Source organism: Oncorhynchus mykiss, chromosome 2, assembly GCF_013265735.2.
Source record: "Oncorhynchus mykiss isolate Arlee chromosome 2, USDA_OmykA_1.1, whole genome shotgun sequence".
Lineage (NCBI taxonomy): Eukaryota > Metazoa > Chordata > Actinopteri > Salmoniformes > Salmonidae > Oncorhynchus > Oncorhynchus mykiss.
This window is the reverse complement of record NC_048566.1, coordinates 22,872,700-23,016,878: the sequence shown is the minus strand read 5'-3', so window position 1 is coordinate 23,016,878 and position 144,179 is coordinate 22,872,700. Positions and strand designations below refer to the sequence as shown.

The 144,179-nt window shown below is 43.3% G+C and overlaps 6 protein-coding genes across 15 annotated transcripts in view; 5 read left to right on the top strand and 1 right to left on the bottom strand.

Annotated features, from left to right (window-relative positions):
• Window positions 1-19,504: 19,504 nt before the first annotated feature.
• LOC110538188 (hyaluronan synthase 1-like) lies at window positions 19,505-23,128 on the bottom strand. Its single transcript, XM_021624836.2, has 4 exons — window positions 22,258-23,128; window positions 21,649-21,874; window positions 21,338-21,470; window positions 19,505-21,221 (listed from the first exon to the last, which is right to left on the bottom strand). Exons 1-4 carry the CDS (start codon window positions 22,948-22,950, stop codon window positions 20,546-20,548), a joined length of 1,728 nt encoding a protein of 575 aa, XP_021480511.2. The 5' UTR covers window positions 22,951-23,128; the 3' UTR covers window positions 19,505-20,545.
• Window positions 23,129-45,338: 22,210 nt separating this feature from the next.
• LOC110538268 (chemokine-like receptor 1) lies at window positions 45,339-48,828 on the top strand. The gene is made up of 3 exons (XM_021624985.2): window positions 45,339-45,474; window positions 45,636-45,795; window positions 47,021-48,828. The coding sequence occupies exon 3, from the start codon at window positions 47,030-47,032 to the stop codon at window positions 48,173-48,175; it is 1,146 nt and encodes a 381-aa protein (XP_021480660.2). The 5' UTR covers window positions 45,339-45,474; window positions 45,636-45,795; window positions 47,021-47,029; the 3' UTR covers window positions 48,176-48,828.
• Window positions 48,829-51,429: 2,601 nt separating this feature from the next.
• On the top strand, window positions 51,430-63,298 carry si:dkeyp-84f3.5 (C2H2-type zinc finger protein). Its single transcript, XM_021624811.2, has 2 exons — window positions 51,430-51,644; window positions 59,945-63,298. The coding sequence occupies exon 2, from the start codon at window positions 60,037-60,039 to the stop codon at window positions 62,056-62,058; it is 2,022 nt and encodes a 673-aa protein (XP_021480486.2). The 5' UTR covers window positions 51,430-51,644; window positions 59,945-60,036; the 3' UTR covers window positions 62,059-63,298.
• Window positions 63,299-67,108: 3,810 nt separating this feature from the next.
• Window positions 67,109-109,793, top strand: LOC110538037. Of its 2 annotated transcripts, XM_021624604.2 has the most exons (4): window positions 67,109-67,403; window positions 100,276-100,341; window positions 100,564-100,901; window positions 101,148-109,793. In XM_021624604.2, the coding sequence occupies exons 3-4, from the start codon at window positions 100,613-100,615 to the stop codon at window positions 108,803-108,805; spliced, it is 7,947 nt and encodes a 2,648-aa protein (XP_021480279.2). In that variant the 5' UTR covers window positions 67,109-67,403; window positions 100,276-100,341; window positions 100,564-100,612; the 3' UTR covers window positions 108,806-109,793. The 2 variants fall into 2 exon arrangements, with proteins under 2 accessions (XP_021480279.2, XP_021480270.2); XM_021624595.2 differs by having other exon boundaries at window positions 100,564-109,793.
• Window positions 109,794-117,358: 7,565 nt separating this feature from the next.
• Window positions 117,359-132,901, top strand: im:7147486. Of its 2 annotated transcripts, XM_021624747.2 has the most exons (3): window positions 117,359-117,546; window positions 122,401-122,574; window positions 127,852-132,901. In XM_021624747.2, exon 3 carries the CDS (start codon window positions 127,926-127,928, stop codon window positions 131,004-131,006), a length of 3,081 nt encoding a protein of 1,026 aa, XP_021480422.1. In that variant the 5' UTR covers window positions 117,359-117,546; window positions 122,401-122,574; window positions 127,852-127,925; the 3' UTR covers window positions 131,007-132,901. The 2 variants fall into 2 exon arrangements, with proteins under 2 accessions (XP_021480422.1, XP_021480413.1); XM_021624738.2 differs by lacking the exon at window positions 122,401-122,574.
• A 1,041-nt stretch (window positions 132,902-133,942) lies between these two features.
• LOC110538076 (zinc finger protein 135) overlaps window positions 133,943-144,179 on the top strand; it is a 17,995-nt gene continuing 7,758 nt past the window's right edge. For 2 of the 8 annotated variants that reach the window (XM_036942633.1, XM_036942636.1), the window contains exons 1-4: window positions 134,248-134,410; window positions 134,890-137,469; window positions 143,224-143,398; window positions 143,542-143,674. In XM_036942633.1, coding sequence (XP_036798528.1) covers window positions 143,594-143,674 — 81 coding nt within the window. In that variant the 5' untranslated portion in view covers window positions 134,248-134,410; window positions 134,890-137,469; window positions 143,224-143,398; window positions 143,542-143,593. Of the gene's footprint in view, window positions 134,512-134,889; window positions 137,470-142,771; window positions 142,918-143,223; window positions 143,399-143,541; window positions 143,675-144,179 lie in introns of all 8 variants that reach the window. The other 6 variants (XM_036942630.1, XM_036942635.1, XM_021624653.2 and 3 more) reach the window with 6 other exon arrangements.

Here is a 144,179-nt window from a genome sequence, read left to right as displayed (position 1 = left end):
GATGTGATGAGGCAGTGGGCTTGATTGGTAGTCTCTCTCTCTCTCTCTGTTCTCCTTTTTCTCTCTTGTTTTCTCGTGATCTCTCTTTTTCTCTCTCTCCATGTCTAACCTTTTTTTTCAATATCTCTCTTTCTCTTTCATTAATTAGGGATTGGCACTTGTTTCCATCACTCATTATCTCAATGATTTCAGTGTCCTCCACTGCACAGGGTTTATCCCTCTTAGTTTTCATTTCCCTTTCTGTTTCCCTCTCTCTCTCCAGACCACCAGTGAGCCTTTTGCCTTTCATTTTTGTTTTGGCTCCCTCACAGACAAACTTCCACTCTATATCGTTACACTTTCATGAGCATTTTGCACTCTCTCTTCACCCCCCCTATCTAGTTTTCCCCTCCCTTCCTCCCCCTCCCTCTCTCACTCCATCCCTCTGCTCTGCAGTAAAACTGGTGCATTGTGGTAGCAGAGAGAGGGGACCAGAGACAATGGAATTGAGAAGAAAGGTGGGGAAACCGACACAGGCAAAGGGAAGGCTTTGGTGCTCCTCCTATACCTAGTCATGAAGTGGGAGAGCATTTCACATGTATTACACTGTCATTGTCAGATATAAGTGGAGTGGTTTAAAGACACTTACACCTCAAGTGAAGATGAACATCTGCTCTGCACAAATCACCATGGGCTCAAAGACACGGCATTTCATTTAGTGTGTCATGCAAATGGAATATCCATGGAATCTGAATTAGAATTCTATGTGAAAATCCGTATCTCAGTGACATCCTTTATGACATCATACATTCATATTCAACAATACAGTAAGTTTTGGAACCTCAACCAACTTTTCCCATATGACAGCACATCATCCTGAAGATGTAGAAGTGGGGGTTGTGGGTTCTCTATGCCAGCATGTTGTTCAACCTCTCTCCCAGCTGCTATCAGTGCTTTGTGTAGGTTGAAGACAGTATACGTCTGTGTTGGTGACACGTCCTCACCGAATACAACATTCAAAATGTAGACTCGTTGTAAGGTTCTGTATTTATTTTCTTAGTCAACCTGGTGCTCTGTTTCGCTGTGTTCTTGAACGTAGCCCTGTCTTTCATTTTTGTTCATTGATTTCACCTGTTACTCACCTGGTCTCATCAGCTCCTTAAGTTCAGTCCATTCTGTTTGTGCCTTTGTGAAGTATTGTTTGTTTTGACTCTACTAAGCCTTTTTCTATCTCATCTGTGAGAACCAGTTACAGCCTTCAGTCCTAGTTGATTCACCTACCTGTGTATGACCATTGCCTGCCTGTGACCACGATTCATGCCTTCTGCAGAGGCGAAATAAACACCTGCATTGCTCTGCGGGTGAATCTACACCTTTTTCTCCATGTGTGTTCTTTAAACTCGCGCTTAAAAAAAAACTAGAGAATATATTCAATAACAACCAGAAAGTAATTGAGGCAGGGTGAGTTGGTGAGAAAACTGATCCGGTTTTATTTAGGCACAGCAATATGGGTTATAAGTTAAAAACTTGGAATTTTGTTTCTCAGGGAAATGCTATGATCGGAAGCTGAAGGAGATCCTAAAGGCTGAGCTCATGGCGGTGGAATTTGACAAGATGAATGATGGTACAAGTCCTGCTGTCTACATCACTCCTAACGAAATAGTCCCTCAAATGGCTCGATACGCTGTGCTTTCCTCACTGCTAATGGTGTTGGGAGACGACGTTAAAGAATTGGTTTTGGAGAATTGTATTAGTGAATTTTATTTTCTGCATACTGTAACAGTCATGGGTGTTAAGTTTGATCAAAGAATACTTTGCCTTTCAACAATGGAATGGACATTTTATTTGATGCGCGTGTAACAGTACTCGTCTTGCGTTGTGTACAATCAGTCATCAACACGGAACTCCAACATGTAGCACCAGTCATGTAGCTTTATTCTGATAAGAACGACACAAAATTGCACGTCATGCAATGCACGTCTCACCATCCAACTCTGCACTCACGCACGCTGGTTTGGTGCTTGTTCACTGGGACGATTCTAACGGGAACATCCCCCCTCGTAAGCAAGCTACGCAAACCAGCCAATAAGATGCCATGTTGAGTAGGTGAAGGCAAAACAAACTCAAACCAAAAACCCATTGGCTTGACAATAAAGTGGCAAGGGGAATCACCAATATAACCCTGTTACACGCACAACCAGTATGACTGAAATGGTCTTACCTAGCTACCTTAAGATAAATGATGATCCTACATCTGTAGTGGATTTGAGACACTTTGTTACAGCAGGAAAATAATTCTGCATCAACAGGAAATGTGAATTATTGGGATCGTAATTTATGGACTTTTTTTTGTTTTGTGGTTGATACATCTTTAAGGTAAAAACAAGTCTGAACTGTCAGTGTAAATTGCACACTTCAGAGGCATTAACCTCAAACACTACATGTTCTACATTTCCCTTGTGACAGGGTGATCAAATTAAGATCCTACATCTGTAAATGTAAGTCGCTCTGGATAGGAGCTTCGGCTAAAATGTACTGTCCCCCCCCCCCCCACACACACACACAGCAGCTCCTCTAGTGTATCATTATGCATTTTGATTCCCTTGTTTTTACACTGGGAGCAGTGTTTTACACTGGATATAGCAGCAGACTAGATCATTTCAGCTCTGGTAAAAAAAAAATGGACAAATGGTGCAGAGTTGGAAATCTGGGAGAATATCAGGGGCTAGCACGTGCACATCCACACTTTCATGGGAGCAATTGAGAGTTTTTTTTCTCTCCTCCCCTCTATCTATCAGACTCTGTATGACGAGAGGTTACTGACAGCTGCAGACAATTTCATTGTGACTGCCTCAAGGTGAGATGATCCCCTCTCCCTTGTATTTCCTTTTCCTCACTACTACCTCACACCATATTTCAAAATATTTCTTTCATATCCAAACCTCTGTTACTTGCCATGGGGCGTGTATCATCAGTAGTAATGTCTTACCTTTTCCCAACCTGTCATCTGTGTGATAGGCTCTGTATAGTATGGTCTCTGTACAAGTACTCAACTGAAAAAGTACTCAATTGTCATACTTGAGTAAAAGTAAAGTTACCTTAATAGAAAAACTACTCAAGTGGAAGGCGCCCAGAAAAATACTATGTCTAAAAGTACTTGGTTTTAAATATACTTAAGTATCAAAAGTACAAATAAAAGTATAAACCATTTCAAATTCCTTATTAAGCAAACCAGATGGCACAATTATTTTTTTTTAATGGATTTCCAGGTGCACACCAATTTACAAACGAAGCATTTGCGTTTGATTCCGACAGATCGGAGGCAGTAGGGATGACCAGGTATGTTCTCTTGATAAGTGTGTGAATTAGACAATTTTTCCTGTCAATGTAACGAGTACCTTTGGGTGTCAGGGAAAATGTATGGAGTAAAAATTACATTAATTTCTTTAGGAATGTAGTAAAGTAAAAGTTGGCAAAAATACTAAAGTACAGATACCCAAAAACTACTTAAGTAGTACTTTTAAAGTTTTTTTGCTTAAGTACTTCACACCACTGGCTCTGTATAGTTTTATCAGTCTAACGATATACTTGGTTCTATACTGAACAATGTCAATCAAGACAACTTGTCATGTCAATGTTCATCAGTAAAAATGTTTTGTTGCTTAAATTGTGTGCCTCTTTCTTTCTTGTCATTTTGTTTGTTTGTTTTCCCCCTATTATCTCTACCCAGCTTCCGGATGTTTCCCTCCATGTGGTGAGTGACTGTTTCCTCTGCCATTGTTCCTCCTGGCATGACCTTCCTGTTGAACCTCATGAACTCTTAGTAGCTCTGCTTAGCTATTGCCTCAACGTGTTAGATTGATTCATAGAATAGTTGGAATCGTTTTATGATAGCAAGCAAGTTGTGCACCTGCTGTCAATGTAATAGTTATGCTAAGACATGAACAAAGTATTAAATAGATTTAATTTCCAATGATATTTCCTTTATATTCTACATTGTTCTAGAAACGTATAGGCTGTGTTGCATTTCCTCCCATGGATTCCTCAGGTTTTCTGGCTTCTGGTTATGTCTACAACTGTATCGCCTGTCAGTATGACTCCTGTGTGTTCCCACTTGACTGTCCAAGTGAGTAACAAAACACCACTTCAAATCTATTGACCATTCACACAGATTTGTTTCATCACTCAAATACCCTCATCTCCCCAATGCCTGGTTAAGACTACATCCTAAACCCGCCTTAACACTGTCTGTGTAGGTCTGTCTGTGTAATACTGCTTGTGTAGGCTGTTACAACTGTATTTTCTCCTTGTGAAAACATCCACTTGGTGCCTCATCCTTGAAATGTTCTTAGCAGTAAAGTCAGAGGATTTTTTTTGCACAGAAAGGCCCTAAGGTGCCCTTTAAGTTCTTGACTTCTTTGTGTAAGGTGACAGTCTCCTCCCACACACCATGGTATTCATATCCACCCAGTGCTGCACAATTACTGTTCAGCATATCACCCCCTTTCAGTGCACCCCCCTGGAGGCTGTATTTAAATATTATCATTAGGAGGGCTCAGACTGCCACTCTGCTGCCCCTTGAGAACAGCTTGACCACAAGGTTAGGGTGTTTCAGTGTGTGATAATGGCCTAGTATGTCCATCACTATACAGTACCCACTGCAATTCCTCACAATCTGGGCCCAAGTATGTATTCAGATGAGAATCTCTCCCAAAAGATGAGCTGAATTATTGAAGTCATGTTATGAAACCATCCCTTTTCCTGAAACTTCCATTTAGACATGATTCCTTTGTAGTGAGTGAAGATCAGAGGATTGTGCAGTCATGTTGTCCCCTGACTTGCAGATCGGGACCCAGCAGGTGGATCAGTTTGAGGAGGTGACCGTAGGGATAGACCGGCTCTACTCTATCCCCTCAGCTGGTCTGTGAAACCAGGGTACATACCAGTGTGAGATCTACTCTGACCAGTGTGAGATCTACTCTGACCAGCGCTCCTTAGTCAGACTACTACCACCTCATAGGTGATAATAGTGTTGCAGAGAGAAGTTCATTCAAGTCCCATATTCCTTTATGTGTGTTGTATGGTGGGGACTCCCCATTCACCATCAATGTGTAGCATGGTGCCCATTTTGTCTCTCTCTGTGTTCTGAGTCTCTGACCTCTCTCCCTCGATCTCTCTCTTTTTTGGTTCCAGGTAGAATCCTGATGAGGACAGCTTGGCTGTTGAAACGTTGTTGCTCCTAGAGTGTGCGGCTCTCCTTTTCTTGTCAATAACTATTTTGGATTCCATGTAGAAACCTCCGGGGAAAGGGTTCTACCTGGAACCAGAACAGTTCTAACCAGGAAAAATATTTTTTCTAAATAAGCGTTTCCCAAACTCTGGGTACAATTGGTTTTTGCTCTAACACTACACTGCTGACTCAAATGATCAAATAATGATGATTAGTTGATTATTTGAATGAGCTGTGTAATGCTAGGACAAAAACCAAAACGTGCACTCCCAAAATGACCCTGTCCTATGGGTACAGCCGCAGAACCCTTTAATGTTCTAGGTAGTTACGTTCCCCAGTTTATGAGTTGTAGTTTGTGTATTTGCATGTGTTTATTTCAGGAAATGGCTTCCTGAAATCCCTCAAGCAGCTGATTGGTCGACTCCAGGGCTAATTGGAGAGCTTACCCCGCCCCCTCGTAAAGACGCAGCTGTCTCCAATTACCTGTTCCTTCTGAAGCTATATAAAAGCCAGTGTTCTGTTCAGGAGAGAAAGATTTGCTGGGAGGTCATTGCATAGGGATTTTGCCAGAGAGATTTGCGAGAGATTTGCTGGGAGGTCATTGCAGAGAGATTGAATGTGAGAGAGATTTTGCTGGGAGGTCATTGCATAGGGATTTTGCTAGAGAGATTTGCGAGAGATTTGCTGGGAGGTCATTGCAGAGAGATTGAATGTGAGAGAGATTTTGCTGGGAGGTCATTGCATAGGGATTTTGCTAGAGAGATTTGCGAGAGATTTGCTGGGAGGTCATTGCATAGGGATTTTGCTAGAGAGATTTGCGAGAGATTTGCTGGGAGGTCATTGCATAGGGATTTTGCTAGAGAGATTTGCTAGAGATTTGCTGGGAGGTCATTGCAGAGAGATTGAATGTGAGAGAGATTTGCTGGGAGGTTATTGCAGAGATTTTGCTAGATAATTTTGATGGGAGTTCATTGCTGGGAAGTTGGTATGTTCTGTGAGTTTGTTGCTCAGGTAGAGCTTATTTGATGTCCTTTGTTTCTTAGTTTGTGAAATTGTTTAATATTCTGTTTCATTTGTTCCCAGGGGGGAAGGGGAAGGCACCTTGGGAGTGCTTAGGCAAGAGGCCCGCGGGCATACATATACCCGTAGTATATTCACTGTCTAGGCACACTAGGTAAGACCTGGGCGGACCACCCCCTGTATTTTGGTTAGGGCACCAGGTGGTGCTAAATTAGGTAAGTAGTGGGTAGGCAGGTAAGATAGGAGAGGGGGGGACTTTGAGATTTACTTTCTTTGCTTTGGTTCCGTCCAGCCCCTTTTCCCCATATTACCGTGTAAAGGAATAAAGTCCTTGTAAACGGTACCACATTCTGCCTGTTGTCATCCTTACTCGCACCTACAGTCCATACCTCTTTCACTTCACAGAGAGTTTAGTTGTAGCAGGGTGTTGTGTTCCCTCTTCATAGAGGCGTGCGTAACAATGACCCTGTCCTATGGGTACAGCCGCAGAACCCTTTAATGTTCTAGGTAGCACCTGTGTCAGTGTCCCAGCTCACATACACAGAGCTGTAGATATACCTTTGCCTGTGTTTGTCTCCTGTGAGGGAGGGATACTATCATTTATATTCTATAGGCTATAGTATAGACAGTTATTAACGCAGAGTGCCTTAATACCCCTTAGTCGTGGACTATTCACCATACGGTGCCTCTTCAGGCCTTATTGCTTTATTAAAGCCATGTTGCTTTAACAGCATTGGATTGCTTTTTTTGCCGTGCTGCCAATAAAGATGGTTTGAATCTGAATGTGACTTAACCAGAGAAAGGGCTCTCCCTGTCAAATGTGGACAGGCAGTCTCAAATCTTATATCTAGTTTCCAGAACAGTAATGAGGTTCATGTTTGCTCAGCAACTGTGACACTATATCTCATTTCTTGGAGCCTGAAAAGATATGGCCACTTAAAGCTCCGATAGGACAAAAAAATATTTGATTCTCCTTCCAAAATGACACACATCTAGTCTCATATGATGGCCATCATACCCAATTCAGCACTCACACCAGAACTTTTTTTATTTATGCATTATGTCATGTGTATATTACAGATATTACCAAGGGGATATCCTAGTCTAGACATGGGTATAGTCTTACATATCACAGAGAAGCTCTCGTCTGGACTAACTCATCTGTGTACCTGGTTGTTACAGGGTTCTGCGCTGGTGGTCGATAAAGGAGAAGAGTGATGTGGAGCAAGCTGTCCAGACGATCCACATTCAAGGTGCCCAGTGCGGGAGACTTATCTACTGCAATAAAAACAGTCCGATGACTCTCATCCATTCCCTTCTGTGACAGTGAAGAATATCTGGGTTTGGTCAGAGCAATCGTTCTTTAGCTGGTTTCACCACTAGAGGGCGATAAGCACATGTTAATATCTATAACTTCAGTGCTTTAAGACAGGAGTCATTAAGATCGGTTGCCTTATTTTCCTGATGTAAGACATTATTTGTTATAATGACAATGATTAGGTTCCTATTATCACCGCATGGTGAGACCAGGGAATGCTTTATGGGACAGATTCAACACATTTTTATTTGTTCAAAGACCCTTACTGTTATGACAGATTCGATGAGATACATACATTGTTAACTGATAGTTAACCCATCTGTCTGTCACAGTTAATGATTGAATTAACCCCTTCATTGGTTAAACTTGATGTGGCTCATGAGTATTATTAGTTCACTGTATTCTGGCTAGGTGGTTGTGAGACTATTGTGACACTGACCATACCATGATGGAGGGAACATGATCTGAGGAGAGGCGGAGCGTTACTGGCGTTATAAACCCTCAGTGTGTGTCTAAATATATATACAGACATGACTCATCGTTTAACCGCCATTTAACAGGCGCTGAGGGTGTATTTTTTTCCAATGGGTTGTTCAGTTGCCTGGGCAATGAATGATGCATCAAGGGGCCTCCTAGCTGGAAGTGTATTCTGGATTTTATCAAACCTGGAATTAGTTTCCACTTCATGATATGCTATTGTGGTTTGTGGCTTTTGACCACCTACTTGACCAAACACATAATTTATTTAACCTTTTTAACTAGACAAGTCAGTTTTAAGAACAAATGTTTACTTGCAATGACTGGCCTACCCAGGCCAAACCCGGACGACGCTGGGCCAGTTGTGCACCACCCTATGGGACTCTCAATCACGGCCGGATGTGACACAGCCTGGATTCGAAACCGGTACTGTAGTGACGCCTCTTGCACTGAGATGCAGTGTCAGACCGTTGCGCCACTCAGGAGCCCTGGAGTGTAGTATGTAATCAGACTTGGAGTTAATGGAGAACCAAGGTAGAATCTCAAATTTGATGAAAGTCAAAATGTGAAATCCATTATACTATTTATACATGATCATGGATGGGTTCTATTGCATTTTACTTCAGTCATATACTGTTGATTTAATTCAATCAAATGCGTTCAATTCAAGAATTGAAAAAAAGTCATTTCAAATTCTTTGAGCTGACATGAATTGACATGAAAATTGACCCCAATCCTGTACATCATATGATCGCAGAATTTTTTATCATTGAGCATTAACCTTAGTGACCAATATCGCAAAAGCTGAATATATGTCACAAATCAGCCCTACGTTAGAGCCGGCCCCAGCCTCGACCAAACCTGTAGCTTTCATCCTCACGGGGCTATATATCACTCTGACAGAGGTCACATCACTGACTTCTGTCATTTTACCAGAGAAAAGGTAGTATTATGTAATCACATCAGGTAAACCTGGAACTTAGCTTTGTTTGAAGTTCCCAGTACTCTACAGTATAGGCATTATTCTAACAGATAATGATGGACTGGACCCTTCCATTTTATTTAACCTTTATAAGGGAGTCCAGCTGAAACCAAGGTATCTTTATTTGGCTGCCTTTGTGTGTCTGTCATCGTTTTGGAAAGGATTGTGCTTTGGAAATGACATGCATTGCACTCCAACTTATGTCTTGGTATCTGGGAGCCTGACCCTTCTCATCTCAACAACGAAGGCCTTCCTTCAACTTGACTGGCACAAAGCATGGTTTTAATACAATTATATCATCAGGGAGACATCTTTTGAGACGTCATGGTCAGGTAGTTTCAAAATAAGTTTTTTACATTTATTTTTAGCGCCCAGAAAAACACTTCTTTACCTGCTTCTCTGACCCGATACCAATCAAAATATGTCATATTTCACAGAAGTCTCGATGGCATCATGAACAAATATGTACAGTATTTCCCAGACGTCTCGATGCCATCATGAACAAATATGTACAGTATTTTGGGTGTAATATTGTCTGACGTCTTTTCAACCAGAAAAACAATTTACAACTGGAAAGCTACGTCATTATGACATCCCATGCCAATTTTTCCCTGTCCAGAAGCATCTCAGCCCATAGAAAGAATCAGTGTAGTTGGAACCAAGACAAGTGTTTTTGCGATGATTCCGGTAAGGTATTGTGACCCCACCAAGTGTGTAAGCAACAAACTGCACACTCAATCAACCCTGAGAAACTCCCAGACAGTCCATAGGCTCCCCAGCCTGAGGAAACTCTCTTAGCTAGAGGTGTTGAAATACAGTATGACAAATAACCTCTGAGAAATGGTGTAATCTTACAGGATATTCCATCCCTCCCCCATTGTCTATGGTCCTTTTCTCAACTCTGAGAGGCAAACGTGGAGGTTTTATCTTAACTCTCACTGGGTGGGGAAAGTATCATTGTTTCCATTGCAGTTGTGTTTTAGGGGTAGTCCATTTCAGTTGCATTACAATGCTTGTTGTCTGTCCTCATTTCACTTTTGTCCTTCTTGCTGTCTTCCTCTTTCAGGCATCACAACACGATGCATCGCAGACCTCATCTATTGGTTTCTCTGCATCTCGTGCGATTATGACGCCATTGTGGTGATAATGACGATAATGAGAATCACGATCATATGGATTGCATTTACATAGCACTTCTCACAAGGCCGCAAAGCACTTCACTGTGCGTTGTCATCCTGTCCAAAGTGAGTTGAGAACATCAGCTCCATTGATATCAAAGTGGGTGACTGTTGATATGGAATGACTTTGAAACATTGATGTGGAGGTGGGAAGGAGATAGATCCGACCCTCAAACTTGCAATACACACACACAAACACACACACACAGACCACATCTTTCAGTTTAGTCACATTACTGTGCTTCCCCTTTTAATGGGAGCAGCATGTCTCTGGTTGGGCTGAGAGCATTCCTCCCTGACGCAGGGAAGGAGGCCTAGACAGGGTGGGGGAGGAAGGGATAATTTGAACCAGCTGCCAGGGGAAGTGATCTCCTGCTTCGTCACACAGAGACCTCCTCAGACCCTGTCTGACCAACTAACAGCCTGGGAACCCTAGCCTGGGTCCCAACATAAACCCAGCCCCTCGTATCAGCATCCTCCATCCACATCTCTGCGTCTGGGCTTTCAGATGGTCAGGGTGTTTGGGGATAGTCACGTCACATACAGTGGGGCAAAAAAGTACCAATTGTGCAAGTTCTCCCACTTAAAAAGATGAGAGAGGCCTGTCATTTTCATCATAGGTACACTTCAACTATGACAGACAAATGAGAGAAAAAAATCCAGAAAATCACATTGTAGGATTTTTTATGAATTTATTTGCAAATTATGGTGGAAAACTTTTGTTATTGACCAAATACTTATTTATCTCAATACTTTGTTATATACCCTTTGTTGGCAATGACAGAGGTCAAACATTTTCTGTAAGTCTTCACAAGGTTTTCACACACTGTTGCTGGTATTTTGGCCCATTCCTCCATGCAGATCTCCTCTAGAGCAGTGATGTTTTGGGGCTGTTGCTGGGCAACACGGACTTTCAACTCCCTCCAAAGATTTTCTAAAGGGCTGAGATCTGGAGACTGGCTAGGCCACTCCAGGACCTTGAAATGCTTCTTACGAAGCCACTCCTTCGTTGCCCGGGCGGTGTGTTTGGGATCATTGTCATGCTGAAAGACCCAGCCACGTTTCATCTTCAATGCCCTTGCTGATGGAAGGAGGTTTTCACTCAAAATCTCACGATACATGGCCCCATTCATTCTTTCCTTTACACGGATCAGTCATCCTGGTCCCTTTGCAGAAAAGCAGCCCCAAAGCATGATGTTTCCACCCCCATGCTTCACAGTAGGCATGGTGTTCTTTGGATGCAACTCAGCATTCTTTGTCCTCCAAACACGATGAGTTGAGTTTTTACCAAAAAGTTATATTTTGGTTTCATCTGACCATATGACATTCTCCCAATCTTCTTCTGGATCATCCAAATGCTCTCTAGCAAACTTCAGACTGGCCTGGACATGTACTGGCTTAAGCAGGGGGACACGTCTGGCACTGCAGGATTTGAGTCCCTGGCGGCGTAGTGTGTTACTAATGGTAGGCTTTGTTACTTTGGTCCCAGCTCTCTACAGGTCATTCACTAGGTCCCCCCGTGTGGTTCTGGGATTTTTGGTCACAGTTCTTGTGAACATTTTGACCCCACGGGGTGAGATATTGCGTGGAGCCCCAGATAGAGGGAGATTATCAGTGGTATTGTATGTCTTCCATTTCCTAATAATTCCTCCCACAGTTGATTTCTACAAACCAAGCTGCTTACCTGTTGCAGATTCAGTCTTCCCAGCCTGGTGCAGATCTACAATTTTGTTTCTGGTGTTCTTTGAAAGCTCTTTGGTCTTGGCCATAGTGGAGTTTGGAGTGTGACTGTTTGAGGTTGTGGACAGGTGTCTTTTATACTGATAACAAGTTCAAACAGGTGCCATTAATACAGGTAACGAGTGGAGGACAGAGGAGCCTCTTAAAGAAGAAGTTACAGGTCTGTGAGAGCCAGAAATCTTGCTTGTTTGTAGGTGACCAAATACTTATTTTCCACCATAATTTGCAAATAAATTCATAAAAAAACCTACGTCATAGTTGAAGTGTACCTATGATGAAAATTACAGGCCTCTCTCATCTTTTTAAGTGGGAGAACTTGCCCAATTGGTGGCTGACTAAATACTTTTTTGCCCCACTGTATGTCACCCTATCAGATAGTGTGTGTATATACAGTCGTGGCCAAAAGTTTGTATATACTCCAGAAAGTTATGAAGAGTGATCAGATGAATTGCAAAGTCCCTCTTTGCCATGCAAATTATCTGAATCCCCAGAAAACATTTCCACTGCATTTCAGCCCTGCCACAAAAGGACCAGCTGACATCATGTCAGTGATTCTGTGTTGACGAGGACAAGACTGGAGATCACTCTGTCATGCTGATTGAGTTTGAATAACAGACTAGAAGCTTCAAAAGGAGGGTGGTGCTTGGAATCATTGTTCTTCCTCTGTCTATCGTGGTTGCCTGCAAGGAAACACGTGCCATCATCATTGCTTTGCACAAAAAGGGCTTCACATGCAAGTATATTGCTGCCAGTAAGATTGCACCTAAATCAACCATTTATCGGATCATCAAGAACTTCAAGGAGAGTGGTTCAATTGTTGTGAACAATGCTTCAGGGCGCCCAAGAAAGTCCAGCAAGCGCCAGGACCGTCTCCTAAAGTTGATTCAGCTGCGGGATCAGGGCAACACCAGTAAAGAGATTGCTCAGGAATGGCAGCAGGCAGGTGTGAGTGCATCTGCACGCACAGTGAGGCCAAGACTTTTGGAGGATGGCCTGATGTCAAGAAGAGCAGCAAAGAAGCCACTTCTCTCCAGGAAAACATCAGGGACAGACTGATATTCTGCAAACGGTACAGGGATTGCACTGCTGAGAACTGGGGCAAAGTCATTTTCTCTGATGAATCCCCTTTCCGATTGTTTGAGGCATCTGGAAAAAAGCTTGTCTGGAGAAGACAAGGTGAGCGCTACCATCAGTCCTGTGTCATGCCAACAGTAAAGCATCCTGAGACCATTCATGTGTGGGGTTGCTCCTCAGCCAAGGGAGTGGGCTCACTAACAATTTTCCCTAAGAACACAGCCATGAATAAAGAATGGTACCAACACATCCTCCGAGAGCAACTTCTCCCAACCATCCGGGAACAGTTTGGTGACGAACAATGCCTTTTCCAGCATGATGGAGCACTTTGCCATGAGGCTCGGGGAACAAAACATTGATATTTTGGGTCCATGGCCAGGAAACTCCCCAGACCTTAATCCCATTGAGAACTTGTGGTCAATCCTCAAGAGGCTTGAGAGGGACAAACAAAAACCCACAAATTCTGACAAACTCCAAGCATTGATTATGCAAGAATGGGCTGCCATCAGTCAGGATGTGGCCCAGAAGTTGATTGACAGTATGCCAGGGCAGATTGCAGAGGTCTTGAAAAAGAAGGGTCAACACTACAAATATTGACTCTTTACCTCAACTTCATGTAATTGTTAATATAAGCCTTTGACACTTATGAAATGCTTGTAATTATACTTCAGTATTCCATAGTAACATCTGACAGAAATATCTAAAGACACTGAAGCAGCAAACTTTGTGGAAATTAATATTTGTGTCATTCTCAACTTTTGGCCAACTGTATATCACATAGGCCCCCTCCTAGGCCGAGAAGTTAGTGAAGTCAGAATATAACATGATATCAACCCAAATCTAGTGAGGGTGATGAGTAATGATGACAACATAGACTGGTACCATTCAGACCCTCATATACTCACCACAATAATGTTTTGATTCATTTTAATCACCATCCTTGTTATCCTGGCATTGTTGACCGGCACTGGCTCTCACCAAGGAGCACTCTTCCCTCTATGGTTAGATTGATACAGTTCTGATTCTGAAGACTGGGAAGCTGTCCGAAGTCATCATTTATGCATATAATTAGCCATTTTAGTGCCCCCACACCTTGCACCAGAATGTTTAGAGTGTTGGGGTGACGAGGGGTTCATGATCCATCACCAGGGAAGTTTTCCATATATTCAATAAAAGGTTGCCATATCTTAACCAAAGTACCTAGTTTGTTCCATAGAACAGGGTTTCCCAAAATAAATTAAGATAAATAACAATTTACTAAGTAATTGACAGATTAAGCACATTTTGGACAAGGGATCTGTGGGAAATTGTTGGAGGGTACAATACAATGTAATATTATACAATTTGTTCTTAATTTACGTCCTTGCTTGTATTCATTATTTTTATTTTGTTGTGTGCTGAATTATATTGTTCTATACATGTATGTGTATGTTTTATTCTGTTTTTATTGTAATGTATACAGGGCTCTTGTCCCGTTCTGACCATAGTTCTGTTATTTTATTATTTGTTTTAGTATGGTCAGGGCGTGAGTTGGGGTGGGCAGTCTGTTTGTTTTTCTATGATTTTCTATTTCTGTGTTTGGCCTGATATGGTTCTCAATCAGAGGCAGCTGTCAATCGTTGTCCCTGATTGAGAACCATATTTAGGTAGCCTGTGTTCGATTGTGTTTTGTGGGTAGTTATTTTCAGTCTTTGTGTGTCTGCACCAGACAGAACTGTTTCGGTTGTTTCTTTGTTGTTTTTGTTATTCAGTGTTCAGTTTTGATTATTATTAAATAAGATGAACACTAACCACGCTGCGTTTTGGTCCTCTCCTTCTTCCACCCACGACAACCGTTACAGCTCTCTTGTAAAAGAGATTTTTAATCTCAATGTGACTCGCATTTAAAGGTTAAAAAAATGGCAGACCACAGGGATATTGATACGCCACAGTATCAATTATTTAAAAAGTCTACTAAATTCCCCAAAATGTTGTTTTTGTCAAGGCTCAGGAGAAAACCCAGATGCAGACAGTTTCAAAGTAACAAAAGTTTATTACAAAAACAGGGGGGCAGGCAAACGACAAGACCAGAGAGGTCAGTAGTCCAGAGCAGAGTCCGAAAGGTACAGAACTGCAGGCAGAGATCAGTAATCCAGAGCAGAGTCCGAAAGGTACAGAATGGCAGGCAGAGATCAGTAATCCAGGGTGGTGTGACAAGGGGACAAAACGACAGGCAGGGCAGGCAGATTGGTCAAAAACCAGGAAAGCTAGAAAACAGGAACTAGAGCCAGAAAGGCGCACGGGAAAAAACACTGGTAGGCTTGACGAAACAAAACGAACTGGCAACAGACAAACAGAGAACACTGGTATAAATACACTGGAGATAATGAGGCAGATGGGTGACACCTGGAGTGGGGTGGAGACGAGTACAAAGACAGGTGTAACAGATCAACAGACAGTTTTCTTTTTAACATAAAGGCACTGTAATCAAAGCGTTAAAGGTCCAATGCAGCCGTTTTTCTACCTCAATATCATTTCTGGGCAACAATGTGTTACTGTGACTTTACTGTGATTGTTTTCAATTAAAATGAACAAAAACAGACAATAGCTTCTTAGCAAAGAGCAATTTGTCAAGCAATAATTTTGCTAGAACTGTCAGAGTGGTCTGAATGTGGAGGGGAAAACTGAAAACTAGCTCTTATTGCCTCCCAGGTGGCGCAGTGGTTAAGGGCGCTGTACTGCAGCGCTCTTGCTAGGAGAAGCTCTGCCTTATCTCAGCTCACTGGTCACCATAGCAACACCCACACATAGCACGCGCTCCAGCAGGTATATCTCACTGGTCATCCCCAAATCCAACACCTAATTTGGCCACCTTTCCTTCCATTTCTCTGCTGCCAATGACAGTAAGGAATTGCAAAAATCGCTGAAATTGGAGACTTATATCTATCTCCCTCACTAACTTTAAGCATCAGCTATCTGAGCAGCTTACCGTTCGCTGCAGCTGTACACTGCCCGTCTGTAAATTGCCCATCCAACTACCTACCTCATCTAGCGCTACTATCTATGTCCAAGAGGCTTTTGAACAGCTTCTACTCCCAAGCCATAAGACTCCTGAACATCTAATCAAATGACTACCCAGACTATTTGCATTGCCCCCCCCCCCCCCCCTTCTACGCTCCTGCTACTTTCTGTTAATATCTATGCACAGTCACTTTAATAATTCTACCTACATGTACATATTACCTCGACACCGAAGCACCCGCACATTGACTCTAACGGTACCCCCTGTATATAGCCCCGCTATTGTTATTTACTGCTGCTCTTTAATTATTTGTTTTTCTTAACTCATCCTTTTTTGCAGGGTATTTTCTTAAAACTGTGTCGTTGGTTAGGGGCTTGTAAGTAAGCATTTCACTGTACAGTCTACAACTGTTGTAATCGGCATATGTAACAAATCAGATTTGATTTGATCTCAGCAAACGTTATATGACAGATTTGGACCAGTGGTTTAACCAGTTGATAATGCTGTTGTTTTCATTTAACCAGTTGATAATGCTGTTGTTTTAATTTAACCAGTTGATAATGCCGCTGTAGTGTTCATTTAACCAGTTGATAATGCTGCTGTCGTGTTCATTTAACCAGTTGATAATGCTGCTGTCATGTTCATTTAACCAGTTGATAAAGCTGTTGTCGTGTTCATTTAACTGGTTGATAATGCTGTTGTAATGTTCATTTGACAAGTTGATAATGCTGTTGTGTTCATTTAGCCGGTTGATAATGCTGTTGTAGTGTTCATTTGACAAGTTGATCATGCTGTTTTTGGGGGTTTTCCAGAACATATGTGGCAATTATTTATTTCAGAAGGAGCCAGCAAAACTAGTGCTCTCTGTATGTGCTCTGTCTGGGTCATTAGACACCATTAGACATACACCTGTCTGGGAATTCCTGTAACTGTTATATGGCCTAATATGTACTGTTGCTATGGTTATACCTCTTGGGTCTTTTCCAGAACATGGGTGTCCCTTTCAGAGTAGTTAGCAGGATGACATGTCTGATTATTTCTGTAAAGTGTCAAGGACTGTTGCTATGGTCCTACATGCATGAACATGTAACACTTGTCTGATGAAGAAGGAGTGGACCAAAGCGCAGCGTGGTAAGTGTTCATGATTTATTTTCAAAACACTTGAACAAAGAGCAAAATGACAACGAACCGTTCTGTCAGGTGCAGAAACACAAAACAGAAAATAACTACCCACAAAACACAGGTGGAAAAGGCTACCTAAGTATGGTTCCCAATCAGAGACCATGATAGACAGCTGTCCCTGATTGAGAACCATACCCGGCCAAAACAAAGAAATACAAAACATAGAAAAATGAACATAGAATGCCCACCCAAATCACACCCTGAACAAACCAAAATAGAGACATAAAAAGCTCTAAGGTCAGTGACAGAACATGTCTTAAGGCCAGGACATGTCTGTATTTTTGAACTACTATTGTGGCTCTACAGTTTCCATGCCCTAATGTGAAACAAAACTAAAATTAGTGCAAAGCAATAAGATAACGATGGCTAAATAGAGTCATTAAGAGGAGATACTATGGGTGTGACGTAAGGAGGAAAAATGTATAAGTATGTGCCAAGACTGGAAAGGGGTTGATTTCATGAACCAGCTCTGCTTTTATTATGTTGTAAAAAAAAGTATATTTGAACTCACAGGCTCCGGTATTTAAGAATATATGAATATATGAATATTTCCACGACATTGTCGTGTTCATTTAACCAGTTGATAATGCTGTTGTCATGTTCATTTAACCAGTTGATAATGCTGTTGTCGTGTTCATTTAACCAGTTGATAATGCTGTTGTCGTGTTCATTTAACCAGTTGATGATGCTGTTGTCGTGTTCATTTAACCAGTTGATAATGCTGCTGTCATGTTCATTTAACCAGTTGATAATGCTGCTGTCGTGTTCATTTAACCAGATGATAATGCTGTTGTCGTGTTCATTTAACCAGTTGATAATGCTGTTGCCGTGTTCATTTAACCAGTTGATAATGCTGCTGTCATGTTCATTTAACCAGTTGATAATGCTGCTGTCGTGTTCATTTAACCAGATGATAATGCTGTTATCGTGCTAATTTAACCAGTTGATAATGCTGTTGTCGTGTGTGTTTAATTAACCAGTTGATAACACTGTTGTCGTGTTTGTTTAACCAGTTGATAATGCTGTTGTCATTTTTATTTAACCAGTTGATAATGCTGTTGTCGTGTTCGTTTAACCAGTTGATAATGCTGTTGTCATTTTTATTTAACCAGTTGATAAAGCTGTTGTCGTTTTTATTTAACCAGTTGATAAAGCTGTTGTCGTGTTCATTTAACCAGTTGATAAAGCTGTTGTCGTGTTCATTTAACCAGTTGATAATGCTGTTGTAGTGTTCATTTCGGGCTGTTGCACATCTATAAATGGAAGACCTCTAATCAGTCAAGAACATTCATCATTGTCAGAGAAATATATCTGTTATATATTGTCTTCCACATTTAACCCAAACCCTTTAAATCAGAGAGGTGCTTGGGACTTCCTTAATTGACGTCCACGTCACCAATTGCTGTTGGGGGTTAACTGCCTTGCTCAAGGGCAGAACACCAGATGTTTCAACCTTGCCGGCTCGGGGATTCAAACCAGCGACCTTTCGGATACTGGCCCAACACTACCTACTAAGGCTACTGCCCCCAGAATGGTGGTTCACACAGCTAATATTTTCTCTGCAAGACTCTTTAACACTCTGTTAGTGTTACATAAGTGTTAAAAACAATTGGGTGTCACTTACACAATTCATATAGAGTTTATACAATAATGAACTGTATATTACAGTTTCCAGACTCTTTTAGAACTTCCACCCACCCAGACCTGTCATCAAAAGTTTGTATGGTACAAAAACAGCAAAAAAGGTCTCTCCTCCCTCCAACAGTCAAATGAAACCAATGCAAAGCAACTGGCCCTCTAACTGCCCTGAGAGGTCAGAAATGTTGACTCTACATCAGTAATTATACCTCTTGATGAGCAACGATGACCCTCCTGATGATAGATGTCTCTAACAGAACCTCTCATTTCTCAGATTATCATGTGTTGCACAATGGAAATGGCACGTCTTTCCTACAGTCAACAGAACCATTAGTGGATAGTACATCATGCAGACGTTCCATTGTAAACTAGGGGCCAGTATTAGGGGCTACAATAAAGGATGGTAGATTATGGGTTGTAGAAATCATTGGAAGGACTGTATTTTCCTTCCCTTCTGACCACAATGGTTACCTTGCCTATCAACTGTCAGGGAAATCAGGGGTATAGTTAGCATTGATAGTGGAGTCAGATGAAGCAACCATTAAGACACTGATTTCAAAATCCTAGATTGATAGGATCATTGAGAGATGGGTGTGGTAGCCAAAACAATCCCTCCTCAGTAAATCAACAGTAGGCTACTGTACTTCATTCTTTTCATAAAATACTTCATTTTTATTTTCTCCTTTTTATCAAATTCCCAAAACATACATACATTCATTCACATTTGCAAAATAATATGACAAAGGAAATCATCACATACAATGAAAAATGTGCATGAAGAATTTATACAGATGTGCTCAGTCAGTTCAGTTCAAACCAAGCCAGGTGCATCTCTCATGTCTATACTCAACATGACAGCAGAACCATTGTCCGTCTATCTCACAGGGCTTCACAACGCATCCCTGGGAGTGGACATCACATGTATGATTGTCTAATTGTCTTCCTACGGAGTCTGTCACTATTATTTACACTGAAATAAATATTTTCACTTAGAACCACAAGACATTTTGCTAGTTTTCTTCCAAGGTAATGTTTAAAAAAAAAATAATCCCAGTCCAATTTCCAGTGCATTATTGAGAGAAGGATATTTTAAAAAAAAGAAAAGCTACAATGTCTGATATGGTATTTTGTTGTGTAAGGCACATATCAAGTCATATACAGCGTGATCTAATAACAGTTCAATCATGTTGTGCTCAAGAGAGATTACAAATCCTTATATTAAATAAATGTAACACTTTGTTCGTTAGGAAGTCAGTAGAAATAAGCAACAGCAAATCAAGGGCCATCTAGAACAGATTATTAGTCTTATCATCAACTGCTGAGAGGACTCCTGAGAGGTATACTATATTGCTTCCATATACAGTTTCTGTTATAAAGTATGTGTAAAGACAACTGAATGTCAAATATTCACTCTCTTAACAACTAACAACTCCTTTCTCCATCTTCAGTAGCACGGCAAACTGTAGTTATCACCAATGTATTCTCATCTTTGACACTATTCTTGATGAAGCTTCCCAGAGTCTAGGTAATTGTTCTCATATACAGTACATTATATACATTTATATATGATATGGTTCAGTTGATTTAGCAGCTGTATAAAAGTTATCTGTTCGCAAACAGCAACTGTAGCAGAAGATGACATAAAAAATGTAAATATCTTTGATGTACAAAACACTAAATAAATACTAAATATCCAGTATTTTTTTCCTTGTACAGAAAACTGTCCCTATACGCTTACGTCATAACTTTGGGAGCGTTTCCTACACAGCCTGCGGAACCACACCCAGTAGAGGAAGATCATGAGGAACCAGTAGCAGACGTACGCCACACAGCCGTAGATCAGAAACCTGGTCTCTAGGACCTTAGCCGGCGTGAACCAGCCCTTCTGGCTCTCCTTGTAGATGGTGTAGCAGGACCCGCCCAGCAAGATGGCCGCCCACACCGACAGAGGCAGCAGGGGGATGTAGTTCCCAACCATCTTGCGGCGGCCTGACGTGCCCCAGCTGCTCTTGTTCATGGTGATGATGGCAAAGTACTTGGCGGGCAGCAGGCTGGTCATGTAGAGGGCAGAGTAGAGAGACATGAACACCATGACCAGGTCACGGCGCAGGATGCAGGCATAGGCTGCCTTGATCAGGCCAATGAGCTGGATGCAGCAGAGGACCCAGAGGATGTCCCACAGGGTGCCTGTCCAGAACAGCTGGATGATGGTGGCCGTGACGAAGAAGGGGAAGACACCAGAGACGATGGACTCGTAGGTCATCCACAGGTGGTGCTTGTGCCACCACATGGCGTTGTAGAGCCACTCGCGGAAGTAAGACTTGGTCCAGCGCGTCTGCTGGTTGAGCCACCGGAGGAACTGGCCTGGCGTCTCCGTGTAACACTTGGAGCGGGCCGTGTATCTGAGAGCAGAGGATGGATGATGATGAATGAGTCTATTATCATCTTATCTCCAGTAAAGTGTTGTGATTCAGTTTATTTGTGTATGAGGATTATGTGTGAAGAAATGTATACTCACTTGGTGGCATAGCCCATGCTGAGCATGCGGTTGGTGAGATGTCTGTCATCCCCAAATGTGCAGTGAGTCCCCAGGAACTTCTGGTTGTACCAGGACTCTAAGAACTGCTGGAGGAGGTCATTCCTGTACAAACCTGAGGATGAAACCAAATCTATGTTATCGTACTGCAGTTTACATGCATGTACATTCAAATGTTATGTTAATGAATACAAATAACATAGTAATATTACATGACTACCAGTAACATAAAGAAGAGAAGCAAGGTTATGACTCATGTTTATCGCGGTCACAGGAAAGTGTAATTTCCTTACCCAGGGGACCGCTGATGCAGGAGACACAGTTGAAGAAGGACTGGCAGGACCTCTCGATGTTGAACGCCATCCAGTAGCGCAGGCTGCTCATGAAGCTGATGTAGGACTCCTTGAGGTTGAGGATCATCACGTCTCCTCCCACCGCCCCGTACTTCTGGTTGCTTTCCAGAACCTTACACAGCTCCACCGTAGCCAGGGGGTCTAGCTTGGTGTCAGAGTCACACACCTGGAAGAGAGAGAGAGAGAGAGAGAGAGAGAGAGAGAGAGAGAGAGAGAGAGAGAGAGAGAGAGAGAGAGAGAGAGAGAGAGAGAGAGAGAGAGAGAGAGAGAGAGAGAGAGAGAGAGAGAGAGAGAGAGAGAGAGAGAGAGAGAGAGAGAGAGAGAGAGAGAGAGAGAGAGAGAGAGAGAGAGAGAGAGAGAGAGAGAGAGAGAGAGAGAGAGAGAGAGAGAGAGAGAGAGAGAGAGAGAGAGAGAGAGAGAGAGAGAGAGAGAGAGAGAGAGAGAGAGAGAGAGAGAGAGAGAGAGAGAGAGAGAGAGAGAGAGAGATATTAAATACAGTATTTCCCTAATCTCAAGAGCCAAACAAAGAGATGTAAGTAAACTCCTCACCTGTATGTAGTCCACCGACAGTCCCAGTGCCTTGAACGCTGTGTACATCACCTCCCTCTTTCCACCCCACTTCTGCATGATGCACACACACCTCCTGCTGTTGATCAGATCCTCCACCTCCCTCCTCTGGGGGTCCTCTCCCAGCCCATAACTAGCATCCCCGGCAGGGCCTATCACTCCGGGGATGCCCCCCTCCTGGGTCTGGGTGGGGTCCCATGTGTGGTAGTTATTCCTCCACACGTAACAGCCAGGGTCCTGATCTGCAAACACCTCCCTGAACATCTCCAGCATGTAGAGGTCGTCCTCTGAGTTCCCATCCACCACCATGATGACCCGCAGCAGCTCTGGAGGGTATTTGAGGGCCCGAATGGAGTTGAGGCACTCACGCAGGTATTCTGGGTCCTCCTGGTAGGCTGAGATAGTGAAACCGATGGTCTTGGTGAATGTGCAGGCCTTGCTTCGGGCCCTCATGCGGCGGTGCTCCACGAAGGCGAAAAAGCTCTGGACCAGGACGTGGAGCCCCAGCAGGAGGCCATAGAACCCAAAGGAGATGATGCCGTATGGGGAGGTGGCCAGCTGGAAGCCCTGAACATAGGCCCACACCATCACCCCCAGCACCACCAGGGCAAAGAGGAATGTCAGGATGGCACGGACTATCGAGCCCACCTGCCTTAGTAACGGTTTCAGTTCCATTTTTCCCCCTTTAGATACCTGTTGTCAATCAATGAAGATGAATATTGAAGATAAATATATTGAAACAGGAACAAATAGGCTAAATTAAAGATTAGATGTCATTTATTGAATTAAATGAATTGATTGAAAAAGGCTAATCATTATTTTAAGGATTATTATGGCAACAATACGGGGTCCATAAAATGTATTTGATTTTGATTTTAACCTTTAGGATTGCTTATTATAAGATAGAAAAAAATATTATGTCAATTATGTCAATAATTATGTCAAGTAAGTTCCAGATAACCAGAAATACCAAAGACATCCTACCACAAAAGCGTTATCATGAAAAAAAAAATATATATATTTGTTTTTATTTGACCCATCAATCTTCCAAAGATGTCATCAAGAAGTTACCTTGTTTCTTTGTGACGTAGGCAATGTACCGCAAAACGAAAATATATTTCTAATGGTAAAAAAACAACAACAAAAAAACATTTCGATTAAAAATGTATAGCCTTACCTGCCTTTGGTGCCAAATTACTCCACTCTTGAAATGCCCCTTCCTCTCTGTCTCCTACTCTCTACTCTGGCAATTTGCGTGAAGTTCGATTACTTTATAAACTTGAGATGCTCCAGATGCTGCCAGATGTGAGCAAACCATCATAGGTATAACGCCCTTAATACTGGGCTTGTGAGTCAGCACGTGCTGCGTCAAAGTAGAAAATAGGTCCATAGTGAATTCGCCGAATGTAAATCAACAGGGATTAGATTTGCTCCAGTAAAAGTAGTTATGTGCGTCCATTTTATAGGAAAATCCGTATGTTGGATTTCCTTCAGGAATGCACCATTTAGTAAATTTCTAATCATTACAAGTTTGACTCAAATACGTCGCACTGTCAAATATATGCCTTTTGTAAAATAATACAGGGTAAACCTCCATAATGACCACAGTAATCCTGAAAATGAAACTATTAGGCTTTCTGTTTGTGTTGTCGACCAAAAAAAGATTGATATTGATCAATTGTAGGCTACTTATTTACAGTTATTTTTTTGAATACAGGCATTTAGATATTATTCATTTAACTATTGAATAGAATAGAGTAGAATAAAATAGATTATCCTACTTAATTTTTCCCATAGGGAACTTGTGGCATTTGGATTCGACAATAAATGCATAACAACACAATTTACATTTGGCACAAACCACTTACACAAGATCAACCAAAAGTTTGGGAAATATCACTACTCTCATCTCCACCATACATTTCCATTGAGGAATATTGCATCACAACTACCTTGTCCCTGACCAGTCACTGCCCTGATCTGTCAAGAAGTTGAATGATGCCCTCTGGTGGCACTATAATAACCCTGCATCCTTTCTCTTGTACTGAACATTGTCAGGCAATGCCAGCCACAAGGCTAACAAATGTATATCCACCCCCACACATGACTGTTGCATAGAGATGGGCACATCAAGCAGTGTTTATGGCCATTTGACCATATCTTATCTCATGGATCAACCTGAGGGTCTTTGTTTTGGTTCAGTGACAGTGAAACATGACATACTGTAATACTGCCTCAGTCATACATATTCCTTGGTAAAGAGGCTGAACATACTACAGTAGAACCATGGGAGTATTTGATATTGCCTTGTTTCCAAAATGGTGGTTTGGAACTCGGGACCCAATGGTTAATCACCGCTAACTCTGCTTGGGTTGCAGACCCCAAATATATTGGTTTTATTTGTGGTTTTGCAAGGGTCACAAGGAAACGCCAACAGCCTCAGAGAGCAAATAACTTGGGAACCAATACCATATGTATTTTGGCAGGTTTAATTTCGATGACCTCGAAAGACCTAGCTGCAGTGGTTTATAAAGTACCTAATTGTCATACTTGAGTCAAAGTAAAGATATAGTACCTTAATAGAAAATACTCAAATAAAAGTGAAAGTCACCCGGTAAAATACTACTTGAGTTAAAGTCAAAAAGTATTTGGTTTTAAATATACTTCAGTATCAAAAGTAAAATAATTTCAAATTCCTCATATTAAGCCAACAAGCCGGCATGATTTTATTTTACTTACGGATAGCCAGGGGCACACTACAACACTCAGACATCATTTACAAACGAAGCATTTGTGTTCAGTCAGTTCGCCAGATCAGAGACAGTAGGGATGACCAGGGATGTTCTCTTGATAAGTGCTTGAAATGGACTATGTTCCTGTCCTGCTAAGCATTCAAAATGTAAGTACTTTTGGATGTCAGGGAAAATGTATGGAGGATAAAGTCACTTATTTTCTTTAGGAATGTAGTGAAACAAAAGTCAAAGTTGAATAGTTGAAAAATATAAATAGTAATGTAAAGTACAGATATCCAAAAAAATGACTTAAGTAATACTTTAAAGTATTTTTACTTAAGTACTTTACACCACTGCCTAGCTGTCCATTCTACTTTATTTACCCTGACTACATCTTTAGGGACATAGAAATCTGATGACGAGATCGTTGAAGACCCACACCCATAGCCACCGGCACTGTTGTGACGAATCCACACGCCTCAGGTCAGACCCAAATAGGATGCCTCAGGCCACAGGGCCAACAGAGCCCTTGGCCTGGTCACTATGATGTCATGGTGAAGGGTGTGGTACGTGGGGTATTTTGGATGGTGGGTGGACTTGGCAAATCTGGGTATTCTACCGTATTGTGAGAATATTCCCACACTGGAAGACTGACTAAGGCCATAGTATAAATAGAATATGTATCCTTTGCTTCTCTTTGCTAGACATGATTTGGTCATGTTTTTTGATTATCGCTTAAGATTGATCAGGGTATAGCCAGCAGATGGAGCCAAGTGTTCAGTTTTTACCTCTTGTACCCTCAAGTTAGCACCTTCACGATAGCTCAAAAAGTCAACCCTATGATGTCACTCAACACAGACCACACGATAAACCATTCAATAAACAGACACACTTTATTTGATATCAGTTCAAATGGTTAATTCCATGACATCAGGACCAGCCTTTGCTACTTAGCCAGATGCAATGACACGTAGTTGCAGACTTTGGTGTAGACACCAGGCTTCTTCCTGAGAGCACAGCCATGACCCCAGGACACAACACCCTGTAGCTCCCCATCACACACCAGAGGAGCACCAGAGTCACCCTGAGAGGTGGGGGGGTAGAGAGTAAGAAAGAAAGTGACAGAGAGGAAGATGGGGGAGGTGATGCGAGAGATAAAGAGAGGGCGCAACAAGCCGGAGTGACAGGACAAGATAGCGAGATTCAGTGACAGAGCAAGATGAAGAGAGACAAGAAAATATATAACCAGAGATCAGTGTGATTGCATCATGGTAAAAACTGTGAAAACAAGAAGGTGAAATATGAAGAAGTACAGTACAGACCTATTCTGTCTTCTAGTTCTGTCTTCTTCTGTGCTTCTAGTTCCGACCATGCAGTAATAACCAACGAGTAATCTAACCTAACAATTCCACAACTACTACCTTATACACACAAGTGTAAAGGGATAGGGAATATGTACATGAAGATATATGAATGAGTGATGGTACAGAACGGCATAGGAAAGATGCAGTAGATGGGATCGAGTACAGTATATACATATGAGATGAGTAATGTAGGGTATGTAAACACAAAAGTGTCATAGTTTAAAGTGGCTAGTGATACATGTATTACATAAAGATGGCAAGATGCTGTAGATGATATAGAGTACAGTATATACATATGAGATAAGTAATGTAGGGTATGTAATGGGCTTGATTACCAACCACGACGAGAAAGCGTACAGGGAGGAGATGAGGGCACTAGGAGTGTGGTGTCAGGAAAACAATCTCTCAATCAATGTCAACAAAACAAAGGAGATGATAGTGGACTTCAGGAAACAGCAGAAGGAGCACCCCCCATCCACATTGTAAACATTATATTAAGTGGCATTGTTTAAAGTGACTAGTGATACATTTTTTACATCCATTTTTCCATTATTAAAGTGGCTGGAGTGGAGTCAGTATGTTGGCAGCAGCCACTCAATGTTAGTGGTGGCTGTTTAACAGTCTGATGGCCTTGAGATAGAAGCTGTTTTTCAGTCTCTCGTTCCCTGCTTTGATGCACCTGTACTGACCTCGCCTTCTGGATGATAGCGGGGTGAACAGGCAGTGGCTCGGGTGGTTGTTGTCCTTGATGATCTTTATGGCCCTCCTGTGACATCGGGTGGTGTAGGTGTCCTGGAGGGCAGGTAGTTTGCCCCCGGTGATGCGTTGTGCAGACCTCACTACCCTCTGGAGAGCCTTGCGGCTGAGGGTGATGCAGTTGCCGTACCAGACGATGATACAGCCCGACAGGATGCTTTCGATTGTGCGCCTGTAAAAGTTTGTCAAGATTTTGGGTGACAAGCCAAATTTCTTCAGCCTCCTGAAGTTCAAGAGGCGCTGCTGCGTCTTCTTCACCACGCTGTCTGTGTGGGTGGACCATTTCAGTTTCTGTGATGTGTACGCCGAGGACCTTAAAACTTTCCACCTTCTCCACTGCTGTCCCTTCAATGTGGATGGGGTGTGCTCCCTCTGCTATTTCCTGAAGTCCACTATCATCTCCTTTGTTTTGTTGACATTGATTGAGAGATTGTTTTCCTGACACCACACTCCTAGTGCCCTCATCTCCTCCCTGTACGCTTTCTCGTCGTGGTTGGTAATCAAGCCCATTACTGTTGTGTCGTTTGCAAACTTGATGATTGAGTTGGAGGCGTGCATGGTCACGCAGTCGTAGGTGAACAAGGAGTATGGGATGGGGCTGAGCACGCACCCTTGTGGGGCCCCAGTGTTGAGGGTCAGCGAAGTGGAGATGTTGTTTCCTACCTTCACCACCTCGGGTGGGCCCATCAGAAAGTCCAGGACCCAATTGCACAGGGCGGGGTTGAGACCCAGGGCCTCAAGCTTGATGAGCTTGGAGGGTACTATGGTGTTGAATGCTGAGCTATAGTCAATGAACAGCATACTTACATAGGTATTCCTCTTGTCCAGATGGGATAGGGCAGTGTGCAACATGATGGCGACTGCATCGTCTGTGGACCTGTTGGGGTGGTATGCAAACTGAAGTGGGTCTAGGGTGATCCTTGACTAGTCTCTCAAAGCACTTCATGATGGCATAAATGAGTTCAATTACCTTTGCCTTCTTGGGTACAGGAAAAATGGGGAGCAGTCCTTGTTAGCGGGCCATGAAGGTGGCACTGTATTATCCTCAAAGCGGGCAAAGAAGGTGTTAAGTTTGTCTGGAAGTGTGACGTCGGTGTCTGTGACGTGGCTGGTTTTTTTTTTGTAGTCCGTGATTTTGCCACAGACCTTGCCACATACGTCTCATGTCTGATCCATTGAATTGCGACTCCACTTTGTCCCTGTACCAGCATTTCGCTTGTTTGATTGCCTTGCGGAGGGAATAACTACACTGTTTATATTCAGCCATATTCCCAGACCTCTTTCCATGGTTAAATACGATGGTTCGCGCTTTCAGTTTTGCGCAAATGCTCCCATCCATCCACGGTTTTTGGTTAGGGTAGGTTTTAATAGTCACAGTGGGTACATCTCCAATGCATTTCTTAATAAACTCACTCACAGAGTCAGCGTACAAATCAATGTTGTTATCTGAGGCTGACCGGAACATATCCCAGTCCACATGATCAAAACAATCTTGAAGCGTAAATTCCGATTGGTCAGACCAGCGTTGAATGGTTCTAGTCACTAGTACATCCTGTTTGAGTTTCTACCTATAAGACGAAAGGAGCAAGATGGCGCTATGGTCAGATTTGCCGAAGGGAGGGCTGGGGAGGGCTTTGTATGCATCGCGGAAGTTAGAGTATTAGTGATCGAGTGTATTACCCCCGCGCGTAGTGCAATCAATGTGCTGATAGAATTTAGGTAGCCTTGTTCTCAAATTTACTGTCTTAAAATCCCCAGCTACAATAAATGCAGCCTCAGGATATATGGTTTCCAGTTTACAAAGAGTCCAGTGAAGTTCCTTGAGGGCCGTCTTGGTGTCTGCTTGAGGGGGAATGAACACAGCTGTGACGATAACTGACAAGAATTTTCTTGGGAGGTAATTTGGCCAGCATTTGATTGTAAGGAATTCTAGGAATCGTTAATCATGAAGCATGCACCCCCGCCCTTACACTTCCCAGAGAGGTGTTTATCTCTGTCGGCGCAATGTATGGAGAAGCCCGGTGGCTGAACCGATAACGACAACATATCCCGAGAGAGCCATGTTTCTGTGAAACAGAGAATGTTACAATCTCTGATGTCTCTCTGGAAGGCAACCCTTGCTCAAATTTCATATACCTTGTTGTCAAGAGACTGGACATTGGTGAGTAGTATACTCGGGAGCAGTGGGCGATGTGCACATCTATAGAGCCTGACCAGGAGGCCTCTCCATCTGCCCCTTCTGCGGCGCCATTGGATTTGTTGGATTTTCTGTATGTTAAGGTTTACCCATTTCATCGAAACAGTTCTACAACAGTTGTGGTCTAAAATCCGAATGGACTTAACCGTTAAACATGATATTACAAAGAGCAAAGCATACCATTCTAGATTAAATTGGGATTTTAAGGCCTACACCACCAGAATGTTCATAAAATAAAATAAAGTGTAAAAAAAACATTTAATTATTTTTGAAATACTCTAGCACATAGTAACTCTGAAGTCTGCACTTACGATTTGTAGCAGTGGGCAGCAGAGAGCACCCATTCACTAGAGAGGAGGATCCTTCCACAGAGGTTGTACCCTGTGTACAGAGACACCTGGTAGGGAACAGAGTTCTTCCTGCTCTCATACCCTCCTACAACCGTGTCGTCCTCCTCAAGAGCAGCTAAAATTCAAAGGGAAATGAAAAATAAAACAAAAGTCTGATTGAGATTAATGACGTCTTAGGTTTTTCATCAGAATCCACTGTTAACATCAACCAGCAATTTCTTATGTTACGTATTCTGTTATGTCTTCTTTCTTATGTTATGTATTACAGTACCAGAAGAATGAGAAGTTTCATGTTCTTGTTTCAGTCTGTTTTGCTGACAGGATCAGTGTGTCTCCCCTCTCTCTTTTTTTCGTTTCACTCCTCTTATCGCACCTGTTTCAAGGACTTTTTTTATCTCAATTTGGAGATCAACTTGTACCAATGACACTCTTGGGGAAAATAACTCCCCGCCACACCCCTCAGTTGGAGTCACTGATAATAACATAGACAAGTCATGCCTGCATCTAATCATATCTTGCTGTAACTACCTTACTGATGCATGTGTAATAGTTAGAGTCTAACTATTACACATGCATCAGTAAGGTAGTTACAGCTATATATGATTATATGCAGGCATGACTTGTCTATGTTATTATCAGTGACTCCCACTGAGGGGGGTGGGGGGGTTATTTTCCACAAATAAGGGAAAATAACTAAAGGGTTATTCAAAGGGTTCTCCTATGGGGACAGCCGAAAAACCCTTTTACATTCTAGATAGCAAAAACATTTCAAATAATGTTTAGGCTACAACCGGAATGGAAGTTGTCCTCAAATAAAAAATAAATTGTCACAGTTGTTAGAATGATTGGACCAAGGTGCAGCATGCGTAGAGTTCCACATGTTTTAATCAAAGAAACTCACCAAAACAAATACAGAAAACAAACGAACCGTAAACTAATTGCAGTGTTAACAGGCACTACACAAAAATAAGATCCCACAAACAACAGGTGGGAAAAGGCTGCCTAAATTTTATCCCCAATCAGAGACAACGATAGACAGCTGCCTCTGATTGGGGACCATACCAGGCCAACAAAGAAATAGAAAACATAGATTGCTCACCCTAGTCACACCCTGACCTAACCAAATAGAGAATTAAAAGGATCTCTAAGGTCAGAGCGTGACAGTACCCCCCCCCCCCCCCCCCCCCCTCCAAACCTGAACCTATAGGGGAGGGTCTGGGTGGGCATCTACCCTCGGTGGCGGCTCCGGTGCGGGACGCAGATCCCGCTCCACTCGTGGCCACGCCAACTTCGGTGGCACCTCTGGTGCGAGGATCCTCGCCGGAAGCTCCGGACCGTGAATCATCGCCGGAGGAATCGAACCGTGGATCATCGCCGGGGACTCCGGACCATAGATCGTTGCCGGGGACTCCGGACCGTAGATTGTCGCCGGAAGTTTCCGGACCGTAGATCGTCGCCGGAAGCTCCGGACCGTGGATCGTCGCCGGAGGAACCGGAACGTGGATCGTCGCCGGGGACTCCGGACCATAGATCGTCGCAGAAGGCTCCGGACTGGGTATCCCCGCTGGAGGCTCCGGACTGGGAACCATCGCTGGAGGCTCCAGACTGGGAACCGTCGTTGGAGGCTCCGGACTGGGATCCCTCGCTGGAGGCTCTGGACTGCAGACTGTCGCTAGAGGCTCTGGACCGTTGACCGTCGCTGGAGGCTCTGGACCGCTGACCGTCGCTGGAGGCTCTGGAACGCAGACTGTCGCTGGAGGCTCTGGACTGCTGACCGTCGCTGGAGGCTCTGGAACGCAGACTGTCGCTGGAGGCTCTGGACTGCAGACCGTCACTGGAGACTCCGGACCTTGGATCGTCTCTGGAGGCTCCGGGCCATGGATCATCACTGGAGGCTCCGGGCCATGGATCATCACTGGAGGCTCCGGGCCATGGATCATCACTGGAGGCTCCGGGCCATGGATCATCACTGGAACGCAGACTGTCGCTGGAGGCTCTGGACTGCTGACCGTCGCTGGAGGCTCTGGAACGCAGACTGTCGCTGGAGGCTCTGGACTGCAGACCGTCACTGGAGACTCTGGACCTTGGATCGTCTCTGGAGGCTCCAGGCCATGGATCATCACTGGAGGCTCCGGGCCATGGATCATCACTGGAGGCTCCGAGCCATGGATCATCACTGGAGGCTCCGGGCCATGGATCATCACTGGAGGCTCCGAGCCATGGATCATCACTGGAGGCTCCGGGCCATGGATCATCACTGGAGGCTCCGAGCCATGGATCATCACTGGAAGCTTCGGACTGGGAACCGTTGCTGGAGGCTTTCTTCTGAAACTCTTTCTTCTGAAACGAAGGCCAAGAAATTGCCAAGATCTAGTACAACGATGTGTACTACTCCCTTCACAGAACAGCGCAAACTGTCTCTAACCAGAATAGAAAGAGGAATGGGAGGCCCTGGTGCACAACTGAGCAAGAGGACAAGTGCATTAGAGTGTCTAGTTTGAGAAACAGACACCTCACAAGTCCTCAACTGGCAGCTTCATTAAATAGTACCTGCAAAACATCAGTCTCAATGTCAACAGTGAGGAGGATGCTGGCCCTCTAGGCGGAGTTCCTTGTTCCAGTGTCTGTGTTCTTTTGCCCATATTAATATTTTATTTTTATTGGCCAGTGAGATACGGTGGCTTGCCAAAGCATTCACTTTTGTTATTGACCAAATACTTATTTTCCACCATAATTTGCAAATAAATTAATTAAAAATCCTACAATGTGATTTTCTGGATTTTTTTCTATTTTTGTCTGTCATAGTTGAAGTGTACCTATGATGAAAATTACAGGCCTCTCTCATCTTTTTAAGTGGGAGAACTTGCACAATTGGTGGCTGACTAAATACTTTTTTGACCCACTGTAAGTGTGGTGTGGTGTGTAAGTGGTGTAAGTGTACAGAAACAAACACAAGTTCTTCTTTTGGAGGGACAGTTTGTTCGTTTCATGACACAATGTGATTTCACAAGGTTGTCTCCTGAACGTTTCAGCAATCAAACACAAATGAACATTCAATTACATGTTCAATGGAATCACATTATTTGTTGATGGTTCATGATCACAGATTATAGAAGAAAATACAACAAACAAACCTTAGATGTACATTTTTAAAGCTTGCTGGAGATGATACAGAAAATAGCCTGCATGAATATAGTCCAGCTCACTTTACATGCCTCTGAAATAGTATTATTAACATATCTAAAATATCTTTCCTGAGTCAATTACTTCACGATAGTAAGAGGTAGACAAAACTTCTACTACAGTGTGTGCCAAGGTGTTTACCAGCACTTAAAAGGGTGCATTTAGCCAAACCCTGTGATTATATGCACTTATGGCTTAAATATAACACACTCCCATCCAGCACAGGCAAGTTGTTCTCTTCATTTGCTGTTTGTTGCATATCTTGTGTTTTGGAGAATAATGCCTCATTCAAACTTTGTGTATATTGAAATGTATTTTGTGACCTCTCCTCCTTGACTATGTTGACATTGATGGATGGTTTCTCAACGGGATTATTTTCGATACAGAATAAAACATAAAAAAATAGAACTACAGCTGAAAAACTACAGCTGCATATTATTCGGGCCAGTCAAATAGCTCTATCAGCCTTTAGATTACAACATGGTTCTGTCAACAGTTGGGTTGGGTGGATCACCTTTCACCAGAATTAACCAGCAACAACTGCAGCACCTGCAAAATTACACAATTTTGCAATAAGCAGGAAGTAGTGCTTTCCTCTTCTGATAGCAAAGGTCAAAATGTGTGTAAAAAGTCTTATTTAGTCACCCGACATGGGAGTGCACACAGTGGTGTACACACTGTACCATGTGTCACCCAGTTGCCCACTTTCTTGAGGCTCCGCAAAACAGAGCTCACTGGATGTGGTCAACAGGCAGGGGAAAAGCAGCAAGAAATATGTCACAGTCCTCTCTTATGCTGCCCGAGGGGGCTATTGACCTTGACAGTGGGCCAGCGCCGCTGCTCACATTTTTTCCACAGCCCTTTTAGTCCGACGAGGGACAACAACCCTTATTCTCCTCTTCATCTTCACCATTTGGGGCTAGCTCCTCCTCATCCTGTTTCACCCTCCCAACCCTCCCTACCCATCCATCCCTCCCTACCCATCCAACCCTCCCTCCCCCTTTCTCCCAGATTTGCTGGGACACAGACTGTCAGATGGTCCTCTGCCACAGATCTGTATGGCACACGTCCCCGTCATCTTGTATGATGTCAATCTCTGCCATGTTTGATAATTCTGTGTCTCTTAGGTCTGCCTAGGGGGGCTGGCATTGTGGTCGGAAGTAGGGACATACTGTACAGTGGGGCAAAAAAGTATTTAGTCAGCCACCAATTGTGCAAGTTCTCCCACTTAAAAAGATGAGAGAGGGGCATGCTTTGGGGCTGTTTTTCTGCAAAGGGACCAGGACGACTGATCCGTGTAAAGGAAAGAATGAATGGGGCCATGTATCGTGAGATTTTGAGTGAAAACCTCCTTCCATCAGCAAGGGCATTGAAGATGAAACATGGCTGGGTCTTTCAGCATAACAATGATCCCAAACACACCACCCGGGCAACGAAGGATTGGCTTCGGCCTAGCCAGTCTCCAGATCTCAACCCTTTAGAAAATCTTTGGAGGGAGTTGAAAGTCCGTGTTTTCCAGCAACAGCCCCAAAACATCACTGCTCTAGAGGAGATCTGCATGGAGGAATGGGCCAAAATACCAGCAACAGTGTGTGAAAACCTTGTGAAGACTTACAGAAAATGTTTGACCTCTGTCATTGCCAACAAAGGGTATATAACAAAGTATTGAGATAAACTTTTGTTCGTGACCAAATACTTATTTTCCACCATAATTTGCAAATAAATTCATTAAAAATCCTACAATGTGATTTTCTGGATTTTTTTTCTCATTTTAATTACAGGCCTCTCTCATCTTTTTAAGTGGGAGAACTTGCACAATTGGTGGATGACTAAATACTTTTTTGCCCCACTGTATATAAGGAAGTGGTTTGGGGTAGTGACGATCAGCTCTTTCATTTGTGTGGTGAAATGTTTTGGAGAAAAGTAACAGGTTTGTGCGGTGAGGGGAAGTTTGGTAGTAATTTTGACTCTAAAACAAAATTCTCTTTATACGACTCTACAGCCTGATTTCCAGTCAGCACCGCTGATAGATCAACAAACGTTGGCGGTTATAGGACAGAATATTCACATTGTGTGTTGGCTTTATGTCTTCAAGACAACTTGAATGTTATGGGAGCTCCAGCAGCTCTCTGTGACATCGTAAGGCTTTCACTCCCTCAACAAACAGATTTGGGAGATGTAGAAAAGCAATGAGCTCACATTTCCGTCCTTTCGACAGCTATGAACACACAGGGTGAATCACAACATGGCTGTCATTAGTTTTTCACTACCCTTGGGCTAGGCAATAACACCGTGAATTTAGCTTGGCTGTCTCTTGTTGATGCCACACCCTCTCAATACAGCTGTTGTGAATAATAAAACCCCCAACCCCAGTCCCACCTCCCTCCCCCACATTTCACCACCCTCCCCCAACCTCCACCCCAAAAAATTTAGTTCTCCTCAATTTTTGAGTTCCCCTCAAACTCCCACTGGTTGTTTTACACGCCCAAATTGGTATTTGTGCAGCCCGGCCTAATTACAAGTTTGGTTGGTGAATCAAGAAGTATGGCGAAACATGGTCTGCGAAAGCTTCCCTCAAACTATAGCTTAGGTATAGCTATTAATAGCAACTCCAGACGCTGTCGTTTTGAACCACTTGCTACAGAGCTGCACAGAATGACTAGATAGCAATCAATTAGAATAACACTTCCAACAATAATAACCAGAGAGATAAGTTGTTATTTTAAAGGCAAAATATATGACTTAAATACAGTATTTCATCTGGTCCGGACATCAGTACAAAGAAATCTACCAGAAGTGTAACATATGGACCACCTCAAGATTAGATAGGCACATATGTAACAGTGCATTCCTTGAGGATAAATCAACAGAGAATCATTTCCCTTATTGCTTTGAACAGTCCCCAGCAGGGAGGAAATAATTGTTTATGTCCCAGTGTCAGAAATCTCTCCTGTGGCAAAAGGTGCAGACGCTGAATACTTATGCATGAGTGAAAAAAGACAGTGATACAAGAAACATGAGTTCTCCCACACACACAAATGAGGATGTTGCTCTGGCTCAAAGCAGAGGTTGACACACACGTGCACACACGCACACAGCCACACCAGCACACACGCACACAGCCACACCAGCACATGCCCACACAACCACACTAGCACATGCGTGCGTACACACACACACACACACACACACACACACACACACACACACACACACACACACACACACACACACACACACACACACACATACACACACACACACACACACACACACACACACACACACACACACACACACACACACACACACACACACAATGGGCCTTCATTATCTTCCCCTTCACATCTGCTCTTTGGTAGTGTGCAGAGTTCCTGCGTGATATGTTCACTGGCTAGGCATACAGTTTGGGTTGGGTAAACGCTAGCTTTTGGGTTTGATTGCGTTCAAGCAATGTGCAGACAAGTGTCTGGAATGCAAATGCTTTGGATAGTCAATGACGACAAGCACCTGTTGTGGAAAAATATTGACTCAAATACTTATCAGAAACCAGAGCTTGTGAATTCAATTAGACTTTATCACAGAGAGCAACAAAGCCGAGTTAGTTCATGAAACAACTGAATCTTCATTCTTAGTGCTGGGTTTTTATACAGTCTTACCCTTACATAACGTCATCACCACATTTTCAGAATCTTGTCTTACCAAGTTTCCATCCTCTTATTAGCTCAGACATTGGGGCATAGATTCTATTGGTGGCATGACATGCATACCCCTTAGCTAATGTTCCTGTCCAAAGGTTTTCACAAGTTCAGACTGACTTTGTCTTATGTATGACTAACCCATGTGCGTGTCCAGTAGACTTCACAAGATCAGATATGGCCCAGACCAGACACATCTTCTTAGTCTACCTTGCCTCATCTACACAGATTCTGCTTACGTTCTGTTTTTTATGTCCAATGTCCAACATGTCCAATGGTCAATTCAATGTTGGTCCAGCTTTGTACACTCACATGGGCTTCAGCCTTCACTCTGCTTACACATGTCTAATATTTCAACTTATTATGTCTACTTCGAAAAGAACAGTACAGGTACTGAGAATCATCAGATGACTGGAAAATCTCAAACACACCCAGCAGTTTTGTGCCGAGTCAGAGTGTGTATGTGTGCCATGGAAAAATGTCCAAGAACCTGGTTAGACTGTAACTGTGTACTGTTTTGGCAGAGTGAAAGTCCAAACTCTTCCCACGTTCAAACACACACACAAGAGACACCCACATCAAAGCACACCTCCAAGACCCAAGTCTCATTTCCTAATGAGGAGAATTGAAACCGAAGTTCAGCCCCCTTAAAGGATCAGCATAAACTCCTTCTGGTTCCCAAACTCTAGGTCATGATCCAAGTCCAACATCATACTGTCTGCCAGCACTTGTTTAAACACTTTGGACAACTTTCAGTGGAGATGGAGAAAGGTCCACAAAGCATCGGCCAAAATTCACAACCGCCCTCCCCCACAGATGTATGCTTGTCTGTGTGGTGTGGGTGTAAAATGAACGGTGGGGGGGGGGACAGTGGGAGGAAATGAGACGAATTGAATGTTGATCCAAAGTTCTGTACTTCCTCTCCTTTGGACTGTGTGTGTTTGTGGCAGGGCTCAGCTCACAGTTCCTTGGGAAGAAGCGACGGAGGCGGAATCTGTAATCTCAGCAGTCAGCACTCACCCTCCTCCCTGTCTACAGCCTGGACTGATTATGATATTCCCATGTTCCTCTCCCCTACGGTTTATTTCAGGTGGTTTATTGAGCGGAAGAGGACACATGTAAGCGACACACAGTACTTCAGGGCTGATCTCTCCTCCCTGGCCTTGTCTGGATTATGTGTGGGTGGGTCTATGGATGTGTGCACTGATAAATCTTAAATGTGATTCACCCCATTTCTGTTGTTTTAAGGGAAATACATGAGGTTTCTGTCTCATCATTCTAAGCGGTTGTGAAAGAGAGAGATCATAATATTTAGAGAGTGACCAGCTGAATTTCACCCTCACTTGACCAGCACAAATATATATATTTACACAAGCAATCCATACAGATTGGATGAACACAGTGGACATGTCTCAATTTCCCCTCTGGGATTAATAAAGTATTTCTTATTTTATGTAATGTTATCTACAGTACGTCAGCATACTTTATGTCAAAGAATTGCGTCTTTCCTCAGAAATAATATGCATGCAAATAGTTAGGGTTCATGTCAAGGTTAGCCTTAATTCTCAATGAGAATTCATGTTGTGCTGCTCTGCACTGTAATGTTCAAACCTAAAAATGTCGAGTCAGTTGTAAAGGCTCAAACATTAACATGAATCAAGTTTCACTGGGTTTGTTTTACAGTGAAATGCCTTTCTTGCAAATTCGATACCCAACAATGCAATAATCAATAACAATTGAATACTAGAAAAAACACACTAGAAATAATATGAAATATGAAGAACACAATAAGTAACTAAATACGCATGCTATATACAGGGTCAGTTCCAATACCATGTTTGTGCAGAGACACTGGAGTGATGGAGGTATGTATATGGGTAAGGAGACGAGGTAACAGGATATAAGATAAACAGAGTAGCAGCAGCTTGTATGTGAGTGGGTGTGCGTGTGTAGAGTCAGTAGACATGTACAGTGCACTCGGAAAGTATTCAAATCCCTTGACTTTTTCCACATTCGTTACGTTACAGCCACCCTTTACTCAGTACCTTTGGCAGCGATCACAGCCTCGAGTCTTCTTGGGTATGACGCTACCAGCTTGCTACGCCTGTATTTGGAGAGTTTCTCCCATTCTTCTCTGCAGATCCTCTCAAGCTCTGTCAGGTCGGATGGGGAAATTCGCTGCAAAGCTATTTTCCGGTCTCTCCAGAGATGTTAAATCAGGTTCAAGTCCGGGCTCTGGTTGGGCCACTCAAGGACATTCAGAGATTTGTCCCGAAGTCACTCCTGTCTGGTCTTGGGTGTGTGCTTAGGGATGTTGTCCTGTTGAAAGGTGAACTTTTGCCCCAGTCTGAGGTCCGGAGAGCTCTGGAGCAGGTTTTCATCAAGGATCTCTCTGTACTTTGCTCCATTCATCTTTCCCTCGATCCTGACTAATCTTTCAGTCCCTGCCTCTGAAAAACATCCCCACAGCATGATTCTGCTATCACCATGCTTCACTAATAGGATAGTGCCAGGTTTCTTCCAGACTTGACACTTGGCTTTCAGACTAAAGAGTTCAATCTTGGTTTCATCAGACCAGATAATCTTGTTTCTCATGGTCTGAGAGTCCTTTAAGTGCCTTTTGGCAAACTCCAAGCAGACTGTCGTGTGCCTTTTACAGAGGAGTGGGTTCCGTCTGGCCACTCTACCATAAAGGCCTAATTTATGGAGTGCTGCAGAGATGGTTGTCCTTCTGGAAGGTTCTCCCATCTCCACAGAGGAACTTTGGAGCTCTGTCAGAGTGACCACTTGGTTATTGGTCACCTCCCTGACCAAGGCCCTTCTACCCTGATTGTTCAGTTTGGCCGGAAGGCCAGCTCTAGGAAGAGTCTTGGTGGTTCCAAACGTCTTCCATTTAAGAATGATGGAGGCCACTGTGTTCTTGGGGACCTTCAATGCTGCAGAAATGTTTTGGAACCCTTCCCCAGGTCTGTGCCTCGACACAATCCTGTCTCGGAGCTCGAAAGACAATTCCCTCGAACTTATGGTATGGTTTTTGCTCTGACATGCACTGTCAACTGTGGGACCTTATATAGACAGGTGTGTGCATTTACAAATCATGTCCAATCAATTGAATTTACCACAGGTGGACTCCAATCAAGTTGTAGAAACATCTCAAGGATGATCAATGGAAACAGGGTTTGAATACTTATGTAAATAAGGTATTTCTGTTTTTTATTTTTTATAAATTTGCAAACATTTCTTAAAAAACCTGTTTTCGCTTTGTCATTATGGGCTATTGTATGTAGATTGATGAGGATTTATTTACTGACATTGAGAGAGAGGTTGTTGCTCTGGCACCACACTGCCAGGTCACTGACCTCCTCCCTGTAGGCTGACTCATTAACCCGGGTGATCAGGCCTACCACCGTCGTGTCATCAGCAAACTTGATGATGGTGATGGAGTCGTGCGTGGCCACACAGTCATGGGAGAACAGGGAATACAGGAGGGGACTAAGTACACACCTCTGTGTTGAGGGTCAGTGTAGCGGAGGTGATGTTGCCTACCCTCACCACCTGGGGTTGGCCTATCAGGAAGTCCAGGATCCAGTTGCAGAGGGAGGTGTTCAAACCCAGAGTCCTAAGCTTGGTGACAAGCTTGGAGGGGACAATGATGTTAAACACTGAACTGTAGTCAGTGAACAGCATTCTCACATAGGTATTCCTCTTATCTAGGTGGGTGAGGGCAGTGTGGAGAGCAATTGAGATTGCGTCACCTATGGATCTGTTGGAGCGGTATGCAAATTGGAGTGGGTCTAGAGTGTCTGGGATGGTGGAGTTAATGTGTGCCAGCCTCTCAAAGCACTTCATGATTGCAGAAGTGAGTGCTACAGGGCGGTAATCATTGTGACATGAAGCCTTAGAGTTCTTGGGGACAGGAATGATGGTGGTCATCTTAAAACATGTGGAGATTACAGACTGGGACAAGGTGAGGATGAAAATGACTGTGAATATGCTTGCCAGCTGTTTTGCGCATGCTCTGAGAACGCGCCCTGGAATACCGTTGGGCCTCGCGGCCTTGAAGGTGTTGACCTGATTAAAAACCTTTCTCGCGTCGGCTTCGCAGAGCGAGATCACTCAATCCTCTGGGTTGGTGACGCCAGGCACGATGTTGTTGTCAAAGCGTGCATAAAATACATTGAGTTAGTCTGGTAGAGAGGAATCATTGGGCAGATCACGGTTGGGTCTTCCTTTATAATCCGTAATGAACTGTAGCCGCTGCCACATGTCGTCGTTGGAGACTGTGCAAAATGATTTCACATTATTCCTATGTTGTCGTTGTTCTCGTTTTATGACTCTGCGGGACTTCTTGTACTTATTCCTGTCTTTGGCCGTAGACTCAGGGTTGTCTACAACATCTCTGTGTTTAGTTTAGTGCCAACTTCGTGTTAATCCAGTGCTTTTGAGGTGGTTAGCTCGTCAATGTTATCGGTGGAGTCTTGAAACATATTACAGTCAGCGATAGCAAAGCAGTCCCATAGCATAATCTTTGATTCTGGTGAACATTTCTCAACAGAGCAAGTCACAGGTACTTCCTGTTTGAGTTTCTGCTTGTAAACAGGAAGCAGGAGTATGGACTTATGGTCTGATTTGGCGAATGGCGGACGAGGGAGGGCCCTGTATGCTTGCTTGTGGGTAGAATAGCAGTGGTCATTATCACCCCTCGTGGAGTTGAAGATGTGTTGATGGAAGTTGGGCATCACCTGTTTTAGTGACATGGAAATGAAATCACCAGTAACCAGAAAAGCAGCCTCTGTTTGTAGGTTTTCTTGCTTGTTTATAGCCTTGTACAGTTTGTTAAAGGCCGGTTTGTTTTTTATCTTGTCCTGAGGTAGAATGTACACAACAGTCATAATAACAGCTGAAAAGTCCCTCGGGAGGTAGAAGGGTGGGCATTTGACAATCAGGTATTCCAAGATGGGTGAAAAGTGGGTCAACACTTCCACCGCTATGGAGTTAGCACATCAGTTAGTGGTGATGTAGAGGCCCCCCCCCCCTCAATTGTCGGCGCCATCTCGCTAGTGAGACCCTGGGTCACAACCCCGCCCTGTGCAACTGGGTCCTGGATTTTCTGACGGGCTGCCCCCAGGTGGTGAGGGTAGGAAACAACATCTCCACCCCGCTGATCCTCAAAACTGGGGCCCCACAAGGTTGCGTTCTCAGCCCTCTCCTGTACTCCCTGTTCACCCACGCCTCCAACTCAATCATCAAGTTTGATGACGACACTACAGTGGTAGGCTTGATTACCAACCACGACGAGACGGCCTACAGGGAAGAGGTGAGGGTCCTCGGAGTGTGGTGTCAGAAAAATAACCTCACACTCAACGTCAACAAAACAAAGGAGATGATCATGGACTTCAGGAAACAGCAGAGGGAGCATCCCCCCATCCACATCGAAGGGACAGTAGTGGAGAAGGTGGAAAGTTTTAAGTTCTTCGGCGTTCACATCACGGACAAACTGAAATGGTTCACCCACATAGACAACATGGTGAAGAAGGCGCAACAGCTCCTCTTCAACCTCAGGAGGCTGATAAAATTTGGCTTGTCACCTAAAGCATTCACACATTTTTACAGATGCACAATCAAGAGCATCCTGTCAGGCTGTATCACCGCCTGGTACGGCAACTGCTCCGCCCACAACCGCAAGGCTCTCCAGAGGGTAGTGCAGTCTGCACAATGCATCACCGGGGGCAAACTACTTGCCCTCCAGGACACCGACAGCACCCGATGTCACAGGATGGCCAAAAAGATAATCAAGGACAACAACCACCCGAGCCACTGCCTGTTCACCCCGCTATCATCCAGAAGGTGAGGTCAGTACAGGTGCATCAAAGCTGGGACCGAGAGACTGAAAAACAGCTTCTATCTCAAGGCCATCAGACTGTTAAACAGCCATCACCAACATAGAGTGGCTGCTGCCAACATACAGACTCAAATCTCCGGCCACTCAAATACATTTAATAAATGGATTTAATAAAGGTATCACTCGTCACTTTAAGTAACACCACTTTAATAATGTATACATATCCAACATTACTCATCTCATATGTTAATACTGTATTCTATACCATCTACTGCATGTTGCCTATGCCGCAAAGCCAGCGCTCATCCATATATTTATATGTACACATTCTTATATATCTCTTTACATTTGTGTGTATAAGGTAGTCATTGTGAATTTGTTAGATTACTTGTTGGATATTACTGCCCTGTTAGAACTAGAAGCACAAGCATTTCGCTACACTCGCATTAACATCTGCTAACCATGTGTATGTGACAAATAAAATTTGATTTGATTTACCCGACTCCACTGTCCTGTCCGCCCGGTGAATGGAGAATCCATCGAGTTGGACATGGAGGGTTTCTTGTCCGAGAGCCATGTTTCGGAAAAGCAAAGAATGTTGTAGTTTCGAGAGTCCCGTTGGTAGCATATCGGCGATTGGAGGTCATCTATCCTATTGTCCAGTGACTGTACTTTGGCCAGTAGAATGGAGGGAAGAGGTTGGCCAGTAGAATGGAGGGAAGAGGTTGCTGGTTTTCCCTTCACCTTATTCTCACCAGGACCTAACCCCCCGCCCACCTCTGTAACTCCGACGTTTCCTCTTGGGTAGCCCGAAAATTTAGTCGGAATTACAGAGAGAGCCCAGGGCAGATGAATTGATGTTAAAGCTAGAATTGGGATAAGTTTTTTTTTTTTTACCTTTATTTAACTAGGCAAGTCAGTTAAGAACAAATTCTTATTTTCAATGACGGCCTAGGAACAGTGGGTTAACTGCCTTGTTCAAGGGCAGAACGACGGCTTTGTACCTTGGGGATTTGAACTTGCAACCTTTCGTTACTAGTCCAACACTCTAACCACTAGGCTACGCTGCCGATCTGATGTTCAAAACAACAAAATAATCACAAAATAGCTAAGTTGGGTCAGAGCTTGTAAAACAGTGGCCATCCAATACTGCACCATCTTTCTTTAAGATGTAAGTGAGTGTAATATGCTGTGATGGTCAATGAATACATGAAATTTGACCATAGAAGTAGTAGTTCATGAAGGTTCCTGTCAATGAATGACTGCTGGTAGGTCAATTTTGGACATTCTTTTACAACGTGTTTAAGGGCAGACATCCAATATGCAAAACTACTAAAGAAAGTGTCAAAAGGTCAGTGGAAGCAATATTCTGCAAACGTTATAAAACACCACAAAGTCCACACTAATCAGGAAAAGGTGAATGACAAAATGACACATTCGCAGCTGGCCTAAATATTAAGATTTTAATCACACAGAGCAGACAAGGTGATAAAATATATGCTTTTCTATTGTAACTTGATAGTAACATTTAGCTTTTAGTGCACTTGTGTAATTCACTCATCTCACCAAACAACGGAGATAAAATAACCTGTGTATGACAGTAGGTCTGGGTGTTCAAAATCAAAGGAATTATAAAAGAGGAAGTTGCTTATAAGAAAGTGACCTTTGCTGTTTGCATAGTCCCATTATATTTTATATCACACATCCGTATTATTGTATGTGACACAATAGATTCTTTAGATGAATGTAAAACAGTAAAACAGGCCCTTGACAGTAAAACAGGCCCTTGACAGTTACTGAGTAAATGCTGAGAATGGGGTCAACTTGATACTGGAGTTTCTTGGTAATTGTGCCTGAATGTAGCACTATATATTTAGCAAATATACACATTAAAAACAAAGACTACATAAAGTATGGCCATGTTGTGCTGGATCCAGACAACAGGCTTAGTCTGTGTCACCAGAGCTTCTGGTTTCATTTCTAAAATGCAGAGGCAACATTATGCCCATAATGTCCTGTTCAGGACTTTAGTGGACACAGCAATGGAGGGAGTAACCTGCCATTTGAGAGAGCTGTGGTGGCCGCACCAAATTACTGGCAGTTGCTTGTCACATGCTCGGCAGTGCAGAGAGGAATATAAAAAAATGCACACTACCGTTCAAAAGTTTGGGGTCACTTAGAAATGTTCTTGTTTTTGAAAGAAAAGCACATTTTTTGGCCATTAAAATAACATAAAATGTTTCAGAAATAAAGTGTAGAAATTGTTAATGTTGTAAATGACTATTGTATTTGAGTGTCTAGTTTGAGAAACAGACACCTCACAAGTCCTCAACTGGCAGCTTCGTTAAATAGTACCCCCAAAATACCGGTCTCAACGTCAACAGTGAAGAGGCGACTCCGGGATAATGGCCTTCTAGGCAGAGTTGCAAAGAAAAAGCCATATCTCAGACTGGCCATTAAAAAGAAGAAAAAATTAACATGGGCAAAATAACAGACACTGGACAGAGGAACTGTGCCTAAAAGGCTAACATCCCAGTCACCTTTTCACTGTTGACGTTGAGACTGGTGTTTTGACTATGTAATGACGCTGCCAGTTGAGGACTTGTGAGGTGTCTGTTTCTCAAACTAGACACTCTAATGCACTTGTACTCTTGCTCAGTTGTGCACCGGGGCCTCCCACTCCTCTATACTCTGTGTATATTGTTGATAGGACTAATTGCAACCTAAAACATCTCCACAAACTATGCTGAAAATCACCAACAAATCTATAGATACTCCAATAGGCTATTCAAGTTTGAATGTACCCATAGGAACACCCATTTTATTTGGTTACAGATTCCAAACCACATTTCCCTATTTCTCCTCCACGGCAAGGAAAAGCAAGCGTTCCTTGGTTTTGTGCTGCGTTAACGTGGTAGTCGGAACTAGGACACTTTTAAACGTACAACCTGCTATATAGTTGTAGTTATACACGTGCAGTGTTCAACGAATCAGTTTCCTGGTTCCGAATTGCATGTGAACGCGGCATATATAGCTTGATGCGTGTGTCAACATTTCAATTAATTTTGTAATTGTGGGTAAGCCATGCGTTTCTCTACACACAAACACTTAGCCAACAAACATTGCGTAAAAATGTATATTTGTTACGTGTTGAATTATGTGTTTCTTGCACAGAATGTCGATATTTTCATTCGAAAATCATTTAATGTGAAGTGGATCTTACAACTTTGTTTTCCAGCGGAACAAATTAAGAACTGACGTCACACACTTCAAGATACTTCACAGTCTGCGCCCTCCTGACTACAGCAGTGTAGTCGAAGCCTTTTCGTGCCAGACAACGTCCTTCAAGTCCTTCAAGCCGTTCGCCTGTTCTGGTTTGAATATACACGTTATTCAAGGTATGTCTATAAAAAAAATTCACCATTCATTGGCGTAATCAGATTACATTGGTATTTGTAGGCTTCTACGTCAATAGTTGATGAACGAATAGAACAATATAAATTCTGTACCATCCCTTTTAAAAACTTTGCGAATAAACAGACTACCCGAGCAAAAGTTACATTCATATAATTTGTATGTGTAGCTTGTCTTATGATCATGATATACCAGTTGAGGGTAACATTAACTTATTAATAACAAATAATTGGAAAGAAATGCTATAATAACAGTATGAACTGTGATAAAAAAATACTGAATTAATCCATAATTCCTTCTAACAAATTTGAATAAACAATACTAAATCAATAAATTACTCTTACAGGATAAATAGGTAACTTAAACAGTGCATTTAATAGGCATATTACGCATTATCCAACTAGATGAGAAATATCAACTGAATTACATTTTATTTTTCATTCTATATGAAAAACATTCCTACCTCATTCCACAGTTCTATTCCATAGTATAGAAGATAGGCTGTGAAACTCTGAACAAATTGCTCTCCTTAATTACTCACCAAAAAAAAAACGAATTATAGAGTGCACGTTCTTGACTTTTATAATGATCTTGGGGTTTCCAAAAAAATCTACCTTTGTGGCTTGTGAGGGTAAGTTAAAGAGAAATACTTTAATTATGACTGTCTGTCTGCTTCGTCACATTGGGCTACTTGTCAGAATCCCCAGTGTTGCACAACTTGCATTCATTCTTGTACTTCGTTCTGTGATGGATTGCACTACAAAGGCGGACAGGCTACACTGTGAAATACATATCTCACTTACCGGTATATATGGGGATTGGGCAACCAGCTTTGCACATAATAGGTATTTTTGTTCAGATCAACTCCTCCAACATTCTCTCAATATTTTAATGTTGAGTAAAATTTCACATTATTGCACAATACATTTTTTTTGCTAAATTCATGCATTATCGGCACATTTAAAGTGTGTCAGTGAACTCTAGGGGATGTAAATAAGAACAGCAAGTAGTGGGGGGAATCAATTGTAAGGCAGCATGCCTGAAGAGTGGTGAAGATCATTTATCCAAACAATAGAACAACATACTAAATATTAAAATATTAAATGGTTTATGCAGATTAGACAACTTTGCACATAATTAATTTACTGCATATTATCAAACTGTCATCTTCCCTGAAAATAAACCAAAAAAATGTATTTACCCTCTCAGGTTCTCACAATGATGGCCTTAACCACAACTCCTTTGTATCCTGAGATCTGGACAGAGCTGTCTCACAACGGCTCATCGCCAGGAAACTCGACAGATGACTATGAGGACTACCCTGACGAGCACGCAGAGCTCCGGCAGTCCCTCAACATCATGTCCCTCATCGTTTACTGCCTGGCCTTTGTGCTGGGGGTTCTGGGAAATGGACTTGTCATCTGGGTGACGGGATTTAAGATGAAAAAGACGGTCAACACGGTGTGGTTCCTCAACCTGGCTGTGGCCGACTTCCTTTTCACAGTGTTCCTGCCTCTAAGCGTGACCTACACAGCCATGGACTTTCACTGGCCTTTCGGCAAGTTCATGTGCAAGCTCAACTCCACGATCAGCTTCTTCAACATGTTCGCCAGCGTCTACATCCTGGTGGTCATCAGCATGGACAGGTGTGTGTCCGTGGTGCGCCCTGTCTGGGCCCAGAACCATCGGAACATACGCAAGGCATCCTATATCAGTCTGGGTGTCTGGCTGTGGGCCCTGGTCCTCAGCTCCCCCTACTTTGTCTTCCGGGACATCGGGGCGTCCTACAAGAACAAAGAAATCATCAACTGCTTCAACAACTTTGCTTTCTCGGATGACTATGACACAACGGAGGTGGCAGAGCTGCGAGTGTTCCGCCATCAGGCCATGATCGTCACCCGCTTCCTGCTGGGCTTCGTGGTGCCCTTCGCCATCATCGTCACTTGTTACGCCGTCATCATCCACCGGCTCAAGAGGAAACGCAACCTGGCCAGCCACTCCGGGCGGCCATTCAAGATCATCGTCGCCGTCATCACAGCTTTCTTCCTGTGCTGGGCCCCCTACCACATCATGGCCCTGATCGAGATGGTGAACAACGCGGCCGCTGAGTTCAGCCACACGTTAGACCACGTCACCACCATCGGGGTCCCCATAGCCACCAGCCTGGCCTTCCTCAACAGCTGTCTGAACCCCCTGCTGTACGTGTTCATGGGCCAGGACTTCAAGGAGAAGCTGCGCAAGTCTATTCTGACGGTTCTGGAGAGTGCCTTCACCGAGGAAGTGTCAAAGTCCAACCACACCTACACAAACTCTGGACTCACAAGCCGTAGCAAGGAGAAGTCCTATTCTGATGCTGAGGTATAAGGTCTTATATTATAATGAGAAAAACTTTATTGACCACACAATGTGGAAATTTGACTTTGGCTTTATGATAACATGATTGACATCCTTAGAAGCAAAGAAAATACAAACATTAGAAGCCCCTTATCATCAAGGTAATTCAATAATGTTTTCAAACAGCTCGATACTTAGTTTAAGGGAAAGTTTAAGGCAGGATTTCAGAATTTGAATGCTGAGCATCTACTCAGTTTTAACAAGGTACATCTCCAGGACTGAATTCAAATCAACAAGTTTGATTTCAATAACCTTTTGTGACTCAGAAATGATGGGGTCTGTGAACACATTTCAGCACTGTTTTTGTATGGGCAATACAGTTACTAATGTACACATGTTGAAAGCGGGGTAGACTGATAATAGAGAATACTGGATAAGATAAGAATAATTTGTATGATACAGACATGTCATTGTTCAAGCTGAAGATATAAATTGTCTGTCTTTTCATTCAAAGACACTTTTTGTACATACTTGTTTTTGTTCAAATGAGGCTAATATTTTCTGTGATTTAAACGTGCATTGTTTTATTGAAGGAATGTTGTTTTTCCTTAATACTTTGAAGTATATGTTTGCATTTGTATACTTTTTTATGTTTGTATGATGTTATTAAATGCTTGAATAGACGACTACTTATTCATTTCTATTTTCCAGAAATCTCCAGAACGCATAACCATCTATGCCACATGGTGGCAGCAAAGCTCTGTCACAGTTAGACAGAATAAATGGAAATGTAAAGTTGAAAATAAATAACCTTTGGCTCATGACAAAAATACATCCCTATCTATTTAAGATTATCAGTGTCATGTTTTTTAAATTACAGATTGGATATCAATTCATACTGTATTGCTTTGACCTGTCCAATGTTATTAGATCAATGAGGGAGGAAGCAATTAACAAGTTTAACCTTTTTTCCCCCAACCATTTCTCTTACAATTGAACTTCATGCATTTGCAGCTTTAGAACAATAAATGTTTTCATGATGATGATGAATGATCATCATCACCACCACCATCATCATCAACAACGTAATCTAATTGAATATTACTTGACTTGATCAACTCTTTAATCCTTTCACATTTTGTAGAAGTTCAACTTGCTACAGGCAAGATATGATGGTGTCCTTCAAGGTAGCCTGTTTTTATAACTTCAGTCAACCTAGCTATATTTCTGCTTCAGTAGGGTCAAGGCTATAACTGATATTTTGGCCACAATGTATCACAAGAATAATGGTCAGCCCAGCCACAGTGTATGAGTCTACAGGACAGACTGGTGAAATAATAGCTTATGGAGTGGCCATGAGGTCTGGGAGTAAGATGGGGGACAGGAAAACATTGAGAAAAGTGGAACATACTTTTGTAGTGTATGTGGACACCTGCTTGTCAAACATCTCATTCCAAAATCATGGGCATTATTATGGAGTTGGTTCCACCTTTGCTGCTTAAACAGCCTCCACTCTTATGGGAAGGCGTTCCACTAGATGTTGAAACATTGCTGCAGGGACTTTCTTCCATTCAGCCACAAGAGCATTAGTTAAATCGGGCACTGATGTTGGGGAATAGACCTGGCTTGCAGTCTGCGCTCCAAATCATCCCAAAAGTGTTCGAAGGGGCTGAGGTCAGGGTTCTGTGCAGGCCAGTCTTTGTTCTTCCACACCAATCTAGACAAACCATTTCTGTATGGATCTTGCTTTGTGCACTGAGATATTGTTATGCTGAAACAGAAAAGGGCCTTCCCCAAACTGTTGCCACAAAGTTGGAAGCACAGAATCGTCTAAAATGTCTTTGTATGCTGTAGCATTAAGATTTCCCTTCATTGGAACTAAGGGGCCTAGCCCGAACCATAAAAAACAGCCCCAGACCATTATTTCTCCACCACCAAACTTTACAGTTGGCACTATGTATTTGGGCAGGTAGCGTTCTCCTGGCATCCGCCAAGCACTCAGCAGTCCCATTCTGTGAGCTTGTGTGGCCTACCACTTTGCGGCTAAGCTGTTGTTGCTCCTAGATGTTTCCACTTCACAATAACAGCACTTACAGTTGACCGGGACAGTTCTAACAGGGCAGATATTTGACAAACTGACTTGTTGGAAAGGTGGTATCCTATAACGGTGCCATGTTGAAAGTCACTGAGCTATTCAGTAAGGCCATTCTATTGCCAATGTTTGTCTATTGAGATTGCATGACTGTGTGCTCGATTTAATACACCTTTTAGCAACGGGTGTGGCTGAAATAGCCGAATCTACTAATTTCAAGGGGTGTCCACAGACTTTTGTATATATAGTGTATTGTTAGTAAATTTGGAATGGGGACAAGCACAAGCCATCTGGAAGATCGATGAAGGAGAATATGGCGGACAGGAAAAAAAGGAGAAAAGTTAAACATGTTTTGAATGAACATGGAAAGGTGGATCACACAGAACTTTTGGAAGAGCTACCAGAAGGAAATTGAATGTGATCAGTGTGAGGATGAATTAACCGCGGTGGCAGGTGCGGTGAAGAACACAGAGTTTGATCATCATCGTGATTATGACAAAGAAGATTCTTGCCCAGTGGAGTGAGATTTTTGGAGAGAATGGATCCTTGCCTTCTAGCAGATCCATATGTGGTGTCAGGTTGGGTGGTAAAGAGGTTGGGGAATGTTGGGTCAGTTAAAGTGACTCGAAGTGGAATCGTGCAAATGTTTTGCGTTCCTGCCTTCCAGAGGGAGCGTGCGCTCTGCACCACACGACTGGGGACAAGAACTATGACATGTTTTCCTCTCTGGAACAGGGCGCCGTTAAAAGGAGTGATAACTGGAGTGGCGTTAAGTACTAAGTGGATCAACTGAAGTTGAAGATTCGTTTGGTGCTACGCAGAACCGTTGGAGAACGCGTTGAAACAAAGAAGACACTGTCTGTACTACTGAGTGTTGATGCAGAGTTAAGGTTGATTTTTGCAAGAATGGAACGTAAATTACAGAGTATAGATGTTCTGGTGGCAGCTGCTGAGAAGCACTTGGATGTACGAGATTTTATTGCAGAAGAGTTTGAGATGTTTTGAGCGATAATGTCCTCTACTCCCAGGCTGCTGGGCCCCATGTAGGATCAGATAGGTCCAATGTAGTGGAGTAGTGGTGAGGTTGTAATGGGTTTGTTGGTAGTGCAAATTTTCCCAGTGTATAAATTCATCCTACATAATAGTAGGGTGATACACAGCCATTAGAGTAGGTGGCGGCATTCACCTATTATATTTGTTTGCGAACGTCCATAATACCGAAGAAGAAGAAGAATGGCTGATGGTCTCCGCCCCTTTCTCCTCCGGATTCTTGTAATTACTATGTAGAAAAAATGGGAAGAACTAGCGGGGAACCGGTGGATACAACACGATTCGCAATGTAACATAAGTGGAGCGATATAACGAATGGGCAGAGAACGTCTATACTAATCGGACTTTAGAAATGTGGTAAGTACATTCCAGAGTTCGATCCGATACAGGTGGTATCTAACATTGCTAGCTAGCTTTATGAACGGTTCGATATGCCTCGCAATCTACGCTAGCTAACGTAGTAGTCGCGGTGCCATCATTGTTGCGCAAAAAAAGCGAATAATTGAGCTAGCTATCTTGCTGCTGTCAGCCGGTTGTCTCCTTGCAAGGCATTTCACGCACACATGTCCGCATTTCATTTAAATACATACTTTTTTTCTTTCTAACTAGCTAGCTAAATAGTTGGAGGCTAGCAGCAGCCCGACATTTTGTTGGTATCAAGACAGCTGTCACGATGCTTTAACTCTGGCTCTACACAGGCAGAGAATAGCTAACTGACTATGGTATGGCCATTGGCCAGACTGTCATAATGGTAATCTAGTGAAATTATTTTATATATCCAAAAATATAGTTGGTCATACAGGGTTGTGAAAGGTACCCCGTTTAGATTATAATACGCTCGTTAGTTAGCCAATTTATTCAAAATGGACACTTCGAGTGTATTTTTGTGTATGGATAGCTAGCTAACTGATTTAGGTAGCTACATATTTTAAAAATCTCTAACATCTCCAGCGTTTTCAAATGTTAATTACTTATTTTTATTAACTGTATAAAAGTCCTCATGAGCTGTAAAATTAGCTATTTGATAGAACCCAACCGATATGGCATTTTTGGATCAGATTTTAGAATGGAAATGTTCACAATAACCAATACATCTGCCAACATTTCTATTATTATAACGTTAGCTGGAATAAAACATGTAATTCAATTCTGTAGGGATTGTGCTTAAAACAGCTCTACAAAGGTACTCATAAAGCTGATTTCATAAATTGTGAGGAAAGAACAATGTAAGCACCATATAACATTTAGGAGCACCTGAAATACAATTTTTTTGGGGGGGGATAAACTGCAGAGATTCCAGTAAAAATGTGCCTCTTAAGACAGCTGCATCATGCTAGCCAGTTGGAAAACAACGGACGTAGGACACATTTTTCTATGTTTTGGTATTTAGCTATGTTTTCATCGATTGTAGGGCTGTAGACACTGAATTCTGATAAGTTGTCACTTGAAAGGAAAAGCTTAAATGAGCATGGTTACATGCACACAATATGATTATTGTGGCTAGTCATAGTAATATAATAGTATGTTTTAAAACAATACATTTCTCAAATCCTGTTTACATGGACACTGAAATCAGGCTACCTGATGGGGACTCAAATAAATGCAGAAAATTGCTAATAAAAAGAAACGTTTTAACACCGTGACAGTGATTATTTTTTGCAAAGCCTATTTGATTCGGATCAAATACACATCTGGAACGCCGATTTGAAGCTTGTTTACATGTCCTAATAAATCGAGAGATTGCTCAGAAAACCAGATGTTTTAATTGGTGAATGCTTACTTTGATTTTGACCATACGCCAATTAAGATAAGCATATACGTTTCGAGTTAGGTCAGGGTTATTGGTAGGGTTTAGCGTAGGGATGTCCCAAGGATACCAGGCAACACTAATCCTCAGTGAACGGTGTCAAGTACTCTGACACAGCTAGTTAGCTGACTAGCACTCGTCGGGGAAATGGGGGTGGCGAAACATGAATATGGACCAGTCCCTGACAAGTGACAACCCATACATTAAAATATAGCTACCAAGCGCTACTTTGTAACATGCTATATCGTTTGTGCCTATGAAAACATTTGGATGACAGAGCATGAGGAATACCCTTTGCAAAGATGAAATACAGTGCTTTCGCGAAGTATTCAGACCCCTTCCCTTCTTCCATATTTTTTTACGTTACGGCCTTGTTCTTAAATGGATTAAAATACAAATCTACACACAATACCCCATAATAACAGTGAAAACAGGTTTTTAGAAATGTTAGCAAAATAATAAATATTCTAGAGATATAGAAAACCTTATTTACACAAGTATTCAGACCTTTTGCTATGAGACTCGAAATTGAGCTCAGGTGCATCCTGTTTCCATTGATCATCCTTGATGTTTCTACAACCTGATTGGAGTCCACCTGTGGTAAATTTAATTGATTGGACATGATTTAAAGGCACACACGTCTATATAAGGTCCCACAGTTGACAGTGCATGTCAGAGCAAAAACAAAGACATGAGGTCGAAGGAATTGTATGTAGAGCTCCGAGACGGGATTGTGTTGAGGCACAGATTTGGAGAAGGGTACCCAGCAGCATTGACCTTCCCCAAGAACACAGTGGCCTCCATCATTCTTAAATGGAAGAATTTTGGAACCACCAAGACTCTTCCTAGAGCTGGCCTCCCGGCCAAACTGAGAAATCGGGGGAGAAGGGCCTTGGTCAGGGAGGTGACCAAGAACCCGATAGTCACTCTGACTGAGCTCCAGAGTTCCTCTGAGGAGATAGGAGAACCATCCAGAAGACAACCATCTCTGCAGCACTCCACAGGCCTTTGTGGTAGAGTAGCCAGACGGGAGCCACTCCTCAGTAAAAGGCACATGACAGCCCGCTTGGAGTTTGCCAAAAGGAACTTAAAGGATTGACCATGAGATAAAAGATTCTCTGGTCTGATGAAACCAAAATTGAACTCTTTGCCCTGAATGCCAAGTGTCACGTCTGGAGGAAACCTGGCACCATCCCTATGGTTAAGCATGATGGTGGCAGCATCAGGCTGTGGGGATGTTTTTCAGCAGCAGGAGACTAATCAGGATTTGAGGCAAAAATCCCCAAATACCGGTGGGCCAAGCTTGAGGCATCATACCCAAGAAGACTTGAGGCTGTAAACGCAGCCAAAGGTGATTCAACAAAGTACTGAATAAAGGGTCTGAATACTTATGTAAATGTGATATTTCAGTTTAATACATTTGCAAACAACTCTAAATTTGTTTTTGCTTTGTATTTAGGCGGTATTGTGGGTAGATTAAGTGGGGGAAAATAATGTAAGAAATTTTAGAATAAGGCTGTAACTTAACAAAATGTGGAAAAAGTCAAGGGGGCTTAATACTTTCCGAATGCAAGGTATAACAGACATATTTTCATGGGCTTAACTAAAGGGCTGTAAGGTTACCACTGAGTTTAACGTTCTCAGAACGGCATTTGCTTCACATCCATTGTTTGTCACGACACCCAACACCCTTCCATGGCACTTCACGTAACAGTATATTGCCGGTGTGCATTTTGGCACTTTACTGAGCTGGCAAGCTTCTATCTATTCAGCACTCAACCGTAGACGCAGTAACAGTTTGTTCACAGTAGTTCACTGTCCTCCCTGACTGGTTTAGTTGTGTTGGGTGATATTGTCCAGTCTTGCTGTAATTCACCAAAGCAAGTTATCGCTCGCCATGAGCCTATGTAAAGAGCTCCCTCTTCAGGACAAATAATAAAATGCAAAAAAAGTAATTTTATGAAGAACTGTTTTTTTTTTTGTTTTTAGTTTTGTTTTTTTGTTGTTGAATTTTACCCCCCTTTTCTCCCCAATTTCGTGGTATCCAATTGTTAGTAGCTACTATCTTGTCTCATCGCTACAACTCCCGTACGGGCTCAGGCGAGACGAAGGTTGAAAGTCATGTGTTCTCCGATACCCAACCACAGCGCGCATCCAACCCGGAAGCCAGCCGCACCAATGTGTCGGAGGAAACACCGTGCACCTGGCAACCTTGGTTAGCGCGCACTGCGCCCGGCCCGCCACAGGAGTCGCTGGTGCGCGATGAGACAAGGATATCCCTACCGGCCAAGCTCTCCCTAACCCGGACGACGCTATGCCAATTGTGCGCTGCCCCCACGGACCTCCCGGTCGCGGCAGGTTACGACAGAGTCTGGGCGTGAACCCAGAGTCTCTGGTGGCACAGCTGAAGAACTAGGTGTTTTAACGGTTTGTGCTTACTTTGCTTAGGATCTTACGCTGATTTAGATAATCAGAGTAAAGTGTTTACATCGCTAATGCAAAATTCTGAGTATTGCCATAATCAGTTTAATGTTGTTATTAGTTGGTCCGGGACGATGCATTTTCGCAATACTCATTGGTATCATGGCAAGGAAACAAACACGAAGCAGATTTAATTTCTTTAGGAAGACAGCCCTAATGTTGCAAACAAGCATAATTATGTTGTCATTGAGTCACATTTATTTATTTTCCAAGTTATAGCACATTGTATTTCACATACATCAGGTTTTTAAAGGACCAAAGAGTTTGGTCTGCTTTGTGTTTTCTTTTCTGCCATAGAAAAAATATTGCGATAGTGTTATCGTGTCAGCCCTAATTATTAGTGTGCATGTAAATGTACTCCATGGTTCTCCTCACTTTTGTCAAGTGATTTTTACAAAATTTAGTTGGCTATCTGTCTCGTAAGTCACACACAGACCTATGGGAAGCTGCATTTTCCTCAGGGTAGCTACTGTACAGTGCCTTGCGAAAGTATTCGGCCCCCTTGAACTTTGCTACCTTTTGCCACATTTCAGGCTTCAAACATAAAGATATAAAACTGTATTTTTTTGTGAAGAATCAACAACAAGTGGGACACAATCATGAAGTGGAACGACATTTATTGGATATTTCAAACTTTTTTAACAAATCAAAAACTGAAAAATTGGGCGTGCAAAATTATTCAGCCCCTTTACTTTCAGTGCAGCAAACTCTCTCCAGAAGTTCAGTGAGGATCTCTGAATGATCCAATGTTGATCTAAATGACTAATGATGATAAATACAATCCACCTGTGTGTAATCAAGTCTCCGTATAAATGCACCTGCACTGTGATAGTCTCAGAGGTCCGTTAAAAGCGCAGAGAGCATCATAAAGAACAAGGAACACACCAGGCAGGTCCGAGATACTGTTGTGAAGAACTTTAAAGCCGGATTTGGATACAAAAAGATTTCCCAAGCTTTAAACATCCCAAGGAGCACTGTGCAAGCGATAATATTGAAATGGAAGGAGTATCAGACCACTGCAAATCTACCAAGACCTGGCCGTCCTTCTAAACTTTCAGCTCATACAAGGAGAAGACTGATCAGAGATGCAGCCAAGAGGCCCATGATCACTCTGGATGAACTGCAGAGATCTACAGCTGAGGTGGGAGACTCTGTCCATAGGACAACAATCAGTCGTATATTGCACAAATCTGGCCTTTATGGAAGAGTGGCAAGAAGAAAGCCATTTCTTAAAGATATCCATAAAAAGTGTTGTTTAAAGTTTGCCACAAGCCACCTGGGAGACACACCAAACATGTGGAAGAAGGTGCTCTGGTCAGATAAAATCAAAATTGAACTTTTTGGCAACAATGCAAAACGTTATGTTTGGCGTAAAAGCAACACAGCTGAACACACCATCCCCACTGTCAAACATGGTGGTGGCAGCATCATGGTTTGGGCCTGCTTTTCTTCAGCAGGGACAGGGAAGATGGTTCAAATTGATGGGAAGATGGATGGAGACAAATACAGGACCATTCTGGAAGAAAACCTGATGGAGTCTGCAAAAGACCTGAGACTGGGAAGGAGATTTGTCTTCCAACAAGACAATGATCCAAAACATAAAGCAAAATCTACAATGGAATGGTTCAAAAATAAACATATCCAGGTGTTAGAATGACCAAGTCAAAGTCCAGACCTGAATCCAATCGAGAATCTGTGGAAAGAACTGAAAACTGCTGTTCACAAATGCTCTCCATCCAACCTCACTGAGCTCGAGCTGTTTTGCAAGGAGGAATGGGAAAAAATGTCAGTCTCTCGATGTGCAAAACTGATAGAGACATACCTCAAGCGACTTACAGCTGTAATCGCAGCAAAAGGTGGCGCTACAAAGTATTAACTTAAGGGGGCTGAATAATTTTGCACGCCCAATTTTTCAGTTTTTGATTTGTTAAAAAAGTTTGAAATATCCAATAAATGTCGTTCCACTTCATGATTGTGTCCCACTTGTTGTTGATTCTTCACACAAAAATACAGTTTTATATCTTTATGTTTGAAGCCTGAAATGTGGCAAAAGGTCGCAAAGTTCAAGGGGGCCGAATACTTTCGCAAGGCACTGTATATGCATTGGTAATCTGTCATTGCTAACATCTTCCATCTGCATTATTCGTAGAGCGGGTACTAAGCTAAGGTTGATGTTAAATGATTGTACTCGTATGCAATGAAGCCCAACAATTTTAACGTAGCCTAATGTCTGGAAACAGCATGTTGCTGCACTCCACTCTAATAGTCTAGCTAGGTCATTTGTGGAACTTTAACAATGTAACATGTTTTTTGTAAAAAACAGCCAGCCACCAAGCTGCTAGCTATGTAGTGTGAGAGAAAGTCCATGGAAATATCCCGACGTGAACGATAGAAGTAACGTGACATGCAGCCAAAATGGATGTGTGCATTTGCCACACTCAAGGGACACAAATGTTGTCATGGACCTGCTGAATTTCTTTACTCTGTGTACGCCATAAGTGTCCCGTTTACCTCACTGTGTAAAGCCGCCTTGAAGGCGCTGTAAAGCACAAGTCTAAATGCCTTGAAGATTTTGAGGGTGCCCATACTATTCACTTTAGTTGTGGGGAAACTTGTTGAACGACAACTTTTTTTTACTACAAAAAGTGGACTTGCATGTTTTTTGCTTCTTTTTAACCCAGTTTGACACATCAGTTTAATCATTAGCACGTCCATTTTCTACCAATCTCTGAAATGTGTTCGATTTTTTACACTTATTTAATCTTTATTTAACTAGGCAAGTCAGTAAAGAACACATTCTTATTTTCAATGACGGCTTAGGAACGGTGGGTTAACTGCCTCGTTCAGGGGCAGAACGACAGATTTTCACCTTGTCAACTCGGGGGATCCAACCTTACAGTTAACTAGTCCAACGCAATAACAACCTGCCTCTCTCTCGTTGCACTCCACAAGGAGCCTAGCTTGTTACGCGAATGCAGTAAGCCAAGGTAAGTTGCTAGATAGCATTAAACTTATCTTATAAAAAAACAATCAATCATAATCACTAGTTAACTACACATGGTTGATGATATTACTAGATATTATCTAGCGTGTCCTGCGTTGCATATAATCTGTCTGAGCATACAAGTATCTGACTGAGCGGTGGTAGGCAGAAGCAGGCGCGTAAACATGAATTCAAACAGCACTTTCGGGCGTTTTGCCAGCAGCTCTTCGTTGTGCGTCAAGCATTGCGCTGTTTATGACTTCAAGCATATCAACTCCCGAGATGAGGCTGGTGTAACCGAAGTGAAATTGCTAGCTAGTTAGCGCACGCTAATAGAGTTTCAAATGTCACACTGAGCCTGTGGTTGTTTCCCTTGCTCTGCATGGGTAACGCTGCTTCGAGGGTTGCTGTTGTCGCTGTGTTCCTGGTTCAAGCCCAGGGAGGAGTGAGGAGAGGGACGGAAGCTATACTGTTACACTGGCAATACTAAAGTGCCTATAAGAACATCCAATAGTCAAAGGTTAATGAAATACAAATGGTATAGAGGGAAATAGTCCTATAATTCCAATAATAACTACAACCTAAATCTTCTTTCCTGGGAATATTGAAGACTCATGTTAAAAGGAACCACAAGCTTTCATATGTTCTCATGTTCTGAGCAAGGAACTTAAACGTTAGCTTTCTTACATAGCACATGTTGCACTTTTACTTTCTTCTCCAACACTGTTTTTGCATTATTTAAACCAAATTGAACATGTTTCATTATATATTTGAGGCTAAATTGAAATGTTTTATGTATTATATTAAGTTAAAATAAGTGTTCATTCAGTATTGTTGTAATTGTCATTATTAAAAAAAAAAAAAAAAATGGCCGATTCCTCTGTATTGGCTTTTTAAGTCCTCCAATAATCTGTATCGTTATTGGCGTTGAAAAATCATAATCGGTCAACCTCTAATAGTTACTGTCACGTTAAACTTGATCACTCATCAATCCTTACTAGGTGTGGTGAAACCTTATCAAAATGGTTGACCTGAGGGTATTGGAAGCAAACTAAGGTTTCGATCAAGGTTACTGTTTGTCTGCTCTTTTTTAGGCCATTTTGATAATAGGAGGAGCTAGTATCCGGACAATACAGGTGTGTCAATTGTCTCCATCTAATTTGAATGAGACCTAATTCATTTGTTTCAAAAAGTGTCAGCCTTTCTAACAGAATTGAAAGCCGATATAGTAGCGATTTGGCAGCGCAGGAGAGGCTTGGCAATTTGTAGAATCCAATCATTTGTTCCAACTCATGGTGTTGTAATTAAACTGTTATAGTTAGTCAGGACCAGCACCTGCGCCATATGTTTGGTAAAGTAGTAACTTATTTTTTCTCTTTTTCACAGTTCTGACCAGACAAAGGAAGAGTTCTACAAAACAAGGTGCTCATGAAGAATGGAACTAACCATGTTTAACTTTGATCATTGAACACACCCTAATGGATTACGTAAGCTCCGCTGAACCAGATGTTGATGCCTTCATCTGCACAGAATGTGGGGATGGCTTCAGGCGCTACCTCGACTTGGTTAAACACATTACTGTTCATGAACGACTCAGGACTCATGAACAAACAGATTCGTTTTCCCTTGACAGTTTACCCAATGGGTTTCAAGTTCCCCGTGAATATGCTCTCCATGAAAACGGAACTTTCATAGTGGTTGACAGATCTGGACCATCAAACAACCCATCTTCAACTCTTTCACCTTATCAGAATTCAAAGACCATTGTACTCAAAACTAAGCCAGCAAAAACTGATCTACGTGTCAACACAGTGTCTCACTCCCAGTGCCGCAGTGTCTCTCCTCTAAAACAGTACCGATGCGAAACATGTGGAAAATTGTTTAACAACCAGCTGAGTTTACAACGACATCAACAGTATCGTAATTTAGAGCAAGGTTATAAGTGCACCTTGTGTTGCAAGATCTTCACAGATAAAGAGAGGCTAAGGGAACATCTCCAAGAACATGCCCATGAAATATTTTACTGCTGTGGTCAGTGTGGAAAACGCTTTCTGAAACAAGAGACCCTGTATGCTCATCAAAAAGAGCAGCATGGATCGCTGGGGCTCAAACAAATGGGGAAGTCAGACAATGGTCAAGAGAACATAATACAGAAAACATATCCCTGTAAGAAGTGTAATCTGTGTTTTTTCTGGCTCTCCGACTTGCAGAGCCACTTACTGAGTCATTCCAAAGACAAACCATTATCTGTGAACTCTTCATCCAAAATCGAGCAACAGTCTCAGAAAGATGAGCTATCACATACCATCGAGTACAGTGACGGCACCCCTACAGATGTGACTAAACAGTACAGCAGCGGCACCCCTACTACCGATGTGACCAAACAGTATAGCAGTGACGCAACTGTTGATGTGAAGACCCACAATGGCAAATCTGATTCCAAAACACCATCCTCTTTCAGACCATACCGCTGTGGTTTGTGTGGAGATCGCTTCCAACAGTTAACAGACTTGAAGGAGCATCATCTTACCCATCAGACACAAGAAGAAATTGACAAGTTAAATAAGGATTCAGAGTCACAAAGAGTTGTAAAAAGGCGGCGAAGGTATACTGGCATTGAGTGCATCGTAACAAAAGCACCTGCAAGGAAGGGAGGAAGGCCCCCACTTTATAAAAAAGGCTCTGGGACAAAATTACATCCATGCAAGCACTGCCACCGTGTATTCAGTCACTCTAGTAGTCTTTCTCGGCACAATAGATCCCACAAGGGGACTCTTCACACTTGTGTTCTCTGTGGGAAACATTTTCCACAACGCTGTGATGTCCGGAGGCATATAGCCATGTATCACAAACCTGAATTGGAGAAGAAGCCAAGTCTTAAGTACTTGGCATTGCATTCTAAACCAGATGGTGGTTCCCAATTGAATTCTGATGTGTTGGAACAGAATGCGTCATCTGAAGGAAAACCCAAGAAATCTTTAGACGGTGTTGTAACAGAATTGGACAGTGACAATGGTGACGATCAACAAACCACATCTACTGGAGAAGTGTTCGCTGCTCCTAAGGCACGGAGGAACTACAAGTGTGACCAATGTGGGAAAAAGTTTGGGCTGCTGTGTGTGTACCAACGGCATTTGCGGTACCACAAAAGGGAACCGGGTAGTGAAATGGTTAAGTGCCCTCGCTGCCCAAGTCGCTTCCGGAGTTCTTCTGCTCTAGGGCGCCATCTTGAGATTCACCCAAGTCAGTCAAGCGGGGAAACGGACATGGAAGGACGGGTATCCCCCACTGCTGACTCCAATCCAGACCTGGACTCTGACCAAGACAATGCAAAGGATTTAGTCGGTCATGGGGACATTGACGATGGCAAGGGTGGGAATGGTGAAAACATTGGTCCAGCAGAGGTGCTGTATGAATGCACTGAGTGTACAGAGACCTTTTCTTCCTTGCAGAAGTTTCTGAAGCACCAGAGTTCTCATGGGTCCGATAACCTTGGATAATGGAAACTATATGCATGGTATTTATATCCTGAGGTCTGAACCCTAACTTGAGATCGATGCACATACCACAAATTGTTGCACTGTTATGCAGACCTCAATTCATGATTTACGGAAGTCCGAGTTACTTGCACATGTCTCAAGTTAGGATTGTTTCCTTGATGATGGAGCAGTTAACAAGTGTTTTATGCTATGAATTGAGGAACTACAACCAGTATGGTTCTTGTGGTGGGTGGGTCATTAATTCTGAACTTTGATGTAGCACTGCATAGATCAAGATGGTGACTGGGAATTACTGAAATTTTTAAAATGTATTTTCTACGATCATGTGAATTTGAGGTCTGTTTTGTATCAATGTTTTAGATGGTTTTGGTTACTTCCAGTTAAACCTTTGACATTACCCCTGGAAAGGCCATGGTGTGGGAATAATGCCTTAATATGCTCTGAGAGCATTATTGAAGCTAGTAGTCGAGCACAATTTGCTAAAGACCAAGTGGAAATAACATTTTTGCAGATAGATTTGGACCCATGCAAAGCGTTAAGATGGTCTGAGGTAACAATGACTGTCCATTTTGTAAAGTAATTAGAAATGTTTTTTTGCAAGTGCAATTCCATTGGGATTTTGCTTTAAAACAATTTAAGATGTTATTTATTTGCATTTGCCAAGTCTTTACAACCATGGTGTCTTTCTCAAGATCAAAAAAACCTGTCAAGGTCAGATGTTCCCAAACTACCAGACCAGGAATGTTTATCATTTTGAAAGGCTTTCTCATGTATCATATTTTCACTATATTGTGTTCTTGTCTATCAATTCACTTAATGGTTCTGTTATCTAGATTAGTGGTTCCCAATGAGGTACTTCACAGGGGGTACTTGAGATGACTCATGAGACCATAGGTAGGTCTACTGGTAAAATGCACATGGGGGGGTACTTCAGGGGTTGTCTGGGCAGAGCAAAATTCAGTTGGTGGTACAGTAACCGAAAAAGATTGGGAACCACTGCTCTAGATGTTTTCTGCTGCCAGTCCTCCGGGTGGCCACTGATCTGTTCACATGATCAGCATGTTTTTCCATAAGGCACGACAAAGTCCAGTGATTCCAATGCAAGCCACACGTAGCATTGTGATGTAAATTAACATTTTCAAATGGTACTGTTGCTTCCTTTATTGCCTACCAAACGAGAACACATGCATTGGCCCTGATTTTATGTTAATTTTGTGCCATTAAAGTTGAAAGAAATTTATATTTTCCTAAAAATCAAATGATTGACCTATTTAAATGACCCATCCAGTCATGGTTTTCAACTAATGATGAATGTGATAAGGTGGAAATGTCAGTTTTGTGACTTTCCAACTCGTGGTCAGCTAGATCCTTTTCTGCCAGTACTTTGTGTTGCCTACACTGAAACAATCCTCCTACACAAGTTATAGAAGCACCATGTCTGGGATCCATAGGATGATGGTTTATATCAATTATATGTAAGATGGGATGTAGTTTCTCAACTATAAAGAAACGTCATGGCTTCAGACTTTTAAATGAATCTGTGTCCCAAGTATTGAACGCAAGAAATTCAGTAGATCAGACTTGTTCAGAATCATGTAGCAAGGACAGAGGTGTCTTTGGGGGGAAAAGAAAATTGCCTCTGACAAACGTGATCTTGTTCCCAGAAACTTCTGCCCAAATGCTCAGTCTGGTGGATCAGCAAGTCAAACTTGGCCTTTGTTAGCCAATACAGAAAGACAAGGAGAAACTCACAGTGCATAGGCATTGGTTCAATCTGCTTAATCTACCAAACAATCATCTCCCACAAACACTTCCCCATAATCTCGCAGTCGTGTGATTCGCTCAAATTAAATGATGACAAATACTTTACTCAAGTCACTATTCTAGAATGTTATGATCACTCCCACTAAGGACAACTTTGAATCGTTAATGTCCCAGGCTTAGATGCACTGTGCACATTAGCCTGGGGACAAGGTTATGACCAGCGCCACTGTCCTTTGTACTGGTCACTCCTATTGTGCCTTTCCTTCACCTGGCAGGTCTCCCTAGGGCTGCTTCCTGATTCCTGACCCTTCTCCCGGAAGTGGGCACTGCCGTCTATACAATGGAAACTAATGCTTACAATAATCCAATGCCTTGAGGGAGCATGAGCAAGTGCACACTTCGGTGAGAAAGGTAGAGGATCGGATTGTATCCAATGGCCCAATCCAAAATCGACCCCAGACCCTACCTCCTTTGCACTTTTGGGGATTTGACTGGTGTTTGCAACATTGTGAAACTTCCACCTAGCTCATCGGTGAGCAAGTGGAGCTATTGCCATATTGCTTACAGAGCGTTGGACTAGTAACCGGAAGGTTGCAAGTTCAAATCCCCGAGCTGACAAGGTACAAATCTGTTGTTCTGCCCCTGAACAGGCAGTTAACCCACTGTTCCTAGGCCGTCATTGAAAATAAGAATTTGTTCTTAACTGACTTGCCTAGTTAAATAAAAAAAAACTGTCAAATCTCCACAAGTGCGTGGGGTCGATTTGGGATTGGGACAATGTGCGCATGATTTAGCTCGCTGGATAGGTGGAGTTCACACTTTACACCAAATGGAGTGGTTCCAAAAGTGCATACTCAGTCAACAGGGTGTGCTCAGCTTAAGTGAGTGCATTTAAGCTCAATTTATTGGTTGTGTTCCCTGTTGACTGAGTATGCACTTTTGGAACCATTCCATTCTGAGCAGAGGAACACGGCCATTGTTTCCACAGCCGCGAAGGTCCGCGCACATGACTCATTGACATACCGGATTAAATACAGTCCTGGAGCATTACCTATTGCTCCACAAAAGCAATGTCCTGTGCAAAGCAAGGGAAACCGCAACACTTTCATGATAGCCTATACTAGTGCACCACCAACTAGCTAGTGATTCCACATCGGCTACATAAGTGTCCATGTAAAGCACGTCATTCTGCTTGCTAAATTCCTCCTGATTAGGCTTATACTGAGGCTCAGACCTTTGCCTTACTAGCACACTTACTAGCCCTCCTGAAGTGTTTTACCAGTTGGTGCCATGTAAAAAACGAGCTATTTGCAGGCAGAAGTGGGGACACTTCAGGCTGAGGAGTAATTTTCACACATGCCCAAGTGCTACGCTCACCCATCAAACTTACTCAAAGTGACCCCAGTGCAACTATAAATCTGGGTCACGGAACCATTGTAAAGGATGTCATGCTGCTTGCTTAGCGAGTACCACTTTCGCCTGATTTGGCTCACACGAGGCTCAAACCCAGGATATCTACCTTGCAAGCACACCTGACCGCCCTCCCGAAGTGTCTTACCAGTTGGTGCCATGCAAAAAGATAGCTATTCGCTGGCGCAAGTGTGGACAGTTCAGGCTGAGGAGTAAGTTTCACACACACCCTAAATCCACAAATTAGACTTTCACGTAAATCATTCATTAACGCCAATGGGAGACTTACAGAGAAATTTGTTTTAAGGGTACGGATCTCAAGGCTGAGTAAGCTTATTTACTTCTCTACAATCATTGGTTAGCTTGTACGAACTTTGAGACCTGTCTTTACACCGAAGACCAATCGGTAATGAGTCAAGAATGCCTTGGGTTTTCTCTACATGATCAGTCAAAAGCACACTTCATTCCAAGAAGCTATGCTGATCATCATGGACGCACCCACTTTAACTTACTGTACACAAATTCAATCAGGCTGTTTCATCCATAAAATGGTGACAGTTTGCTTGCAGGCCTGTCTCTTTTTAAAATGTTTTTTTTTACTGGTGTTACATTTATTTGGGTCATTGTTCCTCACGATGTCCACACTCAAGGGAAATGCTGACCTCAGGGTTAGAGCAAAAAACAAATGTGGATAGCAGTTCTGCAGCACAATGGCCACCTACTGGTGACGTGATGCACTGTGCATTCTATGATTAGTGTGAAAAGTGCATTTGTTACTTGTGTTGACCACGACATCAGCATCTCCCATCTTACCTGCCTCGTTATTTGTCCAAAAGACACATTCGTCATTGAACCTCTTACAGATCCCCCACTTGTTCATGAATATGTCCAATTTGTGGCCTTGTCAAACCAGTTTCTAATGATAGATTGACTCGATTTGTTTCTTCTTAAATCACCCGTAAATAGCATATTGGTTTGCAGAACCATGCAGTCCAAATCATCTCAGGTCATACCACTGGCTATCAAGTTGCATTGGAGGTGCATATAGTATTACACAATTCCTATTGTTTATGCCATACTGGCCCTCAATTTGTATCTTAGGGAGAGAGTCTAGTTTTACTGGCCAAACCCAATAGGCTTAGTTCTTAACTGGATTGATTTGACAGAAGAATGCTTTACATTAGGGGGTAGCTTAGTTGTTGGTTAAAGAGTGGTGTGTACAGGTCCTTGACAACCCATGATGTTCTCAACCCTTAATGTAGACTTTTTATCTTATCAATAGCACCATTCCAACCTATTGCTTGGTTAAATATTGTGGCTTTGCAGTTGGTTTTGGAATAAACATACCCCAAACGACAGTGAATAGCAGTAACTGGTCTATAGTAAGGCACTTGCTCATAGATGACATGAGTGGTTTCTCTTTTTTGTACAAATTCAACTATAGGTTTGAAATACTGTCCTTACCAGGACATGGCACGTCATTGTGGTATTTTACTTCACTGGTATGATGTAAAGTGGTGCAGTTGCTGGAGCACATAAAAAAATAGCCACCATTTTGTCCTCCAGTCCTTGATTCTTGCAACTAAGATGGTGGCCACGAGGCAGAAGCAATCCAGGGCAGACCTAAAGCAGGCAGACTGCTGATGTTGTTCTGCTATGTAGACCGATTAACCTAAAGGGCTGCTCTGAAATTGAGGTGGGTTTCCACATTACACATTGGTTCATAACAACACAAGTGAGCAGAGCAACACAGGACATCAGAGTCGTCGCCTGCACTGCCTGCTTTTGAGTGAACGGAGTCATGGCCCTCCGCAGTATCAGCGGTCGTCCTGCACGCATAGCGATCACACAGAAGCCTTGATGCACGCGGCAGGATGTGCGCAGAAGCTGTACTGCGCAGCCATAGAACGTATAGGGCGGGTACTTACAAGGTTCTCTTTCCTTTTCATTGGTTCTAATAGCATAGAGTCATAAATGTTCCCGGGGTTCGGGCACATTGTGTGATTCGATAAAGAGAAAAACAAGAAAAAAAGACATTCTGAAAAACGACAAAATTAGCAATATGGTTGTTGTGTTCACGGAAATGTCTAGCTAGGTAGTTACCTAAAGCATCGTGGGACCGTGGACAACAACAGGAGTCAGAACGGCGGCACGCAAAACTGCATTGCCTGGTGAGTGCGGTTCTGAATTGAGTTCTAGATTAGAACCATTGTAGTTTGTATGGTGGTAGCTAGTTAGCTAGCCTGCCCGGAGGCAGTAGATGACAATTGCCAAGCGAACACAAGCACATTTTAAGCATTGCAAGGATGCCAACATTTCGAGTTATTTTGTTTATTGAGTGGTTAGTTAAATGCATGCTTCATCAGACATTCTCTGCTTTCTCACGACATGGCTGGGGCTTCACCCCTATCCACTGGGCACAGACCATACGTCAATAAAGCGTACATTCCACGTTGGTTGAACGTCATTTAAATGAAATTACGTGGGGAAAAAACGTTGATTTAACTAGTGTGTGCCCAGTGGCAGTGGGTACGGTCTAACGTTATTGTAGTTGCTAGAGAGAGTATATTTAGCAATTCAATACAAACCTACCAGGGGTATGGTATATTAATTACGACGGTTCTGTTGCAATACGTTTGAAACCGTTCACTCCAACTCAACATTTTTCAACTTCAGTTGGTCCGTTTCGTTCCGTTTGGTTCTTTAACGGTAAACTGTTTCCGTTGCAAGACGTAATGAATACACCCCCGGATGGCACATTGACGTGATCTTTAACTAGCCAGGTAGTTAAATGCATGATATCATGCATAGTTAACGTTAACCGGCACTCAATTCCTAATTCTGTGTATTGTTAAGCAGAGAATAGCTAAATCAATTTACTTAGATTTAGTTTCACGTTTCCTCAATGTTTGGGAGATAGGCATGGGTGCATGTTGAACTGTGCAACCCATGCAGGTACGTGTGTGATGGAAATACTGCTACACGTGGGCTATTGTAGGAAATTCCATTTAATTTTGGCAGTAAACAACCTCCTCTGATTCTAGACAAATTATATTGTATTTCTGCATGTGGAAAGCTGAAACATCGTTTTGTTGTCACCACACATGGTAACTAGGGTAGGCCTAGTTACTAATATAAGTATGGCATTACGCCATATTTATTGGCGTTATTGATGTAATGATGCTAATGTAAGGAAATCAAACACCCCTGCCATTATAAAATTGTGTTTTTGAGTATGCAGCTTAACTCAAATATTGCAGACACTTTCAGGCTGCTTTTCTGCTGTTACCAGTGTTAAACTAGTTGTCTACACCTTGATGTTATACTAGATAAATTGTTTCCATAACTAGGACTGACCATGAGGACTTGTGAAGAGCAGAATTCACAACCTCTGCATGATCAAGACCTATGCTTTGTACGATGTTAACCATCAAATGTGTTCACAGCCATTTATGTAAATGACAGCTGAAAAGTACCAGTGGCCTAACCTTGGCTCCATGTCAGAGCAGATCCGTCGGAGCCATGGCCTAGTGAGACACGGCTGCCAACCTGCGTAGATGGAAACAAGTCTGAGGCTTTTGTGTAAAACACTGGGGTAAATCCTCATTGGAGATGCACTGTCAGTGCTTGGGTGACACTGACAATATACACTGAGTGTACAAAAGTTTAGGAACACCTTCCTTATATTGAGTTGCAGCCCCTTTTGCCCTAAGAACAGCCTCAATTTGTTGGGGCAAGGACTCAATAAGGCGTCAAGTGTTCCACTGGCATGCAGGCCCATGTTGACGCCTAGTTGGCTGGATGTCCTTTGGGTGGAATACCATAATTGATACACACTGGAGCGTGAAAAACCTAGCCGCGATGCAGTTCTTGACCCACTCAAACCGGTGCGCCTGGCACCTACTACCATACCCTGTTCAAAGGTACTTAAATCTTTTGTCTTGCCCGTTCAACCGGTGTATTTTCGTCTTAGACGCAGTGGTGAATTTAGAATGTAAATCTTGGTGGGGTACACATTTTTTTCCAATGCATGCCAGCAAAGCCACTACAACACTAAACAATGCATTAATTGCACAGAAAGCTGTCCCAACACCTTACCACTGCTATACCTGGCTATTAGTGGAGCCTTGTCTACCAGCGATACAGTTCATTCAGCCCTTTAAAAAAACATAGCTAATATGGCTGATTTGCTTAACCAGATGTGGTTTCTACTGACAACTGAGATGTACAAACCATGGAATAAAGGGACAACGAGCGGATAAGAGGCACTCCGTAATTACAATTTAAGACCTTAATGAGCGAGCTAGAACAGATTTAGTCAACTATTTGTTCTGCACTTTTGAAATGTACAGCGTCAGAATTCAGAACATGTGCTGTTCTTAGTGTTCTCCCTGTACACCAAGTCAGAATCGCAGGATAAATAGGGGGTATATAAGCAGACAATGAAATCGCTTAGAATATTTGATGATTACTTTTCTCTAAAACAGGCTATAGGCTACATGTGCACCACCAAGTCTGAACAGTAGGTGAAATTAAGAGGTGGTTAATATACCAAATTATTAGGGAGGCATATGGGCTATTAACAGCTTACTACACAACATACAACGTATTACTTTCTTAGCCACAGTATACATATCTCCCTGGCATATTACATCATTTATGCAGCAGCATACAATACATTTTTGGACTCAATTTGTTGCCCTGTGCTCACTTGAACAGGAAGATGGCACAGTGGTCCTTCGCGGGCAAATTCTGTCATCAAAGTCTGGTGTTGTCTGGATTTATGGTGTTCCCAGTTGACTTGAAGCACAAGGTTGAATCATGACGTTAGTGATCTTCAGGTTGGAGCTCTAGAGCATTACTTCCGGCACCGACAGAGATGGCCGCCTCGCTTCGCGTTCCTAGGAAACTATGCCGTATTTTGTTAATTTACGTGTAATTTCTTACATTGGTACCCCAGGTAATCTTCGGTTTTATTACATACAGTCGGGAGGCACTACTGGATATAAGAGCAACGTCAACTCACCATCATTACAACCAGGAATACGACTTTCCAGAAGCGGATCCTGTGTTTTGCCCACCACCCAGGACAATGGATCAGATCCCAACCGGCGAACCAAAACAACGGCGCCGTAAAAGGGGCGGACAAAGCGGTCTTCTGGTCAGGCTCCGGAGACGGGCACATCGCTCACCGCTCCCGAGCATACTACTCGCCAATGACCAGTCTCTTGACAATAAGGTTGATGAAATCCAAGCAAGGGTAGCATTCCAGAGAGACATAAGACTTAACGATCTTTGCTTCACGGAAACATGGCTCACTCGAGACACGCTATCGGAGTCGGTACAGCCAGCTGGATTCTTCACGCATCGCGCCAGCAGAAACAAGCATCTTTCTGGTATGAAGAGGGGCGGGGGGGTATGCCTTAAGATTAACGAGACGTGGTGTGATCATAACAACATACAGGAACTCAAGTGCTTCTGTTCACCTGACTTAGAATTCCTCACAATCAAATGTCGACTGCATTATCTACCCCCCCCCCTCCCCCCCCAAAGCAGACACGTCGACCGCCCTGAACAAACTTCATTTGACTCTATGTAAACTGGAAACCACAAATCCTGAGGCTGCATTCATTGTAGCTAGGGATTTTAACAAGGTTAATCTGAAAACAAGACTCCATAAATTCGACCAGCATATCGATTGTGCTTCCAGGGCTGGTAAAACCCTGGATCATTGTTATTCTAACTTCCACAACGCTTATAAGGCCCTCCCCCGCCCTCCTTTTGGAAAAGCTGACCACGACTCCATTTTGTTGCTCCCAGCCTATAGACAGAGACTTAAACAGGAAGCTCCCGTGCTCAGGTCTGTTCAACGCTGGTCCGACCAATCTGATTCCACGCTTCAAGATTGCTTCGATCACGTGGATTGGGATATGTTCCGCATTGCGTCAAACAACAACATTGACGAATACGCTGATTCGGTGAGCGAGTTAATTAGCAAGTGCATCGGCGATGTCGTACCCACAGCAACTATTAAAACATTCCCAAACCAGAATCCGTGGATTGATGGCAGCATTCGCGCAAAACTGAAAGCGCGAACCACTGCTTTTAACCAGGACAAGGTGACCGGAAGCATGACCGAATACAAACAGTGTAGCTATTCTCTCCGCAAGGCAATCAAACAAGCTAAGCGTCAGTATAGAGACAGAGTAGAGTCACAATTCAACGGCTCAGACACGAGAGGTATGTGGCAGGGTCTACAGTCAATCACGGATTACAAAAAGAAAACCAGCCCCGTTGCAACTTATTTGCTCGCTTTGAGGATAATACTGTGCCACTGACACGCCCGCTACCAAAACCTGCGGGCTCTCCTTCACTGCAGGCAACGTGAATAAAACATTTAAATGTGTTAACCCTCTCAAGGCTGCAGGCGCAGACGGCATCCCCAGCCACGTCCTCAGAGCATGCGCAGACTAGCTGGCTGGTGTGTTTACTGACATATTCAATCAATCCTTATCCCAGTCTGCTGTTCCCACATGCTTCAAGAGGGCCACCATTGTTCCTGTTCTCAAGAAAGCTAAGGCAACTGAGCTAAACGACTACCGCCCCGTAGCACTCACTTCCGTCATCATGAAGTGCTTTGAGAGACTAGTTAAGGACCATATCACCTTCACCCTACCTGACACCCTGGACCCACTCCAATAGGTCCACAGACGACTCAATCGCAACCACACTGCCCTAACCCATCTGGACAAGTGGAATACCTATGTGAGAATGCTGTTCATCGACTACAGCTCAGCATTTAACACCATAGTACCCTCCAAACTCGTCATCAAGCTCGAGGAGGTGAGGGCCCTCGGAGTGTGGTGACAGGAAAATAACCTCACACTCAACGTCAACAAAACAAAGGAGATGACCCCTATCCACATTGACGGGACAGTAGTGGAGAGGGTAGTAAGTTTTAAGTTCCTCGGCATACACATCACTGACAAACTGAATTGGTCCACCCACGCAGACAGCGTGGTGAAGAAGGTGCAGCAGCGCCTCTTCAACCTCAGGAGGCTGATAAGATTCGGCTTGTCACCAAAAGCACTCACAAACTTTTACAGATGCACAATCGAGAGCATCCTGTCGGGCTGTATCACCGCCTGGTACGGCAACTGCTCCACCCACAACCGTAAGGCTCTCCAGAAGGTAGTGAGGTCTGCACAACGCATCACCGGGGCAAACTACCTGCCCTCCAGGACACCTACACCACCCGACGTCACAGGAAGGCCATAAAGATCATCAAGGACAACAACCACCCGAGCCACTGCCTGTTCACCCCGCTATCATCCAGTAGGTGAGGTCAGTACAGGTGCATCAAATCGGGGACCGAGAGACTGAAAAACAGCTTCTATCTCAAGGCCATCAGACTGTTACACAGGCATCACCAACATTGAGTGGCTGCTGCCAACATACTGACTCAACTCCAGACACTTTAATAATGGAGAAATTGATGTAATAAATGTAGCCACTTTAAACAATGCCACTTAATATAATGTTTACATACCCTACATTACTCATCTCATATGTATTTACTGTACACTATACCATCTACTGAATCGTGCCATCTTTATGTAATGCATGTATCACTAGCCACTTTAAACAACGCCACTTAATATAATGTTCACATATCCTACATTACTCATCTCATATGTATATCTGATATGTATCTACTGCATCTTGCCTATGCCGTTCTGTACCATCACTCATTCATATATCTTCATGTACATATTCTTTATCCCTTTATGCTTGTGTGTATAAGGTAGTTGTGAAATTGTTAGGTTAGATTACTCGTTGGTTATTACTGCATTGTCGGAACTCGAAGCACAAGCATTTCACTACACTCGCATTAACATCTGCTAACCATGTGTATGTGACAAATATGATTTGATTCTAGAAAGAGACCCGACTTGCATTCCGAGTTGGATGACCGTTCAAAACGTATTTCCCCAGTCGTAATTCGTTCTTTTTTTTTTAGTTCCCAGTTGTCTTGAACTCACTGAAATCTGAGATTTCCCAGTTCCGCATTTTCTGTTTTTTTGAATGCAGCAGATGTCATCCTGGATCGACAGCATGGCCAATGTTGAATGTTTATCCCTTTAAGCTTGGAAAAGAGACCCTTCTAACGGGACTTGGACCTTACACCCACTCCCCTGAATACCAGGCTTAGTGATTGCTTTGCAATGATTGCAGTTAGCCACTGATTCCTTCGAGACTGTTGAATTAGTGATTTCCAACTTGTTGTATAAGATTTATGTCCATTGGCTGATCATCACCGATACGGCCCTCTTTGCCATCGGTCCAAACAATTAGCCAAGCAAGGGAAGTTGGCAACGTAAGCCCCTCAGTTTTCCAATTTTCAATTCTGTTCACTCTGGGGCCTAAAACTAGAGGTCGACCGATTTGAATCGGAATCGCCGATTTTTAATTCGGGCCGATTTCAAGTTTTCATAACAATCAGAAATCGGTATTTTTGGACACCGATTTGGCCAGTTTTGTTTTTTCAACTTTATTTAACTAGGCATGTCAGTTAAGAACACATTCTTATTTTCAATGACGGCCTAGGAACGGTGGGTTAACTGCCTCGTTCAGGGGCAGAACGACAGATTTTTACCATGTCAGCTCGGGGGATTCAATCTTGCAACCTTAGTTAGTTAACTAGTCCAATGCTCTAACCACTGGATTACATTGCACTCCACGAGGAGCCTGCCTGTTACGCAAATGCAGTAAGCCAAGGTAAGTTGCTAGCTCGCATTAAACTTATCTTATAAAAAACAATCAATCAATTAATCATAATTAATCACATAATCACTAGTTGATTATATTATTACTAGTTTATCTAGTGTATCCTGTGTTGCATATAATCAATGCGGTGCGTATCGTTGCTCCAATGTGTACCTAACCATAAACATCATTGCCTTTCTTAAAACCAATACACAGAAGTATATATTTTTAAACCTGCACATTTGGGCTAAAAGAAATCCAGGTTAGCAGGCAATATTAACCAGGTGAAATTGTGTCACTTCTCTTGCGGTCATTGCACGCAGAGTCAGTGTATATGCAACAGCTTGGGCCACCTAGTTTGCCAGAATTTTACGTAATTATGACATAACATTGAAGGTTGTGCAATATAACAGGAATATTTAGACTTATGGATGCCACCCATTAGATAAAATACGTAACGGTTCTGTATTTCACTGAAAGAATAAAAGTCTTGTTTTCGTGATGATAGTTTCCGGATTCGGTCATATTAATGACCTACGGCTCCTATTTCTGTGTGTTATAATGTATGATTTGATAGAGCAGTCTGACTGAGCGATGGTAGGCAGCAGCAGGCTCGTAAGCATTCATTCAAACAGCATTTTTGTGCGTTTGCCAGCAGCTGTTTAGGCTTGAAGTCATATCAACTTCCGAGATTAGGCTGGTGTAACCGATGTGAAATGGCTAGCTAGTTAGCGGGGTACGCGCTAATAGCGTTTCAAACGTAACTCGCTCTGAGACTTGGAGTAGTTATTCCCCTTGCTCTGCATGGGTAACGCTGCTTCGAGGGTGGCTGTTGTCGATGTGTTCCTGGTTCGAGTCCAGGTAGGGGCGAGGAGAGGGACGGAAGCTATGCTGTTACACTGGCAATACTTGATTTTATTGATGTATTAAGTTAAAATAAGTGTTCATTCAGTATTGTTGTAATTGTCATTGTTACAAATACCGATTAAATCGGCCGGTTTTTTTAATGTATCGGCTTTTTTTTTAGTCCTCCAATAATCGGTATCGGCGTTGAAAAATCATAATCGGTCGACCTCTACCTAAAACGCCCCATAATTCAATTTGCAATGGTTGTACATCCACTAGAAATGTCAGCCAAAGCGCATTCGTTTTTACATACACTTGTAAGTAGATTAGAAGTTGTGCTACTGATGCACATGACGATACAAACACATCGTAAAAGTAAGGATGTTTTTGTTTGGTTAGCTTTCCCCGACATCACACGTATATATTTGTAATTTTTCATTTACCTGATATTGTCAGATGGCTAGCATTTAGATGTCAGAGGATGAGTTGTCTTCTAGCAAAGATTTGAAATACAGTCATAATTGACTGTTGTGCATATAAAGCACACACAACAGCTACCGGTTGTACCATCATGACTGAAACAACCGTGGGACGAAATGGTGACACATTTCTGGGCATGGGTGGTCCATTGAAAATTAATTAATTCTTCCCTTGCCCTGCAAGTGTCAACTCATCATACGTCATGATATGTCATCAGAAGTGTTAACTTAATTTGAGGGCTGCGGGGAGAGGGTGTGTCTTTTACGTGTTTGAAATGCAGCCAATGCATGCCTCAATGTAGGGTTCAGTTGCAGTTCCGTCTGGCAGACGCCCCTACGAGTGCATGAGAGCAAGCGCACAAATTTGAGAGCAAATAGTTTGTTGCAGAAAGTAACATTTTAACAGGCTAGAGTATAGGTCTGGGGAAATACATCAGTTATCATCTCTTTTTTTGTTTGTTTTTTACTCTGCCTGCAAATCCTTATCTCTGCTACAGATTTAGTTGCTATGTTTTCTCATGGAGGCTTCACCGTTCAGAGGAACATTTTTGCATTTTGTGCACGGCATGAGCTGTATTTACTAATGTCTTGTCTGGGACGATGTGGACCAACCAGAGTTCCGATGCAACAATTGTTTGCTTGCGGAGGACTAGGGAGAAGAAGTGGGTACTCTTAGCAAACAGATTAAGAACTTGCACAATATACTGTGGAAAGCACCCCCGCATGCCGATGTCGTTCTGATGTGTTGTGAATATAAACTCATTGACTGAATGGCTAATGCCTTCAAGGGGCCCCTCCCCAAAGAAGTCTCCCACTCTCTTGGAAAATGCAGCAGTACTGTCACTTCTGGTTGCTTTAGCGGATGATACTGTCAGCATTCCTTCTGCGTAGGCCAATTGGAGGGAAGCAGGCTGTGGGGCTTCTTGGGCGTTGGGAAGACCGACCCAAATCCAGTTGTCGAACATCTTTGCCCTCCTGGCTTCGGAGGTTCCAGTGCAATCGTCCCCTATCTGGATTCCTTCCCAGGGAGATTCTGCCTCGGGCTCAGATCACCGGACCTCAATGGTGTCTGATGTACTGACTCCTCGGTCAGCCACAATGGATTTTATAATCGGCAGCTCTATGGTGAGAAACATCTCGGTTCCCGGGGGGGAAATCCTGGGGCTCGGGTACAGGACATTTTACATGGGTGCTTTGTGCCGTTTTACACCAGAACAAGGGGTCTGTCACTGTCGTAGTTTGTGGGATTTAATGACATTAGGATGGCTAGCTCGGAATGTCTGAAACCAGATTTTTCTAACTAATAGGAACTCTGAAAGACACGTACAAGCGTCCAATTATTTCAGGCCCAGTGCCATCACTAAATCAGGGCATGGAAAGATTCAGTAGGTTGCTGGTACCACATGACTGGCTTACGACTGGAGTTACTTTTCTGCATTACTTTAACACCTTTCGGAAACAGAATATGCTCTACAGAGAGGATGGGGTCTATCCAAATGATCTTGGTGCCTGGACCCTGTCCTCACATTTCAAGGATACGCAAAAATCTTGACTAATCACTCCAAGTCACACTCAGGTAATCCCTACCATAACAATACTGATTTATCATACTGCAGTCCCTCAACAGGGAACTATTTTGACTATTGACTATTTTTAACCCAAGTCCTCGCTCGAGTCATAGATAGAATCCTTCAGTTCAAGACAATCTTGTACCTATACCAATTCAAACCAATCCTATGGTATTTTAAAATAAGGGGTAGCCAACTGATCATAGCATGCTTGTATTAGAGACTCCATCTGACCTTTAAATCCTGCAGCTGTGGTTTTGAATTAGTTCATGTAAATACCAGAAGTTAGATTTAAAATATAGATTTAAAAAATAATAATAATCTGGCTACTCAAATCTAATGTGGACATTCTGGTCATTTCTGAAACTTGGTTGAATCATTTTGTGCTAGTCTTTGTCTAGTTTTAACGTTTACAGATCGAACAGAATTGGTGGGGGTTAGGGTTGCACATTTTGGGGAATATTCAGAGGTGGAAACTTTCCCGTGGGAATTAACAGGAATATATTATTAATACCATTTAAATGTAGATGTTTTTTGCGTTTTGATTGTTTCCATATGCTATGGTAAATATGAAAAAAACTGTTTACCTTAAGTAGACATCATTGCAAATTGTTAAATCCTTCCAATAGAATTGAACTTTATTAAATGAGGTTAAACAACTCCTTTTGTAACGATAAATGTTTTAAAAGGAAATGTATGGAAACAGGTGAATTAACACTCCTCAGTTAGCAGGCTCGAACTAGCAGAAATTGTTAACAAGTTTAAAAATTATTTAAACACACTTTGCTGTAGGCTACTATTTACTAGTTTACAAAAAATCATGTTTGTCATATAAAATATATTCACCTCACCCAGTATTGTAATCAAAACCAGAAAGCATGTAGTCATTGGATCAGACAGTGTAGTAGTGTGGGCTCAATAGTGTCTCATTAGTGTGCAAGATCTTGAGAATCAGCTGTGCTACAGTCCCATGGTTCGAATCCAGGCTATCTCACATCCGGCCGTGATTGGGAATCCCATAGGGGGGAGCACTATTGGCCCAGCGTCGTCCGGGCCATCATAGTAAATAAGAATTTGTTCTTAACTGACCTGCCTAGTTAAATAAAGGTCACACACCCACACGGACCAAAAAGTTATTTTGTTGGCATTTACGTATGTCCCCATTACCAGTAAAACATAATCAATTTCTTTCACTTACTTGCTCTGCTGTTTGGTTGTTCAGTCGTTTCATTCTCAGCCAGGATTTCTATAGAATGCCGTTTAGGTCTTTGCGTGTCAAAAAAACATTCACGTCAAATAACACTTTGACCAATCAGGACCTGAATATGACTTCACATCAAATACATTTTATAACGTAGTTATTACACATTGATTACACTCACTCGTATTTCATATGTCACAACGATTTGTCGATACCCATGCTATGATGCTGGTAAAGTTGTCTCGCGCACCTACAGTGCTGGTCATAAAATAAAAAAGCTAGCTTGCTCATGAATGCAAACAATGTAGTTCTTCCCCAAAAACATAGCCACTGAAACAGATTGTTGTTTTGCTATTGTTAGCTAGCTAACAATATAGCTAGCTAGGTGTCATCTAAAATAACCCTAATTTACAAGACAGTTCTTATTTGATTAATGGTTGTCGGACCCATCTGTGAAGCTAGCCACAATAGTGGACTTTGTGGTTAGCCTTAAAAATAAAAGTATGGCATAATTCAACTTTTTGTATTAATTTGCATCACTGTCAATGACACTTATTTTGAAGGCAAACTGCAAATGCCATTTATTGTGGCTAGTTTCACAATATATAACCTGTCCGGTCGAGCCTCACTAGTCAGATGAAACTAGCTGGCTGCTTATAATGTTAATTTTGGGCAACCGGGTTAAGTAGCTGGCAAGCTACTTATTGTCATGAACTGAAGTTCAATTTCAATAGGCGAACAAGTGGCAACCTAGCTAATACTTACTTACAAGGATTCCTAAATCATTGCTAATAATAATGAATGACTGCTTTTAGGCTGGTTGTATTGGTGCTAGCTAGGTACCAAGCTAAAGCTAGCTACCCTAGAAGTTGCGGTCAAACAAATTTAAGCTTTATTACCAACGCGGTATTGTAAACACATCGTTCGTGGCCGGTGTTTGATTGTTTGCAGACTTTTTTTGTGTACAGCTTTGACGGTGCTACTGTATCTCTTTTGACACGCAAAGACCCAAACAGCGTTCCATAGTATGTATCTCGTGAAGCTATTGATGTGTAACTCCGGTAGGGCAACATCTGATAGCGCACTTGGTAGTGTGTACCGGTGCTCGACCAGTCAGCGAAAGCCAACATCACCCACGACAGAGAACGGTTGATTGTCAAGGGCAATGAAATCCATTATTTTGGCATTAATGGATTTCGCCGTTGTGTTGTCTCGCTGAAATTTTCTTACACTTTCAAATGACTGCTCGATCCAAGATTTTGTGGGAGGAATGCTGTGTTGCACGTGTAGAGCAACATTTTAATTGGCGTCATTACGTCCTCTCCCTACGTTATATAGGTATGCACGGTAGCTTTGACATCGGTTTTTAACATCGCTGTTAAACTAGACATCAGGCCGATACCGACGTTGACATTTTTAGCTAATATCAGCCGATTCTGATATGTTTACTGATATATCGTGCATCCCTACATGTGATGGGTGAGTGCACTGCACATGTGATGGAAGAATGCACTGTGCATGCAGAGGGTTGCAATTGGGGATAGTTTGACCAAAATATTCCACAAGACCTAGAAGATTCACTGTTATAAGTTACATAAAATAAAAACATTTAAGCAGAATTCCCACACTTAACTTCCCATGGAAAATTTACCGGAGAGGTTTCGACCCTTTGCAACAAGTGGGGGTGTTTACGATGTACAATTTTAATTGTTTCTATCTCTTGTTACCTCTGTCCCTAAGCCGTTTGATTCTCGTTCTTAATGTGGGCCATTGGTCATTATAACCAGAGGACACTAGTAGGAGTGTATCGTCCTCCCTCATGCTCTTAATGTATCTCAAATCACATTTTATTTGTCACATGCACTGAATACAAGGTGTAGACCTTACTGTGAAATGCTTACTTACAAGACCTTAACGAACAATGCAGATCAAGAAAAAGTTAAAATATTGACTAAATATTTTTTTTTAATCAAAAAGTAACTCAAGAAAATTGAATAACAATGACAAGGCTATATACAGGGGGTACCGGTACTGAGTCAATGTGCGGCAGTACGAGGTAATTTGTAAAGTGTCTATGCATAGATAATAAACAGGGAGTAGCCACAGTGTAAAAACGATGGGGGGTTCAATGTAAATAGTCTGGGTGGCCATTTTGATTAATTGTTCAGCAGTCTTTTGGCTTGGGGGTAGAAGCTGTTAAAGGAGCCTTTTGGTCCTAGACTTGATGCTCTGGTACCGCTTGCCGTGCGGTAGCAGAGAGAACTGTCTATGACTTGGTTGACTGGAGTCTTTGACCTTCTTTTTGGTTCCTTCCTCTGACACTGCCTAGTATATGGGTCCTGGATGTCAGGAAGCTTGGCCCCAGTGAAGTACTAGGCTGTACGCACTACCCTCTGTAGCGCCTTACGGTCAGATGCCGAGCAGCTGCCATACCAGGCGGTGATGCTCTCGATGGTGCAGTTGTAGAACTTTTTGAGGATCTGGGGACCCATGCCAATTATTTTGAGTCTCCTGAGGGGGAAAAGGTTTTGTTGTGCCCTCTTCACGATTGTCTTGATATTTTGGGTGGATTTTCCTCAGGTTTTCACATGCAATATCATTTCTGTTACAGTTTTAAAAACTTCAGAGTATTTTCTACCCATGCTACCTATTATATGCTTCTGGGCCTGAGTAACAGGCAGTTTACTTTGGGCACGTCATTTATCCGAACTTCCGAACACTGCCCCCCTAGCCCTAAGAGGTTTAAATGGACCAAAAGCGTTCCAACACCCTTTACTGAGCCATCTTACGTTGTTGTGCAGCAGTAGGTCTTTTGCCTCTTCTTTCAGGAATTCTCTCAGCAGGCGATGTTGATGAGATGAGGATGCCCTGAGGAAGTTTGAGTTTCATTGTATTCATCACTTCAGCATACTCTTCTGACAGATTGGCGCTCAGGACAAACTGATGAATGATGCAGTAGTAAGCTGTGAGATCAGGGTTGTCCTCATTCAGCAGTGCCACAGCTCCTCTCTCTTCCTATCATGGCAGGGGTCTGAGGTGATAAAGACCACTTGTTTTAGATCTATCCTCTTTCTCAGCATCTCCTTTATGGCCATGTATATGTCCTTTCCGCTTGTATGTGTCTCGAGTGGTGTCTTCAGAATTCCTTCTTCTCTGTGTGGTGAACTCTAACATTCACCAGAAGCTGGGCATTATCACTCACATCAGTAGATTCATCAACAGCTAATGCTATGCATGGATCACTCTGAATAGCTTCATTATGCTGCAATAATACATTCTCTGTTAGTATTTTACTCTTTCTTGCTGTTGTTGTACGTGACATTGGGATTTGCTTGATCTTTTCACCGCCAAGTAAAGTTTCAGCAACAGCATTCATGCACTCCATCACTCCCCTGACCAGTAAATGGCTTTTGGTGTTGACCCAAAATCGAAGCTATTTTTTGTGAACATTTGCACGTTGTTGGGCAGTGAATGCATGGGAGAGGACTCTCGTGGACCGATCATACTGGGCTTTGAGTTTGTTTATTTTGCGTGCCCTCACCTCAGACTGCTGTGGATATGTTTGCTCAAAAGATCTGTGCTTTGTCTCGTAGTGGTGCTTCACATTGGCACTTTTTATTAGAGCCACGGTCTCTGAATATATCAGGCAGTGTGGTTTTACACTCACTGCAGGAAGGATAAACATCATTTGTCTGTCCACTCCTCTTTGAAAGCTCGATTTTTCTGTATCGTCTTTCCTGACTTGTGCCATTCTATAATTTCTCCTCTCGCTTTTGCTTCTCTCGTTGTCTTGCTCTCTGACGTCAGTCTCCTAACATGCATTGTAAACATTTGCTTTGGTTGAGTTTCGTGATGTGATTTAAATACCGCACGTGCTTGGACAACACAGAGTAGTATGGGGTGCTGTCTGGGACCTTCCCAGCTGGGCTGAGCCAGCACAGTATGTGCACATTGAGAAAAAGTTTTGCTTCATCAGTATTTCATTTAACAATTATTTATGAGATGTGTCGAGGTCCAGGTAGAACCTTCACTTGGTCCGAGCAAGGTCCGCCAATTGTGCACCTCTGCTATAGGCTGTCTCATCATTAAGATTAATTATCTGCAATCCGCTTCACCAATTTATATTTATATAAAAAAGCATTATTTACCTCAGATCTGTAATCCTCCGAGAGGCTAGCCAGAAATTAGCCAGAAGCTAGCCGGGAGCTAGCCAGAAGCTGGTCCAGAAGCTACTCTGAAGCTGGTTCAGAAGCTAGTTAGCTTATTTACTGGCTAATCGTTAGTACTCAGCTAACCACGGTTTGTGGTCATCGGCTGTCCTTTGGCTCGAGAATCTATCGCCAGTTTTGTACGGCGCGGCTCGGAACATACCGGATTTCGGCCGCTGGCTCTGGACATCCATACCTGGATCTCACAGCTAGCTAGCTGCTATCCGTGTGACTATCGGCTTTCGTCGATTCCGGAGCTAACATCAATTGTTCCGGAGCTAGCCAGCTGAAGAGTTCCATCAATCACTCCTGGGCTGCAGTCACCTATCCGGACCCGTTTTGCTGCCTACGCGGAGCCCCACCGGGCCTTCACAGTTGGACTGCCGACGTTGTCTACCCGAGGGAATTGTCCGGCTGGCTCCTCTGGCGCAAAGTTGCCTGGTCGCCCATCTGCGGCCTGCTAGCCGTTGGCTATCTTATCGGCTGCTATCTGAATAGACAATCGGACAATATTTATTTTATTTTTTATTTATTTATTTATTTTTCTTCTTGGGCCTCTATAACTATATCTATTGTTTTTATTTTTGTTGTTGTTGTGTGATTTGGATTAATCCCCTCTACCACACGGAAACCCACTAATCTACTGACGGAACGCAAGAGTTGGCTAATAACAGACCTCCATTCTATGCTAGCTTGCTCCTATGCTAGCTTGCTACCGATTTAGCTGTCTAAATCGCCGTGACCCCCAACCAACCTCTCCACTCACTGGACCCTTTTGATCACTCGACTGAGCATGCCTCTCCTTAATGTCAATATGCCTTGTCCATTGCTGTTCTGGTTAGTGTTTATTGGCTTATTTCACTGTAGAGCCTCTAGTCCTGCTCATTATACCTTATCCAACCTATTAGTTCCACCACCCACACATGCAATGACATCTCCTGGTTTCAATGATGTTTCTAGAGACAATATCTCTCTCTTCATCACTCAATACCTAGGTTTACCTCCACTGTATTCACATCCTACCTTACCTTTGTCTGTACATTATACCTTGATGCTATTTTATCGCCCCCAGAAAATTCCTTTTACTCTCTGTTCCAGACGTTCTAAATGACCAATTCTTATTGCTTTTAGCCGCACCCTTATTCTACTCCTACTCTGTTCCTCTGGCAATGTAGAGGTGAATCCAGGCCCTGCAGTGCCTAGCTCCACTCCTATTCCCCAGGCGCTCTCTTTTGATGACTTCTGTAACCGTAATAGCCTTGGTTTCGTGCATGTTAACATTAGAAGCCTCCTCCCTAAGTTTGTTCTATTCACTGCTTTAGCACACTCTGCCAACCCGGATGTTCTAGCTGTGTCTGAATCCTGGCTTAGGAAGACCACCAAAAATTCAGACATTTTAATTCCAAACTACAACATTTTCAGACAAGATAGAACTGCCAAAGGGGGCGGTGTTGCAATCTACTGCAAAGATAGCCTGCAGAGTTCTGTCCTACTATCCAGGTCTGTACCCAAACAATTTGAACTTCTACTTTTAAAAAGCCACCTCTCTAAAAACAAGTATCTCACCGTTGCCGCCTGCTATAGACCACCCTCTATAGACCACCCCCAGCTGTGCTCTGGACACCATATGTGAACTGATTGCCCCCCATCTATCTTCAGAGCTTGTGCTGCTAGGCGACCTAAACTGGAACATGCTTAACACCCCAGCCGTCCTAAAATCTAAACTTGATGCCCTCAACCTCACACAAATGATCAATGAACCTACCAGGTACCTCCCCAAAGCCTTAAACACGGGCACCCTCATAGATATCATCCTAACCAACTTGCCCTCTAAATACACCTCTGCTGTTTTCAACCAAGATCTCAGCGATCACTGCCTCATTGCCTGCATCCGTAATGGGTCAGCGGTCAAACGACCTCCACTCATCACTGTAAAACGCTCCCTGAAACACTTCAGCGAGCAGGCTAGCTTTTTCAAGCAGAAATTTGCTTCCTGCAACACTAACTCAAAAAAGTTCTGCGACACTGTAAAGTCCATGGAGAATAAGAACACCTCCTCCCAGCTGCCCACTGCACTGAAGATAGGAAACACTGTCACCATAAATCCACCATAATTGAGAATTTCAATAAGCATTTTTCTACGGCTGGCCATGCTTTCCACCTGGCTACTCCTACCCCGGTCAACAGCACTGCACCCCCCACAACAACTCGCCCAAGCCTTCCCCATTTCTCCTTCTCCCAAATCTGCTCAGCTGATGTTCTGAATGAGCTGCAAAATCTGGACCCCTACAAATCAGCCGGGCTAGACAATCTGGACCCTTTCTTTCTAAAATGATCTGCCAAAATTGTTGCCGCCCCTATTACTAGCCTGTTCAACCTCTCTTTCGTGTTGTCTGAGATTCCCAAAGATTGGAAAGCAGCTGCGGTCATCCCCCTCTTCAAAGGGGGTGACACTCTTGACCCAAACTGCTACAGACCTATATCTATCCTCAAATCAAATCAAATTTTATTTGTCACATACACATGGTTAGCAGATGTTAATGCGAGTGTAGCGAAATGCTTGTGCTTCTAGTTCCGACAATGCAGTAATAACCAACAAGTAATCTAACTAACAATTCCAAAACTACTGTCTTGTACACAGTGTGAGGGGATAAAGAATATGTACATAAGGATATATGAATGAGTGATGGTACAGAGCAGCATAGGCAAGATACAGTAGATGGTATCGAGTACAGTATATACATATGAGATGAGTATGTAAACAAAGTGGCATAGTTAAAGTGGCTAGTGATACATGTATTACATAAGGATACAGTCGATGATATAGAGTACAGTATATACGTATGCATATGAGATGAATAATGTAGGGTAAGTAACATTATATTAGGTAGCATTGTTTTAAAGTGGCTAGTGATATATTTACATCATTTCCCATTATTAAAGTGGCTGGAGTTGAGTCAGTGTCAGTGTGTTGGCAGCAGCCACTCAATGTTAGTGGTGGCTGTTTAACAGTCTGATGGCCTTGCGATAGAAGCTGTTTTTCAGTCTCTCGGTCCCAGCTTTGATGCACCTGTACTGACCTCGCGTTCTGGATGATAGCGGGGTGAACAGGCAGTGGCTCGGGTGGTTGATGTCCTTGATGATCTTTATGGCCTTCCTGTGACATCGGGTGGTGTAGGTGTCCTGGAGGGCAGGTAGTTTGCCCCCGGTGGTGCGTTGTGCAGACCTCACTACCCTCTGGAGAGCCTTACGGTTGAGGGCGGAGCAGTTGCCGTACCAGGCGGTGATACAGCCCGCCAGGATGCTCTCGATTGTGCATCTGTAGAAATTTGTGAGTGCTTTTGGTGACAAGCTGAATTTCTTCAGCCTCCTGAGGTTGAAGAGGCGCTGCTGCGCCTTCTTCACAATGCTGTCTGTGTGAGTGGACCAATTCAGTTTGTCTGTGATGTGTATGCCGAGGAACTTAAAACTTGCTACCCTCTCCACTACTGTTCCGTCGATGTGGATAGGGGTGTGTTCCCTCTGCTGTTTCCTGAAGTCCACAATCATCTCCTTAGTTTTGTTGATGTTGAGTGTGAGGTTATTTTCCTGACACCACACTCCGAGGGCCCTCACCTCCTCCCTGTAGGCCATCTCGTCGTTGTTGGTAATCAAGCCTACCACTGTTGTGTCGTCCGCAAACTTGATGATTGAGTTGGAGGCGTGCGTGGCCACGCAGTCGTGGGTGAACAGGGAGTACAGGAGAGGGCTCAGAACGCACCCTTGTGGGGCCCCAGTGTTGAGGATCAGCGGGGAGGAGATGTTGTTGCCTACCCTCACCACCTGGGGGCGGCCCGTCAGGAAGTCCAGTACCCAGTTGCACAGGGCGGGGTCGAGACCCAGGGTCTCGAGCTTGATGACGAGCTTGGAGGGTACTATGGTGTTGAATGCCGAGCTGTAGTCAATGAACAGCATTCTCACATAGGTATTCCTCTTTTCCAGATGGGTTAGGGCAGTGTGGTTGAGATTGCATCGTCTGTGGACCTATTTGGGCGGTAAGCAAATTGGAGTGGGTCTAGGGTGTCAGGTAGGGTGGAGGTGATATGGTCCTTGACTAGTCTCTCAAAGCACTTCATGATGACGGAAGTGAGTGCTACGGAGCGGTAGTCGTTTAGCTCAGTTACCTTAGCTTTCTTGGGAACAGGAACAATGGTGGCCCTCTTGAAACATGTGGGAACAGCAGACTGGTATAGGGATTGATTGAATATGTCCGTAAACACACCGGCCAGCTGGTCTGCGCATGCTCTGAGGGCGCGGCTGGGGATGCCGTCTGGGCCTGCAGCCTTGCGAGGGTTAACACGTTTAAATGTCTTACTCACCTCGGCTGCAGTGAAGGAGAGACCGCAAGTTTTCGTTGCAGGCCGTGTCAGTGGCACTGTATTGTCCTCAAAGCGAGCAAAAAAGTTTAGTCTGCCTGGGAGCAGGACATCCTGGTCCGTGACTGGGCTGGATTTCTTCCTGTAGTCCGTGATTGACTGTAGACCCTGCCACATGCCTCTTGTGTCTGAGCCGTTGAATTGAGATTCTACTTTGTCTCTGTACTGACGCTTAGCTTGTTTGATAGCCTTGCGGAGGGAATAGCTGCACTGTTTGTATTCGGTCATGTTACCAGACACCTTGCCCTGATTAAAAGCAGTGGTTCGCGCTTTCAGTTTCACGCGAATGCTGCCATCAATCCACGGTTTCTGGTTAGGGAATGTTTTAATCGTTGCTATGGGAACGACATCTTCAACGCACGTTCTGATGAACTCGCACACCGAATCAGCGTATTCGTCAATGTTGTTGTCTGACGCAATACGAAACATGTCCCAGTCCACGTGATGGAAGCAGTCTTGGAGTGTGGAGTCAGCTTGGTCGGACCAGCGTTGGACAGACCTCAGCGTGGGAGCCTCTTGTTTTAGTTTCTGTCTGTAGGCAGGGATCAACAAAATGGAGTCGTGGTCAGCTTTTCCGAAAGGGGGGCGGGGCAGGGCCTTATATGCGTCGCGGAAGTTAGAGTAACAATGATCCAAGGTCTTTCCACCCCTGGTTGCGCAATCGATATGCTGATAAAATTTAGGGAGTCTTGTTTTCAGATTAGCCTTGTTAAAATCCCCAGCTACAATGAATGCAGCCTCCGGATAAATGGTTTCCAGTTTGCAAAGAGTCAAATAAAGTTCATTCAGAGCCAACGATGTGTCTGCTTGGGGGGGGATATATACGGCTGTGATTATAATCGAAGAGAATTCTCTTGGTAGATAATGCGGTCTACATTTGATTGTGAGAAATTCTAAATCAGGTGAACAGAAGGATTTGAGTTCCTGTATGTTTCTTTCATCACACCATGTCACGTTAGTCATAAGGCATACGCCCCCGCCCCTCTTCTTACCAGAAAGATGTTTGTTTCTGTCTGCGCGATGCGTGGAGAAACCTGTTGGCTGCACCGCCTCGGATAGCGTCTCTCCAGTAAGCCACGTTTCCGTGAAGCAAAGAACGTTAGTCTCTGATGTCCCTCTGGAATGCTACCCTTGCTCGGATTTCATCAACCTTGTTGTCAAGAGACTGGACATTGGCAAGAAGAATGCTAGGGAATGGTGCACGGTGTGTCCGTCTCCGGAGTCTGAAAAGAAGACCGCCTCGTTTCCCTCTTTTTCGGTGTCGTTTTTTTGGGTCGCTGCATGGGATCCACTCCGTTGTCCTGTTTGTAAGGCAGAACACAGGATCCGCGTCGCGAAAAACATATTCTTGGTCGTACTGATGGTGAGTTGACGCATCCGCTTTGTTACTAAAGCACCTTGTACAACCCACCACTGCGACCTGTATGCTCTAGTCGGCTGGCCCTCGCTACATATTCGTCGCCAGGCCCACTGGCTCCAGGTCATCTACAAGTCCATGCTAGGTAAAGCTCGTAGCACCCGTAGCACGCGCTCCAGCAGGTGTATCTCACTGATCATCCCTAAAGCCAACACCTCATTTGGCCGCCTTTCCTTCCAGTTCTCTGCTGCCTGTGACTGGAACGAATTGCAAAAATCGTTGAAGTTGGAGACCTTTATCTCCCTCACAAACTTTAAACATCTGCTATCTGAGCAGCTAACCGATCGCTGCTGCTGTACATAGTCCATCGGTAGATAGCCCACCCAATTTACCTACCTCATCCCCATACTGTTTTTATTTATTGACTTTTCTGCTCTTTTGCACACCAGTATCTCTACCTGCACATGTTCATCTGATAATTTATCACTCCAGTGTTAATCTGCTAAATTTTAATTATTCACTCCTATGGCCTATTTATTGCCTACCTCATGCCTTTTGCACACAATGTATATAGATTATTTTTTTATACTATGTTATTGACTTGTTTGTTTACTCCATGTGTAACTCTTGTTGTCTGCTCACACTGCTATGCTTTATCTTGGCCAGGTCGCAGTTGCAAATGAGAACTTGTTCTCAACTAGCCTACCTGGTTAAATAAATGTGAAAAAAAAAAAAGTGATAAAACATCTGAAGATCTGCAGTAAAACACAGTCTTTACTGTATGTGGGTGACTGTAGTTAAATTAGGACAGTTGTGAAACATAACTAACGGCTCTACTTAACCCTCCTCCAGTGGTAATCAACCATAGCCTTAGTGTGGGTTTTGTCTTTGAGTTGTGTAAATAAATTATCTACGTTTAATTCTCACCTGATGGGAGTTTAGTTACAAATGTAAAATGTCATTGTGCCTCAGGGCAGTGTCCCAAACCCAACATCGAGTAGGCCTACTTTCAAACATTTCACTTAGGCTATTTTATCTACCTAACACTTTGATCAATTCCAGTAGCTTAACTAATCATCAAGCCCTTGATTTGTTGAATCTGGTCAGCTAGTACTGGAATAGACCAGATAAGGGGAATAGCTGGGAGAGGTTTAGGAAACACTACCTCTGTCATATTACGGAGTCTACCCAAGAATAAGACTATGACCCTGTCCAGAAACAACCCTCTACCTACCCCCTAGGTCTGAGAGCAGCCTAGCTTATCAAAGGGAAACACAAATTGCACCCATCCGTAACCTTCAGAAGTGCCTAAGCTCTAGGGGGTATAGGGTTGTGCCCCCATTGAATTGGTGGAGGCATGGGCTAGTATACCAATAATTTCCTTTTCAAATTAGTGAAGGGAAGTGAAGAACTGCACGCACACATTGGGAGAAAGGAGAGAGAAATGGTGCATTTGGAAAGTATTCAGAACCTTTACTCAGTAATTTGTGGAAGCACCTTTGGCAGTGATTACAGCCTCTAGCCTTCTTGGGTATGACGCTACAGGCTTGGCACCTGTATTTGTGGAGTTTCTCCCATTTTTCTCTGCAGATCCTCTCAAGCTCTGGCAGGTTAGATGGGGAGCATTGCTGCACAGCAATTTTCAGGTCTTTCCAGAGATGTTTGATTAGGTTCAAGTCCGGGCTCTGGCTGGACAACTCAAGGACATTCAGAGACTTGTCCCGAAGCCACTCTTGTGTTGTCTTGGCTGTGTGCTTAGGGTCATTGTCCTGTTCTAAAAACCTGTTTTTGTCCTGTTAGAATGGGGTGAAGGTTCACCTTCCGAGGTCCGAACCCATCTGGAGCAGGTTTTCATCAAGGATCTCTATGTACTTTGCTCTGTTCATGTTATCCTTAATCCTGACTAATCTCCCAGTCCCTGCTTTTGAAAAACATCATCACATTCAGGCCAAAGAGTTCAATCTTGGTTTCATCAGACCAGATAATCTTGTTTCTCATGGTCTGAGTCATTCAGGTGCCTTTTGGCAAACTAAGTGGGCTGTCATGTGCCTTTTACTGAGGAGTGGCTTCCCTCTGACCACTCTACCATAAAGGCCTGATTGGTGGAGTGCTGCAGAGATGGTTGTCCTTCAGGAAGGTACTCCCATCTCCGCAGAGGAACTCTGAAGCTCTGGCAGAGTGATCATCGGGTTCTTGGTCACCTCCCTGACCAAGGCCCTTCTCCCCTGATTGCTCAGTTTGGCCGGGCAACCAGCTCTCGGAAGACTCTTGGTGGTTCCAAACTTGTTCCATTTTTAAGAATTATGGAGGCCACTGTATTATTCAAATCAAATGTTATTTGTCACATGCGCCGAATACAACCGCTGAAGACCTTACAGTGAAATGGTTACTTGCAAGCCCTTAACACTTATTTCTATTAAAATGGCATGGTTAGTTAAGTAAAAAATGGATCAATAAAAGTATCAAATAATTAGAGCAGCAGTAAAATAACAATAGCGAGGCTATATACAGGGGGTACCAGTGCGGGGGGCACTGGTTTGTCAAGGTAATTGAGTTAATATGTACATGTAGGTTGAGTTAAAGTGATTATGCATATTTAATAAACAAGAGTAGCAGTAGCTTAACTTCTTACTTCTACCCCCTCCCTTTTCGAACATTCTGTTAAAAAGCGCAACTTTTCAGCGTCCTGCTACTCATGCCAGGAATATAGTATATGCATATGATTAGTATGTGTGGATAGAAAACACTGAAGTTTCTAAAACTGGTTAAATCACAGCTGTGACTATAACAGATCGTGTGTTTCATTGAAAAACGCAAGAAAAACTGCTCTCTGAAAGCTAAAAATAATTTCCATAAGTCACTTTCATGGGTTGTTAAAAGGGCACAAAATTTAATATCGACCTGCATGCAATTCATACAGATTCCACACGATGTCGCCATTGTCGTCATTTTCAATGGAGTTTTTTGTTGGAAAATCCAACTAACTGGATTCCGTTTCTTCCGGTCTCCACCAGGATGTTTTCAATGTGCACATTGGCAGCCATTGATTTGCAGACGAGGAGCTATTGAATATACATCGCCCTGTAATCATTTTGATAGATTATAAACGTTTACTAATACCTAAAGTTGGATTACAAAAGTATTTCGAAGTGTTTTGTGAAAGTTTATCGTCGACTTTTTTAATTTTAAAAAATGACGCAGCGTTTAAAAACGATGTTTTTTTCTGAATGACACAGCTTCCATAGAAAGCTATTTTGGGTATATATGGACCGATTTTAAACGAAAAAAAGACCCAATGGTGATGTTTATTGGGCATATAGGAGTGCCAAGAAAGAAGCTTGTCAAAGGTAATGAATGTTTAAATTTTATTTCTGCGTTTTGTGTAGCGCCGGCTAAGCTATATCTTTGTTTACATCGCATTCAGGCATTTTGGGGTGTTGCATGCTATCAGATAATAGCTTCTCATGCTTTCGCCGAAAAGCATTTTAAAAATCTGACTTGTTGGCTAGGTTCACAACGAGTGTAGCTTTAATTCAATACCCTGCTTGTGAATTTTGATGCACGTTTGAACGAGTACATTTAGCATTTAGCGTAGCGCATTTGCATTTCCAGGTGTCTACTTGAGACATCTGCGTCTCAAGTAGAAGAAAGAAGTTTTAAGAGAGTGCAGGGGGGGCAATGCAAATAGTCTGGGTAGCCATTTGATTAGCTGTTCATGAGTCTTATGGCTTGGGGTAGAAGTTGTTAAGAAGCCCTTTGGACCTAGACTTGGTGCTCTGGTACCGCCTGCCGTGCGGTAGCAGAGAGAACAGTCTATGACTAGGGTGGCTGATGTCTTTGACAATGTTTAGGGCCTTCCTCTCACACCACCTGGTATAGAGGTCCTGGATGGCAGGAAGCTTGGCCCCAGTGATGTCCTGGGCCGTCTGCACTACCCTCTGTAGTGCCTTGCGGTCAGAGGCCAAGCAGTTGCCATACCAGGCAGTGATGCAACCAGTCAGGATTATCTCAATGGTGCAGCTGTAGAACCTTTTGAGGACCCATGCCAAGTCTTTTCAGTCTCCTGAGAAGGAAGAGGTTTTGTCATGCCCTCTTCACGACTGTCTTGGTGTGATTGGACCATGATAGTTTGTTGATGTGGACACCAAGGAACTTGAAACTCTCAACCTGCTCCACTACAGCCCTGTTAATGAGCATGGGGGCGTGCTCGGTTTTCCTTTTCCTGTAGTCCACATGCATCTCTTTTGTCTTGATCACGTTGAGGGAGAGGTTGTTGTCCTGGCATCACACGGCCAGATCTCTGACCTTCCTAAAAGCTGTCTCATCATTGTCGGTGATCAAGCCTACCACTGTTGTGTCATCTGCAAACATGATGATGGTGTTGGAGTTGTGCATGGCCATGCAGTCATGGGTGAACAGGGAGTAGAGGAGGTGACTGAGCACACAACTCTGAGGGGCCCCTGTGTTAAGGATCTGCGTGGAGGATGTGTTACCTACTCTTACCACCTGGGGGCGGCCCATCAGGATCCAGTTGCAGAGGGAGGTGTTTAGTCCCAGTGTCCTTAGCTTAGTGATGAGCTTTGAGGGCACAATGGTGTTGAACGCTGCTGTTCATTGACTACAGCTCAGGTGGGAAAGGGCAGTGAGGAGTGCAATAGAGATTGCATCATCTGTTGGGGCGGTATGCAAATTGGAGTGGGTCTAGGGTTTCTCGGATAATGGTGTAAAAATCACATTTATTTATAAAGCCCTTCTTACATCAGCTGAAATCTCAAAGTGCTGTACAGAAACCAAGCCTAAAACTCCAAACAGCAAGCAATGCAGGTGTAGAAGCATGGTGGCTAGGAAAAACTCCTTAGAAAGGCCAGAAACCTAGAGAGGAACCAGGCTATAACGGAACATGGCCAAGATGATCAAATGTACATAGATGACCAGCAGGGTCAAATAATAATGATCACAGTGGTTGTCGAGGGTGCAACAGATCAGCATCGAGGGTGCAAAATGTCAGTTGGCTTTTCATAGCTGATCATTCAGAGTATCTCTAGTCCTCCTGCTGTCTCTAAAGAGTTGAAAACAGCAGGTCTGGTACAGGTAGCATGTTCTGTGAACAGGTCAGGGTTCCATAGCCGCAGGCAGAACAGTTGAAACTGAAGCAGCAACACTGCCAGGTGGACTGGGGACAGCAAGGAGTCATCAGGCCAGGTTGTCCTGAGGCATGGTCCTAGGGCTCAGGTCCTCCGAGAGAGAGAAAGAATTAGAGAGCATACTTAAATTCTCACAGGACACCGGATAAGACCTGAGAAATAATCCAGATATAACAGACTGACCCTAGCCCCCCGACACAAACTACTGCAGCATAAATACTGGAGGCTGAGACAGGAGGGGTCGGGAGACACTGGCCCCGTTCGACGATTCCCCCGGACAGGGCCAAACAGGCAGGATATAACCCCACCAACTTTGCCAAAGCACAGCCCCCACACCACTAGGGTGATATCTTCAACCACCAACTAACCATCCTGAGACAAGGCCGAGTATAGCCCACAAAGATCTCCGCAACGGCACAACCCAAGGGGGGCGCCAACCCAGACAGGAAGATCACTTGAGTGACTCAACCCACTCAACGGCATGGAAGAGCACCAGTAAGCCAGTGACTCAGCCCCTGTAATAGAGTTAGAGGCAGAGAATCCCAGTGGAGAGCGGAGAATCGGCCAGGCAGACACACCAAGGGCGGTTCATTGCTCCAGTGCTTTTCCGTTCACCTTCACACTCCTGGGCCAGACTACACTCAATCATAGGACCTACTGAAGAGATGAGTCTTCAATAAAGACTTAAAGGTTGAGACCGAGTCTGCGTCTCTCACATGGGTAGGCAGACCATGCCATAGAAATGGAGCTCTTTTGGAACCAGGCTATAACGGAACATGGCCAAGATTATCAAATGTACATAGATGACCAGCAGGGTCAAATAATAATGATCACAGTGGTTGTCGAGGGTGCAACAGATCAGCATCGAGGGTGCAAAATGTCAGTTGGCTTTTCATAGCCGATCATTCAGAGTATCTCTAGCCCTCCTGCTGTCTCTAGAGAGTTGAAAACAGCAGGGCCCGACGTCCACAGGTGGGGGTTGTGCTTACAGCCCAACACCGTGCAGGACGTTTGGCATTTGCCAGAGAACACCAAGATTGGCAAATTCGCCACTGGTGCCCTGTGCTCTTCACAGATGAAAGCAGGTTCACACTGAGCACGTGACAGACGCCGTGGAGAACGTTCTGCTGCCTGCAACATCCTCCAGCATGACCGGTTTGGCGGTGGGTCAGTCATGGTGTGGGATGGCATTTCTTTGGGGGGCCGCACAGCCCTCCATGTGCTCGCCAGAGGTAGCCTGACTGCCATTAGGTACCGAGATGAGATCCTCAGACCCCTTATGAGACCATATGCTGGTGCGGTTGGCCCTGGGTTCCTCCTAATGCAAGACAATGCTAGACCTCATGTGGCTGGAGTGTGTTAGCAGTTCCTGCAAGAGGAAGACATTGATGTTATGGACTGGCCCGCCCGTTCCCCAGACCTGAATCCAATTGAGCACATCTGGGACATCATGTCTCGCTCCATCCACCAACGCCACTGCACCACAGACTGTCCAGGAGTTGGCGGATGCTTTAGTCCAGGTCTGTGAGGAGATCCCTCAGGAGACCATCCCCCACCTCATCAGGAGCATGCCCAGGCATTGTAGGAAGGTCATGCAGACAGGTGGATGTGTGGCCACACACACTACCGAGCCTCATTTTGACTTGTTTTAAGGACATTACATCAAAGTTGGATCAGCCTGTAGTGTGGTTTTCCACTTTAATTTAGAGTGTGACTCCAAATCCAGACCTCCATGGTTTGATACATTTGATTTCCATTGATAATTTGTGTGATTTTGTTGTCCTCACATTCAACTATGCAAAGAAAAAAGTATTTAATAAGAATATTTAATTCATTCAGATCTAGGATGTGTTATTTTAATGTTCCCTTTATTTTTTTGAGCAGTGTATATGGCATGACCAAATAGGAAAGATGGGTAGGAGCATGCCCATGTAATGCTTTGTAGGTTAGCAGTAAAATCTTGAAATCAGCCCTTGCCTTAACAGGAAGCCAGTTTAGAGAGGCTAGCACTGGAATAATATGATCACATTTTTTGGTTCTAGTCAAGATTCTAGCAGCCGTGTTTAACACTAACTTGTGTTTATTTAGTGCTTAATCCGGGTAGCCGGAAAGTAGAGCATTGCAGTAGTCCAACCTAGAAGTGACAATCTGCATTTTTGGACAAAGTTTCTGATTTTTGCAATGTTACGTAGATGGAAAAAAGCTGTTCTTGCAACAGTCTTGATATGTTTGTCAAAAGAGTTTAGGGTCCAGAGTAACGCCGAGGTCCTTCAGTTTTATTTGAGACGACTGTACAACCATCAAGATGAATTGGTGTTGATATGAGCCATGACCAGCCTGTCAAGGCACTTCACGTCTACAGATGTGAGTGCTACGGATCGGTAGTTTAGGCAGATTAACTTCGTGTTCATGGGCACAGGGACTATGGTGGTCTGCTTCAAACATGTTGGTATTAGACTGTCAGCGACAGGTTGAAAATGTCAATGAAGACATTGGCCAGTTGGTCCGCGAATGCTCCAAGTACACATCCTGGTAATCCATCTGGCCCTGCAGCTTGGTGAATGTTGATCAGTTTTAAAGGTCTTACTCACATAGTCGTCCGGAACAGCTCATGCTCTCATGCATGTTTCAGTGTTACTTTCCTCGAAGCGAGCATTTAGGTAATTTAGCTCGTCTGGTAAGCTTGTGTCACTGGGCAGCTCGCGGCTGTGTTTCCATTTGTAGTCTGTAATAGTTTGCAAGCCCTGCCGACGAGCGTCGGAGCCGGTGTAGTACGATTCAATCTTAGTCATGTATTGACGCTTTGCCTGTTTGATGGTTCGTAGGAGGTCATAGCGGGATTTCTTATAAACTTCCCAGATTAGAGTCCTGCTCCTTGAAAGTGGCAGCTCTACCGTTTAGCTCAGTGCGGGTGTTGCCTGTAAATCCATGGCTTCTTGTTGGGTTATGTACGTACGGTCACTGTGGGGACGACGTCATCGATGCACTTATTGATGAAGCCAATGACTGATGTGGTGTACTCCTCAATGCCATCGAAAAAATCCCGGAACAGATTCCAGTCTGTGCTAGCAAAACAGACCTGTAGCTTAGCATCTGCTTCATCTGACCACTTTCTTATTGACTGAGTCACAGTGCTTCCTGCTTTAGATTTTTGCTTGTAAGCCGGAATCAGGAGCATAGAATTATGGTCAGATTTGCCAAATGGAGGGCGAGGGAGAGCTTTGTGTGTGGAGTAAAGGTGGTCTACAGTTTTCTTTTTCCTCTGGTTGCACATTTAACATGCTGGGAGAAATTAGGTAAAACAGATTTGAGTTTGCCTGCATGAAAATTCCCCAGCCACTAGGACTTACGCCTCTGAGTGTTTTCCTGTTTGCTTATGGTGGTGTACAGCTCATTTAGTGCGGTCCTAGTCCCAGCATCGGTTTGTTGTGGTAAATGGACAGCTACAAAGAATATAGATTAAAAACTCTTGGTAAATAGTGTGGTCTACAGCTCATCATAAGATACTCTACTTTGCGCGATCAAAACCTTGAGACTTCCTTAGAATTCGTCTACCAGCTGTTCACAAATCCACACAGACGGCCGGCCACCCCTTGTTTTTCCAGGGGCAGCTGTTCTATCCTGCTGAAAAAGCGTAAAACCCGGCAGCTGTATGTTATTAATGTCGTTGTTCAGCTACGAGTCGGTGAAACAGTTAATATCCCGTTGGTAGGATATACGTGATCGTAGTTTGTCTATTTTATTATCCAATGATTGTATGTTGGCTAATAGGAATGGAGGTAAAGGCAGATTACCCAGTCGCCGTCGGATCATTACAAGGCACCCAGACCTGCTTCCCCGATATATCTTTCTCCTGCGAATGACGGGGATAAGGGCCTTGTCTGGCGTCTGAAGTAAATCCTTCACGTTCAACTGGTTAGCCCCTGTAGGGTATGTGGGACGCTAGCATCCCACCTGGCCAACTTCCAGTGAGATTGCAGAGCGCCAAATTCAAATGCAGAAATACTCATTATAAAAAATCTGAAAAGATACAACTATTTTACATTAACTTCTTTTGAATCCAACCACGGTGTCAGATTTCAAAAATGCTTTACGGCGAAAGCATACCTTACAATTATTTGAGAACATAGCCCAGAAGACAACCATTACAAACAGTAACCAGCCAAGTAGAAAAGTTACAGAAGTCAGAAATAGAGAAAATTAAATCACTTACCTTTGAGCTTCATATGGTTGCACTCAGGAGACATTCATTTATTCAATAAATGTTCCTTTTGTTTGATAAAGTCTCTGTTTTGTTCTCGTTTTCTAAAGTAATCCACAGGCTCAAACGCAGTCACAACAGGAAGACGACAAATCCAAATTGTATCCGTAAAGTTCATAGAAACATGTCAAACGATGTTTATATTCAATCCTCAGGTTGTTTTTAGCCTAAATAATCGATAATATTTCAATCGGACAATAACGTCGTCAATATAAAAGGTAAACAAGAAAGGCACTCTCTCGGTCGCGTGCATGAAAAAGTTCTGACACGGCAGGGTGCACGCATTCAGACTGCTCTTACTCGCTCATTTTTCAGAATTCAAGCCTGAAACAATTTTTAAAGACTATTGACATCTAGTGGAAAGCATAGGAACTGCAATTTGAGTCCCAAGTCAATGGATACTGTAATGTCATTGAATAGAAAACTTCAATAACAAAAAATCCTACTTCCTGAATGGATTTTTCTCAGGTTTTCGCCTGCCAAATCAGTTCTGTTATACTCACAGACATTATTTTAACAGTTTTGGAAACGTTAGTGTTTTCTATCCAAATCTACTAATTATATGCATATCCTATCTTCTGGGCCTGAGTAGAAGGCAGTTTAATTTGGGCATGCTTTTCATCCAAAAATCCAAATGCTGCCCCCTACCCTAGAGAAGGGTAACTAACTTCTTATCCGGTGAAATTGCAGAGCGCGAAATTCAAACTCCAGAATTATAAATATTTAACCTTCATAAAATCACAATTATAATACATTACAATACGCGGTGTCAGATTTCAAAAAAGGCTTTACGGCAAAAGCACACCATGAGATTATTTGAGGACAGCGGTCCCCGCATACAAAAGCATGAAAAACATATATTTCAACCAGGCAGGTGCGCCACGAAAGTCAGAAATAGCAATATAATAAATGCCTTACCTTTGATCTTCTTCTGTTGGCACTCCAAAAGGTCCCAGATACATCACAAATGGTCCTTTTGTTCGATAATGTCCTTCTTTATATCAATAAAAACTCAGTTTAGCTGGTGCGCTTCAGTCAATAATCCACTCAGTTTGCCTCCTTCAAAATGCATACAAAATGAATCCCAAACGTTACTAATAAACTTTTCCAAACAAGTCAAACAACGTTTATAATCAAATATTAGGTACCCTAATACATACATAAACAACATTTAAGACAGAGAATGGTTATAGTCTTTACTGGAGAAAAATACCAAAGAATGCCACGCGTTTGGAAACACTACTGCCAAAATGGGAGCCACCTAGAAAAACTACAATTTCTGGCTCATTTTTCCAAAACCCAGCATTAAACTCTTTCTAAAGACTGCAGTTCCTAGGGCTTCCACTAGATGTCAACAATCTGGGAGGATTTTGCCTTGTAATAAAAGTGACCGCCATTGAAAACAGTGGTAGGCTGAACATTTATTTGGGGGATGGTTTGTCCTCGGGGTTTCACCTGACATATCAGTTCTGTTATACTCACAGACATCATTTTAACCGTTTTAGGTACTTTAGAGTGTTTTCTATCCAATTATATGCATAACCTAGCTTCTGGGCTTGAGTAACAGGCAGTTTACTTTGGACACGCGTTTCATCCGGACGTGAAAATACTGCCCCCTACCCAAGAGAGGTTAAAGAGAAACTCTTCTTCCAGTATGGGTTGAGTAATCGCTGTCCTGTTATCTGGGAACTCTTTTTGTTCATTAGAGATAGTGGCAGAAACATTTTGTACAAAATAAGTTACAAATAACGCAAAAGAAACCACACAGTAGTACAATTTGGTTAGGGGACCGTAAAACGTCAGCCACCTTTTCCAGCGCCATTCTTCAATTATTTTCTTGGGGCCCTTCAATGCTGTGCCTCGATACAATCCTGTCTTGGAGCCCTATGGACAATTCCTTTGACCTCATGGCTTGGTTTTGCTCTGACATGCACTGTCAACTGTAGGACCTAATATTGACAGGTGTGTGCCTTACCAAATCATGTCCAATTAATAGAATTTACTACAGGTGCACTCCAAGTTGTAGAAACATCTCAAGGATATTCAATGGAAACAGGATGCACCTGAGCTCAATTTTGAGTCTCATAGGAAAGGGTCTGAATAGTTCTGTAAATAGTGTATTTCTGTTTTTATTTTTTTATACATTTAAAAAATGACAACCTGTTTTTGTTTTGTCATTATGGGGTATTGTGTGTAGATTTAAGGGGGGGGTGATTTAATCCATGATTAGAATAAGGCTGTAACGTAACAATGTGGAAACTGAGAAGAGGTCTGAATACTTTCCGAATGCAACTGTAGCTTTTGGGTTGTTTCTGGACATTGCCATCTTACTACTGCTCTTAGCTGGTAGATATCTCTAGTAAAGACTATGACGGTGTAGCCTAATAACCCTTTCTCTACCGTGCCAACCAAGATTGTACTTTGCTGGCTTAGATATTTTCTTTTCACATTGTCCTTTCCAGCACAGTTCCAACAACTATGGTGGATGCATAATCAGGCTGGCAAAGTACAGCTTGGGTACAGGGCTCCACAAATGCTTCCAAATTGACTACCCTACCTCCAACAAGGAAAATGTCTGCAAACTGTGGAAAAATAAACAGTGCCTATACTGAGCCAGAGGAGTTTGTGAATTTGAAATCCTTTTGTATTTCGACTCATGAACCTCTGCAAGCTCTGTTCCAATGACATTGGCCCATTCAGAAATGGTTAAATGTAATGACGTCCTGACTTGGTGTTACTTTCTATCAACATAAAGTTTGAAGACCAATTTTGATGACCTTTTCTGTTTCATTTTCTAGCTTCATGGGTAAATGTAGCCTTACCCACATCAACCTGGACCCCATACACACATGCTAAAGCAGGTGGTGAGTATTTGGTCCAATTGTTTTGCATGCAGAGACAAACGTGACAAGAAATGTAGCCTAACGAATGTAGACATTTGCCTTAATCTTGATATGGTGTACTCTCCTTGTACAGCTAACATTTGATCACCAATACCCACTTCTACCAAGGTATTTTAATGAACTGTATGTGGTATCAGTGTGTGCAATATTCCATATCTTTCATGTATATGTATTCTCTTTCAGGATTGGGTTTTGGAAAACAGTGTTCCCAGGTCACCTGTGGAGGTCGAGCATGGCTCAAGGATTTAACACTTGTTTTCGGAACCTTCCGCCATTGTCGTCGGATTCAAGGACTTTGAATGTGCCTTTGGAATCTGAAGATAGTTTGGCGCACCACCTTGAAAGTCTCATTGAACATAATGACCTTTCCAACACCGTGGTTTCACCGGAAAACATTTCCTCAGACTTGAACTTGAGTTCAAACTTTTTCTCAAATTCCAATACTAGTTCTGATTTTGTACAACAGAAATACTATGATGACGTCGTTTGGCAAGATGAGGGTCAACCAGTACATCATGAAGGTCAGTTTAATCACACAAGCAACAGCCTCTTTGCCTCAGCTAGAGCAGCCAGTTCAAGTAATTGCCTCTCAACTTCAGGTGCAAACCTAAACCCCCATGATCTTAAACAAGAATGTGACTTATTGAACCCTTCGATTCCAGAGGACTACTCAGATGTTAGTAGCTGCTCAGAGTCCAATGTTGACAGGAAAGGGCCTTCTTGTGAAATGTTAAAACATGGTTCAAATGATTCTCCACTGGTTGCAGATGACAAGAAGGAAAATGAATGTGCATGGAAGAGCCCAAAGACCACCACAGGTTCCCCAGAAAGCATGTCTACAACAGAGAGTGAGGTAGAGGAGGATCAAGATGAACCACCAGAGAAGGAAAAGAAGACATTCATGATGCAAGAGAATAAATACTCGGAGACCTCCGGTGCTCCAGAAAGCCTATCTGTTTCAGAGGACGAGGGAGAAAAGGATAATCTGGATGGAGAAGCACATGAGAAAGATGAGACTTGCATGGAGCAAGATGATCAACACACAGACTCTCCCTCAGGTGGCGAAAAAAGTTTGACTGCCTCAGTGAATGAGAGAAAAGAGGAACTGGATGATGAAGCACAGAATGCGGAAGAGGAATGCATGGAGGAAGAGGATCGGTACTCAAATGTCAGTAGCCTAGAGGGCCAAAATGAAGGAACCATTGTAAGCGAGAGCTTTAAAGAGGAAGAGCATTCATTATCCCAAGGAACTATGGACTCGCAGGGTATCGATGCATCCAATGCTCAAGAATCTGCTCACAAGCTGAATGATAATACCTGTGCCTTTGACTATCAGGATTCAGTAAAGGATAATGACTCTTTAAAGGTTGCTGGTCAAGAAAATGGCAAAAGTTCCTCTGTCATTTGTGGATTAGGCCTAGGGGGTAGCAATCAAACGTTTGAGTCTTGTTTGGAATTCCCTGAAAATCAATCGCTGAAAACTAGATTTCAGGAGATCGTTGGTAGTGGCACTCAAAGTACAAACTCAACCTATGAGGAAAGTGCAAGTGATTCCATTCGTGGAAGTGGAGGGAAAGAGGATCACAGTAGCTTTGATTTTTTGGAGCGTTGTTTAGGTCTGAACAACTTTGGAATTGAACAGAAGTCCTGTATTGAAAATGAGTGGCTAAGACCTATCGATGAGTCAAATGTATCATCTTGTTTGGAAGAGGACCAGGCATCCCAACAGAACCTAATGCGCCATATCAAGCCACCAGACCTTGTGAGAGCTGGTCTTGAAAACACACGAAAGACATTTCATAAAGTATACACAGCAGATGATGAGCAAGAACCCCCAGTGCTAAGTGAATGCTACGGTGAACCATTGTCAAGAGAAGATTGTATGAGTGACACCGAGGGTAATCAGGAAAGGGGGGAGACCGGGTCTATTGATTCAACTGAGTTGAACCAGGAGGGAGGAGATTCAACTATTGATAACATTGAAGACGAGAGGGATTTTGAGGACCAAGCAGCTCAGTTGAAATCCTCACTGCATATGAGGAAATGCATGCACCCTATTGTACTGCTCAGGAAGTCTGAACTAAAAAATGACACAGGTGGGGCTTATCAGTGTGCAGCATGCCAACAGGCTACACAAAGTATAGACCATCTAATTGAGCACCACCATTGTAACCACTCTGAGAACAAATTAAATTTCTGTCAGACCTGTGGTACTTACATGACATGTGATTCACTAGCCAAGAAACATCAGTGTGGTATTATTGATGAAAATGCACAACTCTCTTCTAATATGAAACCCCAGAAGAGAAAATCAACCGGGCATGCTTTTCACAAATGTAGATACTGCACACATACATTTTACAGACTCTGTGATTACAACAAGCATGTGCAGAGGCACTCGGGTAGAACTGAACATAAGTGTCATAGGTGTGGCTGTAACTTTTCACAACGTCGTAGTCTGAACAGACATTTACGTGAAAAGAAATGCCAGCGTCGAAGTTCACAAGTTCCTGTTAAACAGATTCAAACAACCCCACGTATCAGCATTTACCTCCCACCAAACAGCCCCTATGCCAATCTTCCAGATTGTTTTGTGAAACTAGTGGACATTTGCAAGGAGCATGTTTGTCGTCTTTGTGGGAAAAGCTTTGCAAGCAGTGCAAAACTCTACAAGCATGGATACAATGTACACCATACAAAAACCAGGTCATATAAGGTTCGGCCTAAGTGTCAGAACACATACAGGTCATATAAGTGTCAGAAATGCCTGATGACATTCAATTATTCAAGCAATTTTAGCAGGCACAAGAAAAGATGCAAAGGAGCTGAGATGAATGAGAAATTCAAGTGCCCTCTTTGCCCACGCCTTTTCAAATATTCCTACAACCGGTCCCGCCATTTGCGTGAGCAGTGCATTAAAGACTTTACACAGGGAATCTCAGGGAAAGTTGACATGAAATTCCGATGCCCCTTCTGCACCACCACCTTTACTAATGCTTCTAACCGACATAGACACATAAGACTGGTGTGCCTCAAGGAATATATACACAATGAGACTTCAAGGACCAAAGCTGAACGCCAGGAAAACATGGCCCAGAAAGAAACACAAAAGCCGCCACTGAAAACAGCACTGAATCAAAATGAGCCGGGTCTCAAATGCAACTACTGTCCGGCCATTTTTGCTCATTCTTCTGGGAAGTACAGACACATGAGGAAACATAAGTTGTTTGAAAACACTGGAAAAAAGATCAAGTTCAGGTATTCAAACATAATTCCAATTTCTAACAAGTCCAAGGCTAGTATTGTGGAGCCCAAAGACGGTCCACTCTCCAGTGAAGCCAGCAGCCAGCCCTTTTCCTGTCTCTTCTGTGGAAAATGGTTCAACACTTCATATTCCCTAAAGAAACACATCTGTAGTATGCACATGGGTGACAAACCATATCGCTGCCTGGAATGTGGAAAACGTTTTGGGAAAGAAATCCATCTTGTTGCTCACAAAAAAGTGCACCAGCGAAGGATACAGTGTACTGTTTGCAAGAAGATACTTCCTACCATTGGGGACTTGATTCAACACAGGCAATCTCACATCAAAAAGGGCATGCTTCAGTGCCCAGACTGCCCATCGCAGTTCCAGTACCCAGTGTATCTTCTTCGACATATGGCATCACATCACAAACTTCAGCAAGAGCAGCCACTCAAAGAGAAAAAACAGAGGCACCCCTCAAAACTTGAGCCGCTTGGGTCCTTGCCACCAGTCAAAGAGCAGGAAGAGGGAGAAAAGTTGGGGTGCCCCATATGCCCAGAGGTCTTTCACAGTGGCACAGAACTGAGTAGTCACTGCCTAAACCATGTATCGGAGTCCTCTTCAAGTCAGTGTCCGTTTTGTAAACGCCTCTTCTCTTCCCGCACATCTTTGGTGCGTCATATACGCATTCATACAGGGGAGAAACCATTTTCTTGTCAGAGTTGTGGAGAATCTTTTCGTCGAAAAGAATATCTCCAGTTGCACCAAGAAAAGTGTCCAGGTCCACAAAGCAAACAAGAACTGCCCACTATCAAAGAAAGTGAAAATGTCTCATCAAAATCTTTGGTGACAAGAATAAGGAAAGTATACAAATGTTCATACTGTCCTCGGGAATTTGAAAAATTGCCCCGTTTATTACTGCACCACAATGGCCACATGCAAAATACAGTAACCCCCTGTCCAAAATGTGGTAAATGTTACAGACAAAGGCGCAAGTTACATGAAAGACTTTGCAATGGCTCAAACATAAAATCTATAGAGCCAGTGAGCACTGTCTGGCATCCTTGTAGGAATTGTGGGAGGAAGTTTTCAAGAGATTATAATCGAGATGTCCATGAGAGGATTTGCAACTCTGTAAAGCCCTTGCAAAAAAACACCAGCAATTCTGGGAACTCAAACATCCATCCTTGCAGGAATTGTGGCAAGTACTTTACAAGGAGTGATAATCGGAATTTCCATGAGAAGACTTGCAACTCTGCCAAGCCCTTGCAAAAAAACACCATAGAAATTAGGACCAGTAGCAGGGACAAGTTGCAGCACAAATGCCCCCACTGTCCAAGCAAGTTCAAGTACAGAAGTTTTCTCCTGAGACATATTGGGTCACACACTGGAGAAAAATCATATCCATGCATGCACTGTGGTCACAGCTATGGAATCCAATCACGATGCTTACAGCATGAAGCTTTCTGTGATGGTGTTAATAGACAAAAGCCACCAAGCGCCAGCCTTGGTGAATATAAGTGCAATATCTGCACAAAAATCTTCATGAAATCCCGAAACTTAAGGCGGCACATCCTAACGCACACAGAGGTAAAGCCATATCGCTGTAAGGCCTGTGACAGCTGTTTCTCCAGACATGATCATCTAAAACTGCACCAGAGTCGCTGCAAAGGGAAAAGACAACGTTTAGAAGTTCGCATTGCCAAAATTAGTCTGGCAGATGTTGGAAGGGGCTGGCAAAATAACCTGAACATTACCGATTCAGGAAAGCAACAAGGGTTTGACTGCAGCATATGTTCAAAGATCTTCCCCTCTCACAGCATTATGGCCCGACATATTGCCATGTCACATGCTATAAGAACCGTCAGTTCATTTACTCATGAAAAATCCCTTAAGAGACATATAAACATTGGTGCATGTCAAAGATTTTACGCAAAAACAAAGCTTTCAGAAAAGCTAAATGTTACAAGCCCACCATCTAGAGAGACAAACCGACTTCTACAGAGGATCCAGCTGCAATATAAAGACAAACGCAAATTCAAATGTACCTTTTGCCCTCGCCTTTTCAAAAGTGGTGAGCAATTGAGGGTGCACACCCGCTTGCATACAGGGGAGAAACCTTTTGGATGTTCTAATTGTGGTGAAAGATTTATCCGTAGGGACTACCTGCAGCGCCATTTGAACAGGTGCAAAGGGGAACCTCTTGACAGAGTGCTTTGTGACAGATGTGGCGATGTATTTTCGCAAGACGAACTCGAGAACCATCAACTGACATGTGTTGTCAAGTGTAAATCACCTGCCCGTAGTCGAACTGAGTCCACTACTCGCAGTCCCCCAAAAGGGTTCTCCTGTGCTAATTGCAGTGCCCGCTTCCTGCTGTTCTCACAGCTCCAGCAACACTTTCTCAACACGCATAGAGACACTCCAACAAATCAGGCTTCACCTCTACAGGAGCAGTTGTCTAGCATGGTGAACATAAAAGAGGAGCCTATGGATGAAGGATATGGTGACACTTGGCAGAATAGTGATAACAATCTCATGTTTGATCAAGACAGTGATCCAAACGATATGAACAAACCCATTAAATGTCCACAGTGCAACTTGCACTTTGGAAATAAGGGTGGATTTTCCAGACACATGCGTACACATTTAGGAGAGTACCCATTCAACTGCAAGAAATGCAATAAAGGCTTTTGGAACAACAACTTATGTCGGAAACATGTAAGGAAATGTAGACTTGTAAAGGTCACAAAGGAAGAAGTTAACACGGACTCTGTAATTACTTCAGAGCTGGATCCTACTCTTAAAGAGACTGTTCTAGTCTTCAACCAAGGTTACAAAACAACAGGCACTGGGGTTTTGCAGACTAATTTCTCCTGCAAAGATGACTTGAAGGATTTAACACTGCAGAATTCCTCTGGAAATCAAGGCAAAGGACAGTCTTCCCATGATAGAAGACATAGTGGTCAACAAGTCCCAGGCAACAAGTACCAGTGCTCAGAGTGCGATAGAAGTTTCACAGATGGGCTTCTGCTCATCAGCCATTTAGAGGACCATGGGCGTGAGGAGCTAGAAAGAAAAAAGAAATTTTGCCAGCCTTGTGGTAAGACGTTTGCTAATCCTTCAGACCTAGCAAGGCATATGAGAGGCCACTGGAATGAGAAGATATTTTCTTGCCCACAATGTCCACAGACTTTTCCCTGTCCTTCTGACCTTGACATCCATAGAACTTGTCATGACTCAAATAGACCATTTGTCTGCAAAGAGTGTCAACAAAGGTTTTGGACTAGTCAATCTTTAGAAAACCATCAAAGCCAAGCTCATTCAAAAGAACTAATTCATACATGCCATGTCTGTAACAAGAACTATTCAATCAGAAGTTCACTTGTTAAACATATTAGGATGAAGCATCAAACCCAGAAGAACATGGATGTTGTTTTCTACGTGAAGGAAAAGGAGACTGCAGTGCAAGAGAAATTTGACATGGACGTTGATGTGGATGGAGGAAGTAATGCAAGTAATGATGAAGATGAAAATGATGCTAATGAGGACAATGACTCTGACTCTGCAGACTACTTCCCCTGCCATGTCTGTGGGAAAACGTTCACCACATCAGAAAGCCTTGAGGATCACCAACGCTGTCACCTCGGTGAAAAACCTCATGAGTGTGCAGAATGTGGCAAATGTTTTTTCCAGGCAGGGCAACTGCAACAGCACCTTCGGAGCCACAAGTCTGAGTATCAGTGTCAAATATGTGGCAGAGGCTTTGTTTCACTCTTTGCCTTACGCAAACACAAGCATACTCATGGAAAGAGCCGTCAACACCGTTGCTCCAAGTGCCCGCTCAGCTTCACAGGGCCCTCGCAGCTGGCAGAGCACATGGGCACCCACCGCGATGACAATTTCCCTTGTGATATATGTGATAGCACATTCTCCTGCAAGATGAGTCGAGCAGAGCACCGGAAAATCCACACTGAGACAGAGGATATTCCACCAGAGAGGACTGCATCCCCCTCTCCTACTGCCTCTTCCTCTACAATGAAACACCTTCAATATCGTTGTGGGGTTTGTAATGAACGTTTCAAAGAACCAGAACAACTGTCTGAGCATGGGTGCATGGCTGCCAGAGAACGACCTTATTCATGCCATGAATGTAATAAGCATTTCTTGCAAGCGTCTCACTTAAATAAGCATGAGCTCAGTCACTACCAAATACCACAATCATACGTGTATCGGTGCAATCAGTGCCACATGAGTTTCAACTACCGTCACAATTTTGTCAGTCATTTAAATAAACACGGTGACGATGAGGCTGCAGCAGACGCTCTGAAAGGAGGCTCAGTGACAAATGCTTGGGAAACTGTTTCAGAGAAGAGAACAATTTACAAATGCCCAATTTGCCCTCACAGGTTTGCTCATGCCATAGAATTGGCAAGTCACCTTTCAATACACTCAGAGAACACGTTTGCTTGCAGTGTTTGCAAGTTGACATTTCCCAACAAAAGCAAGCTTGCTGAACATGAGCGGAGCCATCTGACTGCTGCAACACAATACGAGTGCACTGAGTGTGGTCAGAGCTTCTTGGGCAGTGATTTCCCCCAGCACCACTGTGCACGTCGGCAACATGCTGTTATAGACCATGAACACCCACATCTGTCTAATAGACAGTCAATGGAGGAGGAGCTGGATGTTGGGGAGGACTTCTTTAATTGTACTGTCTGCTTAATGCGATTCTCTTCTCGCGGTAGTCTCCAGCAGCATCTAAACAAAGAGCATCACAATGAACGGCCATTCAAGTGCCAGTCTTGTGGAAAGACCTTTGCTCTGAAGAGATATCTCAGAGACCATGAGCGAAGACAACATAAGTTTGGCACTGAACGAGCCGACCCGACATACAAAGCCACAGACAGTGAGAGCCAGTACAAGTGCTCAGTTTGCCCCAAAACATTAACCTCGGCACACGACCTGTCATTGCATATGAAAGTGCACACCGAACAGGAATCTGGAGGAGACCACCGTTGTGACATGTGCTACAAATCATTCAGTCGACTGTCTCTTCTCAGGCAGCATCAAGAAAGTCATGTTGGGCAAGTTGTATATGAATGCACAGAGTGTGACAAAGCGTTTGCTTTCCCACATCTTCTAGAGGAACATCAAATGTCTCATGCTGCTGGACCATAAGTATTTTCTCACCATCAAAAACCTCCCACTTAACTAAATGTAAAAAGACAAGCTTGACAATGGACATAGAAAAGACCTCCTGCCTCACTGATTGTGTTCAATTATCCAATGAACTCAGTAATGTCATAGAATTTCTTTTTTTTTCTGGTGCTGTTTGCAGTCAACAAGCAATTTTGTGTTCACACTTCCATCTTAATTGTTTAAAGTTTTTGATTGGCTCACAAGATGCTTAACTGTGTTTTTACCCCATGTCTTCTCAAATGTTTGGCCTACAACCTGGTTCGTGAAAAGGTTTAGATTATATTTACAGATTTCCTCCTATTTTAACATTTTATATCTGGTCAGAACTGCAGTTCATTGATACTATTACCTTTCCATAGAGCACTAATTTGTAATAACCTCCATGTTCAATTGTATATAGTTGTTTAAATGTCTTATGTGCCCTGAATGCAATTATAAAAGTTTCAGTTCACATTACACAAAATGAAATGTAAGCTTTTTACAATGGAATAAATTCCTGACTCTGAAGAAGTGAAATGGGCTGTCATTGACAGTTTTAGGAATCCATATTGACCAGTTTCTCTTTTTTTTTTCTGCTTGCTAATCCATTACTCTGCCTAACCTTCTAAACATATTATCACTTAGACTTTAATAATGACGTGGGGTACTTTTAGCCATGTATGATCCATGTAGCTCTTCTAAACATTTGAAACCTTTCCAAATCTAAAACCACAGCATTGTATATTATGTAAATATTACATGATCGTAAACCATTTAAGTATTTGACATGAAATTGACCATTGTTGTAAGCTATTAATTTTCCCTGTGTTAAACATTCTATCATTCATTCAAATGCCTTATATGTGTTTTGGATGTAGTAGTTCAAGGGCAACATTTGTTGACATTTTTTCCTTATTGGGTGTTACTTTTGTATGGATGGTGTTTCAATCAAAAGACATTAATAAACAAAATAAACCAGTCAACTGGTCATCTGTTGTTGGATTCTTATTGATAACTTTATTTTTAACAGTGTATGATTTGTCTTTTTGATTATAAAGTAAGAGGATCTTGAAACTAGTTGTCACAAGAAAAATGTTTGCTCATGCATTGGTTATATATATATATATATATATATATTTTAGGTTGACTTAATTAGATTTTACCGTTGGGATGGTGTTCTTCGGCTTGCAAGCCTCCCCTTTTTCTTCCAAATGTAACGATGGTCATTATGGCCAAACAGTTCTATTTTTGTTTCATCAGACCAGAGGACATTTCTACAAAAAGTACGATCTTCGTCCCCATGTGCAGTTGCAAACCGTAGTCTGGCTTTTTTATGGAGGTTTTGGAGCAGTGGCTTCCTTGCTGAATGGCCTTTCAGGTTATGTTGATATAGGACTATTTTTACTGTGAATATAGATACTTTTGTACCTGTTTTCTCCAGCATCTTCACAAGGTCCTTTGCTGTTGTTCTGGGATTGATTTGCACTTTTCGCACCAAAGTACGTTTATCTGTAAGAGACAGAATGTGTCTCCTTCCTGAGCGGTATTACGGCTGCGTGGTCTCATGGTGTTTGTACTTGCATACTATTGTTTATACAGATGAACATGGTACCTTCAGGCGTTTGGAAATTGCTCCCAAGGATGAACCAGACTTGTGGAGGTCTACAATTTTTTTTTTTTAGGTCTTGGCTGATTTATTTAGATTTTCCCATGATGTCAAGCAAAGAGGCACTGAGTTTGAAAGTAGGCCTTGAAATACATCCACAAGTACACCTCCAATTGACTCAAATTATGTCACAACTTCTGTCGAATTCGGGTCCTCTCCTTGTTCAGGCGGCGCTCGGCATCACCGGTCTTCTAGCCATCGTGGATCCACTTTGAATTTTACATCTGTTTTTTCACACCTGGTTTCAATTCCCTCATTTACTTGTTGTGTATTTAACCCTCTGTTCCCCCCATGTTTTTGCGTGGGATTGTTTATTGTAGTGCTTGTGAACGTTCCCCGTGAGCGCACGGCGGGTTATTCTTGTGCCCATTTATCTTGTTGTTCTGGATAGCGTTGGTTTTGCTTAATAAATCTCCGGTTATTACCCAGTTCTGCTCTCTTGCGCCTGACTTCTTTGCCGCCAATTACGCACCCCGCTACAGAATCCCAAACCAAAACATATGGGAGTCAGCAGGAGCAGGTGCCCTGGAATAGGGGGGGAGGAGCGCGTCCAGGAGATTGCGGCGATGCTCCACCATCTCGGCGCCGCCATGGATCGTGTTGTTCAAACCATGAACCGCTGGGAGAGACAGGGAGTTCCTCCAGCTCCTCGACCAGCACAACCGGGATCTCCACTCCTCTCCCCCCTTCACCCGGTCCCAGTGGGATTCGTCTCGCCCTTCCCCGGGAGAACAACGGGACGGCTGCACTCTGCCAGGGTTTCCTTTTGCAGCTCGACCTCTTCCTGGCAACCGTCCACCCGGCTCTTTCAGGCTGTGAGAAGGTGTTCGCTTTCGTCTCGTGCCTCTCTGGGAAAGCCTTGGTGTGGGGAGAAGGAGATGCGAAGCTGGATCATTTTGAGGATCGTCTCTTCTATCTGAGGCAGGGGACGAGGAGCGCCCAGGAGTTCGCCATGGATTTTCGGACCCTGGCCGCCGGCGCGGGATGGAACGATAGGGCCCTAATCGACCACTATAGCTGCAGTTTGCGCGAGGACGTCCGTTGGGAGTTGGCCTGCAGGGACACCACCCTCACATTTGACCAGCTGGTGAACCTGTCCATTCGGCTGGATAACCTGCTGGCTACCCACGGTCGTCCAGATCGGCTTCTGTCGGTTCCATCCCCCAGCACCGCCGCTCCGGTGCCCATGGAGCTGGGAGGTGCTGTGCGTAGGGAGATTGGAGGAGGTTCCGTCTCGTGCAGCATCTGTGGCCACAGAGGTCACACTGCCGGTCAGTGCCAGGTTGGTTCCTCTGGGGATCGAGGCAGCAGGCAGGGCACGCTGGCGTCATCCCAGGTGAGCCGGTATCATTCTCACCCATAGCCCTCTGTTGCAAACATGTTTTTGTATGTTACTTTTCCTGAGTTTTCCCCGCATTCCCAGCATAAGGCACTCATCGATTCAGGCGCGGCTGGGAATTTTATAGACAGATCCTTCTCCCTTAATTTAGGGATCCCCATTGTTCCTGTGGCTGTGCCCTTCCCCGTTCACGCCTTAGACAGTCGACTATTAGGGTCAGGGTTGATTAGGGAGGCCACCGCTCCTCTGGTTATGGTGACGCATCGGGGGGTTACAAGGAGAGAATCAGTCTCTTCCTCATTGACTCTCCTGCATTTCCCGTGGTGCTAGGCCTACCCTGGTTAGCTTGTCATGACCCCACTGTTTCTTGGCAATGGAGGGCTCTCATAGGGTGGTCGCAAGAGTGCTCGGGGAGGTGTTTAGGGGTTTCCATTGGTGCTACTACGGTGGAAAGTCTAGACCAGGTCTCCACCGTGTGCATTCCCCCTGAATATGTCGATTTGGCTCTTGCCTTCTCCAAAATGAAGGCGACTCAATTACCACCCCATCGACGGGGCGATTGTGCGATAAATCTCCTGGTAGACGCTGCACTTCCCAGGAGTCACGTGTATCCCCTGTCATAGGCGGAGACGGCAGCTATGGAAACATGTCTCCGAATCCATGCATCAAGGGTACATTCGGTCCTCCATTTCACCCGCCTCCTCAAGTTTATTTTTTGTGAAGAAGGAGGGAGGTCTGCGCCCGTGTATTGACTATCAAGGTCTAAACCAGATCACGGTGATGTACAGTTACCCGCTACCTCTCATCGCCACAGCGATTGAGTAAATGCACGGGCGCACTTATTCACCAAACTAAATCTCAGGAGCGCTTACAACCGGGAGGAAGACGAGTGGAAGACAGCGTTCAGTACAACCTCAGGGCATTATGAGTACCTCGTCATGCCGTACGGGTTGATGAATGCTCCATCAGTCTTCCAAGCCATTGTAGACGAGATTTTCAGGGACCTGCACAGGCAGGGTGTAGTGGTGTATATTGATGAAGTTCTGATATACTCCGCTACACGCTCCGATCATGTGTCCCTGGTGCGCAGGGTGCTTGGTCGACTGTTGGAGCATGACCTGTACGTCAAGGCTGAGAAATGCCTGTTCTTCCAGCAGTCTGTCTCCTTCCTAGGGTACCGCATTTCCACCTCGGGTGTGGAGTTGGAGAGTGACCGCATTTCAGCCGTGCGTAATTGGCCGACTCCCACCACGGTAAAGGAAGTGTAGCGGTTCCTAGGGTTTGCCAATTACTACTGGAGGTTTATCCGGGGTTTTAGTCAGGTAGCGGCTCCCATTACCTCACTGCTGAAGGGGGGCCTGGTACTTTTGCAGTGGTTGGCTGAGGCTGACAGGGCTTTTGGTCACCTGAGGGCTCTGTTTACCTCGGCTCCCGTGCTGGCCCATCCGGATCCCTCTTTGGCGTTCATAGTGGAGGTGGATGCGTCCGAGGCTGGGATATGAGCCGTGCTCTCTCAGCGCTCAGGTACGCCACCGAAGCTCCGCCCCTGTGCCTTCTTCTCGAAGAAGCTCAGCCCGGCGGAGCGAAACTATGACGTGGGGGACCGGGAGCTGTTGGTTGTTGTCAAGGCTCTGAAGACGTAGAGACATTGGCTTGAGGGGGCTAAACACCCTTTTCTCATCTGGACTGACCACCGCAATCTGGAGTACATCCAGGCAGCGAAGACACTGAACCCTTGCCAGGCAAATTGGTGGGCCCATGTTTTTCACTTGTTTTGTTTTTTCCCTTTCCTACAGACCAGGCTCCCAGAACATGAAGGCAGACGCACTGTCCCGACTGTATGACACAGAGGAGCGGCCCATGGATCCCACTCCCATACTCCCGGCCTCCTTCGTGGTGGTGTGGAAGCTGGATGGGGACATTGAGCAGGCGTTACGTGCAGAGCCTGCTCCCCTCCAGTGTCCCGCTGGGCAAAAAATGGTCACTGTCCCAATACTTTTGGAGCTCATTGTAAATGGCTAATTGAAATGCATGACTTAAAAAAAATCATGTTCCGTCTGTTGTCCGTGACTGGTTGATCTATTGGGCCCACGCGTCACCCTCCTCTGTTCATCCTGGGATCGGTCGGATGGTGCGCTGTTTGGTTGGGAAGTAATGGTGGCCTACCTTGGCCAAGGACGTGAGAGTTTGTTTCCTCCTGCTCGGTGTGAGCTCAGTGTAAGGCTCCTAGGCATCTGCCCAGAGGGAAACTACACCCCTTACCCGTTCCACAGCGGCCTTGGTCGCACCTATTGGTGGATTTTCTTACCGATCTCACCCCCACACAGGGAAACACCACGATCCTGGTTGTGTATGTATTCACAACCCTGAGTCAATACTTTGTAGAAGCACCTTTCGGCAGCGATTACTGCTGAGTTTTTCTGGGAACGTCTAAGAGATTTCCACAACGGAATTGTGCAACGTTTTCCCACTATTTTTTTCAAAAGTCTTTAAGCTCTGTCAAATTGGTTGTTTATCATTGCCCGACAACCATTTTCAGGTCTTGCCAAAGATTTTCAAGTAGATTTAAGTCAACCCTATAAGTCAGTAGGCCACTCAGGGACATTAACTGTCTTCTTGGTAAACAACTCCAGTGTAGATTTGGCCATGTATTTTAGGATATTGTCCTACTGAAAGGGGAATTCATCTTCCAGTGTCTGGTAGAAAGCAGATTGAACCAGGTTTTTCTCCAGGATTTTGCATGTGCTTAGCTCTATTTAATTCATTTCTTTATCCCGGAAAAACTCCCCAGTCTATTAACAATTACAAGCATACGCATAACATGATGCAGCCACCACAATGTTTGAAAATATGGAGATTGGTACTCATGTTGTATTGGATTTATCCCAAACACTTTGTATTCAGGACAAAAGTGAATTTGCTTTGCCACATTTTTTGCAGTATTACTTTAGTGCCTTGTTGCAACCAGCATGCATGTTTTGGAATATTTTTATTCTGTACATGCTTCCTTCTTTTCACTCTAAGGTTATTATAGTGAAGTAACTACAATGTTGTTGATCCATCCTTAGGAGAAAATTATCACAGGCATTAAACTCTGTTGTAACGTCACCATTGGCCTCATGGTGAAATCCCTAAGCGGTTTTCTTCCTCTCCGGCAACTGAGCTAGGAAGGACGCCTGTATCGTTGTAGTGACTGGATGAATTGATACACCTCCAAAAGTGTAATAACTTCACTATGCTCAAAGAGATATTCAATGTGCATTTTTTTTTACCAATAGGTGGCTTTTGCGAGACAATGGAAAGCCTCTCTTGTCTTATTGGTTGAATCTGTGCTTGAAATTCACTTCTCGACTGAGATACCTTAAAGATAATTCTGTGTGGGGTACAGAGATGAGGTAGTCATTGAAAAATCATGTTAAACACTATTGCACATAGTGAGTCCATGCAACTTACACTGAACAAAAAAATAAAAAAGCAACATGTGAAATGTTGGTCCCGTGTTTCATGAGCTGCAAAAATGATCCCAGAAATGTTATTTCTCTCATTTTGTGTACAAATTAATATACAACCCTGTTAGTGAGCATTTCTCCTTTGCCAAGATAATCAATCCATATGACAGGTGTGGCATATCAAGAAGCTGATTAAATAGCATAATCATTACACAGGTGCCCCTTGTGCTGGGGAAAGTAAAAGGCCACTCTCTAAAATGTGCAGTTGTGTCACACAACACAATTCCAAAGATGTCTCAAGTTTTGAGGGAGTGTGCAATTGGCCTGCTGACTGCAGGAATGTCCACCAGAGAGAATTGAATGTTGTAAAATAATAGTGAAGACATCAAAACTATTAAATAATATATGGAACCATGTAGTAACCCAAAAAGTGTTCAACAAATCCATCACTCTCCTTCTTGGTCAAATAGCCCTTACACAGCCTGTTTTGAGTCATTGTCCTGTTGAAAAACAAATGATAGTCCTACTAAGTGCAAACCAGATGGGATGGCGTATCGCTGCAGAATGCTGTGGTAGCCAAGCTAGTTAAGTGTGCCTTGAATTCTAAATAAATCACTGACTGTCACCAGCAAGCACCATCACACCTCCTCCATGCTTCATGTTGGGAACCACACGAGGAGATCATCCGTTCACCTCCTCTGCGTCTCACAAAGACACGGCGGTTGGAACCAAAAATCTCAAAAAAGGACTCATCAGACCGAAGGACAGATTTCCAACAGTCTATTGTCCATTGCTTTTGTTTCTTGGCCCAAGCAAGTCTCTTCTTATTGGTGTCCTTTAGATGTGGTTTCTTTGCAGCAATTTGACCATGAAAGCCTGATTCACGCAGTCTCCTCTGAACAGTTGATGTTGAGATGTGTCTGTTACTTGAACTCTGTGAAGCATTTGTTTGGGCTGCAATCTGTGGCTGGTAACTCTAATGAACTTATCCTCTGCGGCAGAGGTAACTCTGGGTCTTCCTTTCCTGTGGCGGTCCTCATGAGAGCCAGTTTCATCATAGCGCTTAATGGTTTTTGCAACTGCACTTGAAGAAACTTTCAAAGTATTTTACATTTTCCAGATTAACACGTGAAGGTCAGTCAAAGTAATGATGGACTGTCGTTTCTCTTTGCTTATTTCAGCTGTTCTTGCCATAATATGGACTTGGTCAAGAAATTCCACAAATTAACTATTAACTTTTAACAAGGCACACCTGTTAATTGAAGCTGGTTGAGAGAATGCCAAGCGTATGCAAAGCTGTCATCTAGGCAAAGGGTGGCTACTTTGAAGAATCTCAAATATAAAATATATTTTGATTTGTTTACTACATGATTTGGTTACTACGTGATTCCATATAGGTTATTTCATAGTTGATGTCTCCACTATTATTCTACAATAAATAAAATAAAGAAAAACCTTTGAATGAGTAGGTGTGTCCGAACTTTTGACTGGTACTGTATTCCTGTATTGTATACATGTATTCTGACTGGAGAGTAAATCATAATCAAATAAAGACCAGAAAAGAAGACCCCCTTTGCTTAACAGGTGGGATACAACTTCTAATGTGTTGGCAATCTTTAGCCATAACCATTCAGGCCTACACTGAGCAGAGAACAATATCATTAACATTTTTGTTAAATGGCAGTAAAAACACATCTCAATAGTAAATATAAAGCGCCACAGTTTCAATGGTATAATGTGCAGGGATTACATTTGTCAATGCAGTGAGTCGCCATCAAATTGAAATACAAAAAGTAGGCTAGAGAATAAAGTTATAATATAGAAACTTACATTAAACGACGTTTTTGACCTGAATAATTATTTACAGTTATCGTCAGTATGCCATTATTAGTTTGGGTTTATCCCTCTGACTCGAGTCGAAAGTTGGCAGAATGTTCTAAGATTTCTGCAGTCTGCTGCCCAGTTCGTTGGGAGGATTTAGAAAAAACTCCCCCAAAGCGACTGGTTACGTTCCAGTCCGTTTATAATGTAGCCACGCTGCGCAGATGATCAGATTTGACAAGTCCATGAGCCACAAAGACGATACAAGTGCGCGCGACTGGTGATGAAGACCACCTGGAACGCACCCATTTTTGCTACAGCTGTGCAGCAGCACACATCAACCGAATACACGACCTGAACAGCAGCGTGGCTGCAAATAATATTTCTAAAATATGCAAATTAATCGGTATTGAACGAAAGTAGCCGTGGATGATACAACATACTGTAATACATTAAATTACTGATGGTAAGTTTACTAAATATATTGTCTTTGTCATTGAACGACGAGGAAATTTCAGAGTGGCATACCTAAATCGTGCTTTCTGACGTTAGCATTTTCCCACATCTTGTCAATATATTAATTTGACCTGCTATGCGTAATAAGCGAAACTTTCACAATCATCTGGAAGAATTGTATTGAAAGATGTCGGGTAACATTAACGTTACCTAATCACATTATGGTGTGTTGTTAGCAAGGCTAGCTAGTTGGCAAGCTAGCTGGCTTTTGTTCACTACACTAACGCTTTCTTGGACATCATCAATGCGTGTTTTTTTTTTTTGCTAGGTATTTTTTTTGAACTACACACGGCACATACATATGTTTTTGTTAGCTAGCTGTAGTTTAAAAACAGTAGTTAGGTCACTCATTTCTGGAACTAGTTAGCTAATGCAATGGTTGATTGTGTGGCTAACATTAGCTAGCTAACGTTACGTCTGCCATCGTCGAATTGAATTGCTCTACCAAAAGCTCGTGGCATTTCTAAACTAGTAACGATATACCTGCTTAGTTTCATTGTTCTGTACTATATGTACTTTTCAAAACACTTAGCTAATTTGCGAATTTATTAGACATTTAATGGATTATTATAAAGCTATAGATACCCCACCAATATGGCGTGAAGTGCGGTTTTGCTACAAAAACAAATGTCATTGCAATCATGCATGCTTTTTTTCTTATATTAGCGTGCTCTTGTCAGGTGCAAAGTTCATAATTTTAGGGAAGTCGATAGATTTTACTAGATTGTGTTGATGTGCAGTAAATCAGATGCATACATTTCTTTATTTCAGGGCCCAGCGTTTTTCTTGACTTTTGCATAAATATCCTAAAATAGTGATTTTGCCCTACACCATTGCTCCATATAGCATATACCGTCTAACCCCGTATCACCTGAAATCCACATAGCACGTTGGGGGCGATATAAACGAAGAGCCCCATTCATGTTAAATGAAAGCTAAGTGGCCAGGAACGTTAGCGAAATGTCCTCAAAGGGCTGCGCAATTCGGGGAGTTCCTGCATGTGGGCATTTCTGTATCTGCAGAAATCCCACTTTATACTAATATTGGGAACATTTTAAACTAGGACGGGCGGGAAAGAGGGCCGCTCCTGTACAGTAGGTGGTCATAATGCACAATAGCAATAGCCAACGAATAGCTACAACTGTAGACCGTGTCCTTCTACCCCGCCTGTCGGGCAGTATTTTTTTTTCAGATACGTTGACTTCAACGAGGGCGTGTATTTGGCACGCGGAAGCAAAGGACACTTAGCTAGTAAGGAGGTCTCGGGTACAGCTACCACAAGACCGGGGGGCACAGTTATGTTTTTAACGACGGTGAGGGCAGCTAGTAAGGAGATCTCCGGTACATAGCAGTCTGGAGTGAAAAGTATTATCAGAGTTTTTATTTCCCTTTTTTAGTAGCCACATTCAAGTGTCACACAAGCATGAAGATGTCTTTCTCAAATGCAGGAACCAATGGGATGTGGGGGTGCGTTACTGCAGATGGGCTAGGCAATTTCATGAATATTCATGAGTATCGACATACTCTGACCTACCAAAACAGAAAACATGGTGGATCTGAAACCAGTAGTAACCACCAATTTCAATGAATGTTAACATAAAATGTAAATATGAATCTGGCCTTCCCATGCCCCAATAACGTGGAGGGCATGCTAGCTAGCTACAGTTTGATTCATATTGTAACAACCCTGGGTTTATAAGCGCGGAAATCGGCTCTGCTGCACGAGCCTGCTTTTGCGGCACAGTCGAGTCGGGCTAGAAGGTCGAGACCTGCTTCCTTCTGTTTCATTACATTGGTGTCAGAAGTGGGATCGCAGTCTCCCTTGGAGGCATGGGTAATGTAACGAAACAGCAGGTCTCGACCTTTAGCCCGAAGTCCAGCGCGCTATCAACTGTGCCGCAAAAGCATGCTCGTGCGGCAGAGCCGATCATCTGTCTTCTTCTAAAAACAGTTAGCTAGCGAGGTGCTAATTTGCGATGCCAGTTAGCTAATGTTAGCTAGACTCGGGAGCTCATGGGGACAGGGGTTTCAGGAGCCAGCGGGTTAGATGCGTTTCCACCAGTGTTGGCTGGTGGGAGGAGCTATAGGAGAACAGGCCCATTATATTGGCTGGAATGAACTAATGGAACGTAGTCAAACATGCGGTTTCCATATGTTTGATGTTTGAAACTGTTCCATTAATTCCATTCCAGCCAATACAATGAGCCTGTCCTAAAGCTTCTCCAACCAGCCTCTGGTTTCCACCATGGGAAACAACTGGCTACTAGTTTTTCAGCCAAATATGTTCAACTCATAGCTAGTTTGTCCGGTGACCACCTCGCATATGCCGCCCTCGGTGTTATGTATGGTATAAAGATTTGGAATTTATTGATAGACTACAGTAGAGTAATGACGTATCACGCGCAGTTAGTGCATTTCACTTAAGCTTTTTCAGTAGCACTTGGAAATGAAACATCATTGCCAACTATACACATTGGAGAGTTATGTTGCAATCACTAGGCAGCCAATAGTATATAGGAAACTTAACAATAAGCCACCTATATCACATGACACAAGTCACCAACCGTTGATAGTTAACATTTCAATAAACAATATTTATTCACATCATCCAGTGGAACTGTAGAAAGCGTGAGATGTACACTGAACAAAAATATAAGCGCAACATGCAACAATTTCAAAGATTTGACTGGGTCGCCGTATATAAAAGGATCAGTCAATTGAAATAAATTCATTAGACCTTACTGCCCTAATCTACAGATTTCACATGACTGGGAATATAGATATGCATTGGTTAGTCACAGATAACTTTTTTTTTTTTTAAGTAGGCCATGGATCAGAAAACCAGTCAGTGTCTGTTGTGACCACCATTTGCCTTATGCAGCGAGACACATCTCTTTGGCATAGTGTTGATTAAGCTGTTGATTGTGGAATGCTGTGCGAAATGCTGGATATTGGTGGCAACTGGAACATGCTGTTGTGCAAAGTCGATCCAGGACATCCCAAACTTGCTCAATGCGTGACATGTCTGGTCAGTATGTGGGGTTGCACATTTTGGGGAATATTCAGAGGTGGAAACTTAATGTGGGAATATATGGGAATTAACAGAAATATGCAAATTAATATTAATACTGTTTAAATGTAGATGTTTTTTTGCATTGGATATATTTACCATATCATATGGAGAAGGAAACAAACCGTTTACCATAAGTAGACATAATTGCAAATGATTAAATCCTTCCAATAGAAAAAAAAGCAACAATTGTTACGAATTGAACTTTAATTATTTAACTCTTCACATGGGATGATTTCACTGAACAACAAAAGGGAATTTTGAATGATCATCGCATCTTCCAAAAACGTTTTCAACATACATCTGTAAAATGATAGTCTAGAAACTAAAGCTTTAGTTGTCTTCCTCTCAGGCTTCCATGTCTTCTCCCTGAACCTCCTCAATGTCCACCTCTTGAACATCAGACTCTGAGGCCTCATCCACACTGTCACTTTCCAACCTTGTTGAGGATGGCTCGTTGTCATGCTCAAAAAGCCTAAAATTTACCCAGGTGTCCACCAATGTTTTCAACCCTTGTATTGGTCAGCCTGTTGCCTGCTTTTGTCTGTTCCCAAACAAGACCAGTTGCGCTCTGAGGCGGCTGATGTTGGTGGGATTTGGGGGGTGATGGAGGCAACGGGAAGGAGCCTCAGATCCACAAAGTCCCTTCCACCAGGTGGCTGATGAGATATGTTGGCACGACTGCCATATTGCATCTCCATCCCAAAGCCCTTGCTTAGAAGTGTACTTTGCCAGACTGCCAAGAACCGTGCCCTCATCCAGGCCAAGGTGGTGAGACACAGTAGTGATGACACCATAGGCCTAGTTGATCTCTGCACCAGACAGGATGCTCTTGCCAGCATACTTAGGGCTTAATCCAGCCACCGTGTCAGATTTCAAAAAGGCTTTACGGCGAAAGCAAACCATGCGATTATCTGAGGACAGCGCCCAGCAATTTTTCTAGAAACCAGCCTGAAACTCTTTCTAAAGACTGACATCTAGTGGAAGCCCTAGGAACTGCAACCGGGCACGATTTCGCCCTGTTATAAAAGTGCCAGCCATTGAAATCAGTGGTAGGATGAATTTTTTAGCCGGGGGGGGGTGGTTTGTCCTCGGGGTTTCGCCTGCCATTTCAGTTCTGTTAAACTCACAGACATTATTTTCACAGTTTTAGAAACTTTAGAGTGTTTATCCAAATCTACCAATTATATGCATATCCTTGCTTCTGTGCCTGAGTAACAGACAGTTTACTTTGGGCACGCTTTTCATCCGGATTTCAAAATACCACCCCCTATCCCAAAGAAGTTAAGGCAGAAGTCTTCATGCTTTTTGATGCATTTCAGAACTGCGGTTTCCTCTTCTTCGAGCAACAGTGAAGTGGGCAGGGCAGTACAGATTTATTCTCTTACATCTGCAAGCAGAGTCTGAACATCAGACAGGATGGTATTGTCTCCCTCAATCTGTGCAATGGCTACTGCTGTAGGTTTCAGGCTGCTTACCACTCTCCCAAAATACATCCTCCAGGAGGATCCTCTTGATGGGGCTGTCCATATCGGCAGACTGAGGTGGCCATTTCTTGGAGACACCTTCCCCTCCAGGAGACTGCCAAACATGATGACAACACCACCCCAACTGGTTTTGCTGGGCAGTTTCAATGTGGTGCTCTTATTCTTCTCACTTTGCTTGGTGAGGTTTATTGCTGCTATAACTTGATGACCCTTCACATACCTAACCATTTCCTTGGCTCTCTTGTAGAGTGTATCCGTTGTTTTCAGTGCCATGATGTCCTTGAGGAGCAGATTCAATCCATGAGCATCGCAGCCAATTGGTATGATGTGGGGGTAGGACTCCTCCACTTTAGACCAAGCAGCCTTCATGTTTGCTGCATTGTCTGTCACCAGTGCAGACACTCACCTTCTGTCATCCAAGGTGAGTGATGACTGCCTTCAGCTCATCTGCATCATAGAGACCAGTGTGTCGGTTGTCCCTTGTGTCTGTGCTCTTGTAGAATACTGGTTGAGGGGTGGAGCTGGTGTAATTAATTATTCCTTACCCACGAACATTCGACCACCCATCAGAGATGATTGCAATAGTCTGCTTTCTTTGATTTGTTTGACCTTCACTTGAACTCTGTTGAACTCTGCATCCAGCAAATTAGTAGATAAAGCATGTCTGGTTGGAGGGGTGTATGCTGGGCAAAGAACATTCAGACATCTCTTCCAATACACATTGCCTGTGAGCATCAGAGGTGAATCAGTTGCAAACATAGCTCGAGCAAGACATTATCAGCATTTCTCTGACTACGTTCCTCCATTGAGTCAAATAAATTTCTGATTCCAGGAGGACCATGAGCTGTTGCTATCGATAAGGTGTCTGATTCATAATTTTCACCTTGAATTGAAGTGGAGGGACTTTTGTCAGAGTTTGCTTGTTGTGAGCGTTGAGGGAACTTTATTCACTTGGCCAGATGATTCTGCATCTTTGTTGCATTCCTCACATATGATTTGGCACCTTGTGTATCCCACAAAAAAGGTTCACTGTTATAAGCTAACTTTTCTTTTATGCATTTAAGCAAAATTACCAAAATTCCCGGGCTTAACTTGCCATTTAATCTATCAGTATGTAAGCCATGGAAGAACTGGGACATTTTCAGCTTCCAAGAATTGTGTACAGATCCCTGCGCCATGGGGCTGTGCTTTATCATGCAGAAACTTGAGGCGGATTAATGGCACAACAATGGGCCTTAGGATCTCGTAAACGGTGGTGGAAAAAGTATCCAATTGTCATACTTGTGTAAAAGTAAAGATACTGTCATAGAAAAGGACTCAAGTTAGTCACCCAATAAAATCCTACTTGAGTAAAAGTTTGAAACTATTTGGTTTTAAATATACTTAAGTATCAAAAGTAAAAGGTATAAATATTTCTGAAATTCCTCATATCAAATCAAAGTTTTTTTTGTCACCATGTGCTGAATACAACAGGTGTAGTAGACCTTATAGTGAAATGCTTATTTACAGGCTCTAACCAATAGTGCAAAAAATATTAGGTGAACAATAGGTAGGTAAAGAAATAAGACAGGCTATATACAGTAGCGAGGCTACATACAGACACCGGTTTGTCAGGCTGATTGCGGTAGTATGTACATGTAGATATGGTTAAAGTGACTATGCATATATGATGAACAGAGAGTAGCGTAAAAGAGGGGTTGGCGGATGGGACACTATGCAGATAGCCCGGTTAGCCAATGTGGGGAGCACTGGTTGGTCGGCCCAATTGGAGGTAATATGTACATGAGTGTATAGTAAAAGTGACGATGCATATCATAAACAGAGATTACCAGCAGTGTAAAAAGAGGGGTTGGGGGGGCACACAATGCCCGGGTAGTCATTTGATTACCTGTTCAGGAGTCTTATGGCTTGGGGGTTAAAACTGTTGAGAAGCCTTTTTGTCCTAGACTTGGAACTCTCGTACTGCTTGCCATGTGGTAGTAGAGAGAACAGTCTGTGGCTGGGGTCCTCTGAAACGTTTTGAGTGATTCTGTCATACCCTGAACTGCACTGTAAAACATGGTAATTAAACTGGGCATATGCCCAGAACATCATATTTAGTGCAGGGTGAGAAATATAAACCAAACATTCACACTCAAATATTTGTTTGTTTTTACCTTGTTGAATGTCAACTTTTTATAATTTCATTAATTTTTTAAGGAAAAATAAAGCTATTGCAGTTATGAACATATGCAAGATTGTTCCCTCATTCATTTAAATGCTAATAGTCAATTATATTATATTCCCTTTACAGGAAAAGTCACAACTATAGCGGTCCCTGTCTGAGTGTCTCTATGTGTGTATCTCTGTGTCTGTCTCTGTCTGTGTGTGTGTGTCTCGCTCTCTCTGTGTCTCACTGGGTGTGTCTCTGTCTCCCTCTGTGTCGCTCTCTCTTTTAGCAACACAAATACTTGTGTTGAGTGTGTGAAATCAAATCAAAGTTTATTTGTCACGTGCGCCGAATACAACAGGTGTAGGTAGACCTTACAGTGAAATGCTTACTTACAGGCTCTAACCAATAGTGCAAAACAGGTATTAGGTGAACAATAGGTAGGTAAAGAAATAAAACGACAGGCTATATACAGTAACGAGGCTATAAAAGTAACGAGTCCGTGTAGCCATTTTATCACCTGTTCAGGTGCCACCCGGCTTAGGGGTAAAAACTTTTGAGACGCCTTTTTGTCCAAGACTTGGCACTCCGGTACTGCTTGCCATGTGGTAGTAGAGAGAACAGTCTATGACTGGGGTGGCTGGGGTCTTGGACAATTTTTAGGGCCTTCCTCTGACATCGCCTGGTGTAGAGGTCCTGGATGGCAGGCAGCTTAGCCCCAGTGATGTACTGGGCCGTACGCACTACCCTCTGTAGTGCCTTGCGGTCAGAGGCCGAGCAGTTACCGTACCAGACAGTGATGCTCTCGATGTTACAGCTGTAGAACCTTTTGAGGATCTCGGGACACATGCCAAATCTTTTCAGTCTCCTGTGCGGGAATAGGTTTTGTCGTGCACTCTTCACGACTGTCTTGGTGTGTTTGGACCATTCTAGTTTGTTGTTGATATGGACACCAAGGAACTTGAAGCTCTCAACCTGCTCCACGACAGCCCCGTCGATGAGAATGGGGGCGTGCTCAGTCCTCCTTTTCCTGTAGTCCACAATCTCCTTAGTCACGTTGAGGGATAGGTTGTTATTCTGGCACCACCCGGCCAGGTCTCTGACCTCCCTATAGGCTGTCTCGTCATTGTCGGGGATCAGGCCTACCACTGTTATCGTCTGCAAACTTAATGATGGTGTTGGAGTCATGCCTGGCCATGCAGTCATGGGTGAACAGGGAGTACAGGAGGGGACTGAGCACGCACCCCTGGGGAGCTCCAGTGTTGAGGATCAGCGTGGCAGATGTGTTGCTACCTACCCTCACCACCTGGGGGTGGCCCGTCAGTAAGTCCAGGATCCAGTTGCAGAGGAAGGGGTTTTGTCCCAGGATCCTTAGCTTAGTGAGGAGCTTTGAGGGTACTATGGTGTTGGACGCTGAGCTTTAGTCAATGAATAGCATTCACATAAGTATTCCTTTTGTCCAGGTATTACGTAAACCAGACGCACAGTTGTCTTTTTTTTCGGACAGCCAGGGGCACACTCCAACACTCAGACATTTATAAACAAAGCATTTGTGGATGTTATCTTGATAATGTGTCAATTGAACCATTTTCTGTCCTGCTCAGCAATAAAAATGTAATGTGAACTTTTGGGTGTTACGGAAAATGTATGGAGTAAAAAAGTACATTATTCTCTTTAGGAGTATAGTGACTTAACTTTTTTAAAGTACAGATACCCCAAAAAACGACTAATGGAGTACTTTAAAATGTTTTTACTTAATTAAGTACTTTACACCACTGCTTATAACGGTATCTCTGTGCATTCAAATTACCATCGATAAAATGCAATTGTGTTCGTTGTCCGTAGCCTAATCCTTCCCAAATCATAACCCCACCGCTACCATGAGTCACTCTGTTCACAACATTGACATCAGCAAACCACTCGCCCACACTACACCGGCCCACTGCCGTCTGCCCGGTACTGTTAAAACCGGGTTTCATCCATGAAGAGCACAATTCTACACTTTTTCCATGGAGCAGAGAATTTGTTTTGCAGTTTTATAGCTTCTCATGCTATTCTACACATTGCCTTGAGGCTGAGAGAATGAGTTTTATATTTTCCTGTAAATTGTAAACCTTTTTGTAGGCGAGCCTCGCATGGGCTGATCCAGTCTTTATACATGAATCATATCTATTAACTTAAAGGTGCATTCCAGTCTCCTTTTCACCTAATTTGTTACCTGATTTACTGAACAAACGGCTCATCTCAATAGGTGGCCCAGGTATCCTCATGACATCAGTGTAGCTGAAGTGTTATGGTGTATATTATATAATCATTGCTGAGATTGTGAAGGAACCTATGTAATTTGGTAAATAGTTTCAGAAATGAAGTTATATATGTAGATATATACACATGCATACATACAGTGGGGCAAAAAAAGTATTTAGTCAGCCACCAATTGTGCAAGTTCTCCCACTTAAAAAGATGAAAGGCGTGTAATTTATCATAGGTACACTTCAACTATGACAGACAAAATGAGAGAAATCCAGAAAATCACATTGTAGGATTTTTTAAATGAATTTATTTGCAAATGATGGTGGAAAATAAGTATTTGGTCACTAACAAAAGTTTATCTCAATACTTTGTTATATACCCTTTGTTGGCAATGACAGAGGTCAAATGTTTTCTATAAGTCTTCACAAGGTTTCACACACTGTTGCTGGTATTTTGGCCCATTCCTCCATGCAGATCTCCTCTAGAGCAGTGATGTTTTGGGGATATAGCTGGGCAACACGGACTTTCAACTCCCTCCAAAGATTTTCTATGGGTTTGAGATCTGGAGACTGGCTAGGTCACTCCAGCACCTTGAAATGCTTCTTACGAAGCCACTCCTTCGTTGCCCGGGCGGTGTGTTTGGGATCATTGTCATGCTGAAAGACCCAGCCACGTTTAATCTTCAATGCCCTTGCTGATGGTAGGCTTTGTTACTTTGGTCCCAGCTCTCTGCAGGTCATTCACTAGGTCCCCACGTGTGGTCCTGGGATTTTTTGCTCACCGTTCTTGTGATCATTTTGACCCCACGGGGTGAGATCTTGCGTGGAGCCCCAGATCGAGGGAGATTATCAGTGGTCTTGTATGTCTTCCATTTCCTAATAATTGCTCCCACAGTTGATTTCTTCAAACCAAGCTGCTTATCTATTGCAGATTCAGTCTTCTCAGCCTGGTGCAGGTCTACAATTTTGTTTCTGGTGTCCTTTGACAGCTCTTTGGTCTTGGCCATAGTAGAGTTTGGAGTGTGACTGTTTGAGGTTGTGGACAGGTGTCTTTTATACTGATAACAAGTTCAAACGGGTGCCATTAATACAGGTAACGAGTGGAGCACAGAGGAGCCTCTTAAAGAATAAGTTACAGGTCTGTGAAAGCCAGAAATCTTGTTTGTAGGTGACCAAATACTTATTTTCCACCTGTAAACTTTATTTTGCTTGGATTGAGTTGATTCACACATTTTACAAATTGTTTGAGATACTTTTATCACATATTCCTGACAAATGTGTTCTCTTTATTTTTCAGGAAACTGACAACCCAAGATCAGCCAGTTGAGGACACCTGAGCCCCCCTTTGTACTGTGACTGTCTTGTACCACAATGCTTGGCCTTCAGGGAAGCACCTCATCCCCTAAAATGTATCGCTGTGTGGCTTGTTCAGCCACCTTTACTGGATTGGCATCCTTGTTGGTGCACCAAGCTTCTCATGCAGTTCAATATGACAAGCAACCACCACAATCTGAGAAGCAACCTCTCTGCACTCACTGTGGTGAAGTGTTTTTAAACAAGGAGCTCCAAGACCAGCACTGCTGCAAAGCACTACCTGAGACCCTGGCTCCCTCTCTTTTTATCTGTGATTGTGGGGATGAGTTTCAGAACTTTAATGAAATGCTGGAGCATAAAAGATCTCATGTCTCAACCCCCCAGCAGCAGACCCAGACGACTGATGCCAGATATTCGGGCCAAGAAGAATGCAGTCTGGTTGAACCTGTCCAACCAGTCTCCCCTCAGCCAACCCTTAGTCAAACCATTTTGGGCCTCGGTCCCCCCTCTCATCCCTCACCCCCATCTCCTGTCATTCGTAGTTCAATTCTCCCACAGCTTAATAGCACATCCACTGTTCCTGAAGTCTATACAAATAAGGGGTTTATTGCCCTAACCAGACCTCCAGAGCTGAACAACCTCCCTCCAGGTGCAAGTGAGCAGGAATTACAGCCTGATGGGCTTGACCAACCTGAGAACATCTCTACTGCACAGGAACCCTCGCCACAATCCATCCAGGATGAGACTCCTGAGGATGCAGACTGTCCCGTTACAAGCGGTGCATCTTCAGAAGATGCCGGCGCATCTAAGAATGAGACAATAATGAAGATGATAGCAAATGCCTACATGAAACGTTATCAACCTGCTCAACACTACCCATTAAGACACAAGAGACTTGTGGTCCCCAAAACAGAGCTTATACCAGTGGAGGTGATGTCACAATCCAAACACACAGCAGCATCCACACCAGGGCCCTCTATTGGCCAGTTAAGACACCTGCTTACAAAGTCTGGTGCAAAGACAATAGCCCGTCCATCTGGCAGTAGTGGTATCATATCTTTGACTCAAACCTTCTGCCCTGTAGTAGTTCTTGAGACCCGCCAAAAGCTTATTGATTCTAGAAATAGGGCCACACAGGGGAGATATCAATGTGGTCGCTGCCGAAGTGTTTTTCAGGACTTGGACAGCTTGACAGTGCATCATGCCTTACACAGGAAGGAGATAGTGAAGTGTTGTCGTCACTGTAAACAACTGATGATTGGAAAACCACCCCTTCCAGACAACCACATCTGTCCCCTGGCTCCCCACCACCTTACCTCAGTGGGGAGTAAATGCCACTCTATCAAAAAGACTGCATCATTCCAGAAGCAAAAGAAGCGACAACCGCAAAGAAGCTTCCAAAGTGTTAAAGCTAGGACGCCTTACTTTTGTCAAGTGTGCAAGCACAACTATGCCCGCAGGTATAATCTCAATGTGCACAAGTGTCAGGGGCCACCCCATCCTCCTCAGCATGCCTCCAACTCTGCCCTGTGCAAAAATACTGCATTTGGGGAAAACATTAAAGCAAGGGAGCCTGTCACAGGCGTCAACCAGAGGCCTCTAATCTCCAAAAACATTGGTGTGGGCACTGACAGCACTCGTCAGATAAAGGAGGAGGCGATTTCTGCAGAATCAAGGCCATATCCACAGTTTCCTGATTTGCTCTGGTCCGGTTCACCTAAAAGCTTCTCATCCTTCTATCCCGAAGTTGCCAAGCATGTAACACCAGGAGAAATTGATTCAGGATCTGCAACACTACAGCAAGGAGATGGTGAAGGGGACAACGCAGCAAGTAGTTTTAAACAAGAAGGTAAAGATGGAGAATGGACAATGCCTTTAGATGATTCTGAGATTGATGTTCTGATCGAGGCAGTAGATGCAGAAGACGACGATGATTTAATGCTACAAGAACCTATTTCTCAGGGTCATGTCAAGTCCACAAAGGATGGCGTACCTTATTTCATAAAAGATGGTGCTAGACGTTTTCCCTGCTATAGATGTCAGAAAACGTACAGTCGAGGGTGCACATTAAAAAAGCATCAAAGGCTGTGTGGAAATAGGTCATTTCTGCCACAATCTACTTTTCGGGCGGTAGCACAGAAAGTCAACAAGGGTCAATTCCAATTCGATTGCTCTGTCTGTGGGAGGAGCTTTAACCGCAAAGATAACATGCTGATTCATAGGAAGAAGTGCCAGTTAAGTAGAACCGTGGCCAAGAATGATAATGGACTTTTACAACAGGGCTTATCAGCAGCCCAGGCACCGCAACGTCTCGTGGCACAAAGTAGTAAAAATCTGGAGGATAATGGGGCAAATTGGGGTATTATGTCATTGCCCAATGTTCTTCCCAGGAGAGTGACGTGTGAGTGTGGGGCAGGCTTCACTTCCCCACGGCTCCTCCTGGAGCATTTGCAAAAGCATGCGCAGGAGGCCTATACCTGTCCCACATGCGGTGAGACACTGAGTTCCTGGGCAGACTATGAAGTCCACCTACAAGTACACATGCAGCCTCGGCACCAGATGTATGGGGGAATGCAACAGCAGCGCTCTCCACCTCTACTGCTGAGGTTTCCACAGCAGCCACGTCAACGTCGGCAGCCCCTGCCAAAGCAGCGACATGCGCCTCCGCAACACTCTCTGCCAGCACAGCGCCCTCAGCCAAATCAACAACCTCTGCGGAAGCCTAGGAAGCCACAGCCGCGCTGTGTGTGCATACGATGCAGCAACACCTTTTGCAGTCGCGGCGCGCTGCTAAAGCACCTCTCCTGGAATCGGTGTAAAGGTGACAGAGGAGCTATTTCAGCAAAGGCAAACCACTGTTCCCGATGCAGCATGGACTTCCCCAATGGCCTTAGCCTCAAGTTTCACCAGCTAAATGGAATGTGCAAGCCTGCCTTCAAGCCCATGCGTTGCCCTGTGTGCGTGCGCTGGTTTGGCACTGTGGAGGGACTCCAGAAACACCTGCAAACACACGACCAGACCAACTCGTTTCGCTGCCTCATCTGCCAGCGCCTCTATCCCAGCCTACGATCACTGAAAGACCACCGCAGAAAGGTCCATTGCATTTTGTCTGGAGACACAGCGCAGGTTACACAATGAGAGTGAATACTCTGAAAATCATAATCCAACAGAACATCTATGAACAATGATTTTAGCAAAAATGTTTTTGCAAGATCTGTTATTGATTTGAGGGATTAATTGTCTTGTGTCACCATATATAATCATTATTGTACTATTCTACTTTGATTCTATTTTCACTGTCTCAGTAGAATTTTTTTCTTGCTCACTTGAACCTATTTTCATGGCCATAGTTGTAAACTGTTGTATTGTGCTGTAAAATGCAATGATGTTCTTAAAGGGATACTTTGGGATTTTGGCAATGAAGCCCTTTATCTACTTCTCCACTAATGAAGGAAGTTCGATGGGGTTACCGTAGACTTCGTCATGCGCTAATGCTAGTTACCAACTTCCTTCAAACTGCATGCAGAGGTATAAAAATGGTATTGACATGTTAATCGGACTGACTCTGGGAAATAAATTGAAGGGCTTCATTGCCAAAATCCTGAAGTATCCCTTTAACTCCTCAGCCATTATTAAAATGTACCACTTATTGTTCAAGTGCTCTTTTAGGTTGTGAAAAAACATTGATGGTTATATCTTAGTGTGGTAGCTGTCAGTGCATTTGGGAGAAAACAATTTGTAAGTGAATATACACTACAAAGTATGTGCACACCTGCTCGTCGAACTCCTCATTCCCAACCATGGGCATTAATTGTTTGGTCCCCCCCCTTTGCTGCTATAACAGAATCCACTCTTCTGGGAAGGCTTTCATGTAGATGTTGGAACGTTGCTGAGGGGACTTGCTTTCATTCAGCCACGAGCATTGGTGAGGTCGGGCACTGATGTTGGGTGATAAGGCCTGGCTCGCAGTCGGCGTTCCCATTTATCCCGAAGGTGGTCGATGGGGTTGAGGTCAGGGCTCTGTGCAGTCAAGTTCTTCTACACCGATGTCGACAAACCATTTCTGTATGGACCTCGCTTTGTGCACATTGGAATTGTTATGCTGAAACAGGAAAGGGCCTTCCCCAAGCTGTTGCGACAAAGTTAAAGCACAGAATCGTCTAGAACGTCTTTGTATGCTGTAAAGTTACAATTTCCCGTCACTGGATCTAAGGGGCCTAACCCCAACCATGAAAAACAGCCCCAGACCATTATTCCTCCTCCACCAAACTTTACAGTTGGCACTATGCATTGGGGCACGTAGCAAACCCCCGATTTGTCTTTTGGACTGGTGATCTTAGGCTTATGTGCGGCTGCTCGGCCATGGAAACCCATTTCATGAAGCTCCCGACTAACCTTTCTTGTGCTGATGTTGTTCCAAACTGCCTCTAGAAGCTTGGTAGTGAGTGTTGCAACCCGAGGATAGACAATTTTTACGCGCTTCAGCACTCGGTGGTAGCGTTCTGTGAGCTAGATGTTTTCACTTCACAATAAAAGCACTTACAGTTGACCAGGGCGGCTCTAACGGCAGACATTTGACGAACTGACTTGTTGGAAAGGTGGCATCTTATGACGGTACTACTTTGAAAGTCACTGAGCTGTTCAGTAAGGCCATTCTACTGTCAGTGTTTGTCTATGGAGATTGCATGGCTGTGTGCTTGGTTTTATGCGCTTGTCAGCAGCGGGTGTGGCTGAAATAGCCGAATCCATTAATTTGAAGGGCTGTCCACATACTTGTGTGTATATATTTTAACACTTACACCAAAACAAATGTATAGGAAATAGCATGTAGTGTGTTGCTCCTTGTTTTAATAAAGCCCCATTCAGAGATGAAAGATTTGAGTTGATTGTTGTCACTAACCAGGTATCCAACCATTTTATGTGTATGAATTACCTGATGCAGAAATATACTCATGACAGGCCTGATGGAAACAGCAAATGTATTGGTAAAATGTCAAAATGTCGATTAAAATAAAATATGCTACACAAGTTAAGAATGCAATGGAAACCTATTGAATGTTAAATGTATTTGGTACATGAAAACGTAAGTATTTTTGGTTAAGTGGGGTCCTATTAGTTTGTCACCCAAACGGTTCGAACGCTACCATACAAAGTGTACACGTCGACCTTACCGACTTCAGAAGAGTCTCGACATTTGTGGTGTTTGTGAGAGTGAGTATCCCGTTTCCAAAAAGTGGTCCTAATAGTTGTTTCGGTCAAACCGTTCAGAGTCCACAGAAGTTTTTGTGAGAAGACCTGTTTTCGGGTTGTCTCATGGTCTGACAAACGGTACTCAAGCTCTTTCACTGCAGATGCGGAAGTGCGACCCTAGGGGATGCGGTGAAGAAGGGAAAAAAACATCTCTAGTTTAAACTGACTTTTGATGATGTAAAATTACAATAAATGTAATTTAGATTAATGCAACGGTGCGTCAGTCGACTAGGGGGCTAATGTCAGTTTTTGTGTGTCACGAAGCACGTGAGCGGTAAAGGATATATATACTATTTACAGAATCTGCCCATATTAAAGGCTTTTACTATTTGGTGAAATGTAAATGGGTCACAGGGGGATTGACTGGTTAACCATTAAGGCTTAAAAGTTGTTTTTAGGAATGCGTGTCTGATAATGAATATGTTGATAATTTGAACATTTGCCTTCTTCCTAGCGTCGTACAAACCATCCTGATCTCAGGAATTTACTGAGTTACAAAACGGAATGTAAACTAGGCTTGTAATAGGCTAGCTCCCCTCTTCCCTTCATTCACTCATTACCAGACTCAACCAGAGATACTAGATATAATTACACGATGCTTGCCTCTGCCCTAACAATGAGATTCGTTGTCCACAGAGTGGAACAGCGGCCTGTCAAGCTCCCGTCTATTCTCTTTGGATTGGTGGATTCAACTCGTCACTTTAATATAATTTTGAATATTCAATTAGGGGTGTTGACGTCAACCGTCTGTCTTCAATGGAGATTGAGATGCTATGCTGCCCTCATAAATATACATAGTCTCAAATTTCACTAGGGATAACTTCACAGTTTCCGGGATGTCCTGTGCGTCTCACTTATGTCGTTACACTTTTTACAACCTAAGCATTACGAAACTTCTATTAGATCAAGTTAACCTCACATATCAAAACAGCTATTAATTGTATCTTGACTAAATTCGACACTCATTGACTCCAAACAAAAACAACTCCCTTGCTTTATAATTCATGTTCTGTGGACAGATTTTGGGCGGAGTAAACCCTCTCGCTTCGTCTCTTCATCGTTGACTCAACTAATCAACATGCATACTCCAACCCGACAGGCGGCAGTGTTATATTGCATTTGGAAGTTTACCCGCCAACGAAACGAAGTAAGTTGTATTTTCCACCTCGCTGCCGCGGATGCGTTCCAAAATTCAGCCGATAAGCTTATGAAATATGAAAAAAGTCACGTAGCAATATTATAGCAAAGTTACAAATGTCCGAATTTGGACAGCAGTGACTCGCCGGTGTAAGGTAATGCTGCTAACGTTAGCTAGGCTAGCTATGTTTTGGGGATGGATAGCTGACGCTACGAACAAACATTTCCTAGGCTGGATAGCTAGCTAGCAACATAGGTATATGTGACAAATATAATTACTTGTATCTATGTATTATTAAGCTTTAGTATGCAAATTGGGGTTAAGCTTTTGAACACCCGTTGGTCCAAGAAACAAAGACCCCCAAATGTGGGCCAGCGCCGGACTTGGGGTGACGACGTTTCATAGTGATTTACGACCACGGTGTTAGCTAGCTACATAGTGAAATGATCAATATCACACTACTTATCAAGTTAGTTATTTAAGTCTAAAGGCTAGCACGCCCTACAGCTACCTAATGTTGTGTTGCTGAATTATGTGCCCCGCATTTTTATGTAATACTTCCCTGTTGATATATAATTTGTGATCAGTACAGTTGAACAGGCTTTCTAAATGATTATCCTTTCGTTAACTTAGACACTCCAGAGAGGCCCCATTCTACATGAATCATCGCATCGAGGACCGGTCAAGATGCAAAAGTGGAACAATGTGAAATGGGAAAGGGAGCTTGGCGATGGTGGACCCCCCTTTTGCTTTAGTTGTGAAAGGATCTTTCCAGACCAAATCTCATTTCATGACCACTTTTGTCCTGCGGCTGGTTACATCTGCTCCTGTGGAACAGAGTTCTCCATGTATGTTGATATGATGGACCACAGCGGGTTACATGAACCAGGCCACACTGTAATTAATTATAGCACCGTAAAGAAGGAACAATATCAGGGGGAGAGAGAGTACAAGGAGCAGCTTTCAAGGCTGGTATTGACGGCGGGGCAGGGAAGCTGGGCTAAACCTGGACTGACTCCGATGCTATCGGCCACTATGCCACGAGCCACAAAGCCTCCACCTGGTCCAAGTGCCCCAACAACAGACCTCTGGCACCAATTCCAGCCAGTGGTGTTGGTGGAGACCCTGCGCAAGTTTGGAAGGACAAAGCCCTACAGGTGTGCCTACTGTGAACTGGGCTTTGCAACAAAAGACTTACTCGTACGGCACCACAACACTCATGCAAGAAATAAAGTCCATGGCTGCCTGCAGTGCGGGGTTCTCCTGCTCAGTAACAACAAGTCACCACAGCCTGGCCACCACCAGTGTGGCTCATATCGGGCAACTCCTGAAACCAGATTTACCACTGCCACAGTGCTGAGTAACAGGAAACAGCCTGTGGGGAAGGCTCAGAAGGTTGTCCAGCGTCAGCACTGTCCTGACCCGTTCAGTGGGGAGCTGCAGCTAGGGATGCACATGGTCTCACAGCAGCCTGTTCCAGGGACTTCTGGAACAAAATACTTGAAGTGTAGAGTGTGTCAGGAGCCCTTCCAAACTGTCAAGCTGCTCGAGAGGCACCGTTGCACAATGGCGGCATCCTTTTTTGCGCATGAACTGGGTCTAACATCTGGCAAACAGCTTAATGGTCACAGAAAAGGGAAGGAGGGGACCAGCCCATACTCCTTTCCTCGAAGGAATGGTGACAAGGAGCTGGCGTTCAACATTCAAACTTCAGCGAATGTAACTGTATACGGCCACAAGGCAGTAGGCCCGGATAGGGGCACCGGGTTGTCTGCCATTTCTGTAAAGACTGAGGTTTCAGATGATGACTGTTTTGTGATTGAGGATGCGCTTTCGTGCTAGTCGGAACTAGGAAACTCTGAAATTTCCGACTTGCTGACTGGTTGAGCACGTGTATAACAACCAGTTAGTAAATCGGAAATGTCTGTGTTTCCTTGTTCTGACTTGCACGTGAATGCGGCATAAAAGCTCCTTCACCAAACCAAGTCAGCTGTCATACCAACAATGAACCTCTTCCCTCTCAGTACTACAGACATGAACAGTGCAAAAAGAATTCCCAATGTGAACCCTCTGCATTTGCAACAGACAAATGTCTTCTATGGGTATGGGCCCTTTTTGTAAGGTACCAGTTTAACTCTAATCTAACTACTCAAAATACAACTAATCTGTCAGTAGCCTAGGTATTATTTTATTTTTTATCAATTGTGTGTTTGTCAAATGATATTGAAAATGTTACATATGCAGTATCAAATCAGTCTGGATGGTTCATATAACCACAAACATTGTATGAAAGTTTGTCTTTTGAAAATTCTGTTTTTTTTTTGTTTTTATTTATTTATTTTTTTAACAGTAACTTTACTGAAAACTTGGTATAAGCAGCATTGGCCATATCGCAAGAACATGTTGGTTCTTTTTAGCCATTTCTGTGGTCTTGGAATAAAATATTGTTTTTTTCCGCTCTCTCCCTTTCCTTTGTAGCAACTAAGGTGTAATAATCTGTGTTTTTCGTATTTCAGGGACCAAGCAATAGCTGCAGCCATAAGTGATTGCTGGAAAATGCTATACTGGACACTCCTGACCTGCAAAACATTTTTTTTCTCCAGAGATACTTAAAATTGTGTTACGGTTAGAGGTAGGGTTAAGGTAAGAGACAGTTTAAGATTTTGGTTAGTTGTTTTACAAGTCAGGGTCTCTTTTTTTTAGCCTCTGCCAAGAGAGCATGATGGAAATGCAGATCATATATTCACTGATTGCTTGGGATAGCGCTCAGACATAGTTTGTCACTTGTGAATGCACATAGCACACAAAAATAGGGGTTTGTTGTCTTTAGAATATTTTTGCTATCTCATGAGAATTTTATACGCACTGCACTGTTTTTTTGGTAAACTTTTTTTTATTTTACACCGGTTGTCCACCTTTGATGTAGGCAGGCACCGCAACGCCATTTCCGTCCTACCGGATGTTGAGTGAGGAGAAAAAACAATTGAATCACGAATACAATAAGCTAACATTTCAAATTATGGCACACACCACTGTATCTGAACGTTGGCGAAAACATCAATGTTATGTGCAATGCATTATTTATAAATATTGATATTTGTCGGGTTTAGACTACAACACGGTATGTTGACATTAGCTAGCTAGTAGCGTTCATCATGTCGACAGCTATCTAACTGGTGGTTCGAGGACAAGTTTGCACTAACACATTTTTGGGTGAGTAACTGCGAGTCTTAGGTTAACCTATCTTGCTATTGCGTGCATGTTTCTTTAGCTAGCTACCTGGAGCTAGAGCATGTTTTCCAACATTTCGGCCTACCTGCAGCATGTCGTTATAGCTATCGTTAGTTGACAGCTACATACAGTGCCTTAAGAAACTATTCCCACCCCTGACTTTTTCCACATTTTGTTATGTTATGGCCTACATTTAAAATATATTCAATTGAGATTTTGTCACAGAACTATGCACAATAGTCCATACTGCCAAAGTGTAATTATGTTAATGTAAATTATTACAAATGAAAAGCTAAAATGTCTTGAGTCACGTATTCAACCTCGTTATGGAAAGCCTGAATAGGTTCAAGAGTTAAAATGCGCTTAAGTCACATAAGTTGCATGGACTCGCTCTGTGAAATAATGTTTAACTTAATTTTTGAATGACTACCTCATCTGTACCCCACACACACAATGATCTGTAAGGTCCCTCAGCCGAGTTGTGAATTAAAAACACAGATTCAACCACAAAGACCAGGGAGATTTCCAATGCTAAGCAAATAAGGGCAGCTATTGGTATATGGGTAAAAAATAAAACGCAGACATTGAATATCCGTTTGAATATGGTGAAGTGAATTACTTTTATTTTATTTCACCTTTTATTTAACCAGGTAGGCCAGTTGAGAACAAGTTCTCATTTACAACTGTGACCTGACCAAGATAAAGCAAAGCAGTACAACACAGAGTTACACATGGGTTAAACTAACGTACAGTCAATAACACAATAGAAAAATATATCTTCAGTGTGTGCAAATGTAACATTAGGGAGGAAAGGCAATAAATATGCCATAGTGGCAAAATAATTACTATTTAGCAATTAAACACTGGAGTGATGGATAGTGCAGAAGATTAATGTAAGTAGAGATACTGTGGTGCAAAGGAGCAAAAAGATAAATAACAATTTGGGGATGAGGTAGTTGGGTGGGCTATTTACAGATGGGCTGTGTACAGGTGCAATGATCGGTAAGCTGCTCTGACAGCTGATGCTTAAAGTTAGAGAGGGAAATATAAGTCTCCAGCTTCAGTGACTTGCAATTCGTTCCAGTCATTGGCAGCAGAGAACTGGAAGGTTAGGTGGCCAAAGGAGGACATGGTTTGGGGATGACCAGTGATCTATACCTTCTGGAGCATGTGCTGCTATGGTGACCAGTGAGCTGAGAAAAGGCGGGGCGTTACCTAGCAAAGACTTATAGATGACCTGGAGCTAGTGGGTTTGGCGACGAATATGAAGCGAGGGCCAGCCAACGAGAGCATACAGGTCGCAGTGGTGGGTAGTATATGGGGCTTTGGTGACAAAACAGATGGCACTGTGATAGACAACATCCAGTTTGCTGAGTAGAGTGTTGGAGGCTATTTTGTAAATGACATCGCCGAAGTCCAGGATTGGTAGGATAGTCCGTTTTACGAGGGTATGTTTGGCAGCAAGAGTGAAGGATGCTTTGTTGCAGAATAGGAAGCCAATTCTAGATTTAATTTTGGACTGGAGATGCTGAATGTGAGTCTGGAAAAAGAGTTTGCAGTCTAACCAGACACCTAGGTATTTGTAGTTGTCCACATATTCTAAGTCGGAACCGTTCAGAGTAGTGATGCTAGACGCGCGGGCAGCGATCGGTTGAAGAGCATGCATTTCGTTTTACTTGCATTTAAGAGCAGTTGGAGGCCACGGAAGGAGTGTTGTATGGCATTGAAGCTTGTCTGGAGGTTTCTTAACACCGTGTCCAAAGAAGGGCCAGACGTATACAGAATGGTGTTGTCTGCGTATAGGTGGATCAGAGAATCACCAGCAGCAAGAGCGACATCATTGAGGTATACAGAGAAAAGAGTCGGCCCGAGAATTGAACCCTGTGGCACCCCCATAGAGACTGCCAGAGGTCCGGACAACAGGCCCTCTGATTTGACACACTGAACTCTATCTGAGAAGTGGTTGGTGGGCGAGGCGAGCCAGTCATTTGAGAAACCAATGCTATTGAGTCTGCTGATAAGAATGCGGTGATCGACAAGAGTCGAAAGCCTTGGCCAGGTTGATGAAGCCAGCTGGACAGTATTGTCTTTTATCGATGGTGGTTATATGGTTTAGGACCTTCAGTGTGGCAGAGGTGCACCCATGACCCGCCCGGGGGGGGGGGGGGGGGGGGGTATTCAAAATGGTCGTGATCTGTTTAACTTGGCTTTTGATGACTTTAGAAAGGCAGGGCAGGATATATACACTGCTCAAAAAAATAAAGGGAACACTAAAATAACACCCTAGATCTGAATGAATGAAATATTCTTATTAAATACTTTTTTCTTTACATAGTTGAATGTGCTGACAACAAAATCACACATCAATGGAAATCAAATTTATCAACCCATGGAGGTCTGGATTTGGAGTGACACTCAAAATTAAAGTGGAAAACCACACTACAGGCTGATCCAACTTTGATGTAATGTCCTTAAAACAAGTCAAAATGAGGCTCAGTAGCGTGTGTGGCCTCCACGTGCCTGTATGACCTCCCTACAACGCCTGGGCATGCTCCCGATGAGGTGGCGGATGGTCTCCTGAGGGATCTCCTCCCAGACCTGGACTAAAGCATCAGGGAAACTCCTGGGCAGTCTGTGGTGCATGGAGCGAGACATGATGTGCTCAATTGGATTCAGGTCTGGGGAACGGGTGGGCCAGTCCATAGCATCAATGCCTTCCTCTTGCAGGAACTGCTGACACACTCCAGTCACATGAGGTCTAGCATTGTCTTGCATTAGGAGGAACCCAGGGCCAACCGCACCAGCATATGGTCTCACAAGGGGTCTGAGGATCTCATCTCGGTACCTAATGGCAGTCAGGCTACCTCTGGCGAGCACATTGAGGGCTGTGCGGCCCCCCAAAGAAATGCCACCCCACACCATGACTGACCCACCGCCAAACCGGTCATGCTGGAGGATGTTGCAGGCAGCAGAACGTTCTCCACCGCATCTCCAGACTGTCACGTCTGTCACGTGCTCAGTGTGAACCTGCTTTCATCTGTGAAGAGCACAGGGCGCCAGTGGCGAATTTGCCAATCTTGGTGTTCTCTGGCAAATGCCAAACGTCCTGCACGGTGTTGGGCTGTAAGCACAACCCCCACCTGTGGACGTCGGGCCCTCATACCACCCTCATGGAGTCTGTTTCTGACCGTTTGAGCAGACACATGCACATTTGTGGCCTGCTGGAGGTCATTTTGCAGGGCTCTGGCAGTGCTCCTCCTGCTCCTCCTTGCACAAAGGTGGAGGTAGCGGTCCTGCTGCTGGGTTGTTGCCCTCCTACGGCCTCCTCCACGTCTCCTGATGTACTGGCCTGTCTCCTGGTAGCGCCTCTATGCTCTGGACACTACGCTGACAGACACAGCAAACCTTCTTGCCACAGCTCGCATTGATGTGCCATCCTGGATGAGCTGCACTACCTGAGCCACTTGTATGGGTTGTAGACTCCGTCTCATGCTACCACTAGAGTGAAAGCACCGCCAACATTCAAAAGTGACCAAAACATCAGCCAGGAAGCATAGGAACTGAGAAGTGGTCTGTGGTTGCCACCTGCAGAACCACTCCTTTATTGGGGGTGTCTTGCTAATTGCCACCTGTTGTTTATTCCATTTGCACAACAGCATGTGAAATTTATTGTCAATCAGTGTTGCTTCCTAAGTGGACAGTTTGATTTGGAGTTACATTGTGTTGTTTACGTGTTCCCTTTATTTTTTTGAGCAGTGTATATAGGTCGGTAACAGTTTGGGTCTTGTGTCTCCCTCTTTGAAGAGGGGGATGACCGCGGCAGCTTTCCAATCTTTAGGGATCTCAGACGTTACGGAAGAGGTTGAACGGGCTAGTAATAGGGGTTGCAACAATTGCGCGGATAATTTTAGAAAGATAGGGTACAGATTGTGTAGCCAGCTGATTTGTAGAGGTCCAGATTTTGCAGCTCTTTCAGAAAAAATTACACTGGGTGGTGTATCAATACACATAGTCACTACAAAGATACAGGCGTCCTTCCTAACTCAGTTGCCAGAGAGGAAGGAAACTGCTCAGAGATTTCAACATGAGGCCAATGGTGACATTAAAACAGTTAAGAGTATAATGGCTGTGATTGGAGAAATCTGAGGATCGATCAGCATTGTAAATTACTCCACAATACTAACATAAATTACAGTGAAAAGAAGGAAGATTGTACAGAATACATTCCAAACATGCATCCTGTTTGCAGTAAGACACTAAAGTAAAACTGCAAAAAATTTGGAAAATAAATTAACTTTATGTCCTGAACAATGTGTTATGTTTGGGGCAAATCCAACACATCAGAGTATTATTCTTCATATTTTCAAACATGGCGGTAACTGCATCATGTTATGTGTACGCTTGTCACCGGCAAGGACTATAGTTTATTTTGTAAATAAAAATAAACGGAATAGAGCTAAGCACAGGCAAAATTCTAGAGGAAAACCTGGTTCACTCAGCTTTCCAACAGACACTGGGAGACAAATGCATCTTTCAGCAGGACAATATCAAGGCAGAATATACACAGGAGTTGCTTACTAAGATGACATTGAATTTTCTTGAGTGGCCTAGTTACAGTTTTGACTTAAATCAGCTTCAACATTTATGGCAAGACTTTTTAAAATGACTGTCTAACAATGATCAACAGTCAACTTGTCAGAGCTTGAATAATTTCTTTAAAGAATGTGTAAATATTGTACAATCCAGCTGTGCAAAGTTCTTCGAGCAGGTGAGTCAAGCTCATTCACATGGAGGTCCAAGTGCCTGCTGGTTTTTGTCTTTTACTTTTAATTAAGACCTAGACAACCAGGTGAGGGGAGCTCCTTACAAATCGGTGACCTTAATTCATCAATCAAGGAAAGAATGTGAACCTGCAGACACTTGGCCCTCCATAAAATTAGTTTGTCACATGTCTCAGAGACTTACCCAGAAAGACTCACAGCTGTAATCGCTTCCAAAGGTGATTCTTATATATATTGACTCAGGCGTGTGAATACTTATGTAAATTATTAGATATTTCAGTATTTCATTTTCAATTAACATGTTTTCACTTTGTCATTATGGGGTATTCTGTGTAGAAGGGTGAGTAAAATATATATTTTGAATTCCGGCTGTAATAGAGCAAAATGTGAAAGTCAAGGGGTATAAATACTTTCTGAAGGCATTGTAGCTAGCTGCCTACAGTGACAAGAAGAATAGATTTGATTTGGGAATTCCTGTAGCTTGTTCTTTTCACTTCGATTAGATAATCTGGATGTCAGAGGCCTCTATGGGTTGTGGTGCCTACAACCTATCAATTTGATTCAAGGCATGGAAGACACAAGTTGGAACATTCAAACCCAACAGAACAACACTACATCAGTATGTGAGATGCATGTGGGCTGTTTTTTGGTAAGACATTTTGAATGACAGCATGGGATAAAATGTTGCACAGGCTGCTAAATCTGGTGCGAAAAATACAGATGCAAAATGTAGTGGTACCAATGGTATGGTTGTTACATTTTTTATTTATGATTTCAAGTCAGTAGCACATCCCTGTCTTGTCCAATCTATAGAAGGGGTGCTCTTGGCCATTGTTGCCAGAGGCCCCAAAAAGACTGACTAACATTTCTGCGTGCGACTGTTCGATAAACCAAGACAGTTTTCGATGTTATGATGTAGAATCACGTGGCTCAAAGTGCTGTTTCTTTTGTTAAGGTACTTGGAGACGGTAGTGGCCGTTACCTGGCTAGATTGTGGTGGAAGACGAGACGCGTGGTTTGAACAAAAGCTGGGTGATCGTTCTTGCCTGGGCTGCTATTGGAGGATCTACGTTGAACATTTACATTTTCGTCATCAGTCCCGCCAGAGAGCCTACCTAAAAATAAAGACAGTAAGTATTAAAATAGCATAAGAAAGTCACTCATGTATGTTGGAAATGGTAGCATATTGTTACTAGTATCACAGAGGCTAGAAAAACTCCATCCTGAATCTAGTTTTTATGAGAATTCACCTCTTCCCTATGTGAAAACACAGAGCAAGAGACTGACTGACATGGGAAGTAGAATTTCCTTCAGTAGAGGAGTCAATGATGAGGAAATGGTCAGCCTTATCTGCTGCCCATAGCAACCCTCCTAAACCCTTGCCTGCCCTGACTAACGAGAAACCGGTAACTGCTGATACTCGTAATGGAGACGCTACTGTTCTAATGTGTCCCCCTTCAGGGTATTTTCATGTCTAGAACTGTATGTCTGATACAATATACACATATATTTGTGCGATATGTGCTGCGTCTGCCTGTTTCTCTACAGTGCCTTGCGAAAGTATTCGGCCCCCTTGAACTTTGCAACCTTTTGCCACATTTCAGGCTTCAAACATAAAGATATAAAACTGTATTTTTTTGTGAAGAATCAACAACAAGTGGGACACAATCATGAAGTGGAACGACATTTATTGGATATTTCAAACTTACAAATCAAAAACTGAAAAATTGGGCGTGCAAAATTATTCAGCCCCCTTAAGTTAATACTTTGTAGCGCCACCTTTTGCTGCGATTACAGCTGTAAGTCGCTTGGGATATGTCTCTATCAGTTTTGCACATCGAGAGACTGAAATTTTTTCCCATTCCTCCTTGCAAAACAGCTCGAGCTCAGTGAGGTTGGATAGAGAGCATT

Bases quoted from the DNA above. Each gene is read 5' to 3' on its own strand.
- LOC110538268 (XM_021624985.2), top strand. From the start codon at position 47,030: ATGATGGCCTTAACCACAACTCCTTTGTATCCTGAGATCTGGACAGAG.
- LOC110538037 (XM_021624595.2), top strand. From the start codon at position 100,613: ATGGCTCAAGGATTTAACACTTGTTTTCGGAACCTTCCGCCATTGTCG.
- si:dkeyp-84f3.5 (XM_021624811.2), top strand. From the start codon at position 60,037: ATGGATTACGTAAGCTCCGCTGAACCAGATGTTGATGCCTTCATCTGC.
- LOC110538188 (XM_021624836.2), bottom strand. From the start codon at position 22,950: ATGGAACTGAAACCGTTACTAAGGCAGGTGGGCTCGATAGTCCGTGCC. The intron at 21,471-21,648 runs GTAAGGAAATTA...TTTCATCCTCAG, and splicing joins CTGCATCAGCGGTCCCCTGG to GTTTGTACAGGAATGACCTC. The intron at 21,222-21,337 runs GTGAGTATACAT...CTCTGCTCTCAG, and splicing joins AGCATGGGCTATGCCACCAA to ATACACGGCCCGCTCCAAGT.
- im:7147486 (XM_021624738.2), top strand. From the start codon at position 127,926: ATGCTTGGCCTTCAGGGAAGCACCTCATCCCCTAAAATGTATCGCTGT.